This window comes from Oncorhynchus nerka, linkage group LG11 (genome assembly GCF_034236695.1).
Source record: "Oncorhynchus nerka isolate Pitt River linkage group LG11, Oner_Uvic_2.0, whole genome shotgun sequence".
NCBI lineage: Eukaryota > Metazoa > Chordata > Actinopteri > Salmoniformes > Salmonidae > Oncorhynchus > Oncorhynchus nerka.
The window spans coordinates 32,582,646-32,703,675 of NC_088406.1; the positions used below are offsets into that span (position 1 = coordinate 32,582,646).

General features: G+C 44.9%; 2 protein-coding genes across 4 annotated transcripts; both read left to right on the forward strand.

Annotated features, from left to right (window-relative positions):
* Window positions 1-1,697: 1,697 nt before the first annotated feature.
* LOC115136714 (protein turtle homolog B-like) lies at window positions 1,698-88,027 on the forward strand. Of its 3 annotated transcripts, none has more exons than XM_029672419.2 (21): window positions 1,698-1,913; window positions 41,676-41,873; window positions 45,602-45,748; window positions 56,566-56,717; window positions 62,171-62,288; window positions 64,789-64,933; window positions 66,444-66,589; window positions 67,996-68,138; window positions 68,422-68,562; window positions 68,685-68,804; window positions 68,973-69,123; window positions 70,680-70,803; window positions 72,641-72,816; window positions 74,089-74,315; window positions 74,625-74,709; window positions 74,939-75,100; window positions 75,196-75,241; window positions 76,896-77,009; window positions 77,765-79,399; window positions 82,475-82,605; window positions 82,853-88,027. In XM_029672419.2, exons 1-21 carry the CDS (start codon window positions 1,850-1,852, stop codon window positions 83,065-83,067), a joined length of 4,440 nt encoding a protein of 1,479 aa, XP_029528279.1. In that variant the 5' UTR covers window positions 1,698-1,849; the 3' UTR covers window positions 83,068-88,027. The 3 variants fall into 3 exon arrangements, with proteins under 3 accessions (XP_029528279.1, XP_029528281.1, XP_029528280.1); XM_029672421.2 differs by lacking the exon at window positions 82,853-88,027 and adding an exon at window positions 80,769-80,814 and having other exon boundaries at window positions 82,475-82,556; XM_029672420.2 differs by lacking the exon at window positions 76,896-77,009.
* Window positions 88,028-91,753: 3,726 nt separating this feature from the next.
* Window positions 91,754-120,575, forward strand: LOC115136715 (rho GTPase-activating protein 32-like). Its single transcript, XM_029672422.2, is given in 23 exon segments — window positions 91,754-92,118; window positions 100,306-100,419; window positions 101,495-101,594; window positions 101,833-101,930; window positions 102,253-102,337; window positions 109,467-109,553; window positions 109,920-110,063; window positions 110,318-110,410; window positions 110,554-110,676; window positions 110,853-110,930; window positions 111,117-111,198; window positions 112,593-112,742; window positions 112,861-112,963; window positions 113,122-113,266; window positions 113,516-113,598; window positions 113,835-113,942; window positions 114,059-114,204; window positions 114,295-114,508; window positions 115,723-115,871; window positions 116,082-116,156; window positions 116,317-117,033; window positions 117,252-117,509; window positions 117,512-120,575. Coding segments are annotated over 22 exon segments (5,157 nt in total). The 5' UTR covers window positions 91,754-92,118; window positions 100,306-100,327; the 3' UTR covers window positions 119,539-120,575.
* Window positions 120,576-121,030: the final 455 nt, after the last annotated feature.

Consider the following 121,030-nt stretch of genomic DNA (forward strand, 5'->3'; position numbering starts at 1 on the left):
AATGTTGTTAGCATAGAAATATGTTTGGTATGGGCACTTTAGATTCACCAGTTCACCACCCATCCAGGGCATAGACCTCTATTACAATACTGCTGTTCCTCCAGGTGTTGTTTCATATTGTCCCGTGATACACAGTTCTCTATTGTGTGGTTAAATGTTTGCCAGATGAATCACTTTTAATTGGAGCTGTTTACCATATTGTAGCCACATCTCTCTACAAAGCCTGGAAAATGTCCCTGTTATTGCCTTTCTAAACTCCTGAATGGTTTATACTATGGTTGGTGGTATTTTATACATTTTTATTTAACCTTTATTTAATTAACTAGGCAAGTCAGTTAATATTTACAATGACGGCCTACCCCAGCCAAACCCTAACCCGGACGATGCTGGGCCAATTGTGCGCCGCCCTATGGGACTCCCAATCACGGCCGGTTGTGATACAGCCTGGAATCGCACCAGGGTCTGTAGCTGATGCCACTAGCACTGAGATGCAGTGCCATACCACTGCGCCACACGGGAGCCCTAGGATGCAGTCCAATCAACATAAGTCTTAATTTTGACCCTAAAATGCTATTTATTTATCAGATAGAGTATATATCTGTCCTTCATTTTGGGGAACAGTCAGTGAAGAAATTGGGTTGTGTGTCATGATAAGTAGCAGCTGAAAATGTTGAAGCCAGACTTGCTGAATTGCTATCATTTAACTGAGGAATGTGCATGTGCAGTATTAGGCCTACCATTCACTGGAATACGATGGAGTAAGTACCTGAAAGATACAGAAAACCACATAAACTGCTTTTATCCATATATGGAGAGGAACATAACACCATTTTGCATTGATGGAGTACATTAGATGATTTTTCTGAGGGAAATAAAAAACATTTAAATCATTCTGATTTTTATATGTTATGTGCAGTGTTTGGAAAAAGTGACTCTTAATACCTCTACATTTTCACTGAATGGAGATGTAAAATGAGCGTGCGGATACGGTTCCAACGATATGCCATGTGTAGCTAGGCTACAGCTGGATTGGGAGCATCAGCAGACAAGGCAGCCTCCTCGAAGAAATAGAGGGGAAAACAATGTTTGCATCTGTCGCCACACCCAACACGTTAGCCGAGGTTGTAGTATCAGAAAGGGAACGTTTTAACCCGGTGATAAAGACAAGACCACAGCTAGAGGCTGTGAATGAGCGACAGACAGAGGAGGGACTGAGGAACGGCACAGACATCATGGCTCTTGCGCATCACCAGCATACTGTAGCTCGCAGCATGAATATATATGCCAACATTGATATGAAGAATGAGTGCATGTTCAAAGGTTCTCAATATACTGGTCAGTATTGAACAATTATGGTGCCACGTGTTAAGGGACACTTCAAGACAGGCATTTAAAGATGCGGACTCGGCTCTCTGTCAATGCGCATGATACTGCGGTTCTACTACTACGGCACGCTCCAACTCACCTTGAATTGGTACGCGTCTGTCCTCCTGTCATTCGATAGTAAGGGGCGGAATAATAGCCAATACACGCCCCAAATCCTCTATCAGCAACCAATCCAATGATAGAAGAGGCGGACCTAGTGGCTAAATTCTCACAAAGATTTCACTATGCACTCGTAAAACAGCTCGGTCTACTACAATCGCCGCCGTGCAGGTGCTCTGTCTCTTCGAGGGAGGATGCGGACGGAAGGACGGGGGAGGGAAGGGATGAAGGGAATCGCCGATAGGAAAGTGCATAGAATATGAATAAAAGGGCGTCGATAAGAGCGCGCGCGGTGCAAGGTCGAATATGACAGATTCGTTGAACGGGGCACTTTGCGTTGTAATAGCTGGTCGGCAATAGTACTATGATTTGGTATGTGGCCACTTTGATAGCAAGTGTATTCAGCACCAGAGGAACGGCCGCTCAAGGTGAGTTGAAGTGCAATATATTTTGTGTCGCCCATAAAATATAATTTTGAGCGACTGCATGTGGGTTTGCTGCTGGCCTTTGCATAGCATGCTCATTCTAAATTGGTAGATATACGCAATAACTGTTTTTCATTGATATAAATGGCTGCATTTTCTCTAGTCACGTGAAAGTTCTGCCTTTGTTTATTTGTATTTTTTTAATATTTTAGGGAAAATATGAGCCTACTCCTTATAATGCAATTATCATGTAATATAGCCTAAAGAGTAAAAACTCATATTTGAAAGGACAAATAAGTGATACATAATATTGCATAATTCTGTGTAAAATAATTCCTCCATTATTTGAGCAGAAAAATACTACAAGCATATTACTCTCTCTACTGTAAGTACATATTGCTATGGTCAGTGATAGTAGCCTATACAGTCAGGACGTGTTTCAGATGTGTCAGATAAAAGGCAAAAAACCACTAAATGAAACACGTTTTTCTTCTGATATTTGCTTTCGAAGAAAATCTGTCATGATCAGTAGAGGTGTCAGCAGTCCCAAATGTGATCATTTTACAAAAAGGGGTGTGACTGCTTCACTAGTTTCCAGCATGGGAAAGTACCTCCTCAATGCAGCAATAGTGTCACATGACATTGGAACTTGTCTGTGCATAAATGTATTTATTTCATTTGACTTTAGATTTGTGTGTATTGTTGAGTATTGTTAGATACTACTGCACTGTTGGAGCTAGGAACACAAGCATTTTGCTACATCCGCAATAACATCTGCTAAATATGTGTATGCGACCAATAACATTTGATTTGATTTTGTCTGTTTAAATTGTATTTCAGATGGTATGTAACTGCTGCGTGTGATGTGTCAGTAACTGACAGTTGTGACTGATGCAGTGCCCATTAGAGATGTTTACCAAATGGTCTGGAGTGGCGCAATGAACTGTTTAATAATTACAATATAAATTATGCAAGTTTGTTCACATTTTCATGAAACTACTGTGTTGACCCATGGACTGACTTAACCTTGCTCTTCCAATAGTGTCCAGAAGGGGGAGTCCTTTCTCGAGTCGTCATATGATGATGACTGAGCTCAATGACCCCTCATCCTCTGTCTAAAGTTACTCTGCTTTCTGTTTTATTTGACAATTAGGATTTGTGAGGGCCAGGGGTTCGTTTTTCTATATGAAACATAATTAGATATTAGTTAGCCAAAACATACATTATTATTTCCTTTATGCTGTTTATTTGATAATTCATACCTGTCTTGGTCTTTTATTTGATTGTATTTTACCTTTATTTAACTAGGCAAGTCAGATTCTTATTTTCAATGACGGCCTAGGAACAGTGGGTTAACTGCCTGTTCAGGGGCAGAACGACAGATTTTGTACCTTGTCAGCTCGGGGATTTAAACTTGCAACCTTTCGGTTACTAATCCAATGCTCTAACCACTAGGCTACCCTGCCGCCCCTCATATAGTAGTCACATTCAGTCACTGCCAGTTCCAACCTTGAAATATGTATTACCTAGGTATTACCAGTGGGCTATACAATGTTGTTGTTTTTTATTTTTAATCCCACCATTCATTTTGGTTAGGGTTAGGATTTATTTTTCCATAAAAACCGTTTTAGAAAACTGTCAACCCGCTGAAATGTGATTACACAAATCTGAAAACTGCCTATGCAAATATTAGGTTAAACAGCGTATGTGGAAAAATATCAATTCCATTGGTATACTTTCTAAGAATGTCTGCATCATTTGGCTGTTGCGTTTGCTATCTCTGTGTTAGGCATGTTGTTAGATGAGATCAAATGTCAGAGTAGAGGGTATTGTCCCTAGCAGGGTTGGGGTCAATTCCATTTCAAACCAATCAATTCAGAAAATGAATTCAGAAGCAAAAATCATTGTTGCAAACTATGGGCATGAATTCAATTTGAATTTATCTCCTGAATTGACATGGGCATGACCCCATTCCCAGTCCCTGGCAATATGTGTTTCATCCTACTGTATCATGACTGCCTTCCTGTTCTCTGAGCGCCGATGACGTGGATGTTGATTAAGGCAGGACCCGCACCTCTCTGATTGAGAGGGGTTGAATTAAATGTGGAAGACACATTTCAGTTGAATGCATTCAGTTGTACAAGTGACTAGTTATCCCCTTTCCCTTTCATTTTCCATGCCTGAGAGGAGACAGGCAGTCTAGTCTAGGCAATCTAGTCTCTTCTCTCTCTCTCTCTCTCTCTCTCTCTCTCTCTCCCTCTCACTCATTCATTCAATCGTTCTCTGTTATCATTCACTCACCTATAGTGCCCATTCACCAACAAATACCTCACTCACTTCACTCACTCCCTCAGTCACTCACTCTCTCAGTCACGCACTCACTCACTTTCACTCAGACATACAACCTATACCCTCACTCATTCACTGTCAGGCATATGCTCTATTTACTCTCCCAATCATGGGAGTAAAGCTTGTAAACCCAGCCTAGAGAAAGCCCTGTGCTCAAGCTGTGGAAGGCAGACTTCTGCCAGCACAGCACTGGGCATGTGCCAGCTCTTTCTGCTGCAACCACTCCTCTCGCCTCGGCCAGTACGCTCCCAGTGGAATCTCCATGCAAACAAAGCCTGGAGCATTCTGGGAAAGCCAGAGTGAGGAACGGGCCTGGTTGAAGCCCCCAGTTCTCTCTCTGGTTGACTACTCACACTTCTGACAAACTAGTGTAACCATACAAAACTAAGGCTGGCTCTCCCTCCCAGTTTGATGAAAATTAATATAATGCTAGTACTGTATCTGCCACAGCAACTCACAGAAATGTACAGCAATCAGGAATGTATTGCTTATTCAATCACTCATAGTTTCTGGCTGTACTGTATGTGATGCTTAGTTGAGGTTTGATGATCTACAGGCCTATCTGCTCCCAAGGAAAGTGCCAATCCTGAAAAGTCTCACGAGAATCCCGAGGGTAGTAAAACTGCAAGCACCACTCAGGCAGTCAAGAATAAAATGGATTCCATCATTGAACAGGGAGGTTCCAAAGATTTAAATAGGGAAAAAATAACAGTCATATTAAGAGATTCAATGTATGTCTCTGTTATTGACATAGTGAGTGAGACTGAGTGTGGCAGAGTGAGAGGGTAGATAGAGAGAGGGTAGAGAGAGGGTAGAGACAGAGAGAGAGAGGGTAGATAGAAAGACAGAGAAAGAGAGGGTAGAGACAGAGAGAGAGAAGGCAGGGAGATAGAAAGAGAGGGTAGCGAGGGAAGGTAGAGAGAGAGAGAAAGAGAGGGTAGATACAAAGGGAGGGGGAGGGTAAAGAGAGAGAAAAAAGAGGATAGTGAGAGAGAAAGAGAGAGAGAAGAGAGAGGGTGAGGGGGTAGAGAAAGAGAGAGATAGATAGAGAAAGGGAGGGTAGAGATAGATGGAGGGTAGAGACACAGAAAGAGGGTAGATACAGAGAGAGAGGAGAGAGATAGAGGGTAGAGACACAGAGAGAGATAGAGGGTAGAGACAGAGAGAGGAGGGTAGAGACAGAGAGAGAGGGTAGAGACAGAGAGAGAGAGGGTAGAGACAGAGAGAGGAGGGTAGAGACAGAGAGAGGAGGGTAGAGACAGAGATAGAGGGAGGGTAGAGACAGAGATAGAGGGAGGGTAGAGACAGAGATAGAGGGAGGGTAGAGACAGAGATAGAGGGAGGGTAGAGACAGAGAGAGAGAGGGTAGAGAGAGAAGGGTAGAGACAGAGAGAGGGAGGGTAGAGACAGAGAGAGAGAGAGGGTAGAGACAGAGATAGAGGGAGGGTAGAGACAGAGAGAGAGGATAGAGACAGATCGAAAGGGAGGGTAGAGACAGAGAGAGAGAGGGTAGAGAGACCTAGTAGTGTGAAGTAGAGTGAGAGGAGAGGAGAGTGGTAGAGACAGGGCAGTCTGTGACTGACTGGGATGTTTTGAGTTCTGAGTTCTGAAAGTTGCATGGAATTTATCGAGCAGATTCCATCACTCACGCTTGTTCTTGAGGGCTGTGCAATTTATTTGATTTATCGATGTTGAATTAACATTATTTTCAATAACCAACTGTAATTAGAAAAGCCATATGAAAGCGCTAATAAGCATGCTTCTTGATGCAATTAATTTACAACACTATCAGGTTATAATGGCTGAAGAATCTACTACTTATTTAAAAAGGGAAGGAAGTTGAGTCTGTGTGTGACTCGATCCGTGTTAGCATGGGGAAATGTCAGTGACTTACAACCCCTGGCTGGCACAGGGCAGGGCAGGCGCCACCCTCCTTATATCCTGATTTCCTGTAATGTGCACCTCTGGCAGTGCCCCACAGTGTTGAATTGGCCTTTGGGCCTCTGGCACGCACGCCTGGCCTGTTTCACACCCCCTCTCTGTGCCCAGTGCCCAGGCAGGAGCAGGTGTCAGCTCATTGTCGACTGAGGGCTGGGGCCTGTCCTTAATTGGGCTGCGCTTGTCTTAGGGGGACGTGCAGCTACAGAGGGCCAGAGAGTGGAGGGGAGAGAGACTGACTAGGTTGGGCTGGCTCACAACACTGGCTTGTCAGGACAGAGATGTGTTTTAAAGGTATATGACACCCAGGTCTCTGTCTGTCAGCTGAATGCCACTGGTGTTTCAGAGAAAGCAGGCAGCTAGCCTGCGGTGGCCTGGCCTCTTATCTGTGTTGTGTAGTAGTGGGCAGCCTGTGTAGGAGGTAGTGTTCATGAGGCTGCTTTTCATGTAGGAGAGTGTGCTGTGCTCACAAGCATATGTTGTGTGTAGAAGGAAGGGCCACTAGCTCGCATTGAGTAGAAGGAATAGGATTACTAATCTGCATTCTATGTTCCCTGTCATGCAAGGTTGCCTTCTCCACACAATGATTCCTGCTTAGGGTTGCAAAATTCCCAGAACTTTCAATAAATTCCCTGGTTTTCCAGAAATCCTGGTTGGAGAATTCTGGATTTCCTGCTTATTCCCTCCTGATTCTGGGAATCCTCTAACCTGGTTTTCGGTAAAACCAGGGAATTTATTAAATGTTTTTTTTCCTCTGTTGTCATCACTTTTACTTATAGATGTTATCAGTACTCAGTTAGAGATTTTGGAAAGGTTGATAAGTAACCTACTTGACATACAGGTAACTGCTAAAATAATGGAAACACTTGAGTAAATGAGGGATACAAAGTATATTGAAAGGACATGCTTCCACACAGGTGTGGTTCCTTAGTTAATTCAGAAATTAACATCCCATCATGCTTTGGGTCATGTATAAAAATGCTGGGCAGGCCATTATTTTGGCTACCATGGCTATGCCCCATAGGATGACAATGCCCCCATCCACAGGGCATGAGTGGTAACTGAATGGTTTGATGAGCAAAAAAAATGTAAACCAAATGCCATTGCCATCTCAGTCACCAGATCTCAACTAGAGGTGGACTGATTATGATTTTTCAACGCCGATACCGATTATTGGAAGACAAAAAAAGCTGATACCGATTAATTGGACGATTCTTCAAATGTATATATTTTTATATATATACAGTGGGGCAAAAAAGTATTTAGTCAGCCACCAATTGTGCAAGTTCTCCTACTTAAAAAGATGAGAGAGGCCTGTAATTTTCATCATAGGTACACTTCAACTATGACAGACAAGATGAGAAAAAAAATCCAGAAAATCACATTGTAGAATTTTTTATGCATTTATTTGCAAATTTATGGTGGAAAATAAGTATTTGGTCAATAACAAAAGTTTATCTCAATACTTTGTTATATACCCTTTGTTGGCAATGACAGAGGTCAAATGTTTTTCTTTAAGTCTTCACAAGGTTTTCACACACTGTTGCTGGTATTTTGGCCCATTTCTCCATGCAGATCTCCTCTAGAGCAGTGATGTTTTGGGGCTGTTGCTGGGAAACATGGACTTTCAACTCCCTCCAAAGATTTTCTATGGGGTTGAGATCTGGAGACTGGCTAGGGCACTCCAGGACCTTGAAATGCTTCTTACGAAGCCACTCCTTCGTTGCCCGGGTGGTGTGTTTGGGATCATTGTCATGCTGAAAGACCCAGACACGTTTCATCTTCAATGCCCTTGCTGATGGAAGGAGGTTTTCACTCAAAATCTCACGATACATGGCCCCATTCATTCTTTCCTTTACACGGATCAGTCGTCCTGGTCCCTTTTCAGAAAAACAGCCCCAAAGCATGATGTTTCCACCCCCATGCTTCACAGTAGGTATGGTGTTCTTTGGATGCAACTCAGCATTCTTTGTCCTCCAAACACGACGAGTTGAGTTTTTACCAAAAAGTTATATTTTGGTTTCATCTGACCATATGACATTCTCCCAATCTTCTTCTGGATCATCCAAATGCTCTCTAGCAAAATTCAGACGGGCCTGGACATGTACTGGCTTAATTAGGGAGACACGTCTGGCACTGCAGGATTTGAGTCCCTGGCGGCGTAGTGTGTTACTAATGGTAGGCTTTGTTACTTTGGTCCCAGCTCTCTGCAGGTCCCCCCGTGTAGTTCTGGGATTTCTGCTCACCGCTCTTGTGATCATTTTGACCCCACGGGGTGAGATCTTGCGTGGAGCCCCAGATCGAGGGAGATTATCAGTGGTCTTTGTATGTCTTCAATTTCCTAATAATTGCTCCCACAGTTGATTTCTTCAAACCAAGCTGCTTATCTATTGCAGATTCAGTCTTCCCAGCCTGGTGCAGGTCTACAATTTTGTTTCTGGTGTCCTTTGACAGCTCTTTGGTATTGGCCATAGTGGAGTTTGGAGTGTGACTGTTTGAGGTTGTGGATAGGTGTCTTTTATACTGATAACAAGTTCAAACAGGTGCCATTAATACAGGTAACGAGTGGAGGACAGAGGAGCCTCTTAAAGAAGAGGTTACAGGTCTGTGAGAGCCAGAAATCTTGCTTGTTTGTAGGTGACCAAATACTTATTTTCCACCATAATTTGCAAATAAATTCATTAAAAATCCTACAATGTGATTTTCTGGATTTTTGTCCCTCATTTTGTCTGTCATAGTTGAAGTGTACCTATGATGAAAATTACAGGTCTCTCTCATATTTTTAAGTGGGAGAACTTGCACAATTGGTGGCTGACTAAATACATTTTTGCCCCACTGTATATATATATATATATATATATATATATATATATATACACACACATTTTTGTAATAATGACAATTGCAACAATACTGAATGAACAATGAACACTTTTATTTTAACTTAATATAATATATATGGGCTTTTGGATGGGTGTTCTTATTAAGGTGATTCCACAGGTCGGTGGTATTTTTTGATTTAGCCGTTGCTGACCCCATGCTTACATCTTCATCACAAATAAGACACCTTGCTTTCCCTGGTGCCAATTCCATGTAATAGTCCCACACTGGTGCTCTGCTTTTCTCTGCCATCTGTAAAACACACACACAGCTCTGAAGTGACAATGATACTGAAGAGTCTGCTTAGGAGACAAATACTCTCAACTGTTTGAATAATAATAGAGTTTAAGTTGCCTGTGATGAATGTTGAAACCAAAAACTGTAATTTCTATATGCAGAAAATCCTATTTTAACAATGGACATGGTAAGAATTGACTACCAAAGTGCGAGTCATAATTCCCATGACACCTGCAAAATCTGAAAAGCGGTTCCTTCATTCATTTATTCCATAGGATATTTTTAGATTCACTTAAAATAAGGTCTATGTTTCGTGTAGGCTTACACCACCTTGCCAATTTTATAACTGTGTAGATATCCATAGGACAAGGTAACTCTGATCAATATTGGCTAAATATAAGTGATTTTTTTTATGTAGAGTGGATTTATGAAAATATTTTGACAAACGTTACCTTATCCTAGTGAGATTTACACGGGTGTCAAAACGCCGAGGCGGTTTAAGCCTGAACAAAACACAGACCTTATTTGTTTATTTAAAAAAAAAATGTTTGTAATTTTACCCCTTTTTCTCCCCAATTTCATGGTATCCAATTGATAGTAGCTACTATCTTGTCTCATCGCTACAACTCCCGTACGGGCTCGGGAGAGACGAAGGTTGAAAGTCATGCGTCCTCCGATACACAACCCAACCAAGCCGCACTGCTTCTTAACACAGCGCGCATCCAACCCGGAAGCCAGCCACACCAATGTGTAGGAGGAAACAGCGTGCACCTGGCAACCTTGGTTAGCGCGCACTGCGCCTGGCCCGCTACAGGAGTCGCTGGTGCGCGATGAGACAAGGATATCCCTACCGGTCGTGGCCGGTTACGACAGAGCCTGGGCGCGAACCCAGGAGGTAGCATTGCCTTTAAATTGTTTAACTTGGGTCAAACATTTTGGGTAACTTACCACAAGCTTCCCACAATAACTTGGGTGAATTTTGGCCCATTCCTCCTGACAGAGCTGGTGTAACTGAGTCCGTTTGTAGGCCTCCTTGCTTGCACATGCTTTTTCAGCTCTGCCCACAAATGTTCTATAGGATGGAGGTCAGGGCTTTGTGATGGCCACTCCAATACCTTGGCTTTGTTGTTCTTAAGCCATCTTTCCACATCTTTGGAAGTATGTTTGGGGTCATTGTTCATTTGGAAGACCCATTTGTGACCAAGGTTTAACTTCCTGACTGATGTCTTGAGATGTTGCTTCAATATATATTTCAATATATTTCCTCCCTCATGATGCCATCTATTTTGTAAAGTGCACCAGTCCCTCCTGCAGCAAAGCACCCCCACACATGATGCTGCCACCCCCGTGCTTCACAGTTGGGATGGTGTTCTTCGGCTTGCAAGCCTCCCCCTTTTTCCTCCAAACATAAAGATGGTCATTATGGCCATACAGTGTTATTTTTGTTTCATCAGACCAAAATACATTTCTCAAAAAGTACTATATTTGTTCCCATGTGCAGTTACAAACCGTAGTCTGGCTTTTTATGATGGTTTTGGAGCAGTGGCTTCTTCCTTGCTGAGCGGCCTTTCAGGTTATATTGATATTGGACTCCTTTTTACTGTGGATATAGATAATTTTGTACCTGTTTCCTCTAGCATCTTCACAAGGTCCTTTGCTGTTGTTCTGGGATTGATTTGCACTTTTCGCACCAAAGACAGAACACGTCTCCTTTGTGAGCGGTATGATGGCTGCTTGGTCCGATGGTGTTTATACTTGCGTGCTATTTTTTGTACAGATGAACGTGGTACCTTCAGGTGTTTGGAAATTGCTCCCAAGGATGAACCAGACTTGTTTGAGTTTATTTTATATTTACAGGGACAGTGTACATTAATCAACGTTTCAGTAAAAGTGCCGGTTTTAGCCAGCCGGCAGGTTATTAAAAACAACTACAATATAGACAATCATTGAGCAGTGAGCACACACAGAGCAACATAGGACAAGCAAGACATAGCATACAGACAGAGCAACATATGACAAGCAAGACGTAGCATACAGACAGAGCAACATAGAACAAAAAGCAGCAAGACAAAATTCATAAAAGCAACAAAGTGTTTCCTCACCTCACAAGCTACAGACAACAGACAACATGGAAAGCGGCAATACACAGCTAGGGATTATGTTCACAAATCTGATTGACCTTTAGCCATGTCTTCATACATTTTGTGAAAGTGTGATAGATGGTGCAGTTATTTGTGTCTGATGGCAGTGTATTCCAGACATGGGAAGCTCTCACAGAGAAAGCGGATTTACTAAAGGTGCTTTTCCTTAAGGGAACTATACAGTCACCTCTCATGGCAGACCTTGTGGATCTGCTGCCATATGTTTGGGTTTTCTGTTTAAGAGAAATACTGAGTGGAGGGGGAGCCAGACCATTTAGGATCTTGAATACAAGACATGCGTCGGTGTATTGCACAAGATTTTCCCAACTCAGGAGCTCATGCTTTCTGAGGATGTAACAGTGATGATGGCTATTGGGCTTCCTATCAAGCACAGTGAGAGCCTGTTTGTATACAGACTGAATAGGTTTTTAATGTTGTACAGCAAGCTTGGGCCCAACTAGTCAGGCAGTATGTTAAGTGGGGGAGTATCATAGATTTGAAGTACAGTTTTGCTACCTCTGTAGTCAAATAATTTCGTATAAATCGGAAATGAGCTAGGTTGAATTTGGTTATCTGAATTACCTTTTTCACATGCTTTTTAAAAGAGAGGTTGGAATCAAGTATGATGCCAAGGTACTTAAAATCAGATACCACCTGGAACTTCTCCCCTGACACATAGACATCTGGTTCAGTAGCATCTGTTGCCCTCTTTGTGAAGAACATGCAAACTGTTTTTTTCACATTGAGATGCAAACACGAGCCACTGAGCCACTTTGTAACCTGGACCATTACAGTAGTAAGTTCTTGTGCAGCTTGTTGTTTGCTCTTTGCATGCACATATATCACTGTATCATCTGCATACATTTGAACTTCAGACCCAGTACAGACAGAAGGCAGATCATTAATGTACAGGCTGAACAGGAGGGGCCCCAGTATTGACCCTTGGGGCATGCCCACATCATAGCTAAGATTGGGCGACAGCTCATTGCTCATTCTGACACTGAGTTCTGCCTTCAAGGTATGATTTCATCAATCTCAAGGCATCAGGGGAAAAGTTGAACTTGGACAATTTTGTGATGAGAATCTCATGGTTAACAGTATCAAAGCCTTCCTTAGGTCCAGAAACACAGCCCCAACAATGCCCCCTTTGTCCATCTTGGACTTCACATTTTCCAGAAGAAAGCAGTTGGCCGTTTCTGTGGAGTGTTTCGCTCTGAAGCCAAACTGCATGGAGTGTAATGTGAAGTGGCTGTTGTTGAGGTGGGCAATCAGTTGTTCTGCACACACTTTTCAACAACCTTTGACACCACAGGTAGTATACTAATAGGCCTGTAGTTACTCACGTCAGCAGGGTTGCCAATTTAAAGATGGCCTTATTATGGCCGACTTCCATACCCTTGGAAACACCCCGAGACCAATAGATGTGTTGGTGACCTTAGTAATGGGGCCAATGAGTGACTGTAGTTTTTAAGAAAGGTAGAGTCCAGCCCAAACACATATTTGGCTTTAGAGTTCTTTAGTGAGCTAATCACCTTGTTCACCTTTGACTCAGAAACCTCCCTTATGATGAAGACAGGTTGAGCGTCATTCACTAGCACTGAGCCCAAGAAACAAGTGGAGGGGTTCTGTGTCAGTACCCTGACAGAGTTAATAAAGTAGGAATTGAAGGTGACCTTCAACCTTGTTGAGGTCCACAATTGTTTTCTGAAGTATTGGCTGATTTCTTTTGATTTTCCCATGATGTCAAGCAAAGAGGCACTGAGTTTGAAGGTATGCCTTGAAATACATTCACAGGTCCACTTCCAATTGACTCAAATTAAGTCAATTAGCCTATCAGAAGCTTCTAAAGCTATGACATAATTTTCTGGAATTTTCCAAGCTGTTTAAAGGCACAGTCAACTTAGTGTATGTACACTTCTGACCCACTGGAATTGTGATACAGTGAATTTATAAGTGAAATAATCTGTTTGTAAACTCTGTTGGAAAAATTACTTGTGTCATGCACAAATTAGATGTCCCAACCGGCTTGCCAAAACTATAGTTTGTTAACAAGACATTTGTGGAGGGGTTGAAAATGAGTTTTAATGACTCCAACCTAAGTGTTTGTAAACTTCCAACTTCAACTGTATGTTGGTATGTGTTTACGTATTCTGTATTCTTAGTTAGTTAGTAAATAAATATTTAAGCCAATTGTTGTATCACTGATTCATCACTTAGGTTAGGGTTCGTGCAGACATCCAAGGATTATGCAACGTTCAGAATGAGACTGATGAGATAATAATTAATAATTGACTGTTATTGATGTAAGAGATATTTAGATAATCTTTAGAGTTTAAGCTGGGAGATAGTATCTCTGTAAACAACTGTTCCCGTGGTGCCCCAAATTCCTAAAGAGTTAATTGTTACATGATTAATTTAGTCAAGTAATACTGAAATGTAGAAGGTAATTATTTGATTTATTAAATAGCAGTCACAACAACACACACACACACACACACACACACACACACACACACACACACACACACACACACACACACACACACACACACACACACACACACACACTGTGCTCTGATGTGACCGTCAGCACATGCAGGCTGTCATTCAATTACCACCCTGTCAGTGGCCCATCCAGCCCAGTCACTGCACATCCTTGAGATTCCTTCTCTAGTCTATATTATTCCATTACATCCTGGACATTGTGTGTTCTGTCCAGCTTAATCTGTGCTCATATCCTAGTACTCATGGTATTGCATCACATACATACACCAGAACACTGTCTGTGCTGGTACTGAAGTGCTTGTAGTGTCATATTCACCTTAGCTCAATGCCCGATTTCATATCTCTCTCAAAGTTCTCAACACGCTATCATAGATAGTGAAATAGACACAAATGATTTATTCGAACTTGGTTTCAGGCACACAAAAAAGTTTTTAAAAAGTTGTCCACCAAACTATTTAATTTTTCATAGAACATTCGTGTACAGTACACGATTTTCTTCATAACAAATTCAAATTTGTTGTGGCCAACATTAGCTATGTTAGCTAGGTGACTAATGTTAGCGAGGCTAAAGGTTAAAGTTAGGATTAGGGGTTAATTAAGGTTAGGGTCAAATCAAATCAAATTGTATTTGTATTTGTTACATGTTACATGCTCCAAATACAATGAAATGCTTACTTGCAAGCCCTTAACCAACAATGCTTTACGAAGTTAAGACAACAAATTAAAGTAAGTGTTAAGTAAAAAATAGAAAATAAAAGTAGCAAATAATGAAACAGCAGCAGTAAAATAACAAGTGAGGCTGTATACAATACGGTGACCAGATTTCTGAAATGAAAACCGGGGACATTTCCAGTTCGGCTGTCAATATATAATTAAAATATCCAATGTCATTATCTATGAAATAAAAAAGGGGAACAATTCCGGTTTCATGTAGTTAGTCTAACAGGCACACTGTGATACAGAGAAAACAACTATATTACAGAAACACTACAGACAAGACAGAACTGGCCGATCTGAACAGCCATTCAGTGGTCCTGGTAGTCTGGGTAGAACTGATCTGAACAGCCATTCAGTGGTCCTGGTAGTCTGGGTAGAACTGATCTGAACAGCCATTCAGTGGTCCTGGTAGAATAAGAGCAGAAGAGAACATGAACAAAATGGAAAAAACAGACAATAGTATACGTGAAATACTTAACAACATAATAAGACGATGACGAGATTGGTAACTACATAATGTACTTATACCAACCTAATCTGTATATTTCTCAGAAGAATGTATCTTCTTCAGGATTGATCTGTTTTTGGCCAGCTTCTCCATGAACTCCTGGCAGGGGAGGTTGAATTTTGTCTTCACAATAAGCATGGACTTGATGGTAGAAATAGTGAACCTATTTCTTCTGTCCATATATCATTCATTTGGGAGAACACTCTCTCGACCGGTGCATTACTTCCAGGTATTCACATGACAACATACACTAATCTAGACACGGATGTCGTTCTCTTTTAAGTGGTTAACCACTGTGCTCCATCTCTGACTAAGCGGTGTCTCAGATGTTTTCCATTCTTCAAGCGATCCCCCCTTTAGGAACTCTTGCAGGCCAGTAACCTCGTCAAACAATGCATCCCCATTGATTGTCACATTGGGGCATTTTTCCTGCAGTGTGCCTGCTGCCTTCTGGATCTCTTCATGCAGAAGTTGCCTTTTTAAAAGGAGACAATGTAAATCTTTTAGACTATCTTTGTGATTTCCCCATGCTTGCAAGTAGTTCACAGCCGTAGTGAAGAATGATTGGGATCTTTTGAGAAATCTCTCTTTAGACATTGCTCCATTTCCCTCTAGCTCTCTCAGAAGTCCTCTGACCAAAACTGGAATGAAGTTGTCATCACGTCTTGCAGTCAATTTTGCCTCAATGTTTCTCAGAATTGCAGCTGACTCCACAACACAGTGGTCCTGGCCTCCAAGCATCTTGATCGTGTCACTGAATATGGTCAAGTTTCCATGGACAAAGTCCAGCCAAAGTTCAGTCAGTGGATCTTTGAACATTGTTCACAGGACAACAGGGCCTTTGTCTTCAGAAAGAAAAAAGGATTTCAATGGCACATACCTTTTCAGCACTCTTTCTAGTGGGAGGGGTACGGTCCGGAAGAGAGGTGCTGGGTTCCGTTGGCTGATGTATTGGACCCTGAACTGCTGCGAGAATTCCACCGTTGCCGGCCGGATCGCCCTGCTCCTCGCCCTCCAGAATCTTACACCAACTATGGAGTCAGCAGGAGCAGTTACCCCAGTCAGAGGAGTCGAGGAGCGCGTCCAGGAACATGCGGCAATGCTACATCATCTCGGTGCCATGATGGATCTCGTTGTCCAGACCATGGACCACTGGGAGAGACAGGAAGTCTCTCCAGCGCTTCGACCAGCACAACCGGGGTTGCCTCTACCCGTCCTGTCTGGATCCAGCTCCAGTGGGATGCGTCTCTCCCTTCCAGGGAGTATGATGGGACGGCTGCACAGTGCCAGGGGTTCCTTTTACAACTGGACCTATACCTGGCCACCGTTCACCCAGCTCCCTCAGGAAGGGAGAGAATATCCGCCCTCATCTCATGCCTCTCGGGGAGAGCTCTGGAGTGGGCAAACACCATGTGGAGAGAGGAAGACGCGGCTTTGGACCACTTCGAGGAGTTCACCCTTGACCATCCGCCCGGAGGGAGAGCGTCGGGGGAATGACTCTTCCGGACCTTGGCCGCCGGAGCAGGATGGAACGACAGGGCCCTCATCGACCACTATCGAAGCAGCCTGCGTGAGGACGTCCGACGGGAGTTGGCCTGCAGGGATGCCACCATCACCTTTGACCAGCTGGTGGATCTGTCCATCCGGTTGGATAACCTGCTGGTCATCCATGGACGTCCTGAGGGGGCTCTGTCGGTTCCATCTCCCAGCAGTCCTGCTCTGGTGCCCATGGAGTTGGGAGGGGCTGTGTGCGTAGGGAGGCTGGAGGAGGGGCCTTCACGTGCACCATCATCATCTCCAACCTCTACCTTGTAATGTTTTGATGGTAGATTTGTCACAGATTGAGTCAGTGTCAGGAAGAGGATTTAGGCACCCTGGGGTGACATGAAAACCCCACAATGGCTCCAAATGTAGTACATTTATTATTTATATTTATTCAAATTGTAAATGATCTCTTATCACATTGGCCTTCGATAATGTCAAAATATTTCACGGCTATTGTTCTAGCTGGTATAATTACAGCCCAAAGTGCCTGGCGAGTCCACACACACACACACACACACACACACACACACACACACACACACACACACACACACACAAATATGTGATCGTTATTGCAAGTACAGCAAAGAGTACTTTTCATGCAAGTGCCTTTATCGTCACTGTGGCTCAAAAGGCAGGTTAGAATCTCCAGTGTATTTAACTCCTAACTGTACGTGCTGTTCTACTGTGAACATTTCGGTTCTGCTCTGGACAGATGTTGATTGACTCAGAATAGATGTATTTTATTGATTAAGTGAGCTGCAACAGAAGGAGACTGCTTGCAGTGAGTAACTGTGTCTAGTATTGGTAGTGAACCTGCCTATTTAACTGGTGCCAAATAATCTGGAATTATTGCCCGGCATTGTACTCTGTGACATGAACTGCCTCTGATTTAGCTAATTTACCTAACAGATATAGACAGCAGCATAGTGTACTGGATAAAGTCGTCCCTTCAGGAATTTGTTTTGAGCAGGATCAGCACTACTGTTAGTTGTAGTTAGGAGTTAGGATTAGGGCTGTTGTGGTGACCGTATTACGCACACCGGTGGTCACTAGTCATGAAGGCAGTCAAATTCCTCATGCCTGTTTAGTCATGGTAATTAGGTTTTCTCCAAGCTCTGATCCTGGTCATTAGTAGCCTACCAAACTTGCTAACTGCCTGGTACTCAGCACTCTATTGTCCCTCTAATCACTCTGACATTAATGCAAATGTTTTCGAAAATCGAATCAAACACACTACTAAAAAGAGGTGGATCCCATCAGCTTTCTACAGGCTAGGCCTACTATATTTATTTCTCAACTTTCCTAATATTAAGCACATTGCTTCTATTTACAACAGGAGTACAGCCTACCTGTCTGGCATGAAAATAAACCAGGGGAAAAGAGTCCTCCATTCACTATTTAAGTGCATAGATGACATGTATTTTTTTTACACTGCCCCTGTTTCGATACGGTGCATGATAATGGTGCATTCTAAATCAAAACCAATTTTACACATATTATTTAGTATATATACATATTAAATCAAGAATAGTCTGATAGGTGACAATATTAGCCTATCACTTGTAAATTATATATTATTAATGATGCCCAGCATAAGAAACAATGCCTTTTTTTGCGACTTTTTCTAATCATAGTCGCACACCTCATGTAGCCTAGACCATGGGCCTATATGTTTTAATAAGGTTTCTATCACAACTAAAGTGGCTAAATAACTTCTTAAAATTAAGCAAATGACTCTGCTTTACAAGGGGTGTAGAGCCTAACTGTCACGTCAGTATTAATGGTCGGGAGACAAGCGCATGAATGCGTAATAGTTTTTTTTATTTACACAAATTACAGCGTGCCATGTACAGGCGCGGACCAAACAAACACTATACAAAACACAGGGTTGAGACCCAAACAAAAAAGCGAGGAGTACCTTGAATAAATACACAATCGCACAATGATTATCACATGGGATGAGACCTGTAATCATCTGCACAGTACACGTCGCACGAAAGCCATAACAACACAGCACAGGTACGGACATTGAAACAATAATCGACAGGACAATGGTGAACAAAGGGCACACTTATACAATTGCTAATCAAATGGGAATAGGGACCAGGTGTGCGTAATGACAGTTCCGGAGGGATCCGTGACACTAACTGGCATACATAAGCAGCACATGAATTTCAAGTCGCTCTGGATAAGAGCGTCTGCTAAATGACTTAAATGTAATGTAATGTAAGTTTGGGGAAGATCATTTTCACCATAAAAAGGCACCTTTATAATAAAAGCATTACAATTCAGAATTGCATTTGTGGTCACTTTTGATAATGGTGTTTTCCGCTAATGGAACATTCTCGCTTATAGCCTACTACCATGTGCGCATTGCTGCGCTTCTAATGTGAAGAAATAGCCTAATAGTTTATCAATATTTTAAGCTAAGCGTTCTGATCTGTTGCGTCAGCCACATTAGAATGCAATTTTTTGGGGGATGCTAGTGGTTGTATTAATTTGGCACAACTGTCCCAGACTATGTTTGGAATATTTATTTCTCGAATAGAATATGTCGACTTTTGTACCATGGGGGATAGTAGATTGACATAGGCTAGTGCTTTTGCTGTTCGTTAGGCCTACTCATCTTGTTGGCTAACGAAAAGTAAATGTGCACAGTTCCAATATCTTCAATAATCACCTCGGAATTGGATAAGGACACGCGCAGTTGCATCTCCGATGTGTCTGTCTTCACTTGTAGCCTGTGAGAAAGGCCCGATCACGTGATGGAGTGCATGCAGCACTCAGGGAGAATGGCACAAAGGCCCCTACACTACAAAAGGCATGGATTTTTATAGACTGCAGTACAGCCACACAAAGGGGATGCCACCATGAAATTCTAGGCATTATCAAGTGCTTGTCAAATTGTGAATGAGTGACTGATGTAGTGTCTACAGCCTGCACAAAAAAATAAAGCAGAGCTCATGCCTTTCAAGTGTCTTTTTTCAAATCATCATTAGAGTCGCATCATACAGCCTTACAATGTATTAAACATCAAAACAAATAGCCCACATCTAAAGTTAAATGAATAACTCTAAATTAAGCATATAGGAATATCTATTTCTTTGTTAACTGCTCAACATAGAATAACCACATGTGCGCACTCCCTCAAATCATTTGGAGAAAATATCCTTTCTATTTTATTCAGCTTTGTTCAACTGTATTCTTCACACTATAAAATAATATAAAATAATGCCACAGAGTTCTAAGCAAATCTTGTCAGCTATATTAACTAGTGTATCCCAAAGCCATTTGTCATGGCCAGATCAGAACCTAACACAAGGACAACTCAGAGTATGCTATTCTGTTCTTCTGAAATAGACTACATTTTCTTCATATCATGCTTTTTAGACCTGTTTAAAATAAATAATTTATTTATTGTGAAGGTGTAGGCTATATTACATGGACTTATTAGACTTTTTAAAATGTAGATGTTCCAAAGGTCTGCATCAGTGACTTGTTGGCTATGTGTGAAAGCCAGGAGATACTAAATGTGTTTATGTTAATAAACGGTCAATTGCCTTGGCTGTCGAAATGTCGTGACCGCCACAGCCCTAGTTTAGATACATTAAAACATACAGTAGTTCTGAATTAGATGTCTAAGAAGGTTGTTACTAAACTAATATAGGGCAGGCTATAATATATTGACTTGTGGTCTTTTTGTTAGATGTATTGGTGCCTCAGTGATGACACCTGGTCTTTGAGATAAGCTCAACCTGTGAAGAGGTAGTGGAGGTTAGAACAGGGAGGGCCTATATCATGATTTGCACCGCTGGCATTTATGTCTTGTTGAGAGCGTAAATATGTTCCCTTGAAAAAGCTCCCATAAACCCTGCCAGGTCACTGTGTCTCCATTAAGGAAATGAAAACGGCGGTATCAGTGAACCTTGTCCCCTTGTGATGATCTCATGAAGGGATTGGGGAGTTATTAGCCAGGCAGTATATTATCATGGGTCTTTATAGTAATTCCTACATTGCTCTATTCCCCTGCCCAGAACGTACTGCTCTCAGGGAAGGCCGACAAGGATCCAAAAAGAGCTCCTGAAACCTGAACTGTCTGCAGAGAACCAATGGGTTTCAGCACTGCTGTGCCCCAAGCATAGAGTATAGGATTTATAATGTGACTGCACTTAGTTCTCAAGCCAAACAATGTGGATAATATTTTATCCTCCTCAACTTGTGTGGATAGTACTTGGCCTGCTTGGTCCCTTACGTAAAAATACATGTGAACGCATGAATAGAGAAGAAAACGTTGTACATGCGTTTTTCGCGTTGTTTGTAACTTCAAAACAAGCTGTATAGAGCCATAAGCAAACAGGAAAATGCTCATCCAGAGGCGGCGCTCCTAATGGCCGGGGACTTTAATGCAGGGAAACTTAAATCCATTTGACCTCATTTCTACCAGCATGGTAGAAAAACAACTCTAGACCACCTTTACTCCACACACAGAAATGTGTACAAAGCTCTCCCCCACCCTATATTTGGCAAATCTGACCATAACTCTAACATCCTGATTCCTGCTTACAAGCAAAAACTAAAGCAGGAAGTACGAGTGACTCGCTTGATAAGGAAGTGGTCAGAGGACGCAGATGCTAAGCTATAGGATTTTTGCTAGCACAGACTGGAATATGTTCCGGGATTCTTCCAATGGCATTGAGGAGTACTCCACATCAGTCACTGGCTTCATCAATAAGTGCATCAATGATGTCGTCCCCACAGTGACTGTACGTACATACCCCAACCAGAAGCCATGGATTACAGGCAACATTCGCATTGAGCTAAACGGTAGAGCTGCTGCTTTCAGGGAGATGGACTTTAACCTGGACGCTTATAATAAATCCCGCTATGCCCTCTGACGAACCATCAAACAGGCAAATCGTCAATAAAGGACGAAGATTGAATCGTACTACACCGCCTCCGATGCTCGCCGGATGTGGCAGGGCTTGCAAATTATTACAGACTACAAAAGGAAGCACAGCCGCGAGCTGCCCAGTGACATGAGCCTACCAGACGAACTAAATAACTTCTATGCTGAGTTATCACTCTCTCCGTAACCGATGTGAGTAAGACCTTTAAACAGGTCAACATTCACAAAGCCGCATGGCCAGATGGATTACCAGGACGTGTACTCCGAGCATGCGCTGACCAGCTGGCAAGTGTCTTGAAGGACATTTTCAACCTGTCCCTGACCGAGTCTGCAATATCAACATGTTTCAAGCAGACCACCATAGTCCCTGTGCACAAGAACACCAAAGTAACCGGCCTAAATGACCAACCCGTAGCACTCACATCTGTAGATATGAAGTACTTTGAAAGGCTGGTCATGGATCATATCAACACCATTATCCCAGAAAACCTAGCCCCACTCCAATTTGCATACCGCCCCAACAGACCCACAGATGATGCAATCTCTATTGCACTCCACACTGCCTTTTCCAACCTGGATAAAAGGAACACCAATGTGAGAATGCTATTCATTGACTACAGCTCAGCGTTCAACACCATAGTGCCCTCAAAGCTCATCACTAAGCTAAGGACCCTGGGACTTAAACACCTCCCTCTGCAACTTCCTAACAGGCCGCCACCCAGGTGGTAAGGGTAGGTAACAACACATCTGCCAGGGTCCCCTCAGGGGTGCGTGCTCAGTCTCCTGTTATATTCCCTGTTCACCCGTGACTGCATGGCCAAGCACGATTCCAACACCATCATTAAGTTTTCCGACTTCAGGTAGCTGAGTATTGAATTCTCTGATAAGTCTTCTACAGAAAAATACAGTGTTGTCCATCACAGACTGCTGAATAGATTCTCCAAACGAATAGATTTGTTTTCTGAAAATAGATCCAGTCATTAGGCAGCTACAACACACAGAAAAAGGGTGCTGTGAAAACTGAGAGGAGATAGGAGTAGTCTATGATCGAAATATGGGGTGTGTAATGTATGCTGCACAACTAATATGTTATGAAGATGTTATAAATAGGGGTGTTAAGGCGTGTGTAAAGGTGAAGGCAAAATGTAATCGACTCAACAAGTTAGCAACAATTTCAATGGAGACTGAATTAGTTAATAGCATGTATAGCTCTTCAAAGTCAGTTCAAAGTAAGATCTTAAGTGGGTGTGGTGTGAACTGACAGAGTGAAGGAGACTTAATTAGTCCGGGTCGGGTCCTGCAGGGCTCATGTGATTTTGTTGTGCGACAGAAGCAGAGTGGGGGAAACAGCTTTCCACACAAGCTCATTAGGTTATGGTGTTTACGGTCTGTGGAGCAGGGGCACCATGTCTACCACCCTCCAGCCATCACCACTCAGTCTCCTCTACCATGTCTACCACCCTCCAGCCATCACCACTCAGTCTCCTCTACCATGACTATAGCCCTCCAGCCATCACCACTCAGTCTCCTCTACCATGTCTACCACCCTCCAGCCATCACCACTCAGTCCCCTCTCACTCAGTCCTCCAGCCATCACCACTCAGTCTCCTCTACCATGTCTCCCTCCCTCCAGCCATCACCACTCAGTCTCCTCTACCATGTCTACCTCCCTCCAGCCCTCACCACTCAGTCTCCTCTCACTCAGTCCTCCAGCCATCGCCACTCAGTCCCCTCTACCATGTCTACTGCCCTCCAGCCATCACCACTCAGTCTACTATACCATGTCTACCACCCTCCAGCCATCACCACTCAGTCTTCTCTACCATGTCTACCACCCTCCAGCCATCACCACTCAGTCTCCTCTACCATGTCTACCACCCTCCAGCCATCACCACTCAGTCTTCTCTACCATGTCTACCACCCTCCAGCCATCACCACTCAGTCTCCTCTACCATGTCTACCACCCTCCAGCCATCACCACTCAGTCTTCTCTAACATGTCTACCACCCTCCAGCCATCACCACTCAGTCTCCTCTACCATGTCTGCCTCCCTCCAGCCCTCACCACTCAGTCTCCTCTCACTCAGTCCTCCAGCCATCGCCACTCAGTCCCCTCTACCATGTCTACTGCCCTTCAGCCATCACCACTCAGTCTACTCTACCATGTCTACCGCCCTCCAGCCATCACCACTCAGTCTTCTCTACCATGACTACAGCCCTCCAGCCATCACCACTCAGTCTACTCTACCATGTCTACCGCCCTCCAGCCATCACCACTCAGTCTCCTCTACCATGACTACAGCCCTCCAGCCATCACCACTCAGTCTCCTCTACCATGTCTACCACCCTTCAGCAATCACCACTCAGTCCCCTCTCACTCAGTCCTCCAGCCATCACCACTCAGTCTTCTCTACCATGTCTACCACCCTCCAGCCATCCCCACTCAGTCTCCTCTACCATGTCTACCACCCTCCAGCCATCCCCACTCAGTCTCCTTTACCATGTCTACCACCCTCCAGCCACCACCACTCAGTCCCCTCTACCATGTCTACTGCCCTCCAGCCATCACCACTCAGTCTACTATACCATGTCTACCACCCTCCAGCCATCACCACTCAGTCTTCTCTACCATGTCTACCACCCTCCAGCCATCCCCACTCAGTCTCCTCTACCATGTCTACCACCCTCCAGCCATCACCACTCAGTTTTCTTTACCATGTCTGCCACCCTCCAGCCATCACCACTCAGTCTCCTCTACCATGTCTACCTCCCTCCAGCCCTCACCACTCAGTCTCCTCTCACTCAGTCCTCCAGCCATCGCCACTCAGTCCCCTCTACCATGTCTACCACCCTCCAGCCATCACCACTCAGTCTCCTGTACCATGTCTACCTCCCTCCAGCCATCACCACTCAGTCTCCTCTACCATATCTCCCTCCCTCCAGCCAACATCACTCAGTCTCCTCTACCATATCTCCCTCCCTCCAGCCATCTCCACTCAGTCTCCTCTACCATGTCTACCACCCTCCAGCCATCACCACTCAGTCTCCTCTACCATGTCTACCACCCTCCAGCCATCACCAATCAGTCTCCTCTACCATGTCTACCTCCCTCCAGCCATCACCACTCAGTCTCCTCTACCATATCTCCCTCCCTCCAGCCAACATCACTCAGTCTCCTCTACCATGTCTACCTCCCTCCAGCCCTCACCACTCAGTCTCCTCTCACTCAGTCCTCCAGCCATCGCCACTCAGTCCCCTCTACCATGTCTACTGCCCTCCAGCCATCACCACTCAGTCTACTATACCATGTCTACCACCCTCCAGCCATCACCACTCAGTCTTCTCTACCATGTCTACCACCCTCCAGCCATCACCACTCAGTCTCCTCTACCATGTCTACCACCCTCCAGCCATCACCACTCAGTCTTCTCTACCATGTCTACCACCCTCCAGCCATCACCACTCAGTCTTCTCTACCATGTCTACCACCCTCCAGCCATCACCACTCAGTCTCCTCTACCATGTCTACCACCCTCCAGCCATCACCACTCAGTCTTCTCTAACATGTCTACCACCCTCCAGCCATCACCACTCAGTCTCCTCTTCCATGTCTGCCTCCCTCCAGCCCTCACCACTACTCAGTCCTCCAGCCATCGCCACTCAGTCCCCTCTACCATGTCTACTGCCCTTCAGCCATCACCACTCAGTCTACTCTACCATGTCTACCGCCCTCCAGCCATCACCACTCAGTCTCCTCTACCATGACTACAGCCCTCCAGCCATCACCACTCAGTCTACTCTACCATGTCTACCGCCCTCCAGCCCTCACCACTCAGTCTCCTCGACCATGACTACAGCCCTCCAGTCATCACCACTCAGTCTCCTCGACCATGACTACAGCCCTCCAGCCATCACCACTCAGTCTCCTCTACCATGACTACAGCCCTCCAGCCATCATCACTCAGTCTCCTCTACCATGACTACAGGCCTCCAGCCATCACCACTCAGTCTCCTCTACCATGACTACAGCCCTCCAGCCATCACCATTCAGTTTCCTCTACCATGACTACAACCCTCCAGCCATCACCACTCAGTCTCCTCTACCATGACTACAGCCCTCCAGCCATCACCACTCAGTCCCCTCTACCATGTCTACCACCCTTCTGCCATCACCACTCAGTCTCCTCGACCATGACTACAGCCCTCCAGCCATCACCACTCAGTCTCCTCTACCATGACTACAGCCCTCCAGCCATCACCACTCAGTCCCCTCTACCATGTCTACTGCCCTCCAGCCATCACCACTCAGTTTCCTCGACCACGACTACATCCCTCCAGCCATCACCACTCAGTCTCCTCGACCACGTCTACAGCCCTCCAGCCATCACCACTCAGTCTTCTCTACCATGTCTACTGCCCTCCAGCCATCACCACTCAGTCCCCTCTACCATGTCTACAGCCCTCCAGCCATCACCACTCAGTCCCCTCTACTATGTCTACCACCCTCCAGCCATCACCACTCAGTCCCTCTACCATGTCTACTACCCTCCAGCCATCACCACTCAGTCCCCTCTACCATGTCTACTGCCCTCCAGTCATCACCACTCAGTCTCCTCTACCATGTCTACTGCCCTCCAGCCATCACCACTCAGTCCCCTCTACCATGTCTACTGCCCTCCAGCCATCACCACTCAGTTTCCTTGACCATGACTACAGCCCTCCAGCCATCACCACTCAGTCCCCTCTACCATGTCTACTGCCCTCCAGCCATCACCACTCAGTCACCTCTACCATGTCTACTGCCCTCCAGCCATCACCACCCAGTTTCCTCGACCATGACTACAGCCCTCCAGCCATCACCACTCAGTCTCCTCTACCATGACTACAGGCCTCCAGCCATCAACACTCAGTCTCCTCTACCATGACTACAGCCCTCCAGCCATCACCATTCAGTTTCCTCTACCATGACTACAGCCCTCCAGCCATCACCACTCAGTCTCCTCTTCCATGACTACAGCCCTGCAGCCATCACCACTCAGTCCCCTCTACCATGTCTACCACCCTTCTGCCATCACCACTCAGTCTCCTCTACCATGTCTACCACCCTCCAGCCATCACCACTCAGTCTTCTCTAACATGTCTACCACCCTCCAGCCAACATCACTCAGTCTCCTCTACCATGTCTACCTCCCTCCAGCCCTCACCACTCAGTCTCCTCTCACTCAGTCCTCCAGCCATCGCCACTCAGTCCCCTCTACCATGTCTACTGCCCTCCAGCCATCACCACTCAGTCTACTATACCATGTCTACCACCCTCCAGCCATCACCACTCAGTCTTCTCTACCATGTCTACCACCCTCCAGCCATCACCACTCAGTCTCCTCTACCATGTCTACCACCCTCCAGCCATCACCACTCAGTCTTCTCTACCATGTCTACCACCCTCCAGCCATCACCACTCAGTCTTCTCTACCATGTCTACCACCCTCCAGCCATCACCACTCAGTCTCCTCTACCATGTCTACCACCCTCCAGCCATCACCACTCAGTCTTCTCTAACATGTCTACCACCCTCCAGCCATCACCACTCAGTCTCCTCTACCATGTCTGCCTCCCTCCAGCCCTCACCACTCAGTCTCCTCTCACTCAGTCCTCCAGCCATCGCCACTCAGTCCCCTCTACCATGTCTACTGCCCTTCAGCCATCACCACTCAGTCTACTCTACCATGTCTACCGCCCTCCAGCCATCACCACTCAGTCTCCTCTACCATGACTACAGCCCTCCAGCCATCACCACTCAGTCTACTCTACCATGTCTACCGCCCTCCAGCCCTCACCACTCAGTCTCCTCGACCATGACTACAGCCCTCCAGTCATCACCACTCAGTCTCCTCGACCATGACTACAGCCCTCCAGCCATCACCACTCAGTCTCCTCTACCATGACTACAGCCCTCCAGCCATCATCACTCAGTCTCCTCTACCATGACTACAGGCCTCCAGCCATCACCACTCAGTCTCCTCTACCATGACTACAGCCCTCCAGCCATCACCATTCAGTTTCCTCTACCATGACTACAACCCTCCAGCCATCACCACTCAGTCTCCTCTACCATGACTACAGCCCTCCAGCCATCACCACTCAGTCCCCTCTACCATGTCTACCACCCTTCTGCCATCACCACTCAGTCTCCTCGACCATGACTACAGCCCTCCAGCCATCACCACTCAGTCTCCTCTACCATGACTACAGCCCTCCAGCCATCACCACTCAGTCCCCTCTACCATGTCTACTGCCCTCCAGCCATCACCACTCAGTTTCCTCGACCACGACTACATCCCTCCAGCCATCACCACTCAGTCTCCTCGACCACGTCTACAGCCCTCCAGCCATCACCACTCAGTCTTCTCTACCATGTCTACTGCCCTCCAGCCATCACCACTCAGTCCCCTCTACCATGTCTACAGCCCTCCAGCCATCACCACTCAGTCCCCTCTACTATGTCTACCACCCTCCAGCCATCACCACTCAGTCCCCTCTACCATGTCTACTACCCTCCAGCCATCACCACTCAGTCCCCTCTACCATGTCTACTGCCCTCCAGTCATCACCACTCAGTCTCCTCTACCATGTCTACTGCCCTCCAGCCATCACCACTCAGTCCCCTCTACCATGTCTACTGCCCTCCAGCCATCACCACTCAGTTTCCTTGACCATGACTACAGCCCTCCAGCCATCACCACTCAGTCCCCTCTACCATGTCTACTGCCCTCCAGCCATCACCACTCAGTCACCTCTACCATGTCTACTGCCCTCCAGCCATCACCACCCAGTTTCCTCGACCATGACTACAGCCCTCCAGCCATCACCACTCAGTCTCCTCTACCATGACTACAGGCCTCCAGCCATCAACACTCAGTCTCCTCTACCATGACTACAGCCCTCCAGCCATCACCATTCAGTTTCCTCTACCATGACTACAGCCCTCCAGCCATCACCACTCAGTCTCCTCTTCCATGACTACAGCCCTGCAGCCATCACCACTCAGTCCCCTCTACCATGTCTACCACCCTTCTGCCATCACCACTCAGTCTCCTCTACCATGTCTACCACCCTCCAGCCATCACCACTCAGTCTTCTCTAACATGTCTACCACCCTCCAGCCATCACCACTCAGTCTCCTCTACCATGTCTGCCTCCCTCCAGCCCTCACCACTCAGTCTCCTCTCACTCAGTCCTCCAGCCATCGCCACTCAGTCCCCTCTACCATGTCTACTGCCCTTCAGCCATCACCACTCAGTCTACTCTACCATGTCTACCGCCCTCCAGCCATCACCACTCAGTCTCCTCGACCATGACTACAGCCCTCCAGCCATCACCACTCAGTCTCCTCGACCATGACTACAGCCTTCCAGCCATCACCACTCAGTCTCCTCTACCATGACTACAGCCCTCCAGCCATCACCACTCAGTCTACTCTACCATGTCTACCACCCTCCAGCCCTCACCACTCAGTCTACTCTACCATGACTACAGCCCTCCAGCCATCACCACTCAGTCCCCTCTACCATGTCTACTGCCCTCCAGCCATCACCACTCAGTCACCTCTACCATGTCTACTGCCCTCCAGCCATCACCACCCAGTTTCCTCGACCATGACTACAGCCCTCCAGCCATCACCACTCAGTCTCCTCTACCATGACTACAGGCCTCCAGCCATCAACACTCAGTCTCCTCTACCATGACTACAGCCCTCCAGCCATCACCATTCAGTTTCCTCTACCATGACTACAGCCCTCCAGCCATCACCACTCAGTCTCCTCTTCCATGACTACAGCCCTGCAGCCATCACCACTCAGTCCCCTCTACCATGTCTACCACCCTTCTGCCATCACCACTCAGTCTCCTCTACCATGTCTACCACCCTCCAGCCATCACCACTCAGTCTTCTCTAACATGTCTACCACCCTCCAGCCATCACCACTCAGTCTCCTCTACCATGTCTGCCTCCCTCCAGCCCTCACCACTCAGTCTCCTCTCACTCAGTCCTCCAGCCATCGCCACTCAGTCCCCTCTACCATGTCTACTGCCCGTCAGCCATCACCACTCAGTCTACTCTACCATGTCTACCGCCCTCCAGCCATCACCACTCAGTCTCCTCGACCATGACTACAGCCCTCCAGCCATCACCACTCAGTCTCCTCGACCATGACTACAGCCTTCCAGCCATCACCACTCAGTCTCCTCTACCATGACTACAGCCCTCCAGCCATCACCACTCAGTCTACTCTACCATGTCTACCACCCTCCAGCCCTCACCACTCAGTCTACTCTACCATGTCTACCGCCCTCCAGCCCTCACCACTCAGTCTCCTCGACCATGACTACAGCCCTCCAGTCATCACCACTCAGTCTCCTCGACCATGACTACAGCCCTCCAGCCATCACCACTCAGTCTCCTCTACCATGACTACAGCCCTCCAGCCATCATCACTCAGTCTCCTCTACCATGACTACAGCCCTCCAGCCATCACCACTCAGTCCCCTCTACCATGTCTACCACCCTTCTGCCATCACCACTCAGTCTCCTCGACCATGACTACAGCCCTCCAGCCATCACCACTCAGTCTCCTCTACCATGACTACAGCCCTCCAGCCATCACCACTCAGTCCCCTCTACCATGTCTACTGCCCTCCAGCCATCACCACTCAGTTTCCTCGACCACGACTACAGCCCTCCAGCCATCACCACTCAGTCTCCTCGACCACGTCTACAGCCCTCCAGCCATCACCACTCAGTCCCCTCTACCATGTCTACTGCCCTCCAGCCATCACCACTCAGTCTTCTCTACCATGTCTACTGCCCTCCAGCCATCACCACTCAGTCCCCTCTACCATGTCTACAGCCCTCCAGCCATCACCACTCAGTCCCCTCTACCATGTCTACCACCCTCCAGCCATCACCACTCAGTCCCCTCTACCATGTCTACTACCCTCCAGCCATCACCACTCAGTCCCCTCTACCATGTCTACTGCCCTCCAGTCATCACCACTCAGTCTCCTCTACCATGTCTACTGCCCTCCAGCCATCACCACTCAGTCCCCTCTACCATGTCTACTGCCCTCCAGCCATCACCACTCAGTTTCCTTGACCATGACTACAGCCCTCCAGCCATCACCACTCAGTCCCCTCTACCATGTCTACTGCCCTCCAGCCATCACCACTCAGTCCCCTCTACCATGTCTACTGCCCTCCAGCCATCACCACTCAGTCACCTCTACCATGTCTACTGCCCTCCAGCCATCACCACCCAGTTTCCTCGACCATGACTACAGCCCTCCAGCCATCACCACTCAGTCTCCTCTACCATGACTACAGCCCTCCAGCCATCACCACTCAGTCTCCTCTACCATGACTACAGGCCTCCAGCCATCAACACTCAGTCTCCTCTACCATGACTACAGCCCTCCAGCCATCACCATTCAGTTTCCTCTACCATGACTACAGCCCTCCAGCCATCACCACTCAGTCCCCTCTACCATGTCTACTGCCCTCCAGCCATCACCACTCAGTCCCCTCTACCATGTCTACTGCCCTCCAGCCATCACCACTCAGTCACCTCTACCATGTCTACTGCCCTCCAGCCATCACCACCCAGTTTCCTCGACCATGACTACAGCCCTCCAGCCATCACCACTCAGTCTCCTCTACCATGACTACAGCCCTCCAGCCATCACCATTCAGTCTCCTCTACCATGTCTACTGCCCTCCAGCCATCACCACTCAGTCCCCTCTACCATGTCTACTGCCCTCCAGCCATCACCACTCAGTCCCCTCTACCATGTCTACTGCCCTCCAGCCATCACCACTCAGTTTCCTCGACCATGACTACAGCCCTCCAGCCATCACCACTCAGTCCCCTCTACCATGTCTACTGCCCTCCAGCCATCACCACTCAGTCCCCTCTACCATGTCTACTGCCCTCCAGCCATCACCACTCAGTCACCTCTACCATGTCTACTGCCCTCCAGCCATCACCACCCAGTTTCCTCGACCATGTCTACAGCCCTCCAGCCATCACCACTCAGTCTCCTCGACTAAGTCTACTGCCCTCCAGCCATCACCACTCAGTCTTCTCTACCATGTCTACTGCCCTCCAGCCATCACCACTCAGTTTCCTCTACCATGTCTACTGCCCTCCAGCCATCACCACTCAGTCCCCTCTACCATGTCTACCACCCTTCTGCCATCACCACTCAGTCCCCTCTACCATGTCTACTGCCCTCCAGCCATCACCACTCAGTTTCCTCAACCATGACTACAGCCCTCCAGCCATCACCACTCAGTCCCCTCTACCATGTCTACCACCCTTCTGCCATCACCACTCAGTCGCCTCTACCATGTCTACCACCCTTCTGCCATCACCACTCAGTTTCCTCGACCATGACTACAGCCCTCCAGCCATCACCACTCAGTCCCCTCTACCATGTCTACCACCCTTCTGCCATCACCACTCAGTCTCCTCTACCATGTCTACCTCCCTCCAGCCATCACCACTCAGTCTCCTCTACCATATCTCCCTCCCTCCAGCCAACATCACTCAGTCTCCTCTACCATGTCTACCTCCCTCCATCCCTCACCACTCAGTCTCCTCTACCATGTCTACCACCCTCCAGCCATCACCACTCAGTCTTCTCTACCATGTCTACCACCCTCCAGCCATCACCACTCAGTCTTGTCTACCATGTCTACCACCCTCCAGCCATCACCACTCAGTCTCCTCTACCATGTCTACCACCCTCCAGCCATCACCACTCAGTCTTCTCTAACATGTCTACCACCCTCCAGCCATCACCACTCAGTCTCCTCTACCATGTCTGCCTCCCTCCAGCCCTCACCACTCAGTCTCCTCTCACTCAGTCCTCCAGCCATCGCCACTCAGTCCCCTCTACCATGTCTACTGCCCTTCAGCCATCACCACTCAGTCTCCTCGACCATGACTACAGCCCTCCAGCCATCACCACTCAGTCTACTCTACCATGTCTACCGCCCTCCAGCCCTCACCACTCAGTCTCCTCGACCATGACTACAGCCCTCCAGCCATCACCACTCAGTCTCCGCGACCATGTCTACCACCCTCCAGCCATCACCACTCAGTCTTCTCTAACATGTCTACCACCCTCCAGCCATCACCACTCAGTCTCCTCTACCATGTCTGCCTCCCTCCAGCCCTCACCACTCAGTCTCCTCTCACTCAGTCCTCCAGCCATCGCCACTCAGTCCCCTCTACCATGTCTACTGCCCTTCAGCCATCACCACTCAGTCTCCTCGACCATGACTACAGCCCTCCAGCCATCACCACTCAGTCTACTCTACCATGTCTACCGCCCTCCAGCCCTCACCACTCAGTCTCCTCGACCATGACTACAGCCCTCCAGCCATCACCACTCAGTCTCCTCGACCATGACTACAGCCCTCCAGCCATCACCACTCAGTCTCCTCTACCATGACTACATTCCTCCAGCCATCACCACTCAGTCTCCTCTACCATGACTACAGGCCTCCAGCCATCACCACTCAGTCTCCTCTACCATGACTACAGCCCTCCAGCCATCACCATTCAGTTTCCTCTACCATGACTACAGCCCTCCAGCCATCACCACTCAGTCTCCTCTACCATGACTACAGCCCTCCAGCCATCACCACTCAGTCCCCTCTACCATGTCTACCACCCTTCTGCCATCACCACTCAGTCTCCTCGACCATGACTACAGCCCTCCAGCCATCACCACTCAGTCTCCTCTACCATGACTACAGCCCTCCAGCCATCACCACTCAGTCCCCTCTACCATGTCTACTGCCCTCCAGCCATCACCACTCAGTTTCCTCGACCACGACTACAGCCCTCCAGCCATCACCACTCAGTCTCCTCGACCACGTCTACTGCCCTCCAGCCATCACCACTCAGTCTTCTCTACCATGTCTACTGCCCTCCAGCCATCACCACTCAGTCCCCTCTACCATGTCTACAGCCCTCCAGCCATCACCACTCAGTCCCCTCTACCATGTCTACCACCCTCCAGCCATCACCACTCAGTCCCCTCTAACCATGTCTACTACCCACCAGCCATCACCACTCAGTCTCCTCTACCATGACTACAGCCCTCCAGTCATCACCACTCAGTCTCCTCTACCATGTCTACTACCCTCCAGCCATCACCACTCAGTCCCCTCTACCATGTCTACTGCCCTCCAGTCATCACCACTCAGTCTCCTCTACCATGTCTACTGCCCTCCAGCCATCACCACTCAGTCCCCTCTACCATGTCTACTGCCCTCCAGCCATCACCACTCAGTCCCCTCTACCATGTCTACTGCCCTCCAGCCATCACCACTCAGTTTCCTCGACCATGACTACAGCCCTCCAGCCATCACCACCCAGTTTCCTCGACCATGACTACAGCCCTCCAGCCATCACCACTCAGTCTCCTCGACTAAGTCTACTGCCCTCCAGCCATCACCACTCAGTCTTCTCTACCATGTCTACTGCCCTCCAGCCATCACCACTCAGTTTCCTCTACCATGTCTACTGCCCTCCAGCCATCACCACTCAGTCCCCTCTACCATGTCTACCACCCTTCTGCCATCACCACTCAGTCCCCTCTACCATGTCTACTGCCCTCCAGCCATCACCACTCAGTTTCCTCGACCATGACTACAGCCCTCCAGCCATCACCACTCAGTCCCCTCTACCATGTCTACCACCCTTCTGCCATCACCACTCAGTCTCCTCGACCATGACTACAGCCCTCCAGCCATCACCACTCAGTCCCCTCTACCATGTCTACCACCCTTCTGCCATCACCACTCAGTCTCCTCTACCATGTCTACCACCCTTCTGCCATCACCACTCAGTCGCCTCTACCATGTCTACCACCCTTCTGCCATCACCACTCAGTTTCCTCGACCATGACTACAGCCCTCCAGCCATCACCACTCAGTCCCCTCTACCATGTCTACCACCCTTCTGCCATCACCACTCAGTCTCCTCGACCATGACTACAGCCCTCCAGCCATCACCACTCAGTCCCCTCTACCATGTCTACCACCCTTCTGCCATCACCACTCAGTCTCCTCTACCATGTCTACCACCCTTCTGCCATCACCACTCAGTCTCCTCTACCATGTCTACCACCCTTCTGCCATCACCACTCAGTCTCCTCTACCATGTCTACCACCCTTCTGCCATCACCACTCAGTCTCCTCTACCATGTCTACCACCCTCCAGCCATCACCACTCAGTCCCCTCTACCATGTCTCCCTCCCTCCAGCCATCACCACTCAGTCCCCTCTACCATGTCTACTGCCCTCCAGCCATCACCACTCAGTCCCCTCTACCATGTCTACTGCCCTCCAGCCATCACCACTCAGTCCCCTCTACCATGTCTACTGCCCTCCAGCCATCACCACTCAGTCACCTCTACCATGTCTACTGCCCTCCAGCCATCACCACCCAGTTTCCTCGACCATGACTACAGCCCTCCAGCCATCACCACTCAGTCTCCTCGACTAAGTCTACTGCCCTCCAGCCATCACCACTCAGTCTTCTCTACCATGTCTACTGCCCTCCAGCCATCACCACTCAGTTTCCTCTACCATGTCTACTGCCTTCCAGCCATCACCACTCAGTCCCCTCTACCATGTCTACCACCCTTCTGCCATCACCACTCAGTCCCCTCTACCATGTCTACTGCCCTCCAGCCATCACCACTCAGTTTCCTCGACCATGACTACAGCCCTCCAGCCATCACCACTCAGTCCCCTCTACCATGTCTACCACCCTTCTGCCATCACCACTCAGTCTCCTCGACCATGACTACAGCCCTCCAGCCATCACCACTCAGTCCCCTCTACCATGTCTACCACCCTTCTGCCATCACCACTCAGTCTCCTCGACCATGACTACAGCCCTCCAGCCATCACCACTCAGTCCCCTCTACCATGTCTACCACCCTTCTGCCATCACCACTCAGTTTCCTCGACCACGACTACAGCCCTCCAGCCATCACCACTCAGTCTCCTCAACCACGTCTACTGCCCTCCAGCCATCACCACTCAGTCTTCTCTACCATGTCTACTGCCCTCCAGCCATCACCACTCAGTCCCCTCTACCATGTCTACAGCCCTCCAGCCATCACCACTCAGTCCCCTCTACCATGTCTACCACCCTCCAGCCATCACCACTCAGTCCCCTCTACCATGTCTACTACCCTCCAGCCATCACCACTCAGTCTCCTCTACCATGACTACAGCCCTCCAGCCATCACCACTCAGTCTCCTCTACCATGTCTACTGCCCTCCAGCCATCACCACTCAGTCCCCTCTACCATGTCTACTGCCCTCCAGCCATCACCACTCAGTCCCCTCTACCATGTCTACCACCCTCCAGCCATCACCACTCAGTCCCCTCTACCATGTCTACTACCCTCCAGCCATCACCACTCAGTCTCCTCTACCATGACTACAGCCCTCCAGCCATCACCACTCAGTCTCCTCTACCATGTCTACTGCCCTCCAGCCATCACCACTCAGTCCCCTCTACCATGTCTACTGCCCTCCAGCCATCACCACTCAGTCCCCTCTACCATGTCTACTGCCCTCCAGCCATCACCACTCAGTTTCCTCGACCATGACTACTGCCCTCCAGCCATCACCACTCAGTCCCCTCTACCATGTCTACTGCCCTCCAGCCATCACCACTCAGTCACCTCTACCATGTCTACTGCCCTCCAGCCATCACCACCCAGTTTCCTCGACCATGACTACAGCCCTCCAGCCATCACCACTCAGTCTCCTCGACTAAGTCTACTGCCCTCCAGCCATCACCACTCAGTCTTCTCTACCATGTCTACTGCCCTCCAGCCATCACCACTCAGTTTCCTCTACCATGTCTACTGCCCTCCAGCCATCACCACTCAGTCCCCTCTACCATGTCTACCACCCTTCTGCCATCACCACTCAGTCCCCTCTACCATGTCTACTGCCCTCCAGCCATCACCACCCAGTTTCCTCGACCATGACTACAGCCCTCCAGCCATCACCACTCAGTCCCCTCTACCATGTCTACCACCCTTCTGCCATCACCACTCAGTCTCCTCGACCATGACTACAGCCCTCCAGCCATCACCACTCAGTCCCCTCTACCATGTCTACCACCCTTCTGCCATCACCACTCAGTCTCCTCTACCATGTCTACCACCCTTCTGCCATCACCACTCAGTCGCCTCTACCATGTCTACCACCCTTCTGCCATCACCACTCAGTTTCCTCGACCATGACTACAGCCCTCCAGCCATCACCACTCAGTCCCCTCTACCATGTCTACCACCCTTCTGCCATCACCACTCAGTCTCCTCGACCATGACTACAGCCCTCCAGCCATCACCACTCAGTCCCCTCTACCATGTCTACCACCCTTCTGCCATCACCACTCAGTCTCCTCTACCATGTCTACCACCCTTCTGCCATCACCACTCAGTCTCCTCTACCATGTCTACCACCCTTCTGCCATCACCACTCAGTCTCCTCTACCATGTCTACCACCCTTCTGCCATCACCACTCAGTCTCCTCTACCATGTCTACCACCCTCCAGCCATCACCACTCAGTCTCCTCTACCATGACTACAGCCCTCCAGCCATCACCACTCAGTCTCCTCTACCATGTCTACCACCCTTCTGCCATCACCACTCAGTCTCCTCTACCATGTCTACCACCCTTCTGCCATCACCACTCAGTCTCCTCTACCATGTCTACCACCCTTCTGCCATCACCACTCAGTCTCCTCTACCATGTCTACCACCCTTCTGCCATCACCACTCAGTCTCCTCTACCATGTCTACCACCCTCCAGCCATCACCACTCAGTCTCCTCTACCATGACTACAGCCCTCCAGCCATCACCACTCAGTCTCCTCTACCATGTCTACCACCCTTCTGCCATCACCACTCAGTCTCCTCTACCATGTCTACCACCCTCCAGCCATCACCACTCAGTCCCCTCTACCATGTCTCCCTCCCTCCAGCCATCACCACTCAGTCCCCTCTACCATGTCTACTGCCCTCCAGCCATCACCACTCAGTTTCCTCGACCATGACTACAGCCCTCCAGCCATCACCACTCAGTCCCCTCTACCATGTCTACTGCCCTCCAGCCATCACCACTCAGTCCCCTCTACCATGTCTACTGCCCTCCAGCCATCACCACTCAGTCACCTCTACCATGTCTACTGCCCTCCAGCCATCACCACCCAGTTTCCTCGACCATGACTACAGCCCTCCAGCCATCACCACTCAGTCTCCTCGACTAAGTCTACTGCCCTCCAGCCATCACCACTCAGTCTCCTCTACCATGTCTACTGCCCTCCAGCCATCACCACTCAGTTTCCTCTACCATGTCTACTGCCTTCCAGCCATCACCACTCAGTCCCCTCTACCATGTCTACCACCCTTCTGCCATCACCACTCAGTCTCCTCGACCATGACTACAGCCCTCCAGCCATCACCACTCAGTCCCCTCTACCATGTCTACCACCCTTCTGCCATCACCACTCAGTCTCCTCTACCATGTCTACCACCCTTCTGCCATCACCACTCAGTCGCCTCTACCATGTCTACCACCCTTCTGCCATCACCACTCAGTTTCCTCGACCATGACTACAGCCCTCCAGCCATCACCACTCAGTCCCCTCTACCATGTCTACCACCCTTCTGCCATCACCACTCAGTCTCCTCGACCATGACTACAGCCCTCCAGCCATCACCACTCAGTCCCCTCTACCATGTCTACCACCCTTCTGCCATCACCACTCAGTCTCCTCTACCATGTCTACCACCCTTCTGCCATCACCACTCAGTCTCCTCTACCATGTCTACCACCCTCCAGCCATCACCACTCAGTCTCCTCTACCATGACTACAGCCCTCCAGCCATCACCACTCAGTCTCCTCTACCATGTCTACCACCCTTCTGCCATCACCACTCAGTCTCCTCTACCATGTCTACCACCCTTCTGCCATCACCACTCAGTCTCCTCTACCATGTCTACCACCCTTCTGCCATCACCACTCAGTCTCCTCTACCATGTCTACCACCCTTCTGCCATCACCACTCAGTCTCCTCTACCATGTCTACCACCCTCCAGCCATCACCACTCAGTCTCCTCTACCATGACTACAGCCCTCCAGCCATCACCACTCAGTCTCCTCTACCATGTCTACCACCCTTCTGCCATCACCACTCAGTCTCCTCTACCATGTCTACCACCCTCCAGCCATCACCACTCAGTCCCCTCTACCATGTCTCCCTCCCTCCAGCCATCACCACTCAGTCCCCTCTACCATGTCTACTGCCCTCCAGCCATCACCACTCAGTTTCCTCGACCATGACTACAGCCCTCCAGCCATCACCACTCAGTCCCCTCTACCATGTCTACTGCCCTCCAGCCATCACCACTCAGTCCCCTCTACCATGTCTACTGCCCTCCAGCCATCACCACTCAGTCACCTCTACCATGTCTACCACCCTTCTGCCATCACCACTCAGTCCCCTCTACCATGTCTACTGCCCTCCAGCCATCACCACTCAGTCTCCTCGACCATGACTACAGCCCTCCAGCCATCACCACTCAGTCCCCTCTACCATGTCTACCACCCTTCTGCCATCACCACTCAGTCTCCTCGACCATGACTACAGCCCTCCAGCCATCACCACTCAGTCCCCTCTACCATGTCTACCACCCTTCTGCCATCACCACTCAGTCTCCTCTACCATGTCTACCACCCTTCTGCCATCACCACTCAGTCGCCTCTACCATGTCTACCACCCTTCTGCCATCACCACTCAGTTTCCTCGACCATGACTACAGCCCTCCAGCCATCACCACTCAGTCCCCTCTACCATGTCTACCACCCTTCTGCCATCACCACTCAGTCTCCTCGACCATGACTACAGCCCTCCAGCCATCACCACTCAGTCCCCTCTACCATGTCTACCACCCTTCTGCCATCACCACTCAGTCTCCTCTACCATGTCTACCACCCTTCTGCCATCACCACTCAGTCTCCTCTACCATGTCTACCACCCTCCAGCCATCACCACTCAGTCTCCTCTACCATGACTACAGCCCTCCAGCCATCACCACTCAGTCTCCTCTACCATGTCTACCACCCTTCTGCCATCACCACTCAGTCTCCTCTACCATGTCTACCACCCTCCAGCCATCACCACTCAGTCCCCTCTACCATGTCTCCCTCCCTCCAGCCATCACCACTCAGTCTCCTCTCACTCAGTCCTCTCTGTCACTGATGCATCAGATGCAACTGATACTACTGATGTTCTCCTTCTATTTCCTGCATCTTTATCACAGTGTGTCCGCTGTTGCTTTGTACCATTACCAGTTAGAATTTACACTGAAAATGACACATTTTTACTTTCAATAAGCATGATAAGTATATGCATATTTAGCTTTATTATAGGTTATAGGTGCTCTTTACTCATTCCCTTCCCTGTAAGTGGTATCTTTGAGTCTAGCTTGTAGGCTACTTAGCCTCCGTATATTTTCTAATGCTTGTGTAGGCTGTGTTGCCGGTTTGTTTAGCTTTGGCTTTAGGTCTTAGCTACAGGCTGTATTGTGGTCATGTGCAAGGTCCAGTTACTCGGCGTATGGCACGTGTTCCAGTGGGCTGGTCATTAACACTAAGCCATGGATTTTTACACTGCTGTTTTTTGCATCGCTTACCAGAGAGACACAATGGCAGATTCCAGGAGTAAGGCCTGTGACTGGTAGACCACATCTCCACTTTAACAAAAAGTGTAATTTGATTAATTCTGCTCTGTTTCAATCCAAAAGCTGTGCTGGCTAAATCAAATAAAGGGGATTAACTCTTCCACCGGATAAAGCAGATTAAACTGGTAAACACAATCACTGACTGATGCATAGGACCTTCAGGGGTGGAGCCTGATATAGAGGTAAAGAGGCATTATCACTGAAAGAAAAGGAATGGAAGAAAATATTTGGGGTTTTAAGTTGAGGGTGTGTAATTGTAAAGGAACAATGGAAACCGTAGCATTTCCTATTTTACACAACACTGACAATGATTTACACACACAACACAGTTCCATTACAGAAACCTACCTAGATAATCGTACTGCTACCTTTTCCCCATCCTGAGGCGGAGCCTTTCTTTGCCACTACTAAACTCGGATGGTGTACTTCCTGAAAACATTAGCAGCCATAATGCAAGTGATAGTGTTAATGAAAGTTAGTCAGACAGTATTTCTGTCGAGTGAATCGTTAGCATGTCTCTTGATCCCTGAAGTGATGTTCCCCCCAGGGCGAGGGGAGAGAGGGCAGAGGGGCGGCCATACTCAGTCTGTGGGATGGGATCCAGAGATCCAAGCTGGCTCAGTGAGAGCAGAGGTGGGGAGGCAGCTGGACAAAATTAATTCCCAGAGTGAGTGTTCTGCTGAGGAGGTAGGCCGACCTTTCAGCTGTCTGATAGGTCAACCCTCGGTAGTGTGCCTGGACATCCGTGGCTAAACGCCAGCCCAGCCCTGGTAAACGCTCACAGTAAAGCCCATATGAGCAGCAGCTAGCTCTGATCAATGGAACTGCCTGGGCCTGGCAAGTTATAGTACTGTAGATGACCTACACCTCAGACAGAGGTGTCTCACCAGGAGAGATGACGACACAGGAACTGTACAGTCAGACTGTCCTGTACTAGAACCATGGAAGTACCTACAAGGGCCACCAACACTGTAGGCAGGGCTGCTCAATCTTACTTTTGACGAGCTACATGGCCTGTTTTATAGGCATTGGGCAACTAAGCAACAATGTCTTCTCTGCTTGGTCAGCACAGCACAGCTGTAGTGGTAGAGAACAGAACAGTACAGCACATGTACTGTACTGTTACCTCCCACCTTCTCTAAGATACGCTCTGCTCTTTGGTTAAAAGACCCTCTCTCGTTATTCCCCCAGGTGCCCACGGAGTGAGAGAGGAGCCCCGGTTTTTGACGGCGCGCGCTGGAGAGAGCGTGATCCTGGGATGTGACGTGTCCCCTCCCCTGGACGGCCAGCAGCCCCCCTACGTGGTGGAGTGGTTCAAGTTCGGAGTGCCCATCCCCTTCTTCATCAGCTTCCGCTTCCACCCTCCTCATGTCGACCCAGAGTACACCGGTAAGAGCCTTCCACTCTCCCCATGTTGACCCATTGTACACCGGTAAGAGCCTTCCACTCTCCCCATGTTGACCCATAGTACACCGGTAAGAGCCAAGCCTTCCACCCTCCTCATGTCGACCCATAGTACACCGGTAAGAGCCTTCCACTCTCCCCATGTTGACCCATAGTACACCGGTAAGAGCCAAGCCTTCCACCCTCCTCATGTCGACCCAGAGTACACCGGTAAGAGCCTTCCACTCTCCCCATGTTGACCCATAGTACACCGGTAAGAGTCAAGCCTTCCAAACTCCTCATGCCAGAGTAGCCTGCTGCCTAACACACACACACACACACACACACTTTTTAAGATCTGCCTGGCTAGCTATTTCCATTAATCCCCATTTCCCATTTCTCACCAAATAAATAATTAATCTGGGTGGAACCGAGACTAAATGTACTGTCATTGCCCGGCTAGACTGGCTAGTCCTGCAAGGCAGTCAATGTACTGTGTTCAGCCTACATTTCTGTGTCTTGATGTACTGTATTTAACCTATATTTCTGGGTCTAAATGCATTCATGATGGAGATGAGAGGTTTCGGATTGCCTTTTACAGTAGCAGAGCTCGTATGTGGCGGTATGCTAGCTTCTCATGACTCTCTGTGTCTGTGAGCTTTACATCGGCATAGTTGAAGACTGCAGTCTATTTTCTAATTCCACTATGACCTTATCTTTTACAAGGGATCTTTTACAATCTTAGATGCTGTTAAATAATGATGTTATGGTACAAATTGTATATAGGTTGTATTTATGTTAAAGTGGATTGGGGGTGGCAAACCTCTCTTGCAAGGAAAATACAGACTTTTCGACTGAGTATTACGCTTCGGCAAGTGTCTTATTCAGTGCAAGAAAGAAATGGAGTGCTCCTCCTCTAGTGTGTTAGCCAGTTGCCCAAGGTGATATGCAAATCTAACATTTAAAATCAGCTATTTTTGCACCAACTCAAGCAAAGAAACAATCAATAATTCAGATACTGTATGATATTTAGTTTTTTGGGGCTAGGCTGGTCTTACATCTCCCAAACCCAATTCCCAGTCTCTCCTCCAATCAGAGCCAGTGAAAAGCCTGCAGAGGGATTATGGTCTTTAAAGACCTGAAAGTTTAGCTGCATGGCTCTCTTTAGCTCTATTCTCCTCTGCTCTCTCTATAGCTATTGCAGCAGTGCAATGGATCGAAGCCCATGTGTGATATGAACAAACCCAGAGGGCCATATTCGCTGTAGGCAGCAGTAGTGTTAGATTACAGTATGTGTGAATGCCCTGGAAGGGCTGGTCTTGATGTGGATACAGTATTGTTAACTCTGTTTACAGCACAACTCTCACTCGGTGACAGATTGAACCTGAGGTCGATCCCTACCCTTCACGCCACTACTCACACCACTCAGCACTTCATCACCCAGGCAAAAATAGACCTGACTTTTAAAGCCTTGCCTTATTACTGCAAGACTGCAGTCTCCCCCTTCCCTCTACCTTCTTCCCTTTGCCTTATCGATTTCCTGCTCAACAAAAACCCACCATTTTCTTCCCCAGGTATGGCAGCCGTCCCGGGGAGAGGCTATCTATTGCATCTATATGCAGCGCTGCTGGAAGACCAATCCAACCCGCCCTCGACACCAATATGTTTACCTGACATTCAAAATGAACAAACAAGCAACAGTACTTACAGGACATACATTGCATTCGGAAAGTATTCAGGCCTCTTCACTTTTTCCACATTTTGTTACGTTACAGTCTCATTCTAAAATGGATTAAATAAAATAAGAATATCTGCAATCTACACGCAATAACCCATAATGACAAAGTGAAAATGTTTGCAGATTTATAAAAACTTAAAAACAGAAATACCATTCTTAAATGGATGAAGTTTGGAACCACCTAGACTCTTCCTAGAGTTGGCCGCCCAGCCAAACTGAGCAATCAGGGGAGAAGGGCCTCAGTCAGGGAGGTGACCAAGAACCCGATGGTCACTCTGACAGAGCTCCACAGTTCCTCTGTGGAGATAGGAGAACCTTCCAGAAGGACAACCATCTCTGCAGCACTCCACCAATCAGGCTTTTATGGTAGAGTGGCCAGATGGAAGCCACTCCTCAGTAAAAAGCACATGACAGCCCGCTTGGAGTTTGGTAAAAGTCTCACAGACTATGAGAAACAAGATTCTCTGGTCTGATGAAACCAAGATTGAACTCTTTGTCTTGAATACCAAGCGTCACGTCTGGAGGTAAACTGGCAACATCCCTACAGTGAAGCATGTTAATGGCAGCATACTGCTGTGGGGATGTATTTCAGCGGCAGGGATAGGGAGACTAGTCAGGATCGAGGTAAATATGAACAGAGCCAGTACAGAGAGATCCTTGATGAAAACCTGCTCCAGAGCACTCAGGACCTCAGACTGGGGCGAAGGTTCACCTTCCAACAGGACAACGACCCTAAGCACAGCCAAGACAATTCAGGAGTGTCTTTGGGACAAGTCTCTGAATGTCCTTGAGTGGCCCAGCCAGAGCCCGGACTTGAACCCGATCCAACATCTCTGGAGAGACCTGAAAATAGCTGTGCAGCAACGCTCCCCATCCAACCTGACAGAGCTTAAGAGGATCTGCAGAGAAGAATGAGAAGAATGAAAGAAACTCCCCAAATACAATCTTTTAGCGTCACCCCCATGAAGACTCGAGGCTGTAATCATTGCCAAAAGTGCTTCAAAAAGTACTGAGTAAATAAAGGGTCTGAATACTTATGTAAATGTGATATTATTATTATAATTTTTTTTTATAAATATGCACATTTTTCTAAAAACCTGTTTTTTCTTTGTTGTTATGTGGTATTGTGGGAGATTGACGAGGGAAAAAACTATTTAATTGATTTTAGAATAAGGCTGTAACCTAACAAATTGTGGAAAAAGTCATTGGGTTTGAATACTTTACGAAGGCACTGTATATACAACTCAAAGTTTGGAAAAGGATCTTTGTACCAGGGCACGGCTCTAACAGAGGTTTGAGTGTGTCAGTCTGTTCATCCGGCTTGACTGTCAGGGCTGTAGCAGAAGCTGTGTTGGTGCAGTGGGTTAGAAGCTGTGAGACAGATTTCAACATGCCTGGTTTCCTCAACTTCGCTCATTCTCTGTGACATGACTTCCTACTTTTAGATTTCCTCTTTATCTCCTGAGCTTTCAAAGAAATGACAGTCTTTTTCACTATTTGACATGGAGTGCTTTCCTATTCCAAGCCCTGTGCTTCATCAGGTAGGGGGGGGGGGGGGGGTGGAGAGGAGATATATATATATATATATGTGTATATTGCCCTCCAGGTAATGTTATCCATTAATCCTAATACTGAATAGGTTAGGGGTTATCTAACAGCACCATCTCAGGCCACAGAGACCCAGAGAAGATGCTATTGGCAGATTAGCTACGTTTTTCTTCTGCTGTGTGATGTCTGTGTCAGCGGTATGTCAGTATGTTGGTGTGGGTTCTGCGTGTGATACTGTAGTGTCATTAATGAATTGAACAGTCAGTGGAATAATGAAAGAGCTGTGTAAGCTTCATCCATGTTTAGATATGCGCATCATACTGATTGGTGTCCATGTTCATGGTGCTCTTTGGGTACACTGCTGGCCATATTGGGTGTACCGTTTGGATCTACTCAAATTTTATGGTCCTGACTCCTGACCCTCCCTGTGTTCTTCTCTCCACCCCAGGTAGAGCCAGCCTGCATGGGAAGGCATCTCTTCAGATTGACCCAGTGCGCTCAGAGGACCAGGGCTGGTACGAGTGTAGGGTTCTGATGCTGGAGCAGCAATACAACACCTTCCACAATGGCAGCTGGGTGCAGCTCACAGTCAATGGTGAGTCACTGCGTCCCAAATGGCAGCCTATTCCCTATGTAGTGCACTACTTTTGACCAGGGCTCATATGGCTCTGGTCAAAAGTAGTGCACTATATAGGGAATAGGGTGCCTTTGTTTCACTTCACTGTCACTTTACTGTCAGCAACAACAGATTGGAGTGTGGTAGGTGTGGTTTGGAATTGGGACCCAATATGGGGAATGTGTTTCTACAGTGTAATCTCGTTAGATGTGTGTGCTCGAGTGATTCGTGACAATGTTCACCTCATAGGTTGCTTACATTCCATGCCTCAACAGTTTTCATTGGTCAGCCTCAGATAGCTATACTGTAGCTAACTACATTCAGAAGTTTTTGTCAGAACATTTCTTCTCTCTTATTCGCCATTCAATGACTTGTCTGTCTGAGATTTCAGATTTACTGTGTGCATGCTCATTTGTTTTATCACTTGTGGGATGTTTGGCTTTTTAGTGATTCTATGTGGTACTGTAAAATAATTTGTCCCCCAAAATAATTTTTTCATGATTTATGGCCTTTTCTTTTGTAGTCACTTTGGCTATGTTTATTCTGAGATGCTAAAGCTCTGATGAGTGACAATCAGGGTTGAGGAGTAACAGATTACATGTAATCCATAACATGTAAGGGATTACAAAAAAACAGCAACTGTAATTAGTTATGTTACCTGCAAAAATATTGTAATCAAATTACAGATACTTTTGAAAAACTACGTGATTACGTTGAGGATTACTTTTTATTCAGTAAGAATGTTTGCGTAAAAAAATGTTTACACTTCTCTGTTCTCTCAAATGACATTCAAAATAATATTTAAAAAATACGCAAGTTTAAGTTTTATCACCTGAGGGAGTCTGACCACAAGTCAGAGACCACTATGATGACACACCAAATGTGTTGGATCGCTGGAAAAGAGCAGGAATAGGCTTTTGTAGGCTACAGCCAAGCTATGTCTTCCAATGGTGCAACTGTCGGCATCCAAAGATTATCCAACTTGAATAAACACTTAGAGGTAAGGATGACAGCAGTGTAGTCTACAGCGATACGGATATCACTTATTATTGATATCTACATAGCGCATTGATGTAAATCATACTTCTGCTCTCTCATTTAGCGATTTGCGGATTACAGATTGTGGTTGTTGTGGATGGCTCTTCGCAAATCTAAATGCGTAATAGAACCCAATAATGGTTTAATTCAAGAAGTGCAAGAACTTTTGGACAGGTAACTAGTAACTGTAACGGATTACATTTAGAAAGTAACCTACCCAACCCATGTGGCAATTAGAACAGCTGTTTTCAGGAACATGGCACAGACAGACACATTTCAGATCGCCTTGGGGATAAAGGGATGAGAGACTAGTAAGAAGGGGAATTGATTGTGGCCTGCTTAACACAGTTCCGGCAGGAAATGTCTGGAATAGTCTGTGAGCAATCAAACTGATGACCAGGCGGGGAAAAAAATCTGCACGTTTGCACTTCCCAGGAAGGCCCCAACGGGTTAGCGGCTAGCTGCTTCTAGCTATGTAATGTGTTCCAGTACATTGCTCAAGACTAACTTTTAGAAGGTTGAAAATGGTTTTAATTCTAGACATTCAGTTACATAGCATTATTTAGATATTATCTATGTCTTGTTAATGGGGCACTAACATGGCTGTCATAGAATGTTGAAGTATCATGCAGAACCCTCTATGTATAGTTCTGTTCAAGACCTAGAGTCAACTTACAATGATGCCCATGATCTTTACTATTTTATCTTCTGAAAGCCAAATCGGTTTTATATTCATATTTTCTGATGGGTTCTGATTTTATTCATTTTGTCAGATGTTATAATAGACAATAAAAAAATACTTGTCTTGGAGAAATGTAATATAATTGAATTGCACATTGCCGTATTCAATTTGGTTTGCAGGGCCGCAGATGCTAAAGTATAGCTGCAGCATATCTGTTCATTCCAATTATTTTGGTCTCTCTGCTGGTGTTATTCAGATACAATACTTCTCTTATTTGTCCGTCCTCCAGCTGGATTGCGGTGGGTAGTTATTTCTCCATACAATGCAGGCATTTGAAAATAATGGGTTCAACTAAATGCAGTCGTCTCGTTAGAGTCATGTTATAACATTAAACAGTGTTTTTCCCCTCCAGATAGACACCTCACAAGGACTGAAGATATTATTAGTGTGACAGTTTGCAGTGTATACCGTCAGATTCACACACTCAAAAAGTATTTTTGGTTTGAACTTATGCTCACCCTCTGTGTGAGGCTCATACATATTCTCATCAGGAACCTTCTAATCTGTAACTGATTTTAGATGCATATACCGTTTACTTGACATTGGATGAGGTTCACTGTAAACCTGATGGTCATTATGAAACTGAACAGGGAGACTACCAATGTGTCTATGTGTGCAAGCATACATCTACGCACTGTATATTTGTGTGTGAGAACATTTGCATGTGTGTTACACCATACACCATACCCAAACCGGCCGCGTGCGCGATCACGACACGCCGGTTGAAATATTAAAACAAACTCTGAACAAATTATAGTAATTTAGGGACATGTCGAAAAGCATTAAACATTTATGGCAATTTAGCTAGCTAGCTTGCAGCTGCTAACTAATTGGTCCTGTTTAGCTAGCTTGCTGTAGCTTGCAAATTTGTCCTGGGATATAAACATTGAGTTGTTATTTTACCTGAAATGCAGAAGGTCCTCTACTCCGACAATGAATCCACACATAATACGGTGAACTGAATCGTTTCTAGTCATCTCTCCTCCTTCCAGGCTTTTTCTTCTTTGGACTTTATATGGCGATTGGCATCTAACTTTCATAGTTACCACGACGACCGCCCGAACTCAGTTCATCTTTCAATCACCCACGTGGGTATAACCAATGAGGAGATGGCACGTGGGTATCTGCTTCTATAAACCAATGAGGAGATGGGAGAGGCAGGACTTGCACCACGATCAGTGTCACAAATAGAACTGCCTTCTATTTTAGTGCTTGGCAACGCAGAAGCTTGTTGGCGCGCGCGAGCGAGCGGTGTGGGTGCAATAATTGAATAACATGTATGTTTGAAATTCATTTTGCAACTCTCGCACACACGACGTGAGCGATGTGGTCAGCATGTAAGGGTACATGTCTCAGTATTTCAACGGTTCAGTGTGCGCGCACTCATGCATGTGTGTATAGTGGTGGGTGTGTAATGGTGGGTGTGTAATGGTGGGTGTGTAATGGTGTGTGTGTGTGTAATGGTGGGTGTGTAATGATGGATGTGTACTGGTGGGTGTGTAATGATGGGTGGGTAATGGTGGGTGTGCATTTGGCTGTGGCTAAATGAGTTTCCTATCTACTGAGTTACACTCACGGTTGCCCTGCCAGGGAGTGTCACCTGCGCAGCGTCTAGGGGGGAGTTTGTGAACATCTGTGTGTGTTTGGTTTGAATGGCTTGCTGTGCAAGCGGGCACACTGCGTCTCTATGGCCGTCCTCATCAGTGTTCACGCTCAACTCACTCGCTTACTCATTCACTCGCCTATGCTCTCCCCCTCCCCTACTGCTAGACCTTTACACAATCACTGAGTTGTCTGAATCATTTGTTTGATGTGTCATTATCCTTTGTGTTGGAACCAGTTGTTGGTGTTTGAGCTCAAATAAAACAAGTCTAAAATATTTTGTTTGTCCATACCTTGTTTACGGCAGTGTAATGGCAAAGGTGCAGAGCATAAGGCTATTGCCTTGTTTTCCCAATTGGGTCTGTTGGGGCTGTACCTGAAGCCAAGCTCTCATGTCTACTGAAAGAGCCAGAGCAAAATGGCTGGCAGTGTTTGTGCTTATTTTGAGGCATCTGTGAGTTGAATTGACATTCAGAGGCCTCATCATGGCTACATGTCCTCTCAAAGGGTCTCTGTTGGGAAGGCAGGTGCTCTCCTGGCCAGGCTTCATCACAGATACTAAAGGCAGCCTTTTCCTGTGGCCTGTGGAATCTACATATGATACACTCCCTGCTTTGAGTTCCTGTTTGCTGTCCTCTACTTCCTGCCAAACAGAAAGAGGATTCATGCCCACTCAGTGGCAGGTGTCAGATGGCAAGACCTTGTGCCCGAAAGACAGAGAGTTCACTGTGGTGCCTCCTATCCTATCCTCTCCTCTCCTCTCCTCTCCTCTCCTCTCCTCTCCTCTCCTCTCCTCTCCTCTCCCTCTCCTCTCTTCTTAATTTAGTATCAGTTAGCAGTATGCTAATAAATCAGCAGCTTTTGGATAGTGTGAGAGAAACAGTGAGTGAGAGAAACATAAGTGAGAGAAACAGTGAGTGAGAGATTGTGCGTGTCAGCTCACACAGCTGCAGTAACTTCAGAGACAAATAGTCTTAAAGGGATCTCTTGGTGCCTTGAGGGAAAATTGTTGTTGGGTTGCGGATGGAAAGTAAAGTACAGTAAACAGTAAAGGGCTAAATATATGCTGCAATTTGATAAAAATGCATGATGATCCTTTCGTGCTGTAAGTAGTAGTCCTCAGGGAAAAGATGCTCTCTCTCCCACTCTGGCTGGCTCTGTACTGTAAATGTTCATTTTCTCTGAAATCTGCTCATAAAGGGAAATCAAAGAAAAACTGTGTAAAACTATGCAGTCTTCCAGGGAGCGGGAGAAAGAGAGATGGCGAGAATGAGGGAGAAATAGAGGAAGGCAGAGAATCAGAGTGAGGAGGGGAGAGAAGGAGAGATGTCGGGGAGCAGGTATGGAGCACTAAGGAGGCCATCTGCTCGTGTAGAAAGGTCTACAGAGGGGAGTGGTGTGAATACAGAAGCAACTGAATCCAGGAATAAAGAAGATGTGAAAATGATGAAAGTAGGGCGAGAATGTGATGCTCGACTTGGCTTTTTGTAGAACATCTCCTAAATTCCCCACTTGGTGACACGTACTGATGTGTTGTAACTGATAATGGGCGGAAAGAATTCCCATGTCACCCTATCCGCTCACAGTAAATGCCACCTCCTGTTTGCCACCTACTTAGTGTAAATTAATGTTAGGTCTTCTAAACCACATTATAGATGTGAATCAAAGATGTAGACCTGTTCATAGAAAATAATCTACACCACATTCCACAATATGGTTACCCATAAAGCACACTTGCATTGTAAATCACTACAAAAACCAGAGCTGGTTGCTTAATGTGCTGAAATTAATATACTGTAGTAACATTACAGAACGACAATACCCAAATAAGTAATTGAGAGAATGCATACAACAGCTGTTAAAGAGATCGAACGGGATCTTAAGCACATTCGTAACATGTCATACGATCCAGCAGGACGTAACATATCATACGATCCAGCAGGATGTAACATATCATACGATCCAGCAGGACGTAACATATCATACGATCCAGCAGTACGTAACATATCATACGATCCAGCAGGATGTAACATATCATATGATCCAGCAGGATGTAACATATCATATGATCCAGCAGGATGTAACATATCATATGATCCAGCAGGATGTAACATATCATACGATCCAGCAGGACGTAACATATCATACGATCCAGCAGGACGTAACATATCATACGAAATTGAAAATGGAAATGGATGATGTTGTGCCCAATTGTTCACAATTTTAGGGGTTCCGTTTTGGCACGTGAGCGCTACTTTCAAAATTACTGGTTGAAAGTTCCTTAATGGTAGTCTCTGGTAGCCTCTATACAGGAGTACTGTGCAGTGAGGGGCCAAGATGGAGAGGCAGATCTCTAGATATGCTAATTTGTGTGTTTGTTTACTCCACACCAGGTGTGTGTTCAATTAGAAGTGAAGACAAGACTCCCATCGGCTAGCCATGACCCATTTTGGTAGAGAGAGTGTGATCATCTCTTCAGCTAAATTCAGTTAAGTTTTATTGTCACATGCAGAAGTACAGTGAAATGCTTAACTTAAGAGGTCTACCCAACAGTGCAGTAATCAATTTCTAAAATAATATAGCTAATAAAAAATTAAAAAATAGAATATACACTATCGTTCAAAAGTTTGGGGTCACTTAGAAATGTCCTTGTTTTTGAAAGAAAAGTAAAACATTTTGTCCATTAAAATAACATAAAATTGATCAGAAATACAGTGAAGACATTGTCAATGTTTTAAATAACTATTGTAGCTGGAAATGGCAGATTTTTTATGGAATATCTACATAGGCGTACAGAGGCCCATTATCAGCAACCATCACTCCTGTGTTTCAATGGCACTTTGTGTTAGCTAATCCAAATGTATCATTTTAAAAGGCTAATTGATCATTAGAAAACCCTTTTGCAATTATGTTAGCACAGCTGAAAACTGTGGTGCCGATTAAAGAAGCAATAAAACTGGCCTTCTTTAGACTAGTTGAGTATCTAGCGCATCAGCATTTGTGGGTTCGATTACAGACTCAAAATGGCCAGAAACAAAGACCTTTCTTCTGAAACTCGTCAAATGTTTCGGTTAGCCTTCCACAAGCTTCCCACAATAAGTTGGGTGACTTTTGGTCCATTCCTCCTGACAGAGCTGGTGTAACTGAGTCAGGTTTGTAGGCCTCCTTGCTCGCACACACTTTTTCAGTTCTGCCCACAAATTTTCTATGGGATTGAGGTCAGCTTTGTGATGGCCACTCCAATACCTTGACTTTGCTGTCCTTAAGCCAATTTGCCACAACTTTGGAAGTATGCTTGGTGTCATTGTCCATTTGGAAGACCCATTTGCGACCAAACTTTAACTGACTGATGTCTTGAGATGTTGCTTCAATATATCCACATAATTTCCCCTCATGATGCCATCTATTTTGTGAAGTGCACCAGTCCCTGCTGCAGCAAAGCACCCCCACAACATGATGCTGCCACCCCTGTGCTTCACGGTTGGGATAGTGTTCTTCGGGTTGCAAGCCTCCCTCTTTTTCCTCCAAACATAACGATGGTCATTATGGCCAAACAGTTCTATTTTTGTTTCATCAGACCAGAGGACAGTTCTCCAAAAAGTATGATCTTTGTCCACATGTGCAGTTACAAACCGTTGTCTGGCTTTTTTATGGCGGTTTTGGAGCAGTGGCTTCTTCCTTGCTGAGCGGCCTTTCAGGTTATGTCGATATAGGACTCCTTTTACTGTGGGTATAGATACTTTTGTACCTGTTTCTGGGATTGATTTGCACTTTTCGCACCAAAGTACGTTCATCTCTAGTAGACAGAACGCGTCTCCTTACTGAGCATTATGACGGCTGCGTGGTCCTATGGTGTTTATACTTGCATACTATTGTTTGTACAGATGACTGTGGTTTCTTCAGGCGTTTAGAAATTGCTCCCAAGGATGAACCAGACTTGTGGAAGTCTACATTTTTGGGGGGACTGATTTCTTTTGATTTTCCCATGATGTCAAGCAAAGCGGCACTGAGTTTGAAGGTATGCCTTGAGATACATCCACAGGTACACCTCCAATTAACTCAAATGATGACAATTAGCCTATCAGAAGCTTCTAAAGCCATGACATCATTTTCTAGAATTTTCCAAGTTGTTTAAAGGCACAGTCAACTTAGTGTATGTACACTTCTGACCCACTGGAATTGTGATACAGTGAATTAAAAGTGAAATAATCTGTCTGTAAACAATTGTTGGAAAAATAATATATATCATGCATGAAGTAGATGTCCTAACCGACTTGCCAAAACTATAGTTTGTTACCAAGAAATTTGTGGAGTGGTTAATGACTCCAACCTAAGTGTTTGTAAACTTCCGACTTCAACTGTATATACAGGGTCAGTGCCAATAACACATGTACAATGTGCAGGTGTACTGGAATATTTTGAGGTAGATATGTACATGTAGGCGGGGGATTTAGGAGAAAGTGACTGGTACCAGGTTAAATAATACTACTAATAGTAAACAGTATGGCAGCAGCATAAGTGGTGGGTATGTGTGTGCGTGGTGTTGAGTGTCTTTGTGTGTTTGGGTGTTAGTGTGAGTGTTTGTGAGAGTGTCATTGTATGCGTGATAGGCAGATATACATGTAAACAGGGGTGAAAAGTGACTGTTAGCAGGAATATATTCCCTCCACAATCACCCAACCTCAACCCAATTGAGATTGTTTGGGATGAGTTGGACCACAGAGTGAAGGAAAAGCAGCCAACAAGTTCTCAGCATATGTGGGAACTCCTTCAAGACAGTTGGAATAGCATTCCAGTTGAAGCTGGTTGACAGAATGCCAAGAGTGTGCAAAGCTGTCATCAAGGCAAAGGGTGGCTACTTTGAAGAATCTGAAATATAAAATATATATTTGGACTTTTTTGGTTACTACATGATTCCTTCCATATGTGTTATTTCATAGTTTTGATGTCTTCACTATTATTCTACAATGTAGAAAATTGTAAAAATAAAGGAAACCCATTGAATGGGTAGGTGTGTCCAAACTTTTGACTGGTACTGTATAAATACTTATGGTAATAACTAGTGGTAATATATACAGTGCCTTCAGAAAGTATTCCTATCCCTTGACTTATTCCACATTTTGTTGTGTTACAGCCTGAATTCAAAATTGATTACATATAGTTTCTTTCTCACCAATCTACACACAATACCCCATAAAGTCAAGATCGTTACATCGGAAACATCACACCTGTAGGACAGGTACAGGATGGCAACAACAACTGCCCGAGTTACACCAGGAATGCACCATCCCTCCATCAGTGCTCAGACTGTCCGCAATAGGCTGAGAGAGGCTGGACTGAGGGCTTGTAGACCTGTTGTATGGCAGGTCCTCACCAGACACCACCGGCAACAATGTTTCCTATGGGCACAAACCCACCGTCGCTGGACCAGACAGGACTGGCAAAAAGTGCTCTTCACTGACGAGTTGCGGTTTGGTCTCACCAGGGGTGATGGTCGGATTTGCGTTTATCGTCGAAGGAATGAGCATTACATCGAGGCCTGTACTCTGGATCGATTTTGAGGTGGAGGGTCTGTCATGGTCTTGGGCGGTGTGTCACAGCATCATTGGACTGAGCTTGTTGTCATTGCAGGCAAGTTCAATGCTGTACATTACTGGGAAGACATCCTCCTCCCTCATGTGGTACTCTTCCTGCAGGCTCATCCTGACATGACCCTCCAGCATGACAATACCACCAGCCATACTGCTCGTTCTGTGAATGATTTCCTGCAAGACAGGAATGTCAGTGTTCTGCCATGGCAAGTGAAGAGCCCGGATCTCAATCCCATTGAGCACGTCTGGGACATGTTGGATTGGAGGGTGAGGGCTAGGGCCATTCCCCCCAGAAATGTCCGGGAACTTGCAGGTGCGTTGGTGGAAGAGTGGGGTAACATCTCACAGCAAAACCTGGCAAATCTGGTGCAGTCCATGAGGAGGAGATGCACTGCAGTACTTAATGCAGCTGGTGGCCACACCAGATACTGACTGTTACTTTTGATTTTGACACCCCCTTTGTTCAGGGACAAATTATTCAATTTCTGTTAGTCACATGTCTGTGGAACTTGTTCAGTTTATGTCTCAGCTGTTGAATCATATGTTCTAACAAATATTACGTTTGCAGAAAATAAACACAGTTGACAGTGAGAGGACGTTTATTTTTTTGCTGAGTTTATGTGTGAGGCACAGAGATGAGGTAGTCATTCAGCAATGATGTTTAACACTATTATTACACACAGAGTGAGTCCATGCAACATTAAGCACATTTCTACTCCTGAATTTATTCAAGCTTTCCATACCAAGGGGGTTGAATAGTTATTGACTCAAGACATTTCATTTTTTCATTTTTTATTAATTGGCCAAAATATTGAAAAACATAATTCCACTTTGACATTATGGGATATTGTGTGTCGACCAGTGACAAAATAAATCTAAATGTTATTCAGCCTGTAACACAACAACATTTTGAACACATCTAAGGAAATGGATACTTTCCAAAGGCACTGTACATGTGAACAGGAGTAGTAGTGACAAGTAGCAGATACTAAAAGATAAAATAGATAGATACTAATAAAATAGATAGGTAATAGTAATCAATAGTCAATGAATGGCAACATAATGGTAGGAATAAATCGAATCAATAATCATTTTAGCAGCAGCGTAGGTGTGAGGGAGAGTAGTATTTGTTAACCCTTTAACAGTCTTATGGCCAGGGGATAGAAGCTGTATAGGAGTTTGTTGGTCTGAGCCTTGATGCACCTGTACTGTTTGCCGGACGGGAGCAAGGAGAACAGTCCGTGTCTCGGGTGGCTGGAGTCTTTGGCAATTGTTGGGGCCTTTCTCAGACACCGCCTGGCATGTACGTCCTGAATAGAACAATGCTGCTGCCATTTAGAACCAGAGTTACATTGAGATATCAAGTGCAGTTGACTCATGAGACGTAGCGTAGCAGCTAGTTAGCTTGAAATAGATGATAAACCCATAAGGATATTAGTGATGCCCAGGAACAACTGTGCAGTATGCCTTAATGATTGGTTTTATTAGTGGCTGTATTCTGTTAGATGGTTGTGATGTGATGCTCTTCACTGGGTTTATAGAGAGCAGATTAGGTTATCATTGCCTATATTGAAGAGGGAACACATTTCTTAAATTTGAGTAAATTTGAGAGATTTCTCAATGTGTATTTGATTTATAACAGTCATCCCTCATCCCTGTGTAATGCTGGTTAGAGATGAATGGACATAAAACACTTGTGATAGGCTTGTTATTTAAAGACTATGCCACATCTTGGAAATTCCCAACTTTTTAATACCTTCAAGAAATTAAGATATTCTCAGTGGATCGAAAATATGCTAATGGTGTTTTTTCTTTTCCCAAAGCCCCTCCCACTTTTATGACCACGCCCCCACAGTATGTGGAGGCCAAGGAGGGGGGCAGCACACTGCTGACTTGCTCCGCCCAGGGAAACCCCAAACCAATGATCAGCTGGCTGAGGGAGGGGGAGGAGCTTGCAACCAGTGGAAAATACACGGTAAGCCAAAATGGACAACAAATGTACTGTACCCTCGGGCTAGAAATACATGCCCTTTAAACCTTGAATCAGCAGTGAAAGTGACTCTTTAGGTCAGTGGAAATAAACCATTCTAGCCATTTCCTCCAGGTTAATATTGGATTTGTACATTTTCTAGGACTGCCATGACATTCTTTGATATTTAGGGAAATGAGCCTTGAAGGTATGTGGATTCCAGATCATTTAGCCTTGGAGACATTCAGATGTGACGTTGAAATCTTAGATATTATACCTGTCTTGCATGCTTAAGACCAGCCCCACCCCAGCGCTTCTGAGGATGTCACTGCTCCTGATGTTTGTTTGTTTTTGCTATGGAACAAAAGTACAGTAAGCACTGAACAGTATGGAAATATTCAGAACAACTGAACAGTATGGAAATATTCAGAACAACTGAACAGTATGGAAATATTCAGAACAACTGAACAGGATGGAAATATTCAGAACAACTGAACAGGATGGAAATATTCAGAACAACTGAACAGGATGGAAATATTCAGAACAACTGAACAGTATGGAAATATTCAGAACAACTGAACAGGATGGAAATATTCAGAACAACTGAACAGGATGGAAATATTCAGAACAACTGAACAGTATGGAAATATTCAGAACAACTGAACAGTATGGAAATATTCAGAACAACTGAACAGTATGGAAATATTCAGAACAACTGAACAACAACTGAACAGGATGGAAATATTCAGAACAACTGAACAGTATGGAAATATTCAGAACAACTGAACAGTATGGAAATATTCAGAACAACTGAACAGGATGGAAATATTCAGAACAACTGAACAGGATGGAAATATTCAGAACAACTGAACAGGATGGAAATATTCAGAACAACTGAACAGGATGGAAATATTCAGAACAACTGAACAGTATGGAAATATTCAGAACAACTGAACAGGATGGAAATATTCAGAACAACTGAACAGTATGGAAATATTCAGAACAACTGAACAGTATGGAAATATTCAGAACAACTGAACAGTATGGAAATATTCAGAACAACTGAACAGTATGGAAATATTCAGAACAACTGAACAGGATGGAAATATTCAGAACAACTGAACAACAACTGAACAGGATGGAAATATTCAGAACAACTGAACAGTATGGAAATATTCAGAACAACTGAACAGTATGGAAATATTCAGAACAACTGAACAACAACTGAACAGGATGGAAATATTCAGAACAACTGAACAGTATGGAAATATTCAGAACAACTGAACAGTATGGAAATATTCAGAACAACTGAACAGTATGGAAATATTCAGAACAACTGAACAGGATGGAAATATTCAGAACAACTGAACAGGATGGAAATATTCAGAACAACTGAACAGGATGGAAATATTCAGAACAACTGAACAGGATGGAAATATTCAGAACAACTGAACAGGATGGAAATATTCAGAACAACTGAACAGGATGGAAATATTCAGAACAACTGAACAGTATGGAAATATTCAGAACAACTGAACAGGATGGAAATATTCAGAACAACTGAACAGGATGGAAATATTCAGAACAACTGAACAGTATGGAAATATTCAGAACAACTGAACAGGATGGAAATATTCAGAACAACTGAACAGGATGGAAATATTCAGAACAACTGAACAGGATGGGAATATTCAGAACAACTGAACAGTATGGAAATATTCAGAACAACTGAACATTATGGCTAGGCTATACAATACAAGATTTCACAGACTCCAAAACATTCTCCACACAATGTTCTTATGCCTGATACAGACCATTTGAGTTGTGAATGGATGATCATTTTGTGGAAACAGATTATTAGTCTAAAAACATGCCTTTTCCTCAATCTGGGTACTTGGGCTGTAGATATACTATACAAACTTTCACAGACTCCAAAACAATGTGTACACAATGTTATCAGTTTAGGGAAGCCTGGTGATGACAATTTACAGTCATGAAGGCTACACTCTTTTTGTGAAAATGTACGATTTGTTTTGATTAAAAACATGCATGTTCCTCTATCTGGGTACTCAGACTAAGCTATAGATATACCGTAAAAGCTTTCACAGACGCCAAATCATTCTCTACACTATTTTGGTGGCAATACAGTAGGTTGTTATCTTAAAACGTGCATTTTCATCTATCTGGGTACTCACACTGGCTGTAGATAAGCCTATACAGCCTGTTTCATAACTCATGTTCAAGTAAGGCAGTCTATAGGTGTGGTTGTGTGTACTGGTGAAATTTTCTGCACACACCACCATCTCTCTGAGTATAAGTAAGACTGCACCCAGATTGCAGATTGGCACCCAGATTGCAGATCGAGAAGCCCTTAATTGGACTGTCTGGCATGTCTGTGATTGGCCAGGAGCGTCTGTCATTCAGGCTGCGGAAGGCCTGCAGAGGGCAGGTCCCTGAGGGGAGGAAGAACAGTCTAGGCATGTCAAGCCACGACTGCACCCCCTCTCTCATTTGTCATGTTTTGCGTTCGTGTTCCAGTTCTCTTTAAGGAAGCCTGTGAACCATAGACAGACCCCTCTCTTACCCCTCGCTCAACCCTCCCTACACTCAGAGGTTTCAAATGGAGTAAATCCCTGAGCTAGCTGAAGGCTTGCTGAAGGCTGCACCTAACATTTGGACTTGATATGTGATGTACAGGAAGTGACAGCTCACCTCATTCCTATGTCATTGTGTCTGTCACTGAGCTGGCCCTCTGTCTTATCCCTCTCTCACCCCTCTCTCGCTCACCCATCTCTCATCCCTCTCTCTCGCTTACCCATCTCTCATCCCTCTCTCTCTCTCACCCCTCTCTCATCCCTCTCACTCACCCATCTCTCATCACTCTCTCGCTCACCCATCTCTCATCCCTCTCTCTCGCTCTCCCATCTCTCATCCCTCTCTCTCTCACCCCTCTCTCATCCCTCTCACTCACCCCTCTCTCATCCCTCTCTCTCACTCCTCTCTAACCCCTCTCTCACTCCTCTCTAACCCCTCTCTCATCCCTCTCTCACCCCTCTCTCATCCCTCTCACTCACCCCTCTCTCATCCCTCTCTCTCACTCCTCTCTCATCCCTCTCACTCCTCTCTCACCCATCTCTCATCACTCTCTCGCTCACCCATCTCTCATCCCTCTCTCTAGCTCTCCCATCTCTCATCCCTCTCTCTCGCTCTCCCATCTCTCATCCCTCTCTCTCTCACCCCTCTCTCATCCCTCTCACTCACCCCTCTCTCATCCCTCTCACTCACCCCTCTCTCATCCCTCTCTCATCCCTCTCACTCACCCCTCTCTCATCCCTCTCTCTCACTCCTCTCTCATCCCTCTCTCACTCCTCTCTCACCCCTCTCTCATCCCTCTCTCTCACTCCTCTCTCATCCCTCTCACTCCTCTCTCACCCCTCTCTCATCCCTCACTCATTCCTCTCTCACCCCTCTCTCATCCCTCACTCATTCCTCTCTCACCCCTCTCTCATCCCTCTCTCTCACTCCTCTCTCATCCCTCTCTCACTCCTCTCTCACCCCTCTCTCATCCCTCTCTCTCACTCCTCTCTCATCCCTCTCACTCCTCTCTCACCCCTCTCTCATCCCTCACTCATTCCTCTCTCACCCCTCTCTCATCCCTCACTCATTCCTCTCTCACCCCTCTCTCACTCCTCTCTCACTCCTTTCATCCCTCTCTCACTCCTCTCTCACACCTCTCTCATCCCTCACTCATTCCTCTCTCACCCCTCTCTCACTCCTTTCATCCCTCTCTCTTACCCCTCTCAGGCTCCCACACCACAGCCTCATCAAAGGTCAGAGTGGAGGAGCCCAGGGCTTTAACATGTTTGCAATAGTAAACGATTGGAAGACTTCCTCATGCATTATTAATCCCCTCCTAATGCATCAATATTACATTACTCTTAATATGAATGTTATACTAAACATGAATATCAACAGTGAGCCAAGTGCCTCACATCTAAACCATGCTTTGATGCAGTCAGCATTTAGGCACATTGGTAGTGAGGGTGGAATATGTTTATGATTTGTTTGAACGCTCAAATTGTTTTTGATTTCCATGTGGTTGGTTTGCTGTGAGAGGAAACTGGAAAAACGTTTATATTCCCAACCAAGCGATAGTCTATACATTTGAGGACTCCCCTTGTAGTAAAGAGATGGTGGTAATGTTTGCGCTCCATGGATGGTGTCCTTGAGGACTTGGGAGGGAATGTCAGGAATGTGACAGTGGAGAGAAGAGAAGGAATCATGGTCATCATCTCAGCACCCCCTGTTGTTTGGGGTCCCACACATGAATCAATGTGTCCACCTCCTCCTCCACCTTCGTCTCCTCATCCTCCCCTCCCCATCTGCCTTCCCTATAGCTATAAAAACGACCTGCTAACTATTACACTGCTGCAAGTGTAGTGTAGTTTACTGTGTCATAACTGTGGCCCAGCTATGTGTGTTTGTCCTGCAATGGAGTGGGATTAAAAGGGAGTTCTACCTCAACTGGGCTGGCCAAAGGCAGGATGGACCACTGTGTGGGTGTGTCTAGTGGCTGCTAAACTCTCTTGACTGAAAGGTTTGAGAGACAGATGAATAGGTATAATCCCAGAGGTTTAACAGATTCCCTACCATTGGCTTGAATGAACAGGGCTACAGCTGTGTGTATCCTGAATGGACAGAACCCAGCAACCCTACTGCATCATTTACAAGGGTATTTTTATTAGGTTGGGTTATTGTGTTCCCTCCCTGCTTATTGGTTCCTGTCAGCGTCCTCCTCGGCAGAGGGGAGAGGAAATACAGGCGCACAGTGAGACGTTTCCCAGGTTACCGCTTGGAGAGATTAGCCTCACATCACAACCAAAGTTAATTAGAGAATAACCTCGTCCCCAGGCTATTACGCACAGTGCATATAAGCCTGGGATATCAACCACTCAAAATTTTCCTTAGTGGCAGTGACTATAGAATTCTATGGGTGTGACCTCCTGAGTATTTCAGTATTGTCATATATTTGTAATTTTAGCGAATCACAGGGTTGTGAGGCGTGGCTCTGCGCTTCTAGTTTACTAGTGTATGGGGGAGAGTTTGTGAGAAGGTGTTCTCCTGGAGTTTTCCTGGCTCTCTGTATTGGCTCACGAAGACCAAGTTTGATGCATTGGTCCACCAGACTCTTCGCGCATTTGGACGGAAGTATCTGGGAACGAGATTAATTAGAGAATTACATGATGATGAGTTTAGACTTTACAGTATTGGTTGAATGCTCTCTATATTAATACCTCTGTGCACAGACCTACCCACCGACTCAGAGCGAAATATACATTCCTACCAAAGACAGACAACCTCATTCCTGCCTTGATTTTGGTGTGCAATTTCTCTAGGTCACACTTATAAATACCATCTCTGTATGTTTGCTCTGTCTCTCACAAATATGTCCACCCTAGGTGCATGATGGGAGTCTGACGGTGCTGGGGATCACTCGGGACGACAGAGGGGCGTATACGTGTCGAGCCTTCAGCGACCAGGGAGAGGTACTCCACACCACCCGTCTGCTGGTCCAAGGTAACAGGGCAACGGTCACATTGTAATGTCACAGATGGGTGTAACTTCAGAGGTTGTTATGGTGATGTGAGGGAGAAATCATGACTTTTCCCTAATAAGATGCAAATTGATTACTGAGGATGAGTTTTGAGGAGAAGGTTCATAGGACAATTGCTGGCTGAATACTGAAAGAACAGTTTGTCCTGACTGTCTGAATAATCCCTAATCTGAGAATCTTTATGCTATTTTTGCCTTACACATTCTATTAAACATCTATTACACGCCTACAGCTATGCAGTACAGTGTCTAGATTGTGTTTAAGATAGAGAAATGAAGTCCTGCCGCTATCTACTTAATAAGTATCTGTTTCCTGCCTTTGTCACTGTATGCAGGGATAGTGTTTGATTTTATCAGTGTGGTAGTATGCTTTCGTCTGTATCAGTCAATACTCTTAAGTCCTCTGGTGACCTAGTCTGTGGCTGCTGCTGCTGGTGGTGGTGTGTGTGTATATCACTGTCTGTCTGAGGCATTCGTCACTGTCTGTCTCCGGTCCATTAACCAGGCTCTCTCTCGGCTAGACAGACACAGACACAGATCTGGGGTCTGCTCTGCTCAGATAAATGGATCTGATACAGGCTTCCTCCACTTCCTGCCTCTGGCTCACTCAGTCTACATCAAACACACACACACACACTCTCTCTCTCTCTCTCTCTCTCTCTCTCTCTCTCTCTCTATCTATCTATCAAAACAAGCACTGGATGAGTTAACAGGCTGTATATTACAGCCGATGGAGCAGGTTGGTTTTATGGTAGGCTTGTTACGTTTGATGGTGGGATAAAGATGTGTCAATTTCAGTCAATGTGCAAGTGTCTAAAAGGAGTATGGGCAAGAAGTGCTTGGTTACATCTTGGATTTACTCTAATGACCCCTCTAAATACACACACTGGATGCACATGCCTGATAATACATGAAGGTGAGGGGAAAGTTTTGAATGAGGGTCTGACTGAAACATCCTCAAAAAACTCATATGTGTCTTAGGTGGTTTCAATAAATACAAATCCAGAGTGAATTGGAATAAATCTGAGATATCATGATACATATCAGTTTTGTACACCAGCAATATTGCAGCCTGTTTTTGTTTTTCACTACGGAGTATCCATCCATAAGCGGACTCTGTGGAAATGTGCCAGTGAAGTTGTCTAAAGCTCTCTGAGCAATTACAAGTAGCCATCGGAGGAGTCGTGATTCTCACTCAAATATCTGTTTTTATTTGTTCTGTGACTTAACCACTCTTTCAGTAGTCCCTCCTGGTGTATAAAAGCCATTCAGTGTGTATTTAGGAAATAACCAGGAGGCTTGTAGCTGGGCCCACTTATAAAAGACAGCTTACGTTTCACTGTCTGTAATATAGTACAGAGAGATAGAGAGCAGAGCAGCAACCTCAGGGCACTGAGTGTTCATGCTGTGGAGGCATCTGCAAGTCTGGCAACCAAGTCTGTGGCTCAAGTTACAATATGCCTGCTTACTGTATCTCATAGACTACTAGAGAGAAGCCTGTGCCAGGGGTCTACTGTACCTACGTAACAATAAACAGACGCTGTGTGAATGGGTCATAAGATAAGCATTTGAGTAGCCATATCTACACTGAACAAAAATATGAATGCAACATGTAAAGTGTTGGTCCCATGTTTCATGAACTGAAATAAAAGATCCCAGAAATTTTCCATCGAACAAAAAACATATTTCTCAAAAATGTTGTGCACAAATTTGATTACATCCCTGTTAGTGAGAATTTGTCCTTTGCCAAGATAATCCATCCACCTGACAGGTGTGGCATATCAAGAAGTTGATTAAACAGCATGATCATTACACAGGTGCAGTGCCAGGGACAATAAATGGCCACTATAAAGTGTGCAGTTTTGTCACACAACACAATGCCACCGATGTCTCAGGTTTTGAGGGAGCGTACAATTGCTGTGCTGACTGCAAGAATGTCCAACAGAGCTGTTGCCAGATAATTTAATGTTAATTTCTCTACCATAAGCCACCTCCAATGTCATTTTAGATCATTTGTCAGTACTGTACATCCAACTGGCCTCACAACCAGAGACCACGTGTAAACACGCCAGCCCATGACCATCTGTGGGATTGTCTGAGACCAGCCACCCGGATAGCTGATGAAACTCTGGGTTTGCACAACCGAAGAATTTCTACACAAACTGTCAGAAACCATCTAAGGGAAGCTCATCTGCGTTCTCCTCGTCCTCACCAGGGTCTTGACCTGACTGCAGTTCGGCATCGTAACCGACTTCAGTGGGCAAATACTCACCTTCGATGGCTACTGGCACGATGGAGAAGTGTGCTCTTCACAGATGAATATCGGTTTCAATTGTACCGATTTACTGATTTCCTTATATGAATTGTAACTCAGTAAAATCTATTAAATTGTTGGATGTTGTGTTCCCATTTTTGTTCAGTCTATGTTTTGTTGTACACTAAAAGCCTTGTTTGATTCCTGCAGGGCCACCGTATATTAAGTCACCACCAGAGAACATCACTGTCAACATATCCCAGAATGCACGCTTCACCTGTCAAGCAGAGGCGTATCCTGGAAACCTGACCTACACCTGGTTTTGGGAGGAAGATAACGTCTACTTCACTAAGAAGTAAAGTTATAATGGAGATCGCGTTTCTGTTTGTCTGTGTACCTTCCCTTTGGTCGTTGAGTCTGTTCCACCCTGTGATCTTAAAGTATTGTGTACAGTGTCTTGTTGTATTTCAGTATTCCAGACCCTGTCCTGGTGTTGTGAATTTGAATGTGCATGTGTTTTGGTGTGTGTGTGTGTATGTATGTGTGTGTGTGTGTGTGTGTGTATGTGTGTGCGTGCCTACATGTCTGCGTGCCTGTGGGACTGTGTGTGTGTGTGTGTATGTGTGTGCGTGCCTACATGTCTGCGTGCCTGTGGGACTGTGTGTGTGTATGTGTGTGCGTGCCTACCTGTCTGCGTGCCTGTGGGACTGTGTGTGTGTGTGTGTATGTGTGTGCGTGCCTACATGTCTGCGTGCCTGTGGGACTGTGTGTGTGTATGTGTGTGCGTGCCTACCTGTCTGCGTGCCTGTGGGACTGTATGTGTGTGTGTGTATGTGTGTGCGTGCCTACATGTCTGCGTGCCTGTGGGACTGTGTGTGTGTGTGTGTATGTGTGTGCGTGCCTACATGTCTGCGTGCCTGTGGGACTGTGTGTGTGTATGTGTGTGCGTGCCTACCTGTCTGCGTGCCTGTGGGACTGTATGTGTGCGCGTGCCTACATGTCTGCGTGCCTGTGGGACTGTGTGTGTGCTGGTGCCCTGGCCTGCTGTGGTTCGGCAGCAGTAAGAGAGGGGCTAGCAGGGGCTGTCTGGAGCACACCAGCCGGGTTAGCACACTCAGATGACAATACCACATGCCTCTTATTCTTTAGTAATGATCTGAAGCGTAGCCAGGAGCTCTGTCAGACTCGCCTCTTTAGTTTAGTGATGGAGATGTTTTAGAAAAAACAAGTGACAGGGAGACCAAGTGTCTGTCTGGGAGAATCCACCTATCAGAGAGTCCCTTAGAAAGAGGCCCATCTAAAATTGTTTTCTGAAGGCCTGGAAAAAGACTGTGTATAATCAACCCAAGGATGAGACACTACTATCCTAGTTGAGCTGCTTACAATGTTTGGTCTATCCTGGGGGCCAACAGTCTATCATAAGAGGATATTTTTGGTCTAGTCATAAGATTTATTTACTCAAATATATACAATGAATAGTTTAGATTCATTCATAGTTTAGATGAGAATATTCCCTCTGCTATGTCTTCTCAAATATTTCTCGAATGAACATGGTGTGCAGTGAGTTTGTTCTTTGTTTGAACACAGCGGCAATAGAATATCTGCCAGTGTACTCTTTATGAGGGTACTTCATTTAAAGTGGCAGTGAGAGAGAAAACAGGGCTGCAACGTCAGGTGATTGTGAAAATTAGGGGATGTATTTGACATACAACTCCTCCATCTTTTGGAACCTTTTCACCCTGGATGGATTTGACCGAATGCTGCCCTCTCATGGCAGACTTGTGTAATTGCATTAATGCAGCCCCCAGTGTGTGAGTGTGTCTATGCTATGGCATGTTCGATAACTGTCTGCTTCCTCTCGGCAGTGACCTGAAAAACCGAGTCCGCATCCTCATTGACGGAACCCTCCACATCTTCCGGGTGAAACCAGAGGATGCTGGGAAATACACCTGCAGCCCAAGCAACAGCCTTGGAACTCCACCGTCAGCATCAGCACACCTCTCTGTTCAGTGTGAGTGTTACCATGGCGACGGAGGGAGGGATAGGGGGAGGGGCAGACGAGGCTGGCTGGCTGTACTGGAACAGGAGGAGAAACAACAGTATCACAGCCTGCATAGTGGCAGCCAGAACACTGCTGCTGTACAGTATCGTCGTTGGTGATGCAGTACCATATATATCACCCTGCTGAAACTTTTCCACCCTTGGCTGAATTTCAGATAGTCCTACTGCTCATCATCTTGGCAGGGCCGCTCTCATCACCATATTCTTAGCATTTTGTCCCGTCTATGATTCCAGTCTCTGAAGTGTTGATTATCTTTCATTGCTATACAGTGACAGAGACTGTCTGCTAGTCTCACCCCATAGCATGCTGCTCAGTCTGTCGTTCTCCCCTTAGAGAAAGAGTCCTGGTCTTGTCAGTGTGCCGGACTGAATTGAAACGGTGACCTTTTAGTTCATCTGCTACTGTATGTGGAAGGGAAATGCCACAAGGCCAGACGTTTTTTAAAATCATCAGTCTAAGCATGTTTGTTACTATGCTAATTCCCTCTGAAGTCGCTGGTCATTGATCTCAGAGAGAGAGAGAGAGAGAGAGAGAACTACCTTTGTGATTGGCTTCAGAGGGTGACCAGAGCCTCTCGCTGAACCAGTCTTCCAGAACTGTCCTTTTTTCTGTTATGTACTATCCAAGTTGATAGCTAAAGACAATTAGTTAGCAGCTAGCTTGGGTTGCCATAAAGTAACTTCAAGTTACTCCAGTCACCCAAGTCATAAACTGTTTTCTCTGCTACACTGCACGGCAAGTGGTACCGGAGCGCCAAGTCTAGGGACCAAAAGTCTCCTTAACAGCTTTTACTCCCAAGCCATAAGACTGCTGAACAATTCATCAAATGGCCACCGGACTATTTACAATGACCCCCCTCCATTTGTTTTGTACAGTGCTGCTACTCACTGTGTATTATCTATGCATAGTCACTTCACCCCTACCTAAAAGAACAAATATCTAACCACAACTAACCTGTACCCCTACACATTGACTAGGTAGCGGCTATATACCCCTGTATATAGCCTCGTTATTGTTATTTTATTGTGTTACTTTTTATTATTTTTTACTTTAGTTTATTTGGTAGAAATCTGTTCTTGAACTGCACTGTTGGTTAAAGGCTTGTAAGTAAGCATTTCATGGTATGGTCTACACTTGTTGTATTCTGCGCATGTGACAAATAAAGTTTGATTTGATTATAAAATACTATTTTTTTAAATGGTTTCCATACCGACCAACTTATTATAGGAGAAGTGAAATTGTGATTTAACAGTTTCAGACTTATGCTCCAGTCTATTTTCACTGAAACCATCTCCTGTCCATATGCACAAAACCTTGTGCTCTGTCGTCCCTGACCTCTAATCTCTGACCCTCAGACCCTGCCCGTGTGCTCAACATGCCCTCCATCATATACGTTCCACGGAAACTTCCAGGGGTCATCCGCTGCCCAGCAGACGCCAACCCGCCGGTGATATCAGTGAAGTGGGAGAAAGATGGCTACCCTCTCAGAGTGGAGAAGGTCAGTCTCAGTCTGCCATCCGTGGGGGCCTCTGTCTGTCTGGACTGATGCTAATTACACCTCATTCACCATAACAGCTGTTCACAAAGCATCCCAGATTAGGATTGCTGATCTAGGATCCCTTTTTGGTTTTCCACCCTACTGAATACGATTATTTGGACACCAAGGACCTGATCCTAGATCAACACTCCTTCCTTAACACGTTTTGAATACAGGCCTTGACATGCTGTAGAGAATATTGCATCCATATGATGTTGAGAGTAGCTCCTCTCTCCTGTCTCAGTACCCCGGATGGAGCCAGGCACCGGATGGGAGTATCCGGGTGGCGGAGGCCACAGAAGACTCCCTTGGCACCTACACCTGTATGCCTTACAACACCCTGGGTACAATGGGCCAGTCTGACCCGGCCACTCTGGTGCTAAAGGTACTGGTACTGAAAGAAACCTCTGACCAAATGTGATATGTGTAGTCTTCTCTCCCCCTTTTGGTGAGACTTGTTGTGAGACTTGATCTGTGACATTGTGTGTGTGTTGGCCCGGCCCACAGGATCCCCCCTACTTTAACGTGAGGCCTGGTGGGGAGTATCGCCAAGAGGCTGGTAGAGAGCTGGTCATCCCCTGTGCTGCCTCGGGAGACCCTGAGATACCAACCATCACCTGGAGGAAGGTATGACACCACGCTACAGCTGGGAATAGTCTGGGAAGAGAAACATGGAATATTCTAACTTCTTTTGTAATACGACAGGCTAGTCCCAATGAACTGTGTGTGTGTGTGTGTGTGTGTGTGTGTGTGTGTGTGTGTGTGTGTGTGTGTGTGTGTGTGTGTGTGTTCAAGGTGGGGAAGCCCAGCAAGAGTAAGCACAACATCCTCCCCAGCGGCAGCTTACAGTTCCTGTCCCTCAGCAAGGAGGATCATGGGGAATGGGAGTGTGTGGCCACCAATGTGGTCACCAGCATCACTGCCAGCACGCGCCTCCTCGTCATAGGTACTGTCCTCTGTGACCTCATAACCCTCTGTCCCCATGTGTGTCTGATGATCCTAGTCATAGGTACCGTACCCCCTGTGTTTTCTCAGCTCTTCAGGGTTCAGAATTTCAGTTAATCTGTATTGAAGTGGATTTGACAGCAACCCTGCAGCTCTCTGTTTCCATTCATGATGAACCTAGTCCCAGCTGTACTGTATGTATACTGAAGTACTGCTTAGACATTCATGATGACCCTAGTCCCAGCTGTACTGTATGTATACTGAAGTACTGCTTAGACATTCATGATGACCCTAGTCCCAGCTGTACTGTATGTATACTGAAGTACTGCTTAGACATTCATGATGACCCTAGTCCCAGCTGTACTGTATGTATACTGAAGTACTGCTTAGACATTCATGATGACCCTAGTCCCAGCTGTACTGTATGTATACTGAAGTACTGCTTAGACATTCATGATGACCCTAGTCCCAGCTGTACTGTATGTATACTGAAGTACTGCTTAGACATTCATGATGACCCTAGTCCCAGCTGTACTGTATGTATACTGAAGTACTGCTTAGACATTCATGATGACCCTAGTCCCAGCTGTACTGTATGTATACTGAAGTACTGCTTAGACATGCATGATGACCCTAGTCCCAGCTGTACTGTATGTATACTGAAGTACTGCTTAGACATTCATGATGACCCTAGTCCCAGCTGTACTGTATGTATACTGAAGTACTGCTTAGACATTCATGATGACCCTAGTCCCAGCTGTACTGTATGTATACTGAAGTACTGCTTAGACATTCATGATGACCCTAGTCCCAGCTGTACTGTATGTATACTGAAGTACTGCTTAGACAAGGGACTTGCTTGTGCGTGTTTACAGTAAATATGAGTAACAATCATTAATCAGGACTCTCACAGTCATACACCCTAGCTGGCACCTGCCCAAGTGTCCCCTCACTGGAGTGATAGGTGACATGTCAGAGGTGCTGAGTGTAGAGTGGACAGATTTGACGTTTCTGACCATGGTGGTCAGGACAGCAGGTCTCCCTTTAATACAAGTGAAAGGTGCTGGGTCTTAGCCACACAGCTGGGGGCTGGGATGGTGATGGTCTGGCCAAGCCATAGACCTTCACTGCCCTTCGCTTCAACATTGGTCTACAACACCTGACATTACAGGGAATTAGCCAATCAGATAGGCCATTCACAGCCGTTGTAGGCAGTTGTATACTGTAGAGGACTGTGAATGGTAATGACAGCACAATGTACATTATTTGACTTAATAGGACACATTTCTGGACAATGATAGTGATTCTGAGTGAGATGGCTTTTTATACATTGAGAAAACAGCTGTTATGGGAATAACACACCTGATACAAACTGTGGTTATTGAAGGATTGTAGAATGGTGATCATAACTTTCACCATACTGTACACATAGACCTAACAGATTGCTCTATCACTCTTTAGTGTGGGCCAGAGCAATATATAGTAGAGAGATATAGAGAGGTATACTGTAGATGGCCCTGGTATTAAATATGACAATCTCTTTTCTCTGACCTTCAGGCACCAGCCCACATGCTCCAGGCAACATTCGTGTGTTGCCCTCGGTGACCTCGGCCAATGTGTCCTGGGAGCAGGGTTACGACGGAGGCTTTGAGCAGACATTCTCAGTGTGGTATGGCCCAGTGTGAGTACTCCCAGCATGCTCTCGGTCTACTATCACATCTTATACTCATATTGCAGCTGATTCCCCTAATAGAGGTGGGGGGACAGAGACTTTCGGGATTGATCTGCAATAGATATGTAGGGTTTAGGGCTCTTAATGTGACCGTATTACTGCCCCCGAAAATCATGAGTCATGACCGCATTCAAATTCTACGGGACCGGCTTTCCAAGTGGCACACTGGTATAAGGCGCCTCTCCTGAGTCCATATGGGAGTTGCAGCGATGGAACAAGACTGTAACTGCCAATTGGTTATCACGAAATTTGGGAGAAAATGGGGTAAAATAAATAAATAAATTATAATTCCATGTGACCGTTTAGTCACGGTAATTAGGCTTCTCCAAGCTCTGATGCTGCTGATGGTCATTAGAAACATACCAAACTGATACTCAGCACTCTATTGTCCCTCTAATCACTCTGACATCAATGCAAATGTATTCAAAATCTAATGAAACACTTGATGAGAGCCCATGAGCTCATGTTGTGTAACATTTCTATAGGCTAGGCCTACTATATTTATTTCTCAACTTTCCTAATATTAAGCACATTGCTTATCTTTACAACAGGAGTATATCCTACCAGGTTGGCATGAAAATAAACCACGGGGAAAAGTGCCCTCCATTCGCTATTTAAGTGCATAGATGACATGTATTTTTTCCTGCTGCCCCTGTTTCGATACAGGTGCATGATAATGGTCCATTCTAAATCAAAACAAATGTCACACATATATCATTTAGTATTTGTAAAGACAAGATTAAATCAAGAATAATCTGATGGGGGACAATATTAGCCACTAATACACAATCACTTGTGAATGATATATGATCACTTGTGAATGATGCTCAGCTTGTCTGCAGTAAGGTAAGAAACAGCACATGTCTTTTTTGTGTGCTTGACAATCACCGGCTGCCAAGATTTCATGACCGCCCTAGTAGGGATCTGATTTGTTATCAAGAAGAAAACCTATTGATAATTGAATTACATGAAATACTGCAACAGTATCCAGGGGGAAACATATTATCTTCAACGGGCAAGTTTTACAATGCACAATGCTAATGGTTTATTACTCAGTACTCCAGTAATGTTACTCTCAGTTATTCAGTATTTGTATTTATAATATTTGCATTGTTGAAGAGTAGGGCATACAATAAATCACAGAAGATGCATAATTCATGTGTTTGTTTATTAAAGGTGTCATGGGATGCAATGGAAAGACACTGCAGTAGCATTCTATTAGGCAACATCCACGAGGTGCCATAAAATCACCATTATCATTTTATGTACATGTCTGCAGTCATAAAGCCATTCTGTGTTGAATGGGGGCTGTGTGTGAATGAATCATCTGATAGAAGTGGTGCTTTTGGCAGTTTAATATGAACAGCCATTCTCATCCATCTCTCTGTCATGGCCTGATGGCACTTAATGAACATTTGTTGACTGTGATATTAAACCATTTGCTTTGAGGAACATTGCATATGAGTGGAGGCATCTCTTGTGTACTAAAATAATGAATTACTTTGTACAGAGAGCTGTTACACATAAATGTATGAGTCAAAGTGATCTAATTACCTTTAGTTAAGATTACAGATATGATAACTGTGAGGAGGACATTACATAGAGTAAAATATAGCCTAGCAACTGTATTGTATTGCAACACTGTGACCCATTGCCTGTGTAGTTTGACAGAGGCACACTACATAAGACTGGCTATCTGAGTGTTACCAGGATGGCCCATTGACCTTATAGTCAGGGTGCAGGTTAGTTAGTATTGATGACTCTCTCTGTGTTTCTGTCCCCCAAGGTTGAAAAAGGAGAATTTTGGCCCCCATGACTGGCACTCCATGCCAGTGTCAGGGTCTCAGACGTGGTTGGTGGTGCCGGGGCTGGAGCCCAGGACAGAATACCAGTTCAGCGTCCTGGCACAGAACAAGCTGGGCACAGGCCCTTTCAGCGAGGTTGTGACGGTTAACACAGTAGGTAAGTGGCACCAGCACCAGAACAGCTGCCTACACTAGACTGATACTGTATGCCTATCCTATAGATACAGTGCCATATTCAGACCCCTTGACTTTTTCCACATTTTGTTACGTTACAGCCTTATTCTAAAATAGATTCATATTTTTTTCTCAGCAATCTACACACAATACCCCATAATGACAAAGTGAAAACAGGTTTTTATAAATGTTTGCAAATTTATAAAACTTAAAAACAGAAATACCTTATTGACATAAGTATTCAGACCCTTTGCTATGAGACTCGAAATTGAGCTCAGGTGCATCGCATTGCAATAAGCACAGCCATTACACTTGTAGTTCCCATCCAGTAGGGGCTCAAATAGACATTGTGCAGGGATATCTTGGGGTGGTAAATCAGAGTTTACCAATTGTTCTCTGAGATTTCTGCCCTGCGCGAATACGATCAAGGGATGTTCCGAAAACACATTACCGATACTATCATCGGACCTTAGAATGTGCCAACGATTCCCTTAACCAAGCCATGAGGTCGAGGGAATTGTCTGTAGAGCTCTGTGACAGGATTGTGTCGAGGCACAGATTTAGGGAAGGGTACCAAAACATTTATGCAGCATTGAAGATCCCCAAGAACACAGTGGCCTCCATCATTCTTAAATGGAAGAAGTTTGGAACCACCAAGACTCTTCCAAGAGCTGTACGCCCGGCCAAACTGAGCAATCGGGGGAGAAGGGCCTTGGTCAGGAAGGTGACCAAGAGCCTGATGGTCACTCTGACAGCGCTCTAGAATTCCTCTGTGGAGATGGGAGAACCTTTCGGAAGGACAACCAGCACTCCACTCCACCAGCACTCCAATCTCTGCAGCACTCCACCAATCAGGCCATTATGGTAGAGTGGCCAGATGTAACAAAATGTGGGAAAAGTCATTGGGTCTGAATACTTTCCGAAGGCACTGTACATAGAATAGATTCTTTGTAATGCAGGTTTCTTTTTAGATGACTCTATAGCTTATGTTACGCCTTAACTTGAGGCACAACGGATTTGTATTTAGACGTTTGCACATCAGTCTGTCATGTTGATTCTGTAAGCTCACAATATAATTGACACTACTGCTCTCTAGTGCCAACTTGTAGAATGCAGTTTGTAATTGCTCTCACCATCTTCCATTTTTATCTGATTGATCACATGTGAATGTACAGTATGGGTTTGTTATGACTGTTTGAATAGTATGAATTGGTTAACTTCCTTCATTAACGGGTCTGTTCTCTTGACCCCTTAGTGTCTCCCCTGAGTACCCCTGAACCACAGGTGCTTCTTACTCCACCACGGTGCCTCACAGCCAATCGCACACAGCACGGCGTCCTGCTCACATGGCTCCCGCCAGCCAATCACTCATCACCTGTCGACCGCTACATCATGGAGTTCCGTCTCGGGGAGAGGTGGGAGGTCCTCGACGATCTGATCTCTGCCGCTGAGACTGAGTTGATGGCCAGGGACCTAGTCCAGGTAAAGGGCCGTACATACCTCGATGTATAAACAACGCTGTCTGTTTATAGTGACAACTGCCGATGTGTAATGACTGTTCATTACAGTGTCATAAACTGTCAATAAGATAGTAATGAACACTTTATGAATTACTAAATCATTTGAAGTGTATGTAAAGTGTTACCTCTATTATTTTGCAGATGGCAGTTGTTTTGGGGTAATGACACCTTTATTTTGGGACAGGGGTTATGCTGAGGTGAATTGGACTGTGGTTGTGTTATGTGTGTGGAATGGACAGTGGAGGAGTGTGTTGTCTTGTGTCCCTGACAGGAGTCCTGGTATGAGTTCAGAGTCATGGCCGTCATGGACGACCTCATCAGTGAGAGCAGTAATGTGGTGGGAGTGTCGAGCACAGGTTAGTGTTACACCTAATATATTACACGCCTCAATTCAGAATTAGATTAAGAGAATATTGAAATAATATTCCCAGATAGCTACAATGAAATAGAATATTTTCAAATGTGGCTAATATGTCACTCCATTAAATCCATTACTTCCATAAGATTGGTGAAGTTCATGATTTGAAGGTGAAGTCCATTTCCACCTCCCCATTTCTGAACCCCTGGGTACCTATTCCGCCTCAGATCCCTTCCCCCCTGCGGAGGTGACTGAAGAGGGGTTGGCGCTGCCCGTGGTAGCGGGCGTTGTGGCAACCATCTGCTTTCTGGCGGCTGCAGTGCTCTTCAGTACTCTAGCAGCCTGCTTCGTCAACAAACAGCACCAACGCAAACTCAAACGAAAACCAGGTATGCTTGCATTACTTCTCACTTCTGTTTCATTTCTACTGTTCTTTCTCTGGTCTTGGCTGTAATCTCTAAATCTCTGTTTTGTCTCTTCTAAGACCCTCCCCTGTCTGTAACACACTTCAGGAAAAGCATTGACTCATCGTAAGTACTAAAAACAAAACCAGAGAGTTTAGGAGCCAACCTTTTGAGCTCATATGCCAATTCACAATGCAGTAGTCACTGGATTAAATTTAGATGCAACATCAACTCGTCTTTACCTGTTATAAGGGTTATTGTTATGGTCTCTGTTCGTTTTACTCCTGTTGAGTACCATCTGTCAGGGCAGGGTAGCTTTGCTAGGACATGAGTATAGTTTGAATGTAAACGATATATACAATGTATGTGAATATCCCTTCAAATTAGTGTATTAGGCTATTTCAGCCACACCCATTGCTGACAGGTGTATAAAATAGAGCACACCGCCATGCAATCTCCATAGACAAACATTGACAGTAGAATGGCTTTACTGAAGAGCTCAGTGACTTTCAACGTGGCACCGTCATAGGATGCCACCTTTCCAAGAAGTCAGTTTATAAAATGTCTGTCCTGCTAGAGCTGCCCCGGTCAACTGTAAGTGGAAACGTCTAGGAGCAGCAACGGCTCAGCTGAAAAGTGGTAGGATACACAAGCTCACAGAACAGGACTGTCGAGTGCTGAAGAGCGTAGCACGTAAAAATCGTCTGTCTGCGGTTGCAACACTGACTACCGAGTTCCAAACTTCCTCTGAAAGCAACGTCAGCACAATAATTGTTTGTCAGGAGCTTCATGAAATGGGTTTCCATGGCCGAGCAGCCGCACAAAAGCCTAAGATCACTATGTGCAATGACAAGCGTCGGCTGGAGTGTTGTAAAGCTCGCTGCCATTGGATACTGGAGCAGTTGAAAGGCGTTCTCTGGAGTGTTGAATCAGGTTTCACCATCTGGCAGTCCGTTGGACGAATCTGGGTTTGACGCTTGCCAGGAGAACACTACCTGCCTGAATGCATAGTGCCAACTGTAAAGTTTGACAATTCATAATATGGGGCTGTTTTTCATGGTTTGGGCTAGGCCCCTTAGTTCCAGTGAAGGGAAATCTTAACGCTACAGTATACAATTACATTTTAGACGATTCTGTGCTTCCAACTTAGTGGCAACAGTTTGGGGAAGGCCCTTTCCTGTTTCAGCACGACAATGCCCCTGTGCACAAAGCGAGGTCCATACATAAATGTTTTGTCAAGATCGGTGTGGAAGAACTTGACTGGCCTGCACAGAGTCCTGACCTCAACCCCATCGAACACCTTTGGGATGAATTGGAACGCCGACTAGCGAGCCAGGCCTAATCGCCCACATTAGTGCCCGACCTAATGCTCTTGTGGCTGAATGGAAGTAAGTTCCTGCAGCAATGTTCCAACATCTAGTGGAAAGCCTTCCCAGAATAGTGGAGGCTGTTATATATATTAATGCCCATGATATTGAAATGAGATGTTCGACGAGCAGGTGTCCACATACTTTTGGTCGTGTAGTGTATATTGTGTGTATGTCAAGGGTTTGGAGAGAGGTCTATGTTAAAAGGAATTGGATGTTTTAACTTCTTGGAATATCTAGATGGTCAAGTGAATGAAAATGGCATTATAGGAGACTTGGCAGGGACTTTTATATCAGACTAGTGAAGTCTGGTCCTCTTGTGATGCCATGATGGTCCCTCCTGTGTTGTGTGGAGGTTTGGCTTAGTTGACAGATGACCGTGGCCCATGCCGTTTGTGTGTCTCCCACCGCAGGCCTCCTCTCACCCCCTTGCCCGGGGTAGAGCCCTGTTGGGACGCGCCAGCCAGGAGCAGCTACATGCCCCCACCAGCCAGGAGCAGCTACATGCCCCCACCAGCCAGCTCCCTGTGAGTGCTTAGCTGCTTACACCATGCCACAGTGTGTGTTGTGCTGCACTACGCTATGCTGGCTTGGCTGCATGGATAATAAATGCATTTTATAGATTTGATTTACTTAGTGCTCTGCTGGCCTAGCTGCATGCACAGTATACTGTATATGCACCGTATAGGGATTTGTATTTGCGTTGGCTCAGCTGCATGTACATGCACTATAGTTGACTGTGTAGTTTACAAATCAAATCAAAGTTTATTTGTCACGTGCGCCAAATAGAACAAGTGTAGACCTTACAGTGAAATGCTGCTCCTGGTGTGTGGCAAATAGACAAAAAGGCCTAGTTGGAAGTCATCTGTGTTTTTCTTATGCCATAAAAGCATTTGTCCCCAACAAGACAAATGGCCCTCAGTTTTTGCCCAAGAGCGAGTAAAAGAATATCTTTGAGACGGTTGTTATGGCTGCTTGGTAATGGTTCCTCTCTCATACTGTCGCCGTTGCTAAAGTCATTAGCTTCAATGCTAGCAGAATGCACTGGCTACTATCATAATGCAGGGGTGGAATACAAATAAAACAGGTGTATTTGCTTTGACATGGTGCCATGGCTTTGGATTTTCTCATCTGTCTAGCATAGTAGTGATGCATACTGTGGATAAATTATATTTTACTGTGCACAATTAGGCTGTTTATTGATTAATAACTGCTGTTTAAAGGGTTCATTATGAAGCCATCATGTTTGAGTGTCTGTCTCTGTGTTTGTTGTCTCTGACAGGCTGTCCTCTGGGAAGATCAGTCCAGAGAGCTCCCCTCCCGCCTCGCGGCCCCAGTCCCTGTCCTCAGATGGGGCCCACGGCCCGGGCCTGTACGTCAGGAGACTGCCCAGCCCTCAGAGAGACAGGGACAAAGAGCTCTCCTTCTACAAGAAAACCAAGCGTGCTATAGCCAGCAAGAAGTACAGCGTGTCCAAGCACGAGTCAGAGGTCACCAGCCCCATCGAGCTGATCAGCCGCGGTCCTGACGGCCGTTTCAGCATGGCCAGCCCGCCATCAGCCCACCGCCGCATCCAGGGCTTCCCGTTCGCTGAGGAGTCCGACATGTACCCCGAGTTCCGGCAGTCCGACGAGGAGAATGACTTTGACCCCGGGCCCCTGCCCCCGATCATGGCCACGCTCCGACCACAGCTCTCCCCAACATCCTCCAGCCTGGAGTCCACGCAGCCCCCCAACTACAGCCCCCGCCTCCACAGGCCCATGGAAGGTATGAGCTTTGTGGAGGGCAGTGGGCATCATGCTGCAGGGCAGGCCCCAGCCTCCCACTACAGGGACTTTCCCCAGGTCCCCTTCTATGGGTATCTAGGCAGCCGCGGTGAATCGGGGATTCCGCCACCTTTTTACATGCCGGACATCAGTCCGCATAGCTCCGCTCTGTCCTCCCCCCCAGGCACTGCTGACGGGGGGCCCTACGGTTATCCCTCCATCCCAGAGGAGAGGGAAGAGATGGAACTCCATCATCAGTACACTTCCTCTGGCCATTCCCTCCCACATTCACACAGCCCTCCCCCTCGCTCCCCTCGCTCACCTGACAGCTGGCAGCCTCACGAATTCCCCTTCCTGGGTCTGGAGGGGCCCCGCTTCATTTATCCACCTCATCATCCCTTACATCATCACCAGGACCTTCCCGACCCTCCACCGTACCCCCCTCTCCACTCTCTCCCCCCCAGCCGCCTGCACCTCCCCAGCCCTCGGCTCCTGCAGTTGGAGGTCCCCATGGCTCCACAGGGCAGAGACCAACCCCCAGGCCTTCCAGCTAGGCGCTTAGCTATGCAACAGGCCCAGAGTCTCGGCCAGCTCAGACACACATCCCATGGTGTGGGTGTACCAGTGTTGCCTTACTCTGACCCATCAGCCCGTGCAGGGAGCCCAAGCACAGCCCCTAGCAGCAGCCCCCAGTCCTGGCTCAGCCCGAGGTCAGGGCGTAGGACAGACCCCTCCCTGCCCCCGCTGGTCCTCCAACCCTCCCGCCTCTCCCCCCTCTCCCAGAGCCCCCTTAGCACCCAGCCAGGTTCCCCAGATATCCTAGTCCGCCCACCACCCCACCCCAGCATCCTCCGCACCTCCCGCTCTCTGGAGATGCCTGAGATCACCCTGCACCCCCAAGCCACCGTCAGTTTCTCCCGAAGGTCCTCCCTGGCCTCCTCCCCCACCCAGGGCCAGCAGGGAAGCCGCAGGCCCAGCCCCAGTTACCGTCCCCACATGTCCTATGCTTCTACAGCAGCCAGTTACCCCTCCCAGTCCCCCTCTCCCCCCTTGGAGGGCAGGGATGTGTTCGGGCAGTGGCCGTCCCAGAGGAGAACAGAGGAGGAGATGCTGCCCTCAGAGCCCTCCCAGCTCCAGATATCCGCCTCAGGGTAGGTGACCTACACCGGTCCGGCAGGGACAGCAACGCACTGACTAACGAACACAACAAACTTCTCCAACCTGGGGACTCAATTCTAAATGTTTCCCCAGTTTATAGAATATGACTTAATGTATTACTTTTGGCATACCAAGAATTAATATTTAGGCTTTATATGCAGAAAGCATGTATTTGAATTTGGCACAAATTTGATCAGTCATAAACAAGTTATTTATTCAAATTTTGTCAATATACCCATTTGAATCAGGGCAAATGGGTAAAGTGTAGGTTTCACATTAAAAGTCCTGATTGACACATTTTGTAATTTAACCCTAGAACAAAGACACATCTGAAGATATTGATATTGATCTTTGAATTCTGTAATTATTATTATAAGATATTTTTGTTTTTCTCTGTATGGGAACTCATTAATTTTAGGAAGAAAATGTGATTTGTAACTGCCATAGTTCACAGAAAATACTGTTTACTAAAGAAAATGTTGGCAGAAAACCTAACCAAATATTTTTTGTAAAACATTACAATTACATTAAGGTGTAATCTGCAACAAAGGATTTCAGGTGGAAGACATATGGGAGCAAGTTCTTCACTAAATAATTAACTAGCATATACAATGTTTTTTATTGATTGAAAACTCTGAATACTAGTGTAGTGAGATAATATTTATTCTTACATGTTTGTAAGTTTGATTTCCTTGTATTATTGCCCACCTATGACTTCTCATTAGAGGCTTTCCTGTTTTTGAACTGGTGGTAAATGATACTGTAACTAAACTAAAAGATTACGATTGAGTGAGACCTACACTTTAAATTTAAAGGTTGAGTTCCTTCTACCGCTCAAATGAAATATGAAATGTACAAGGTATCAAAATTATTTTCACGATATTCATCATCATTATTGGCCAGATAAGCTTTCTATTTCAGGAATGATTTTCACACATTTGAAGGCCAAAGCAGATTTTACTGCACCTCTGAGGTTTATGGCCAAACACCAATTTTTTTTATAACCTGAGACCATTTGGACTACTTGATCATCTCTATTATTATATATTACACCAACATAGTCATACAGTACATGCTCTGCAGGACAATAAAATACATACAAGAGAGCAATATACCTGAGGCGCATATAATATTCCCCTTCTGTCTGTATACCTACATGCTTCTCCCCTTCCCCCCTTCCCCCTCACACCCACCTCCTACCTCTCTGAATCCCAGGGATTGCCCGGTTAGCGTAAGAGGCCGTGCTCTTTTCCCACCCCTTTACAATGTCGAGGTCATGTGGGCAAGTATAGTGTAGGGCTGCTGGTTTGTACAGTGTGAGGGCTCAAGGGTCTTACCACATCTGTTTTTGATTGATCTCAGCTATCTGGGCAGCGTTGTTGTGAGCCGGTCCCCTACGCCGCAATAGGTAAGGGTCGGACCCATGTCTGAGAGGGGAGGCGTCAGCAGGGGAGGGCTCTTATCACTCTCTCCTTTAAAGGGGAATCGCTGACTTTGGGTTGAGCCTCTTTACTGGATTCAAGTTTGCTAGCTCTAATGCTAACTGCTAACATACAGGTTACATTTCCTACAGTTCCTTGGCACAACATGCCTGCTGTCGCGCACAGTGATTAGGCTGGTGAGCAATATTAGGAGCTGTTTTGGACTGTGGAGCAGTATTTGAAATACAGGCACGGTTTCCCTGCACAAAAAAAGCCTTGAATCAATAGAGGACCCAGATTACTGATAGACTGGAGTATTCCCCTTTAAAGTTTTGTTCCATGTGCAAAATGCCATGCATGCCTTCTCAAAATATCTATCTTTTGACTCAAACGAATAACAATATTTCTCAAGACTAAATTCTTCGTCACATTCGTCGTCTTAAGTGCTTTCGTTTCTGTCATGTGACTGTTTTTATTGGCCATTTCCTCTTCCTGTCATGTGACTGTTCTTTAACGGCCATTTCCTCTTCCTGCCATCTCCTCCCGTCAGCATGGTGAAGCCTCTGTACACAATGTTCATATTGATGAAAGTGTGATGTACAGTGTTCATGTTTTATGGAAATGTACTGTATCTAACTAACTGTGGCCCCTGCACACAGTATTTGTGATTATGAAAATACTGCTGTATTTATCTAACGAGGAATGCTTTAATTCTCATATTTGTCTCCCTTTTCTGCTAAGGGCTCTCAATCTCTCTCTCTACAGTGGCACTATGAAGGACACCACCTCTAAAGCTTTGTGTTCCTACAGTATGCCTTTTGAAACAATATGTTTTGGTAGAATCACTTGTCTTTACGTATCGTCGAGTCAGGTTTTGAAGCTGGTGTGTTAATAAGTAATTTAATGGCAACAAACATACATCTCATGAACCTGAACGTAAATGTTTGGTGTTGATGAGATTATTTTTGGGTCTTAGTATCATTATTTGCATCTTTCTATGATGGACTGCAAAACAAATGTATTCATTATGAGGTAAAAGTATATTTAAAAACAGATACCTTTCTGTTTAAGGCTCATCAACTTGCCTCAATTTGACATGGATTTAAAATTAGCCAATGATAGAGACTGCTCATCTTTAACCCTTAAAAATATGTTCAGTATTAGGCAGAGTTTGAATGATATGTCACTCATAAAATGAAAATAATCCACATAGAGCTATCAAAAGAGGAGAATCCTCTTTGTTGCCCCACTCAACAAAAAAGTGTAGATTCTCACTGTAGAGAAAGAGGAGCAACTCAGTAACTATAAAAACGGGAGCCTTTCTTCTGAAAAGTGTTATTACAAATACAGTATAGAGATTATTTTCATTTTATGGGTATCTGAAAGTGACAAAATATTGACATATTCCTTCATATTTTTTTTGAGAATTAACCCTGTTCATCCTATAGTATCTTATTGATTCCTCACAATCTGAAGCCAATGAATTTCTCACCAAATCATCAGTTTATTTATGGTTCAATATTACAGAGCCTTTCGGAATCAATGTCCTCCTGACTCCCCATCTAATTTATCACTGAGAGGATAGCGCCCCCCGGTGGTGAGTTAATGTAAAGCATGTGCATTGTGCCTGTCTCCTCCTCTTTCTAGGGAACCTCTAGGTGCGTCTAGTGATCCTGCTGGGTCTGAGAGCTTACAGTCACTGCTACACCACTGTATTACTAAAGCCAAGAGAGTGGCTGCCAACACCAATAACAACTCCACTTCCAGGAGAAGAACAGGTCAGTCTCTGAACTAAAGAATATGCCACAGGCAGCCACACAACTGTTAGAAGAACAAAAAACAACAGCATTTAGTGAGTTCCTTGTAGCCTGGTCTCAAATGTGTTTGTGATGTAAAGCCAAATCCTGTCGTTGTCATGCCTATGTAACGACCATAGTTGTTGGCTTTACAACACTTAGACGAGTCTGGGACCAGACTAAATGCCTCACTGTTGTATCCTCAATAACACTGCCTCTCCATCCCTAGGTGTGTCTCCCTCTCAGACCCAGCAGCAATCCCAGACCCCCTCGGCTCACAGAGAAGATCTCTACCTCCACAGGAAGAGGAAAAGGCAGAACAGGAAGAACCCATATCTCTTTTTAATCTCCTTCCTGCACCGCAGCAGACGCTCTGAGGAGGACCAGGCGGCCATCCTGGCCAGTACAGACTCAGACGGGCCCAACTACAGGACTCCCCACTGACCACTGACCAGTATGTCCACTACTGTCACTCACAGACAGATCAAGCCATGGGAGGCAACTACATTGACCTGCCAACCTAGATCTCTCTATAACTCCCATACAGAAATGATGATAATCATGTGATTAATTCCATTCAGCTTTTGGCAGTGGGTAACCTGTCTCTAGCGTTTTCCAAATCATTTAGACAAAATAAAGATGTTTTCCGTGTCTCCCTGAGGATAATGTTGTTAGGGTCACCAGATAAAACATCTGTAATGTAAATACATAAAATAATGAAAAAGGGGACAATATCTCCTATTGTAGTAAAATGCATTGATCTAAATAATTCACAACACCTTAAAAGTCCCTGGTCATGGAGGAGTCTATCTGAGGTGTTACAGTGACACAGTGGACTAAACCTGGTGTGTTCCTTAGACAAGGACCTCAGCCTACCTTTCCTACAATTCAAATAGTGTCAGTATCTAACACAGGGTACTTATTGCAAAATATACCTCAGAGTAAGTGCAGAATTGCTGTAATTCTATTGGACTATACGTATTTTACATTATTTTTCAAATGAAATGTATGAAAGAAATGGTATATAATATCATTCACTTCACACATGAATTGGATGCTGTGGCCTGAAGTCTGATTTTCATCCGCTTTTAATATCGAGCCCAATCTGCATATTTTGCTTAATCCCAAAAGAATATCATCCAATACAAGGCGTGGTATGATATTGGTATATTTCAAATCACTAAAAGACATGTCCTCACTCTCTTGCATTTAACCATGTGATCAAATCGAGTAAAGGTGAGCCCATGTTCTTCTTGCTAAGACATACAGTAACTTTGTGTTCAAGAGGCCAAATGTACACTTGATAGGGTGAGGACAGAAGAGGGGTGAGAAAATGTGATACATGTGTATACAGTGTTTTTCATTAATATGGAGGAAACCTCCAGTCTATTGTGGAGTATGGCACTTGTCTAGGTGCCTTGTTCGCCTTTTCTCTCTTGTTTTTGAAAAGTGAATTAACTGCCTTTTCCTTCACCTTCACGCATTCTCTCTCTCTGTTGGGACTCATTATAAGCTCCAGTCTGACCTGTGGACTGACTCTACTTTTTCTGCCAAGGACACCTAGCTGTGAGTAAGGGGCACTGAAGGTGTATTACTCTGGTTCTTTTTTTAATCTTGACTGTGTATATTCTACTAATAGAACAGACCTATAATAACAATTAGTGATGATGATGACAGTGTTAATCATTTCAGGTTTAACATTGTGGTAATGCTATAACATAGATATATAAAAAACACACAATTTAATCAACATTTAAATGTAAAAGGTACAGAAGTAGTTATCATGCAGAAAGTGAAACTTGCCACTGATGTTCATATTTCAAAACAGCTGTAATACTGAATACTGTATTGAATGAACTGATTGCTGTTTATTAGGTGATTTTAACAAGTGGGCTTGTTAGATGACAAGTGACAACATTTGGCTTACATGAACTAAACTCAAGGTGGGGGTGGCTGTCTCGACTCTCAACTGTTTATCTCTAGCAACGGTATAATATTACCCGCTAGCTATTTCTCTGTATGTTTATTCATTTTAACACTAACCGATAATGAATGTATGTTTTGCTGTACAGGAAGTGACTGTCCTGATGTCATAGTACAACGGATGACCTGTCGCATGTGGTGGTATTAAGTTTAGGTTTAATTGGCTAGTTGGCACAATAGTTTGATTTGATTTATCACACAAGGTTAGCTGGTTAACCAAGGATGGGTTCAACCACTCTTGGTTGAATTCTTTCCTTTACACTGATGGTTAATGTTATCATTTTCTTCTCACCCTGTAGACTAGACCTATTAGAGAGCTTTACACTTACACACTTACAAGATGAATCACTGGAAGACATTGAGATTTTAAACCAGTTGTCTGATTTGGAGTCACTTTTATCTCTACTGATAGCAATTCAGGAGTTGAACTAGACATAAGAACTCTCTGAATGTATGTTAACTGAACCCCTCTCTGCTTGCTATAGAATATAAATCAGTGATCATAACATCAACTTTATCTGCCCTCTTCACTCACTTTCCAACATATATTTTTTTAAATTGGTGAGATAGTGACAATTTTGAGGAATGAAGTTAATTGAAATTGATACATCAACGTGCATATTCCTGGTTATATGGAAGATACGGGGAAAATCTATATTCACAATGTATACATGGTGTGTACTGTATTTGGGAAGATGAAACAGAAAGACTTTTTGTTCAATATGCTTGAGGACAAAAATAGAGAGACAGATTTAAAGCAAGTTAATATTAGATGTGATGAAAGTATTTGCTTTAAGGCTTTAAGTGGACAATATTTATAAAACATCTTAAGGTGCTTCGTTTGTCATGTTTTCGGAGACATTATTTTACGTTTATGGAAAAGTAAATGTTAGCACAGAACAAATGTTTTATTGTCATGTGGGCCTGTTGGTTGCACAAGTTCAGTAGTATTTCTTCTGTTGTATAGTATGTGAATGAATACCAATTTGAAAAGCATCAACGTGTCGTTGCTGGACTAAACCTTATCTGAAACAGAAAACTTTTTTTTTCACAAGCACCCAGGTAGATTCACTCATGATCACTTGCCTCCAGATGTCCAAAGTAACAAAGAAACAAAAGAGAGCCACAAACAATCTAATAGTTATGGGGTACTGTATGTGCTGCAACCGAAGTCGTGTTTACATTAGCTAGAGATGACGTACATGCTACTAGGACGTAGTTGCTTTCAACATTATGACTTGGTGCTATGTTTAACTCTGTGGTGCTGTAGATCAGAGCCCTACTCTCTTGAAGTCCTCTGTGTTTTACCAACTCAACTAGTTCCATCGCTGTAAGTCCTATTAATAAACTAGTGTGATTGGCAATGAGCAAATTGTATTGATTGTGGGATCAGATAGTGGCAATAGATAGTGTGGTGACATTCAAAAAATACATCAAAGAGACTTAGAATAATGTAGCAATGGAACAGTAGTTAGTTTCTGTCTCTGTTCCAGCCTCTGTCTGTGCTTCCAGGGTACCCTCTCCAGAGTGTTGTACTTGTGTTGAGAGATATAATACCCAGATTAGATGGGGAAACCTACTTGGTGTGAAGTTATTTATCAGTACTTTTGATCAGTATTAAATATGTAACAGCAGACAGGGCAGGGAATCTGAGCCCATGGTCAGGGCATGAGAAGGTCGTTCTACACTACACACTTCCTACAGGTCAAAACTATTTTTAATGGACAGCACTGTTTTCAAGCACACAACTGCAGGGGCATAACCTTCTTATGTGATTTCTCTCCACTGGTTTCACAAAGTCTCCTATTGGGGGACAGTATTGTACAGTATAGCCAATAAGAGTATTCATCAAACAGCGTTTGTATTTAAGCTGATTCTTCTCGTATGTTTTGGTAAAGGTATTGCTGACACTCTTCATATAGACTTTTACTAATGTATGTAGTCTTCCGGGCTCTCTTGCTTTTTCAACAGCAAAAATACATACAGTATGTAAGAGGGCTGCTTTGGAGGTATAGATGTAGGATCTTAATTTGAGCCAATTTGCTACAGCAGGAAAATAAACCTGCAGCAAAAGAAAATGTGAATTATTATAGTGATTATAATTAATGGACGTTTTTGTGGGGTCTGATATATTTTTCTTAAGGGAAAATCAAGATTGAAATGTCAAAGTGGAAATTACAAACTTCAGAAGCCTTTTTAAACCTCAAATACACTACAAGTGTGAAATATCATGCATTGCAGGAAAGTTCTCCTGCAACAGGGCGATCAAATTAAGATCCTGTACTCTTAGATCGACTTTTATTTTGTGTTTTTCTGCTTAAAGGCTTTTAGTGCATAAGTAGGAGCTGGTATGATTATACTTAGAGCAAATTTGATTTAACTATATTTATCTTGCATGTAGAGACAATACAAAAGAGCCTATTCAGAAATCAGTCATAAACTTTCAACCTGGTTGTGATCAGACAGAAAATGGAATATGTAGTATTTTCTATGTTCTCTGTTTTTCCATGTGTACCAGCACTGAGGAAATAGAATGTATTATTACTGTACAATAAGTGCTACATCTTTGACTGTTTTAACTAATGCTCCTCATCCTCAAGCCAGTAGTGCTTAAAGGAAGAATATGTAGTCATGTCATAGCATATTTTCATCCATTGAGGCATGTGCGTGTGCTGTACATCACGTTTACATTCTATATTTTATGTTGACATCTTCTGTGCATAATCTGTTTCAATATGCCTTTTTCAACTGAAACAATTGATCTATATCAGACTGTTCATATGTAAATATTCCAAAGCAAAAACATGAAACATATTTGACTTTTTGTCTATTTTACAATGATAACCTGCGGATCATTTGGAGCTTCATCATTCAGTTATGTTTGATTGACATCAGGAATTATTTTACACTTAACTTTTATGTGAGCAATTAACTCATCTACTGTATGGTGCTGTACCAAAGCCTTATGTAAAATACTAGTCTGTGTTGATTTTCTCTTTTGCCACTGTTGTCCAGGGAATTCAATATTGTCTGGGATCACGTGTTGCTCACTTCATGTTCAACTGCCATGGAACTTCTTCTTCAAACGAAACCCTGAAGAAAAAGCATAAACGCACTGGCTTAATACCACCAGTGGCTTCTAGAGAATAGGTGACAAAGGCTTATGACCTGTGGCATAGGCTCAAGACAAAGTGGCATACGTTTATTAAAAAGGCATTGGCAAATTTGTTGTATCATTGGCTCATGAGCGGTTTGTGACATAGACATACAGCATGTTCTATGATGATCCATGGCATGCCAATAATAAGTGGAAAGCAGCGTTGCGTTCATGTCCATCATGTGTCCATTTCCAACGCTTAGTCCAATGTAATATTTTCCTCTTCAATTTTTGTATTTTGATATAATAAAAATCTAAAACGTGCTTATGTATGTGCTTGTGTTATTTTTCTATCAACAAACTCAAATGGAACTTCTGTCTGAACTGTAGAGGTGTAGTTTCAATTACATGGCACAAGGTGTGAGTGTTGGATAGCGAGCCAGACACCATGATTGGGGGCTAGATCATTTCATCGGATCTGGAAAAGTATTTATTTAGAGTACTTCTATATATTATCGTAAAGCTATCTAGTCAGATTCATACAGTTCATACAATTGGTATATTGTGGGTTATAGAAAAGTCTGACCATACAAAGTACTTTAGGCCTATATGAAATGAAGATGATGTTAAGTTGAAATCACTTCCACAAATTGCTAAGAGGGATTCTTTCCACTTACAGTATATAACAATAAAGTCGTGTTCAACTACAAAACACCTGGCACATCAGTCATGAGTCTAGCGTTGAGATAACTCCACCACCCAATGACTAAACTGGAGAGATACTGACAGGGAATGAGGTATGTCATCACAACACATTGTCCTTTGCACTCATGTTCAAATTCCTAATCTGGCTTGGCAAAAACAAATCCCTTTCTGTCTGCATATACGCTGAGTATACCAAACATTAGAAACACCTTCGTAATATTGAGTCCCCCCCCCCCCCACATGCTTTTGTTTGCCTTAATTAATCTACATGGACTACAAGGTGTCGAAAGCGTTCTACAGGAATGCTGGCCCATGTTGAAACCATGTTGGCTGGATGTCTTTTGGGTGGTGGACCATTCTTGATGCACACAGGAAACTGTTGAGCATGAAAAACCCAGCAGCATCGGGCACCTACTACCATACCCTGTTCAAAGGCACTTACATTTTCTTCTCCTTGCCCATTCACCCTCTGAATGGCACACATACACAATCCATGTCTCAATAGTCTTAAGGCTTTAAAATCCTTTGACCATCATCTACACAGATTGAAGTGGATTTAAAAGGTTACATCAATAAGGGATCATAGCTTTCACCTGGATTCACCTGGTCAGTCTATGTGATGGAAAGAGCAGGTCTTTTGAACTTTTTGTCTACTTAGTGTAGCGTAAACATACAAGTCAAGTGCCTTAGGTAGAAGACGTTTGGTCTCTTAGGCCTTATTGTTGATAGTAGGTACACACAGATGATGTCATTAGTATATCATCTGTGTCGAGTGTGTTGTTTATCTTATTTTACCAGGTAAATTGAGAATTTATGTTTGTAAATGAATTATATACTGAGCTTATAGACATCACTGATCACTGACAAGTTCATATACAGTACATGTAGTTTATTCATACTGAAATCAGCACATTTATAGGTTATTTGTCCTGTCAAATGATCAATGTCATAAAACAAATACAATTCATATCAAATGTTATTCGTCACATACACACTTTACAGCAGGTATAAAAGGTGCAATGAAATGCTTATGTGGTAGCTCCCTCAACAACGCAGTACATTCATCAATTTCAATAACAACAATAAAAGAGTCAAGTCAAAAATAGCAAGAATAGAAAGAAAGAAAAGCTAGTATGCATTGTAAAAATGGATTGTATTTACTAATATGAAGTGGGTAGTGGCATGTAGTAGAACAGATATGTGTTTGTGTTTATGCAGCCTGGTCTCAGAGTAGACGTAACATACTAAATGTAAATCAGTGATGCCAAATTAGTATTATTAGGTATGTTTGGTATGGTGGCATGAGACAGATGGTTACTTAATTATAAGGCAAAAACAAAAGTAGAGTGAATGGGGTGGATGGGTAGGCGTATAACGTGAACGTCTAGCAACAAAAAGGTTCCATGTTTGAATATCATCATGGAAATGTTTTGCTAATTAGAAACTACTTACTACTTTTTAGCTACTTTTCAGCTACTTAACATGTTAATTAACCCTTCCCCTAACCCCTAACCTTGATCCTTTAACCAAATGCCTAACCCTAACCCCTAACCTAGCTAACTTTAGCCACCTAGCTAATGTTAGCATTATCCACCTAGCCAACGTTAGACATGCCAAATTGGAATTCGTAACATATCATATAATTGCACATTTTAATAAATCAAATCAAATTGTATTGGTGACATACACGTGTTTAGCAGATGTTATTGTGGGTGTAGCGAAACGCTTGTGTTTCTAGCTCTAACAGTGCAGTAACATCTAACAAGTAATATCTAACAATTTCACAACAATGGTAGGAACTTGAAGCTTTCCACCTTCTCCACTGCGGTCCCGTCGATGTGGATAGGGGGGTGCTCCCTCTGCTGTTACCTGAAATCCCTAATCAGCTCCTTTGTTTTGTTGACGTTGACTGAAAGGTTATTTTCCTGGCACCACACTCCCAGAGCCCTCACCTCCTCCCTGTAGGCTGTCTCATCATTGTTGGTAATCAGTTCTACTACTGTTGTGTTGTCTGCAAACTTGATGATTGAGTTGGAGGCATGAGTGGCCATGTAGTCATGGGTGAACAGGGAGTACAGGAGGAGCACGCACCATTGTGGTTCTCCTGTGTTGAGGATCAGCGACGTGGAGGTGTTGTTTCCTACCTTCACCACCTGGGGGCGGCCCGTCAGGAAGTCCAGGACCAAGTTGCACAGGGCGGAGTTCAGACCCAGGGCCCCAAGCTTAATGATGAGTTTGGAGGGTACTATGGTGTTGATTGCTGAACTATAGTCAATGAACAGCATTCTTACATAGGTATTCCTCTTGTCCAGATGGGATAGGGCAGTGTGCAGTGCGATGGTGATTGCATCGTCAGATCTATTGGGGTGGTAAGCAAATTGAAGTGGGTCTCGGGTGTCAGGTAAGGTAGAGGTGATATGATCCTTGACTAGTCTCTCAAAGCACTTCATGATGACAGAAGTGATAGTCATTTAGTTTAGTTACCTTTGCTTTCTTGGGTATAGGAACATTGATGGACATCTTGAAGCATGTGGGGGCAGCAGACTGGAATAGGGAAAGATTGAATATGTCCTTAAACACTCCAGCCAGCTGCTCTGTGATGCTCTGAAGACGCGGCCAGGGATGCCGTCTGGGCCGGCAGCCTTGCGAGAGTTAACACGGTTAACTGTCTTACTCATGTTGGCCATGGAGAAGGAGAGCCCACAGTCCTTGGTAGCGACCCGCGTCGGTGGCACTGTGTTATCCTCAAAGCGGGCGAAGAAGGTGTTTAGCTTGTCCAGAAGCAAGATGTCGGTGTCCGCGACGTGGCTGGTTTTCCCTTTGTAGTGATTGTCTGTAGACCATGCCACATACGTCTTGTGTCTGAGCCTTGGAATTGTGACTCCACTTTGTCTCTAACCTGACGTTTTGCCTGTTCGATTGCCTTACACTGTTTGTGTTCGGCCATATTCCCAGTGACCTTGCCATAGTTAAATGGTTTGCGCTTTTAGTTTTGCCCTCATATTGTACAAATTGTTATTTGTAACATACAGTATCATACACATTGTTATCTGTAACATATCATACGAAATGGATGATAGACATCCACAAATTAATACATACCATACTTAACATATCATACCAATTGGAGTGTCCCGGATTTATCCTTACTATATTACGTCTACTCCTGAGTACAGGTTGCAACATGGGTGCTAGTGTGTGAACATAACCTATATACTGAAATCCACTGATGAAATAGTTGACAAGGCTCCTTTTTGTTTGCCAATAGCAAATATCTTTCTTCTAATAAATCACCCACAACATAGTACACATACTTTTGTTTCTTTGTTAGGAGTGGAAGAGCGATTGAAACCTGATCTCTGATGTAGGCCTACTAGGACAGTTGAGGGCACTAGGATTAGAATAATTTAAGGAATCATTGAATTTGCCTGCGAGTACGCGCCCAGCCTGGTTTTGCGCGCTCACAGCGTCGGGTGCAGAGCATAGGAGTCTACGGTTTCAGTGCGATGGTCTCTTTTATAGGACATGTTAATCGACGAATCCCTGACTTTTACACATTTTTACTCAAGCAGTGTGAACTGGGCTTCGTAGTGCGATGCTGAAAAATCAAAGTCATTGCTTTCGAAACCCTCAACAGTGGTGAATTGCGCGGCACACTGCGACTCGGAGAAGATAGAGGAGACGCGTGGTGGTTTGTCCTACGGTTACAGGTATGTTTAAAATACCATCTCAAAGTGTTACTATCGTCGTCATAGGGTACTTGTGTTGTGCTGTGTATTGGTTTTAGGTGAGTGAGAAAGTTAAGGTGTGAATGAATGTTGTGGCTTTTGAAGGTTATGAGATAAGTATGTTGTATGTAATGACATGTTAACTACATAGAGATCATATTAAAATACTAGAGGGGATATAAACCCTCAAAGTTTCATAATGGGGCGAAAATGGCAGCCATCTTGGTTAGGGAGAAATCCCCCAAAAAGTCTAATTGGAATGAATGGCATAGGTGATGCATTTTCTGTTTTTACTTATGCAGGAAAATAAAAGTGAGCCATGTGATGTATCATCAGTTGTGTAATGTAATTATAGTCAACCTAAAATATTGTCATGTAATTATAAATACAGGGTTATTCCATGTCATTTCAGCAAGCCATGACACCCACCATCTCAGACTACATGTATTATGTGAAAAATTGTGGTGGAAATGCCTTTATGCGGAGATATTGATATAATAACCATCATATCGAAGTAAACTTGGAGTCACGTTAAATTTGTGTGGTCCTCACTCTACAACTCGGGAAACCATGCAGATAATTAGACTACGGATGAAATAAGTTATGAACTTCACAAGGTGGTGAAAGCTTTCATCTAGTTGTCAGAACTTGGTAATATCAGGATGTGGGATGAGACATAAACCTAACAAATTCGATTACTAATTTCTCTGAACAGGAGAAAAAAACATCACCAATTTCACTGGGAATACATTACATAGGATGAAGAAACAATACTCCAAGCCGCAGCTCCATACTACTTGTCAGACACAGAGAACTGATACTATAACGTTGTTGGGGTATGATTGGTGGGGGGTCCGTATGTGGCTTTTGACCATTCCTTTGGATTCCTCAGGTTTAACCCATTGTTAGAAAAACAGTTTGGTCCAAATTAGATGTTGGGTATTGTATTTACAGTTGAAGTCGGAAGTTAAAGTCAAGAGTCATTAAAACTTGTTTTTCAACCACTCCACAAATTTCTTGTTAACAAACTATGGTTTTGGCAAGTCGGTTAGGACATCTACTTTGTTTACAGACAGATTATTGAATTTATAATTCACTGTATCACAATTCCAGTGGGTCAGAAGTTTACATACACTAAGTTGACTGTGCCTTTAAACAGCTTGGAAAATTCCAGAAAATTATGTCATGGCTTTAGAAGCTTCCCATAATTTACATAATTTGAGTCACTTGTAGGTGTAGCTGTGGATGTCTTTCAAGGCCTCTTTGAAGGCCAGCATCCCGGAGTCGCCTCTTCACTGTTGACGTTGAGACTGGTGTTTTGCAGGTACTATTTAATGAAGCTGCCAGTTGAGGACTTGTGAGACGTTTGTTTCTCAAAACTAGACACTCTAATGTACTTGTCCTCTTGCTCAGTTGTGTACCGGGGCGTCCCACTCTTCTTTCTATTCTGGTTAGAGCCAGTTTGTGCTGCTCTGTGAAGGGAGTAGTACACAGCATTGTACGAGATCTTCAGTTTCTTGGCAGATTCTCGCATGGAATAGCCATCATTTCCATTTCTCTTCTAGTCTAATGAAAGCCAGTTCTATTGCTTCTTTAATCCACACAACAGTTTTTAGCTGTGCTATCATAATTGCAAAACGGTTGTATCTCTCATGAATAAAACAATATTGAAGATAAGCCTATATCCACAGGCAGGCTCATTTGAAAAGGGCAAAGGTATTGGGAGTTATATTAAAGGACCCTCCAGAGGAAGTTTCCACCGCTATTTAGATGTCATTTCCTGTCCTAGAGAGGAAATGCACTTTTAGGTTCCACCCCCAAAGAATGGAGAAGGCTACTTGTACATATTCGCTAATTGGGTATGGGAATCTCCACGTGGAGTTGATAAACATCAACAAATAAGGGACTGACAGCTGTCAGTGTTGCTAGCTAGCATGCTAACCTTAGCTAGCTGGAAACCACTGGCCTGTCTTATTATATTTATTTTATTTAACCTTTATTTAACTAGGTAAGTCAGTTAAGAACAAATTCTTATGTAACAAGGACGGCTTTTCAAAAGGCCTGCTGCGGGGACGGGGGCTGGGATAAAAAATATAGGACAAAACATACATCATGACAACACACATAAAGAGGGACCTAAAGACAACAACATAGCATGGCAGCAACATGTGACAGCACAGCATGGTGGCAGCACAAAACATGGTACAAACATTATTGGGCACAGACAAAGGCAAGAAGGTAGAGAGAAAAATATGTTATGCTAAGCAGCCACAACTATCAGTAAGAGTATCCATGATTGACTCTTTGAATGAAGAGATGGAGATAACTATCCAGTTTGAATGTTTTTTTTTGCAGCTCGTTCCAGTCGCTAACTGCAGCGAACTGAAAAGAGGAGCAACCCAGGGATGACCAGTTTACGGAGGGGTATAGAGTGCAGTGATGTGTCCTATAAGGAGCATTGGTGGCAAATCTGATGGCCGAATGGTAAAGTACATCTAGCCGCTTGAGAGCACCCTTACCTGTCGATCTATAAATTACGTCTCCGTAATCTAGCATGTGTAGGATGGTCATCTGAAGCAGGGTTAGTTTGGCAGCTGGGGTGAAAGAGGAGTGATTACGATAGAGGAAACCAAGTCTAGATTTAACCTTAGCCTGCAACTTTGATATGTGCTGAGAGAAGGACAGTGTACCGTCTAGCCATACTCCCAAGTACTTGTATGAGGTGAATACCTTCAAGCTCTAAACCCTCAGAGGTAGTAATCACACCTGTGGGGAGGGCATTCTCCTTAGCAAACCACATGACCTTTGTTTTGGAGGTGTCCAGAACAGGGCAGAGCAAGCTTGTTGGACACTAAGAAAGCTTTGTTGTAGAGAGTTTAACACAACATCCGGGGAGGGGCCAGCTGAGTATAAGACTGTATCATGTGCATATAAATGGATGAGAGAGCTTCCTACTGCCTGAGCTATGTTGATGAAAAATTGGTGTCCCTTGGTGACAGGCACTGACTGAGACAGCAGATATTCTGACTTTATACACTGCCTTCTTTGAGAGAGGTAGTTAACAAACCAGGCTGAAGACCCCTCAGAGACACCAATACTCCTTAGCCGGCCCACAAGAATGGAACGGTCTACCGTATCAAAAGCTTTTGCCAAGTCCAGAAAAATAGCAGCACACACAACATTGCTTAGAATCAAGGGATGATTTTTGCCAAGTTTTTCCAACACTTTTGATAAACAGGGCAAAATAGAAATTGGCCTATAACTGTTAGGATCAGCTTGATCTCCCCCTTTAATTAAAGGATGCGATGTGAACCTCCCCAGATAGGAGAGACTGGCTTGGCGATGATAGGGCCTGCAACCTTGAAGGATCTAAACCATCTGACCCAGATGTTTTTTTGGTGTCAAGTTTAAGAAGCTCCTTTATTACCTCAGACTCAGTGACTGCCTGCAGGGAGAAACTTTGTAGCAGGGCAGGGGGGAAAGAGGGAGGAGCATCGGGGCTAGTCACATTAGAAGTGGTGGGAGATGAGGAAATGTTGGACGGGTAATGAGGCATGGCTGAGTCAAATAGGAATCTTGACTTAATGAAGTGGTGATTTAAAAAGCTCAGCAATGTGCTCCTTTTTAGTAACAACCACATCATCAACATTAAGGAACATGGGCAGCTGTGAGGAGGAGGGTTTATTCTCCAGGTCTTTAACTGTTTTCCATAACTTCTTGGGGCTAGACCCAGAGAGAGAACTGCTCTTTTAAGTAACTAACTTTGGCCTTCCAGACAGCCTGAGTGCACTTATTTCTCACTTGCCCGAACGAGAGCCAGTCGGACTGAGTATGCGTGTGCCAAGCCTTTCACCAAATGGAATTCTTGAGGTGGAGTAACTCTGCCAGCATCTTTAACTTCGTTATTTCCAAAGTTTTGGTATCTTCCATAAATCAAAATAGTTCGAGAGACTAAGATAAAGCTCCGGTAATAGATGATGACTACTGATATGCGATTTTCTACATTTTTTAAATATTTTTTTTTTTACCTTTATTTAACTAGGCAAGTCAGTTAAGAACAAATTCTTATTTTCAATGACAGCCTAGGAACAGTGGGTTAACTGCCTGTTCAGGGGCAGAACGACAGATTTGTACCTTGTCAGCTGGGGGGCTTGAACTTGCAACCTTCCGGTTACTAGTCCAACACTCTAACCACTAGGCTACCCTGCCGCCCCAGACATTGTGCAACCTTCGGCTGCAGTACAGCAAAGCCAAGTCAGCCTGTGCTCATGGTTCTCACCGGGAAGTGAAATGAGGGTGTAGCAAACGAATCAAAAGCAGTGGAGCGTGTAGTGAAGCAAAACTTGGGGCGATGGGGGGGCTACCATATTACGTCATTTTAGAATATATATTTTTTAATACAGACTATCAAAATATGTTTTGAAAATTGACATCCAATGGATTAGGATCATTTTCAGGTAGAAGAAAGTGGAGGTGCTGAAACACACGTTTGCACCCCATATTTTAATTTGCTCCATGACTCAGGCAGCCAAGTAGACACAAGGCTGTTTGGCTCATCTCAGTCACGAAGAGGTATACAGCAGTTTCTGATGAATTAACATGGTGGGTGGTTAAATCCTAATAAAACCCAGCCATGAAACGAAACATAGGCTGAATAGAGTTTGTCATATCATAGGAACAGACACTGCATTTCTTATTGTCGAGAAGCAACCTGCCAGTAAGCATTTCATTGGACGGTGTATACCATGTGTATCCCGTACATATGACTAATAAAACTTTACTTGATAGGAAAAGACACCACATTCTCACGGATTTGCGTGAAGTGGGCAGTTCGGATTTGTCACTTCAAGCCCAAATACTGTATATTATACTTTGACTAAAACGATGTCTTATTGGCTTAAATCGCTGTGGTGTATCATGGGTAAGCTCTGGCCATCGTCTTTCTGCTCGGGAAAAGTGTATTTCTACAGGTGTGGGAGTTTAAACGTTACTACCAGCACCAAACCTATGTCAGCTAAGCTTAAACAATTCCTCTCACATACCTAACTGATTCAATTTGAACAACATGCAAATAGGCTTACGGTCGGTCGGTCCTTTGTTGAATTGCTTTTCTCAATGGTAAGAAGCTGTGTGTAAAATAAATGAATTTCAGTTTATTTTTGTCTACTGCAGCTGCCTGTATTTCTGGACAGAGTATAGTCTTATGACCTTTATACTATATTTCTAATCCTCATTGTGTGTGTCTGGAATGGGACAAAGAATCATTTAAACAGCAATTACATTCATCATGAGATGAAACATAATGAATCCCACTGTAGTAGATGTAAATCAGATTATACAATCGTATGATTCTCCTCCCTGAGAGGAATAGCATTAATCAGGTTTTTAAGCCCATAAACACAATCACCTCTGTACTGTATACGGTATTGTGTTCATAGTACATAGTTTCATTTCCTCTTCCGGCTACCTCATCAGTCGAGAAGAGGAGTAGCTCACAACCGGCAGGTTACCATAGCAACCCCAGGCCTCCACTGCGTCTAACTTTATGACCGCATTCCAGAGCTCCGAATGAGAGTGCAAAACTTTCCCCTCAACAGTCAGATGGAAACATACACTAGGGAGCGCCTCTATCAAAACCCATGGAGATGTTGTTGACGAATACAGTACTGTGAGCTCAGCTGTCTGGGTGGGGGCTGCTCAGTGACCCCAGAGACACTGAACAACATAACAGTATGAGGTGAAACAACAGTCATTTCTCTCTTCCCAGCGGCTCCCTTAGATATATTACACCACATCTCTTAAAGCCTTTGGCCTACTTGCATACAGCACAGCACTGTAGAAAATGCATTAGGTTAACATGTGAGTGTGCCTAATATGAAGCACCAGAGGATCGTGTCATGAAATTCTTCTCTTAGAGATAATGTGTGGGCATCAATTCCTCACTCCAGCCCATGAATTGTAATACAGGTTTCATAAACAGCATGCAGAATTGCGTAGGCTGCCCTAGATTTCCTGGAGTACCATTTAGGCCAGAGTCGTCAAAGCCAGATCAGAGCTGTTTCTGTCTCTAGGCAGCAGAAATGGAGAGCTTCCTTCAAGTGGTGAACAAGATGTCTTGTAGCTACCGCTACTGTACATGGATGATGGTTTTACTATGACCTGTCTGGTATGACTGACAGATAAGCAGGGGAAAGATAATATCCCAAATGATAGACTATTCCCCATATAGCGCACTACTTTTTGATCAGGACTCATAGGGCTCTGGTCAAAAGAAATGCACTATGTAGGGCATAGTGTGCCATTTGGGACATTACAAATGCCTCACATTTGGTATGGGTTAAGTTAACGTGGCAAAAAAAATCTGTCCTCATTAAATTGAATTGGAATGCCATGTTATCGATATCCTAAATGAATGGATGTACCTTGTCATGTTGCCATAAGGCGGTGCAGAGTGTCTGCTACACAGCAATGTCCTGCACAGGATGTCCTTATCTGAGAAGAAACATTCTCCATTCTGAACAATCAAGGTTGGGCATGTTGCATTTTATAATGGAATAAATGCAATGCAGTGACAATATTACAGTGCTTTTGAAAACATTACTGGACAAACAAAGTTGGACCAAACATTCTGATGGTTGACAGATTGTCAGACTGTACTGAATGGCAAAAACATTCTGATGGTTGACAGATTGTCAGACTGTACTGAATGGCAAAAACATTCTGATGGTTGACAGATTGTCAGACTGTACTGAATGGCAAAAACATTCTGTACATAGAAACTAGTGTGTTACTTTGTTCATCTTCAAAGTAATGTAGCCTATCCCTGGAGAAACTCAGGACACATTTGTGACTTCAGATAAATCGTTGCTTGTTTTTTGTGTCGTCATGCTAACCTCTGAAATATTTGTTGTATTAATGTTTGATAGGATATCCTATAGATAGGCTTCATCTGCCATTGGAGAGAGGTGACAGTACAGTAGAATATAGTAGATCTGTGAATGTGGAGTGGGTCTGGTTTGCCCAGTGTCTCTGGCTGGTCACATTGTGCTGAGTCAGAGGGTGTGTGGAACTCTGTCAGCAGTGAGCACCACTCTGTGGCTACGGGCCAATGGGCTGCCTCCCTCTGCCTGCTCTCTTGGGGAAATTGCTACCCTGTATTGTAATGGCTGGCCTGATGTATCTATCTACTACTCCTTACAAACATCTCTATGGTCATCATTACAGCTTCTGATTGGAGAAGAGGAAAACTCCTGCTTTACTACCTCGGTATTGATTGGCTGGGGAGTTTTAGTGCTGAGGTGTACAACTGATGTACTTTGTGTGCACAATGCACATACTGTAGCACTCCAGGACCAGGGTTGGTTGGTTACCACTGCACTGTGTTTGCCCAATATCTAAGATGGGAGTTCAGATCCCAGCACTGCCTTTCATGAGGCCTAGTTATGGAAAGATTAGAAGGTTATGTTTGTTTCGCTCTGTCAGAGCATTCCTTTTATTTGTTGACAGGCTATAAAGAGCTGTATTAGGGATGATGGCTCAGAGTCCTTGACACCAGACCTGGTCACAACACTCCCATGCTGGTGGGGTTGGTTTCTGCCTCTCAGGATGGTGCCAAACATAGTCATAGACACATGTTGGCGGAAGGAGAGTTCCAAAGCTCCCATGTAGTGCTCCTCCTAGACCTGTTTTAATTGTTTTGAAAATGGGTGTTCTCTAACTGTAATGTTTAAAAGGTCAGTATGTACTTTTTGTTATCCCTTCTGGGGTCTCTTCCCAACAACACTCACCATGAAGGGTTCGTGTCTGCCTCTCAGGACCACTCCAAACCCAGCCACACATTCAAGTCCCAGTACTTCACCTGCAGTATGGATGGATTCCAGATTGTTTTAAAAATAAATATTTAAAAATGACCTGTTTTAAAAATAAATGTTTAAAAATGACCTGTTTTGAATGAAACAATTTGACGTGTAGGAAGTGTGTATTTACTTGTTCACTGAATGACTGTCTTACTATAGACACATTAACCATTCATCTTTTAAAAGGCGTGAAATTATTCTGAACAACGCAAGCTGCAGCTAAGAGTGGGTTAATGTCTGGCAGCTTCCCAGCTAAGGTTGACTCTCCTCTCCCCCTCTCTCCTCCATCTCTCTCTCTCCTCCATCTCGTCAGTCGACTGCTTCAGTAAGGCAGTATGATGGAGGCTGGCTGTGGGGTTGCCGCGGTGATCGGGAATGCTGGCTCAGGACATCAGGGAGAACCAGGAAGTGGTGACGTCCTTGAGGGGTGAGTTACTCTCTCACACTCACGCTGCACTGTACCGTACTGCTGCTATGTCAGCTGACCAGGACTCTGCAGATATCACACCCAGAAATGTAAAGGAGACGTATACAGGATCAGTTGAGGATGTGTGTGTGCTTGAGTGATTGTACAAGCATGTGTGTGTATTGTGTGTACGTGAGAGATTGACGGGGAGGAAGAGTGATGGAAAGAGAGGAATTCTAAAAGACATTAGTGATGGCTACATTATATCGATGACAGACAAATGATCTCTTCTCTATCTACTGTAAGTATGCTGGAAAACAACCAGGCCTTGATAGGATGCCTCTCATTTAATCACAGCTCTCCAGCAGATGAGATGAGCTCATTCTATCAGTGCCAGTGTTCTTGTCCTTTTTAGCAGATCTCAGGAGCAGTGGGCTATGAGACTGTATCACTGCATCACTCAGTCTGTGTCTGAGCCCTGGAAGGAAGGACAAATCGAAGGCATCCACTCTTCTTCATTGTCCCTGAGAAAAGTTGGTCTGAAAGGACTTTTCTCCCTCTGCCTAGCACACTGACTCAGATTTCAGCTGCAGGTTTTGTGAGGCGCTCCCTTGTGGGCGGATTGCATTCGTGACTTACTCAAAGGAAAGGCTTTGCTTACCCGAACATACACAAAAGCCATTATAGCTTTGTTTTGGTCCTACCAAGTGTGAGATGCTTCTTTTGTCAGGCTAAGTATGTTCTTTCTCTATGATGTGTTTACTGTATGTAGGCTAGGCTATACTCCTCTCTGGAGCTTTCTGTACCGGTCAGGAGCCATTTGAGACCGTGTGCAGTTATGTGCTATCACCAGAGTAACAAGGATGTAAATACCACAGGGTACATTATGTTTTCTGGGCCACTGGTGCAGTGTCATGATTTGAGCACCAGAAACATGATGTAAATATATTGGTCTCTCACTGGCTCCCTCTGGTGGCTTCTATGGAATTTTTCTATTTTAATTTCAAGTATTTCAAATGTAATGTATTTATGGATTCAGATTCTTCATCTTTCTCTCCCTGTTTATCTCTGTCCTTCCCTCCCTCTCCCTGTGTAGGGCCATGTGTATTACACCAGATAAAGAAGAGACCCAGCCTGATCCACACAAGAGCACTACTCCAACAGAGAAATCTCCAAAAGAGAGCACAACTGACATGGTACACTGTCTATAATCACTAGTTGAGGTCTGATACAAGCACTCTAACCTTGGAATAGCAGTCTCTGAACTCTACTACTATGTATTCTTATATATATATACTGCTAGTATGGGTTTCTTTTAAGTATTATTGAACAAGCAAATGTAAAGTACTGACTGTCTTGTAATTGGTTTACATGTCAGGAATGTTGAGTATTGTATGTGTTTATTGGCAGATATTGTGTGTTGTTGATTGGCAGGTACAGAGTGATGAGGTCACAGAGCTTCCTGTTGAGCCTGAGCCCATCCTGCGTTCCTGCGTCAGCACAGCCAGCATGAAGGTCAAAAACATGAAGAAGTAGGTGCTCCCGTCCCCACGGAAATGGTCTATTATGGGCTGTAAAATGGGCCTCTAAACCAGGGCAGTAAAATAAAGTGCAGTAAAAGGATGGGCTGGGGCCTGGCAGAGACTGACTGGTCAACTTGCTGTCTCACTCTCACTCTCACACTACCATCTCCCCCTTCTCGCTTTCCCTGCCCTCTTCCTCTGCTCTCCTTCTCTCTTTCTCTCTGCTCTCTCTCTCATGCTCACTCTCTACTCACTCCTCTCCCTCTTAGCTCTTTCTGCCTCAGTGTAACAGCCAGTAGAATACTGATGAGGTGATGCTGTTGTATTTCAGGCTGACGTTCCCCAGAGGTCATTTTCCCAGGCTGGCTGAATGTGCCCACTTCCACTATGAGACCGTTGACTTTGGCACTGTGCAGGTGAGGCCCGGCCCGGAACTGAACACACATACATTCTATGGAGAACAGAAGTCATTTGTTGCTGGTATTTTGGTAATTGTGTCTTTGACTCAATTTCATGTGTAGCTCAGTAGACATCATGGTGAATTGTTCCACAAAATACCTCATTCCCTTAATGGAAGAGAGCAGCCTGTCCTAATTATTTTAGATCATCCTGTCCCCACCCGACCCACATTCCACTCTCCAATTTCCCATATTGAAAAAATACAGATGGAATATAAATAATCTCATTCATTATGTACTTAAAGTGATACTTCGGGCGACCCATAGACTTCCAGTCATTGCGTTAACGTTAGTTAGCATTGGCTCACAAAATTAAATCTAACTTCCTACATAATGGACATGGCGACATAAAAATGGTATCCATTAGTTCATCTATCTCTGGGGAATTAGATAAAGGGCCTCATTGCCAAAATCCCGAAGTATCCCTTTAATTTAAATATAAAATTGGATACGTGATAAGGCAATAGCAACATGAAATCCAATATATCAGCATATTTAAAATGTTGTTCATGAATATTTAATCCAGTGTGTGCATTAATCCACTAAGTAGCATTCATTCCTGTCCGATCAGCTCAGGTTAAACCTGCAATCCTCAGCACTTGTTGGATGAAGCTGATGGTATCAGCCAGAGAAATAGTCTGATTTCTCTGGGTACACAGCATTACTGTAGGAGCATCCACAGGCGTCAGTACCATTGTAGTTGAGAGAGTGAACTGTAGCAGCTTTCAGATTCCAGGAGGTGGCAGGAGAGAGCAGTTATGTGCAGGGAGTTATGTTTAATACTGTAGAATGTAACAGAACATTTAACTGTATAAGATTTTGTTTTGTTTGCTTACCTTGCACCTGTGATATCAACCCATAGCCTCATCAGGTGGTCATTTAGGATGGCCCTATTGGTCATTTTTGATGACACTTTAACTATAGATTCATTGCCATTAGTCAGCACAGATTCCAGAGGGTTGAGAGTGAGAATTTGTTTTGCCTGTGGTGATAATTTGAATCAGTCAGGCGGAAGCGGCTGCTCACTCATTTGTGAAAGTGGCTGTTCCTTGCCTGGATAATTCCTGTGTAATTCTGTGGGCTTGACAGCAGAGAGCAGTAGTCATCTACTCTTTTGCACACTGATGCTTTTACCAGTTTCTAAACCCAGAGGCCCAACATCGTGAGACTTCCGGGAACACTTGCGAAGCAGACAAACCAGACCGAGGTTTGAGAAGTCAATGAGAGAAGTGAAAAATTTTTCCCTTGGAGAAGCATTTTTTGCATATCGTCATACTAAACCATCTTTGCTTTTACCGTTGAGAGCGCCTCACTGAAGCGCCATGTTCGTAGGGTGGTATAACATGACCTATTACATGTATGTGTGTGAGCTGATGCAAGCTCAAACACCGTGCATTGTAACTATAGAATAGCTGTGGCAACTGTGATACATTAGATGTGTGGCTGGAGCGTAGCTACTGAACAGAAGTGTCTGTCTGTGACCTTGAGATCTTCCTACAGGGGAAGATGAGCTGAGCTAGGAGAGAAATATCACTCTAGGGAGAGACCAGCCATGCCTCACTCTGACACTTAGACTTCACACGCTTAACTGTTTTCTTAAAGGCCCAGTGCAGTCAAAAGCTCTGTTTTCTGGTGTTTTATATATATTTCCACACTATTAGTATCACGTTCTGACCATAGTTCTTTTGTGTTTTCCTTGTTTTAGTGTTGGTCAGGACGTGAGCTGGGTGGGCATTCTATGTTGTGTGTCTGGTTTGTCTATTTCTATGTTTGGCCTGTTATGGTTCTCAATCAGAGGCAGGTGTTAGTCATTGTCTCTGATTGGGAACCATATTTAGGTAGCCTGTTTTGTGTTGGGTTTTGTGGGTGGTTGTTTCCTGACTTTGTGTTTTCTGCACCAGATGGGGCTGTTTCGGTTTTCACGGTTATTGTTTTGTATCCTGTTCGAGTTACCTTATTAAATTACCATGAACTATAACCACGCTGCGTTTTGGTCCGCCTCTCCTTCCCAGGAAGAAAGCCGTTACAATGAGGTTGGAATAATACTGTAAAAAAAAAAAAAAAAAACGATAATGCCCTTTTAGTGTAAGAGCTGTTTGAAAAGACTGACTGAAATTTGAGTCTGTTTTGGTGGGATGGAGTTTTGGCCTTTCCAGGGTGACATCACCATGTGGTTAATTAGTTAATTGGTTTGGAACTCTTTCTTATTGGGCTATTTGCCAATAACAGATAGTTTTCAGTGTTCCCATCTTCACTCAGACCACTTCCAGACAGTTCTAGCTAAATTCTTGCTTGAGAATTTGCTCTTTGCTAAGAAGCAATTTTTGTTTATTTTTGATGATTTTAATTAAGGTACTTAATTGCAGTTGTGTCACTAAACCTCGAGTCCAAGTCGAGTCACCAGTCCCCTGTCCTTGAGTCCGAGTCTAGTCACCAGTCCCTATGGCTGAGTCCCAGTGCTCAAGTCCTGGTCCAAGTGCTCAAGTCTGAGTTGAACAAAAAATACTACATTAATATTGGTTTATGTGCACATAGAAAAAAATATATAACTTTTGAAAGCCAAATTTAATGAGTTTTTTAGACATATTTGGTATTTTAGTTACTGTTGTTTTTCTGCTCGCTTGTATTGGTGGCTTGACGCCCGTCTGTTGCTCTATTGATTTGGCTCGTATTTAGTAGAAGAAATCTGCCCAACAACAACTAGTGGCAGGCTGGTGGGAAGATGTTCATGGGAGTGTTGAGGTAGAGCAAAGATTTTCCTCCTGTTGCACAATGGTCATAATTGCCTGCAATATACTATAGCATATGAAACAAATAGTCCTTCATACAGTCTCACACACATTTTATTTTATATAATGTTCAATAGTTATGTCAAATCAGTAATGTTTTAAAGGGATGAATGGTCTCTTGACGGAATTGGCTGTTGCTCCTGTCAGATTGACCAGATTATTATTTGCTACTTTTTTTGTAATCGGCCACTAATATTTATGTATGTTGTGTTATTCCAAAGTGAAAACTAAAGGGAGACTGGTGACAGTGGGAGGGTAGAGCGAGATGACAAATTCAAATACAAACTACTTTTCAATACTCAAGGGGAGAGAGGAAGACAATAGCTGTACTGTTTTTTTAACTTTTAAACTCAATAGAATTGTTTTCAATTTCGTAAAGCAGTTTGTGTTTCTTAACCATGCAAAGCTAAATAGTAGGCTGGTGACTAGTGAATACGGGGAAGCAAAAGTCGCTTGCGCGATGTGTATGATTGGAGGCGAAGCCAGAGTGGAGCCTGCCTTCTTGTCTGCCCACACTCATCGCTTGCTCCCCCGCAGCTCACCAGCTGATGTAGGCTGCGTGCGCCAGTGTGGTGCGCCATTCCCATGGCTAGCTAGAGGACAGAACCCTCACTGCTCTGCTCACCGTGCTGCAAATATTCTGCTTATTTTAGTAGCCAATCCAGTCAAGGTGCAAATACAAGTCACAGGAAGGTGAGTCCAAGTCACCAATGGTCGAGTCACAAGTCATGAAAATTGGGAGTCAAGTTCCAGTCCTGGACTCGAGTACCACAACACTGCTTAATTGTTACTCAAAAATGATTTGATATTGAGATAAAAACAGCAGCATTGGACCTTTAACTGCTGTTATAGTGTTATAAGTTACATGCTGACTTCACCCTAAGAGGGTGGTCTGACAGATTAGAGGGAGTGTCAAAACATTGTCCCTGTGGTGGGTCTCATGACTCATGTCCTCATCCTAGAAATCACACACAGGACCAGAAGGGATATGACAGATCAGGTCTCAGGCAGAATGACAACATGTGGACAGCAGCCTCTGAAACAAATACAGAGGACTGGGTCGATTCTGCCCGAGATTACTTCCATCTCTACAGAAGCATCAGTTGAAATGGAAATGCCTGGGTGGTCTGTTTCCTCCTGCACCTCTCTCTGTGCAGGCTTACGAATGGTTATACACTAACTGCTTTGGTTTAGCCTATATACTGTAGAGCTCCTTTGTCACGAGAGGATGAGGAAAGTTAGAGGGAGGGAAGGAAGGGGAGTGGGAGGGAGATTGAGATGAGGAGGGAATGGGAGGGACAAAGGGAGAGAGAAACAACGGGATGCTTCCCCTATTTCTATTCTCTGCTATTAAGGTGTAATTAAACAGTGAAAGCATGTTGTGGATCCACCTCATGGCGAAGGACAGACTGAAGGGGAGCATTTTGATTTAACCTAAGGGACAGATGAAAGCAACCAGCATCTGTTTAACGCTGCTCAATCCAGAGGCACTCTTTTCCTCTGTCCTAAATCCACCAGCCAGTGGTAGGAAGCTACGGGTTCAGCTTAGTGACTTCTATCTGGAGACACAGGACTGCAGTTGAACGCTGTCTGGGAGACATCCAGCTGTGTTGTAACCTGACTTAAAAGCTGAGGACCAGTTAAAAGCCTGCACTGGCAGGTACCAGTATGCGATTGTGTATTCATTTCTGTTTCTGGGTCCAGATGTGTGTATTAATAGTTAATGACTGCAGGCATGTTTCTATTTAGGGATTTGTGCTGTGCCGTGTATAGGTTGTCAGTTTTAGTTGCTTGGCTAAAATGCGCTGGTAAAAAGAGTTGGGGGATAGAAAGAGCGTAAACAAAACAGAAGTAAGACATGCACTACATTTACTCAGTTTAGTTTGCAGTGTTAAATGACTCCGCTCCATGTGAAAGTGTTTCTCTGTCCAGACATCCTCTTGACATATTGTTAATCATCATTGATTCATGTTTGTTGTCTTATCATGCTAACCGTCCATATTTCCATCTACATGACCGTAGTTAATGTTGTTTAATTCACTCATTGACTAATGATTATTCTTCCAGCCTGTATTAATAGTTGACATCCTCCAAACAATATTGATTATTTTCTTTTCTTTTTCAAATGTTTGCTTTGTGATAAGGTATTTTGCATTGATTTGTTACTCTCTGCATAGCTACGTGTATGAAGGAGCTGTGGTTATAGAGCAGTGATGGGTAACTAGGTCATATTGTGTTGGGTAACTCGAGTATCTAGATTAGCTGTTCACTCTTCTAAATAACCAAAACCTCCCCTGCCTCGCAGGCCTTTGAAGTTATGCCTGTATTTGATATCATTGTATTCCCCTTACTATTCCTGAGGCTTTGATCTCCTCTTGGTATAGGAGTTGATGGAGTTATATGGGACGGAGGGAGGGGGGTGGGGTTCTTGGTACATTTCCATAGCCTCTCAAACACTGAGAGGCTATGGAAATAATTGCTTAAATATTATTAATATACTGCATTATTTTTTGGGTTGAAAAACATATGTCAAGGGCTCAGTGTCATGGTGTTGAAAATGCACATTCGTACTTTCTTAACCTCTCACAACAGCCAGTGAAATTGCAGGGCGCCAAATTCAAAACAACAGAAATCCCATAATTAAAATTCCTCAAACATACGAGTATTATACACCATTTTAAAGATAAACGTCTTGTAAATCCAATCACAGTGTCCGATTTCAAAAAGGCTTTACAGAGAAAGCGCCTAGTCACAGAAAACCATACAGCCATTTTCCAGCCAAGGAGAGGGCTCACAAAAGTCAGAAATAGCGATTAAATTAATCACTAACCTTTGATGATCTTCATCAGGTGGCACTCACATGACTTCATGTTACACAATAAATGTGTGTTATGTTCGATAAAGTTGATCTTTATGTCCAAAAACCTCAGTTGAAATTGGCGCGTTATGTACAGTAATCATTGTCTCAAACAAACATCCGGTGAAAATGCAGAGAGCCACATCAAATTACAGAAATACTCATCATAAACATTGATGAAAGATACAAGTGTTTAACATACATTTAAAGATAAACTTCTCCTTAATGCAACCGCTGTGTCAGATTTTAAAAAGGATTTACGGCGAAAGCACACAACGCGATTATGTTAGGTCAGCGCCTAGCCACAAAAACCATACAGCCATTTTCCAACCAAGGAGAGGTGTCACAAAAGTCAGAAATAGCGTTAAAATGAATCACTTACCTTTGTTGATCTTCATCTGGTGGCACTCCCAGGTCTCCATGTTAGACAATAAATGTTTGTTTTGTTCGATAATGTCCCTCTTTAGTGCGTTTAGTTCAGAAATCCAAAGGCACAATGCTCGCTCTCAACATCAAGACGAAAAGTCAAAAAAGTACAATAAAAGTTAGTATAAACATGTCAAACGATGTTTAAAATCAACCATCAGGTTGTTTTTGTCATAAATATTCAATAATATTTCAACCGGACAAAAGCTTTGTCAATAGAAAAGGAGAAACAAGAAAGGCGTGTTCCCAGTCACGTGCAGGACTCATTGCTAGAAATTTCCACTGGCCTCTCATTGAAAGTGCTGTATCTCCCTCATTTTTCAGAGTAAAATTCTGAAACAATGCCTAAAGACTGGTCACATGTAGAGGAAGCCATAGATCTCGTGAACTGGGTCCTAAGTCTTTGTATGGTGGATAGGCTTTCAATGGAAAAACAGCCTTTCAAAATAATAGTACTTCCTGGTTGGATTTTCCTTAGGTTTTCCCCTGCTATATCAGTTCTGTTATACTCACAGACATTATTTTAACAGTTTTAGAGTGTTTTCTATCCAAATCTGCTAATTATATGCACATCCTAGATCCTGGGCCTGAGTAGCAGGCAGTTTCATTTGGGCATGCTTTTCATCCAAAATTCCGAATGCTGTCCCCTACCCTAGTGAAGTTAAGAGTTCTTTCTTATTGTACATGAAGTCAGCAGCTCTCAAGGACCTCAACACATTTTTTATAGGGGCCTCTCCTTTTTGATATATTATGTAGATAATACAATTAGATTTGAGATGTTTCTAGTCATGACAAACTAACCCATTTCTAACCATGATAGTGTTACCCAGTTGGCTCTACTGTCCATTACTGATAGAGTTTGGAGAGTGAGCTAAGTGACCGAACATGAATTTGGTGTGTGTTTTACTTTCACACTAGTTCAGAAACAGAAAGAGGTTGCTGTATTAAACTCCTGCATTATTTAGAGTGTGGTGTCCCTCACTATTTAAATCTCTCTGTACCCATTCCCCTGCAGCTGTCCTTTGCAGAGGAGCAGACTGAGGGGAAGAAGGCTGGTCTGGACTCCAAGGAGCCACTCTTCGTGGTTCAGATCTGCTGCCAGGTATAATGGAGCTTGAGGGCTAGGCCCTAGTTTCTGACCCATAGAACATATTATCTGAAGCATGATACTCATATCTAAGGGGGTAGGATAATCCAGTGCTTCTCAACCCTCTCCTTGGGACCCCCAGACGTTTCACAATTTAGTTGTAGCCATGAACTAGCACACCTGATTCAAGTAGTCGAGGGCTTGATGATTAGTTAAACGAGGTTTGCTAGCGCTGCACTAGATCAAATACATGGAATGGCTACGGGTCCAGGAGGAGAGGTTTGAGACAGGCTGGGATAATCTATTTTGTGACTTTGTACAGTAGCTTTATCCTAGATTCCTTCACTCATTTCAGGCTCACTGTCTCTGTTTGTGTCTCAGAGTCTGAGCTGGCTGGTGAAGCGTTCCTATGAAGACTTCCGTGTGCTGGACAAACACCTCCACCTTTGTATCTACGACAGACGCTTTTCTAAACTCACTGAGCTGCCCCGCATTGACTCTCTGAAGGACACAGTAGAGGTAGAGGTCAGTCAACAGGACTTAATCTTACTACTGGCAATATTATACTATCTGCTGTGAATGAGACCGGTTGTATCCCAAATGACACCCCATTCCCTAAATAGTGTAATACTTTTGAACAGTGCACAGGAAACTAGTGGACTAATTAGGGAATCGAGTGCCATTAGGGACACTTCCACAGTCATAGTTACATTAGATCAGGTATCTCCCCTGGCTTTGCATTCAACCTAACTCATTCCCGCCGGCTCTATTCTCCTCAGGAAATAACCAAGATGTTGGCGGCCTACCTGTCCCGTCTCTCAGCCATCGCTGACAACAAGATCAACTGTGGTCCAGTGCTGACATGGATGGAGGTGAGCTACTCATATTTCTCTTTATTCAATTAGACTTCTTGCAGAATGACATTTTCCATAGATAGTAATAGATCCATTTGCTGTCTTTGCTAAACTCCGTTATGTCATTTTGTACTCCATCAGCCTGTGTTTTTGTCTCTCAGATTGATAACAAGGGCAACCACATGCTGGTAGCTGAGGAGTCCTCCATCAATGTTCCTGCCATCGCCGCGGCCCACGTCATCAAACGCTACATTGCCCAGGCCACAGATGAACTGACCTTTGAGGTGACCCGTCTGGGCATCTTATGATAGGACAGGAAATGGGTTTAGGGAACAGTTGGATGATATGGGGATACATTCACTAGGGTATTTGTACACATTCTGCCGTGGTTGTTGATGTTTTTAAACCCACTCAAATTACTATACTCTCTGTTGTCTTTTCTGCGTCGTCCCTGTTCTAGGTAGGGGACATTGTGTCAGTTATTGACATGCCTCCTAAAGAGGACACTGGCTGGTGGAGAGGGAAGCATGGTTTTCAGGTAAAACCCCTCAAATAGGTCTGACATAAACAGCTTTGTCTGTCCCTTCATAATAGTGACCCATTTTCTGCATCCCACACCCTACTGTACATGGAGGTTACTATCACTTACTCTTCCTTAGATCGTATCTGGTGCATAAACAGCGCGGGAGAGTTACGATTCCTCCTTCTGTTTCTCTCTGTGCAGGTTGGCTTCTTCCCCTGTGACTGTGTGGAGCTGATCAGTGACAGGGTTCCCCCCTGTGTGTCCAGCTCTGTGCCAAAACCAGGTACTGTGGCCTGTTTTACAGCAACAATACGTTGTTCTCCCTCTTCTCCATGATGCATGTATAACTGACTGGATGTGACTCTTAAAGCGTGTCTGAATCAATGAGGTGTGTGTGTGTGTGTGTGTGTGTGTGTGTGTGTGTGTGTGTGTGTGTGTGTATACATACAGTGCATTTGGGAAGTGTTCAGACCTTCACTTTTTCCACATTTTGTTACATTAGTCTTATTCTAAAATGGATTAAATTAAATGTTTTCCTCATCAACCTACACACAATACCCCATAATGACAAAGTGAAAACATATATTTTTCTTTAATGTATATATTTTTTAAATGATACCTTATTTACATAAGTATTCAGACCTTTTGCTATGAGACTCAGGTGCATCCTGTATCCATTGATCATCCTTGATGTTTCTACAACTGGATTGGAGTCCAACTGTGGTAAAATCAATTGATTGGACATGATTTGGAAAGTCACACACCTGTCTAGATAAGTGCACACAGTTGACAGTTCATGTCAGAGCAGAAACCAAGCCATGAGGTCCAAGGAATTTTCCGTAGAGCTCCGAGGCAGGATTGTGTCAAGGCACAGATCTGGGGAAGGGTACCAAAAAATGTCTGCAGCATTCTCAAGGCCCCGAGAACAAAGTGACCTCCATAATTCTTAAATGGAAGAAGTTTAGAACCACCAAGACTTCCTAGAGCTGGCCGCACAGCCAAACTGAGCAATCGGGAGAGAAGGGCCTTGGTCAGGGAGGTGACCAAGAACCCGATGGTCACTCTGACAGAGCTCCAGAGTTCCTCTGTGGAGATGGTTGTCCTTCTGGAAGGTTATCCCATCTCTGCAGCACTTCTCCAATCAGACCTTTATGGTAGAGTGAGCTACACTTCAATAAAAGGAGTGACAGCCAGCTTGGAGTTTGCCAAAAGGCACCTAAAGACTCTGACCATGAGAAACAAGATTATCTGGTCTGATGGAACCAGATTGAACTCCTATGTGTTATTTCATAGTTTTAATGTCTTCACTATTATTCTACAATGTAGAAAATAGTATAAATAAAGAGAAATCCTTGAGTAGGTGTGTCTAAATCATTTTTTGCTTTGTCATTATGGGGTTTTGTGTGTAGATTGAGGGGGGGGGGAACAATGTAATCAATTTTAGAAAAAGGCTGTAACATAACAAAATGTGGAAAAAGTGAAGGGGTCTGAATACTTTCCGAATGCACTGTATGTGTGTGTGAGTGTTATATGGGTTGACTCTGAAGAGAGGACCACTTTGGGCTTAAGTGTTTTTATTCATACTTTCAAGTGTTATCCACTGGGATTCAAATGAACAGTTATTGTTTTATTTACAACCCAAAACTACATTAGATTCATTCAGATTTTGTCCATCAGTCTGTAAGAAGCACGGAAAGCTGGTGACATTCCTGAGGAGCTTCATGAAGTCCCGTCCACCTCCCCAGAGGCTGAGGCAGCGTGGGATCCTCAGGGAGAGGGTGTTTGGCTGTGACCTGGGGGAGCACCTCCTCAACTCAGGACACGATGGTCAGTCTCCCAGCAGCCGTATCTCTCTATAGTTAGCACGGTATAGAGAATGGTAGTCTTCTCAGTCTTTGTCGTTCAAATCTTTTGGATGTTACTGTGTTGACGGCCCTTTCTCCAGTCCCCCAGGTGATCAAATGCTGTACTGAGTTCATTGAGAGACATGGTGTCGTGGACGGGATGTACAGACTCTCTGGGATCTCCTCCAACATCCAGAAACTGAGGTAAACCCTTGCTTCACTTAGCATTACATAATGTACAACATCTTTGAAAAGATTGAGATTCAATCATCATGTCAGTACTGCTTACAGACTTTTAGCGTGTTGACCATACGTGATGGTCTGATGTTGAGCGTTAACCAGTGTCTTCTCTGTTTCCCCAGACATGAGTTTGACTCGGAGCAGATACCAGACCTCAGTAGAGATGTCTTCAAGCAGGATATCCACTCCGTAGGGTCTCTGTGTAAACTGTACTTCAGAGAGCTGCCCAACCCTCTGCTCACCTACCAGCTCTATGAGAGATTCTCAGTAAGTAGCAGAATACTGGATTGGGACTGGTACTTAGGGGAGAGATGGGGGGCTGATTGGGGAAAAAATAGTGTAAACCAAGTTTACATAATGGGTAGAATTCTTAATCAGAAAAAATCCTTTTAGCACAGTGGGGTGTATTGAAGATTACCGTAAACGGGGGAAACAACAGTTAAGGACAGAATGCTCCTGCTGGCCTAGTTATGAGGCTCTCTCTGTGTGGACCTCTCGTGTTCCCTCCCTCCACAGGAGGCTGTGTCTGCAGCTACTGATGAGGAGAGGCTGGTGAAGATCCACAACGTCATCCAGCAGCTTCCTCCTCCTCACTACAGGTCAGTTGGAGAACTCACAGCAAACCCAAATGGCTTCTGCAATACTGCATCTTCTGTATTCACTACAACGGTATATAAAGTCACCACTGAACTGTAGGTGCTAAAGCGCCATCTGTTGGCTAACAGAGAGCATTGACCAGTCAAAGACTTGGTATTGTAAGCTGACAGTAAAGAAGGGTGTATTCCACATGTCTGTGTTCTACCTGATCTGTAATACTCTCTGGTCTGTGTTGTAGGACTCTGGAATTCCTCATGAGACATTTGTCCCAACTAGCCACTTTCAGCCCTATTACCAACATGCACACCAAGAACCTGGCCATCGTCTGGGCTCCCAACCTGCTTAGGTATATTGTAACATTCCAACAACCAACACTGTCATTAGTATTTACTGCGAATATACACTGTTTTGTAACTGGTTATGACTGGCCATGAAGTTGAATAGGATATAACTGTGTTCCAGATCCAAGCAGATTGAGTCGGCCTGTTTTAGTGGAACAGCAGCCTTCATGGAGGTGCGTATCCAGTCAGTGGTGGTGGAGTTCATACTGAACAACACAGAGGCACTCTTCAGCCCCAAACTCAACGCCCTCATCCGGGAGAGCACAGGTACAGCATTACCCTGGCTTAGGCAGTCATTATAGGGAAGTTGTGAGGACATTATGTGAAGTTCAAAAACATTGGTCCCTTTGCTTCCAGGTACCAGTACCTTATCGAGGCCCAAGTCTCTGCTGGTGTGCTCTCCCTCCACTAAGCTCCTGTCTCTGGAGGAAGCCCAGGCCCGTACCCAGGCCCAGCTGGGCTCCCCTGTTACTACTCCAATTCTGTCCCACAGCGAGTACATCGAGGTGGGGGAGGGACCCGGGGCACTGATGGGCAAGTTCCACACAGTCATTGAGCTCCCCACTGAGAGGTAGGTTGTTGTTGGTGCTTCTAGAAACTAGTAGCCTACAGTACGTTGTAGTTGTATAAACCATGTACAGTACCAGTCAAAAGTTTGGACACACCTACTCATTCCAGGGTTATCTTAATTTTTACTATTTTCTGTATTGTAGAATAATAGTGAAGACTTCAACTATGAAATAACACATATGGAATCATGTAATAACCAAAAAAGTGTTAACCAATAATCAAAAAATATAAATATATTTTATATTTGAGATTCTTCAAAGTAGCCACCATTTGCCTTGATGATCAATGAAATTGCAGCCCAAATAAATGTTTCAGAGTTCAAGTAACAGACACATCTCAACATGAACTGTTCAGAGGAGACTGCGTGAATCAGGCCTTCATGGTCGAATTGCTGCAAAGAAACCACTACTAAAGGACACCAATAATAAGAAGAGACTTGCTTGGGCCTAGAAACACGAGTAACAGACATTAGACTGGTGGAAATCGTCCAAATTTCAGATTATTGGTTCTAACCCCTGTGGCTTTGTGAGATGCAGAGTGTGGTTCCCACCGTGAAGCATGGAGGTGTGATGGTGTGTGGGTGCTTTGCTGGTGACACTGTCAGTGATTTATTTAGAATTCAAGGCACACTTTACCAGCATGGCTACCACAGCATTCTGCAGCCATACACGATCCCATTTGGTTTGCGCTTAGTGGGACAATCATTTGTTTTTCAACAGGGCAATGACCCAAAACACACTTCCAGGCTGTGTAAGGGCTATTTGACCAAGGAGACTGATTGAATGCTGCATCAGATGATCTGGCTTCCACAATCACCTGACTTCAACCCAGTTGAGATGAGTTGGACCACAGAGTGAAGGAAAAGCAGCCAACAAATGCTCAGTATATGTGGGAACTCCTTCAAGACTGTTAGAAAAGCATTCCAGGTGAAGCTGGTTGAGAGAATGCTAAGAGTGCAAAGCTGTCATCAAGGCAAAGGATGGCTACTTTGAAGAATCTCAAATATAACATATTAAGATTTTTTTTTTAATAAAAAAAAAAAAAGTGGTTACTACATGATTCCATATGTGTTATTTCGTAGTTTTGTTGTTGAAAATAGTCAAATTAAAGTATACCCTGGAATGAGTAGGGGTGTCCAAACATTTGACTGGTACTGTATGTCTCTGATCACCCTGTACATTCCGCTTTAGTCACGGGGCATGTTGTGTTATATAGTAAGAGGGCTCCTGGGAAGGTGAAGAAGTCCCCAGTGGGAAGCTGGCGTTCATTCTTCCACCTGGGCAAGTCCTCCTCCATGACTTCCAAACGCAAGCTGAAGCGTCACCCCAGCGAACCCAATGAGATAAAGAGCATCGCGCTGCCAGGTCAGGCCTCAACCAGCACTACACTGTCACCATCCAGTACTGTAAACAACCATAAGGACTTTCTTCACAGCCATGTTATAAAATACCTCCCAGTCATGTCTCTGTGGTTAAATGTATGGGTGTTTTTTCCACTTGGGTGATGTGACGAAGTCATGTTTTTTTTTAAAGAAGTCTATTTTCAACTTCAGTTTGTACTTCCATATTATTCAGGTGGAAGAGGTGACAGTGGGACACTGCGCTCCACCAAAAGTGAAGAATCTCTCACCTCTTTGCACAATGTGGAAGGTAAACATGCCCCCAGTCACACTCTCAATCCTGTCAGTACCCGTGTTTCATAATACTTGATAAACAAATTTAGAGTAATAATTTGTTTGTTACGTTTATTTTTATGTTGTCTGTTTAAGTCTGCCTCTGAACAGTAATGCTATTTGTCTATTTGTTCTAGGGGAGCCCCAGATGTGCCGCCCCCCTAGACCACGCTCTACCAGCGATGCCCTCTCCACCGCATTCAGGGATGACCTGTGTGATGCCAGGGACAAAGGCGACCGCTACCACAAACAGGCCAAGGAGGGCCATAATGGTGCTGATGGTCCTGTTTATGATCCAGCTGGTGTGTCCTCTCCACATCAGGAGGATGACCTTGACCTCTGTCTTCCAGCCCCTGGCATGGCCTTTCTGGACTTTGACCCCATGTCCTTCCAGTGCAGCCCACTGAGCCCACCAACAGCTAAATCCGCTCCTCAACGCAAAGCAAGCGTCAACTGGAGGAAGAATGTCAGGGGTTCCAGTGAATCAGAGCCCATCTCTTCATCCCTCAAAGTCCTCAGTAACTCCCAGTCCCCTGACGTCACCCCAGTCCATAGGAAAAGAGGGGAGAAAAAGAAAGTGGCTCAGGTCGTCTCCCCCAAACTCAGACGGAGGTCCTCTACGTCCCCCCCTGTGGTTGAAACAGATGTGCACACTGTGTGTATCTCTGCCCCACGCTGTGTCTCAGACACCCAGGGTGGTGAGTCCTCCTCCCCTCCACCTCTGGATCTGTGTGAGGCCCAACTAGTGAGTGAGGAGGGGAGTGAGGCCAGGGCTCCCTGCCGGCTCTCCAGCCCTCCAAGCTTCACATCAACTTTCACAGACAGCCTGGCTTCACAAAACCCTCAGGATCCAGGTCAGTGGTACATTAAAAACAAATTACATTTTTGTTCATTTTATTTGTAAAGCCTTTTTAAATCTACAGTTTATCACTAATGTGTACAGTTCTTATTGTGTTCCGTTGTTAGCTGAAGTTCTTATGGTATTATTCTATGTGTTGTCCCCTCATGTCTGATCACAGCGTTGTTTGTCCTGTCATACTGTAGCAGCATTGTTTGTCTTATGCCTCCCCAGGAACAGATAGGCTTGTGAATTCAGTGTCTGTCCTCCCTCCTCACCCTCCGTTGACGATGGCTGCCCGCAGGCTGGCCCTGGCCCTGGCTGAGTCTGCCCAGAAGGCCACTCTGACCTCACAGAGGAGGAGCACCCAGCCCCCCTACCCTCTCCAGAGACAGGATACCCCCCATCCCCTGGACAGACCCCCACGGCCCTCTGTTCTCCACCTCCAACCCTGCTCTAAGGATTACGGCGACCTCAAGGTCTCTTCTCCATCCCCCTCTTACCCTTGGCTGGTACATCAGTTGAGAGTCCTTGTGGCCGTTTCCCTAGCCATGCGAGAAAACAGGCCCCTGAGGGACAAGTGGCTATGAGTAACTTCACTCCCACTGTCAGTCCCTTAGAAGCTGGAGCTCTACTGCAAGGCAGCACAGAAGTGAGGGACCAGAGAGGAGGGAGAGACAGGCCCCTGGGAGCTGTGAGACCTGTTCACCCTCAGACGGTTTCCTCCTTGTATCACAGTGGTAGGGTCTCCCCTCCCTTTCAATCAGTCTGCTCCATTCAGAGCCCGTTAGCCGCCGCTGTCCTCGCTAACACTGACTCTGTCAATGCCTATAACTATCGGACTGTTCTGGCTGAGGCGTCCATGCCAGGGTCTGTGGAGGAGATCCCTTCATGTCCTCCTCTGCCGTCCTTAGTCCATCAGTACAGCTCTGATGAAGAGAGAGCTATGAGGGAGGCTGAAGATGTGTATAGACATCATCGGGTCAATCCAGCAGGACAGGTATCTGGACCTCACCATATTCGGCCTGGCTGTCTCCCTCCCCACCTGGCAGGGCCCAAAAGCATGTACAAACCCACGTCTGACAGCTGCTACAGCACTTTAGGCCTCCGGCACCACCCATCTTCCTCCCCCCAGTACAGAGGTCAACCCCAACCCAGGGAGGAGCACAGCTCCAGCGGCCACCACAGATCCAGGGGACAATGGCAGAGGACTGAGGAGAGAGCCCCGGGCTACCCGGTCATCCGCAGGGCACGCTCCTTCCATGCCCAGCAACCTAGTTGTGTTCAACCGGCAGAAACTGAAGTCCTACCCCCAGACATCCTGTTCTATGTCCAACGTCCAGCTGTCCAAGAAAAGGAGTGCCAGAGGCTAGTCCAGTCAGGTGTCCAACCCCTGCAGCCGTACTTTGAGAATGGACGCGTTCAGTACCGCTACAGCTCCTATTCAGACGCAGCGCCTCTAGAGGAGTCTTACTACTATGTGGACCCTTACAGGACGAGCCGTATCCGACACAGTCAGTCATACACCATGCGCTCTACTAGGGATAGTGGACATCCTGGCTACCACTATCGCCCTTCAAACAACATCCCACCTGCAAAAAGAGAACTCTTCTTGGAGAGTAGGGATCTAGAGCGAGTCATTTACGAGTCCTGGGACCACCCAGAGGGTTGTGACAGACTAGTCTATCATCCAATCAGACAAGAGAATAGAGCCAGGCAGAGGACCCAGGGCCCTATCATGTCTCCTTATGAGAACATGGATCGTCCCGTCCCACAGAGTGACATCAGGGGCAGAGATATCAGTCACACCAGAAGCAGGTCAGACCCAGGTAATGCCTGCCTGCTGGCCATCGACAGAGTGGACAGCCAACGTGAAGTACCTGTCATGTCCCCAATCTCCCCTGGCCAGCAGCTTTCAGACCCTAGTGATTACATCAGGCACCAGAGGGGTCATTGGCCAGGTGAGGAACCAGTCCCTCCCAGGAGAGAGAGTGTCTCCAGGAGAACCCAGTCCAAGCAGGGCACCTCTCAACGACATCAACCACAGCATTGCAACGTCCCCATGCTCCTAGATGTTAAGAACGTGGAGCAGGGTGAGGGTGGTCCTAATAGAGGTTGTGACCAGGACAAAGTAATGATGGGTAATGCTGCTAATAACTACTCTGCCCGATTAAAACCAAACATCCCCAGGAGACAACGATCACAGAGCATCAAAGAGCCTCGATACTACCACCATGTCAAATCACCTGTGGCACCAGATCACCCTGGGCCCTTTTCCACCCAGCCCCACAGGAGAACTCAGAGCACGAAGGCCATGCCCTCTCACTATGATAACCTGGACGGGTACTACCCAGCTCCCAAACCCAAACCCTCCGGGTCTAGTAAGGCCATGCCAGGGCCGTTCCCTGGCCACGGCTGCATGCCCCCACACAGCCATAGACTGCTGTCCCAGGCCCTAGGGGGCCACGGGGCCTTCCTGCAGTCAGGCCTCAAGCCGCAAGCTGGAGTCTACGCTGAGTGATTCAGTCCTCTAATCACACCAGAAGCTGAGGCCAGTTTGACATCGCCAACTCAACAGATTCATGTTGATGTTTATAAAAATGGAAAAAATACATACAGATATAAACCTTCAGAAACTGTTTTTAAGAAAATGTTGAGTTGACACAAATGGGTGGGGTCATACTGTTGGTAACGTGTAGATAGCAAAGAAAGAGGTACATTATTTTCTCATTAAATACAATGGGACTGGTAACGGATATTTTGAAAGCTTGTTTTGTGCAATGGTTTATGAAGGTTTTTTAAATCATTTTTATGCCCAAAGGTTAATTATAATTTCATGTCCATGAGATAATATTGTCCAACAAACAGAAAATACCATTTTAAATATCTGCCAAATATTGTTAATCTTATGAGCAGTAATATTCTAAGATATAATGTCTTATTTGGCCTACTGCCAACGTGATATTGTTTGCCTAGTTGATTTAGATCATCCTAAACATGCCCTTTTTAAGAATGATAGTAAATGAGAACCATGCGTAGAGCTCCTTGACTTTTATGTTTTGCAATTCCACTGATTCTCCACTGAAGGTGTTTAGTAACATTAGCACTTTTGGTGTTATTTAGTTCATACAATAGTGGAAGACACAGAGGACATTTCTTCACCGGCACTGCTCTCACCTTCACAAAACACTCAGACATGGAAAGGTTAAGGAGCAAGGAGGACTGTGACCACAGTTAGGGTCCATCTGTCATCTTACCAGAATGTGTACATGTGCTGCAAATGTGAAAGTGTATGTCAATGCACTTGTCACATTAACAGGAAGCTGTGATGCTTCATGACATTGTGGTGTATTATGAGAGGACATACGTTTCTCTCTTTGTAGGGATATTTTAATGGTATGTCGTGTTTTAACTGTTGCTTTGTTCTTTTGTTATAGTTTTGTATTCATTAAATATGTTATTTCAAACCCAACCCTCTGTAAATGAGGAAATATTGCTAAGACATTTTAATGTTGTTTTTTCATTAGAATATAAATAAATAAATAAATAATATCTATAGCATACTATGAAAAATTGTCAGATTATATATTTTTTTACCATTTTGTTCATGGGAATGCACATTTAATTAAGTTATTGCTTGGAGCAAAAATGCATACTCACTGGGAATTTTCTATCTTGCAGATTCAGAGAAGTTTAGGCATTAGACAGCAGAGGGCACTGCAGTATCGCAGAGAAAGTGGTTCCCTAATAATGTTTCTCTGAATCTCTAGTGGAGATAGGACAAGTTTTTAAATGTTTTATAATCACTTTAAATCAGTTTGTCATAAAATCTCTCATTCCTTAAATGTGTAGTGGTATTACTATACACACAACATTGACTATTTCTTTCCCAAACACGATATAATTAGCATAGACAAAACGGACAACTTCTAAAAAGATGTAAATGCATCCTCTCCCCTTGATCTGTCATCCATATCCAAGGAAACTGCTAGTGCAAAATTAGGAATAAATCA

Excerpts from the sequence above, each read along its gene's own strand:
- LOC115136714 (XM_029672419.2), top strand. The coding sequence starts at position 1,850 with ATGATTTGGTATGTGGCCACTTTGATAGCAAGTGTATTCAGCACCAGA. Across the intron at positions 68,139-68,421 it reads ACCCTCTCAGAGTGGAGAAG|TACCCCGGATGGAGCCAGGC; the intron begins GTCAGTCTCAGT and ends CTCCTGTCTCAG. Across the intron at positions 79,400-82,474 it reads CTCCAGATATCCGCCTCAGG|GGAACCTCTAGGTGCGTCTA; the intron begins GTAGGTGACCTA and ends TCCTCTTTCTAG.